This window comes from Mugil cephalus, chromosome 4 (genome assembly GCF_022458985.1).
Source record: "Mugil cephalus isolate CIBA_MC_2020 chromosome 4, CIBA_Mcephalus_1.1, whole genome shotgun sequence".
Classification (NCBI taxonomy): Eukaryota; Metazoa; Chordata; class Actinopteri; order Mugiliformes; family Mugilidae; genus Mugil; species Mugil cephalus.
Genome location: NC_061773.1, coordinates 14,877,470 through 14,993,061, shown reverse-complemented (window position 1 = coordinate 14,993,061; position 115,592 = coordinate 14,877,470). Strand labels below are relative to the sequence as shown.

Genomic DNA, 115,592 nt, shown 5'->3' with positions numbered 1-115,592 from the left:
AAGCTTGAAAGTCAGTCTATTTAAAGCCAGTAGGATGTGAATCATGTCCACCTACTTTCCGACTGCTCAACAAACAAGTATTTTACGTCCAAGAATTTACTTGTTTCAGATTTTGTTGGGTATGTTGTTTCCTGTTTTAGTTTAAAAAAGTTTCTCCCCTGGTGTTTCCTGTTTGACTTTATTTTCTCTGTCTTAGCATTTATCAGTACCAAGTACGTGAACTTAATGTTCCGGTAAAAATTTAAAGGAACTTCTGAATGAAGCTGAAAGGGAGTTAAAAATCCTTAAAATCTGGTTTGATGTGAATAAATTGTCTCTAAATAGTCAGAAAACTGGAAATCAACAAGAAATCAGTACTGAATTAAAAATCTGCAATATATATTTTGAAAGAGCTTTTGAGAAGAAGTTCCTCTGGGTTATGATTGATCATAAATTATCATGGAAACAATATCTAAGTCAGTAGCAATCCTGTTTAAATATAGAGTATGTATTGAATTATTAAGCATTGCATTTAATGCATTGTTCACTAATACTACCTTACATGTCGTAGCGCATAGAAATGTGGGGATCAACCTATAAAACAATTATAAATTCAATAATAATAAAACTGATTATTATGCTCACACTAATTTATTGTCTCTAAATTCTCATGTTATGAAACTGAATGATTTATTCTATTATAAAAGAATGTAAATAATGTTTAGAGCAAAATCACTCCCAGACCCCGTACAAGACTTTTTTTTTACCACGGGAGAGCAACTATGATCTGAGAGGTTATTGCAAATTTGTTGTGCAAAAAGAAAGAAAGAAACAAACAAACACAAAAAGCATTAAAAGGAGATGCATTTCTGTAACTGGAGTTAAATTTTGGTATGATGGAAGTATAAATTTAAAAAAATGTGCAACTCAAACGAGTGGTTTGTGAAGCTATTTTTCAGAGCTTTATTTATTTTTTGAAAGGTTCCATGTCTCCTGTTTTATTTTGTTAAGTTCTGTTGTTCCTGTCTGTGTTCTTTGTTTGTCTCTTGATTGGTTATTTGTGTCACCTGCGTTGATTGTCATCATGTGTTTCACCTGTGTCTTGTCATCCCGCAGTCCTCATGTGTATGTGTATATATAGCCCTGCCTTTCCCTTTGTTCCTGGTCGCGTCGTTTTTGTTAGTTTAGTTTACGTCTCCACGTCATGGTCCATGTTTCCTTGTCCTTGTTCCACGTCATGTTAAAGATTTCTTTTGGATTTTGGTTTTCCTGCCATGCGCAGGGCCTTTTGTTAGTTATTAAAAACCTTTTTGTTTGAGATCCTGCCTCATCAATAGTCCTGCATCTGGGTCCTCACCTTCCACAACCTCCAACTTCCCTACCCCCCCCCCCCCCGACATGACACTTAAATGGTTTAGAGTCTAGGTTAGGCATTTATAAGCATTCTTTGCTTCAGCCTGAGCCCGTTCAGTCACTGTACTTTACATGTTTATACTTATAGGTATTTATTGTAATGTGGCTGAATAAATGTACTAATGAAATGTTACCGATGCCCATCCCTATATAAATGTCAGGACCCAGGTTTCCCAGAAGAACATTAATAAGTAATAATAAAACTATGTTGTGTGCATTTGGGCCTTAAACTAACATTATTTAAGTATTCAGGCCTGTGTTGTTGTTTTTCATGTTTCTGGTTGTCTGTTTTCAGTTGAGTGACTTCTCTTCAGGACTCCTGTAGTATAACAGTTAAATAATGGAAAGGCTGCTGATGTTCCTTTTCATATGAAATCAGGTGAGAAAATGTGGAGTCGTTCTGGAGAGACACTTACACTAAACTCATTTTGACACTGAATTCACGAAACATGTTTCAAAAGACTTGTTGCATGCAACATTTCACACATTTATTTTGTATTGATGACACAACTGGGCGTTGCTTAATGTCGAATATTGCCTGGCATGTGGTTGACAGGTTGCACTGTATAAGGGCTTCGGAAATGTCATGGCATGTAAAAGCAAAACAAACAGCAGTAAAAGCTGATTATGACTTTAATGGAAAGTAATACATCTTAACACATTTTTAGGCATTCAGCAGTGTCAAAGGACTACAGTAAAACGGGTAAATTCATGACACACATAAATCCATATTTCTGCTGCTGTTTTTAATTTTTACCATTTTAAGTTGGCTTTGTGTCATAAAAGGCCATAAGATGCCTTATTCAACAGAACCGCATGAAAAATTACACAATATGGATTCAATTAACACAGAAATGGCATGGTGTGCATGCAGTGTATGTGCAACCCTGTAGGAAATAATGATTGACTGTTTGGGGTAAACTGAAAAGGTTTTTTTCCACCCGCCTTGTATCCAGAAGCCTGTACAATATAGTTACCCTGATATAATTATGATACACAATCCCAAATCCAAATGAGTTGCAGCAGGTTATATATATGCAATGTGAGATTTCTGTTCAAAGGAAGGAATGATTTAATGAATGGCAGGATGTTGTTGTTAGTGATTATAGTAAATGTAGGTGTTCATCAAAGAAAATAAGGTTTATTTGTACAGTGCCTACTTTATATCAAACTTTCTTAAATAATCTATATTTGCACGTGTGTTTGATTTGTAGGTGAAGTCCCTCCACAGTATTCATGTAACCATATACCCATACGGATCAAGTTTATCCAGACCAGTTAAGACAGCCACTCAAACATTAGTACAACAGTAGCAAAGGCAACAACAAACAAAACAACAACAAAAAAACAAAAAAAACAAAGCTGCTGCTGCAAAAAAGCATCATTTCTTACATACTATCAACCACAATAGTTTTAGATACACTTGAGCAGTTTGTTGGCGTTAGACACATCAATCTTGAACACAGTTCACAACATTGCTGACTTGGTCAGCAACTGTGTTACTGAACACATGTTGTCCTATCACTATACTTCAGCAAAGCAAATAAAATGAATTCAACAGTGCTTACATTGTGGAGGCCGTGGTTTGTAGTAATATTGAACTGACAGATGTTCCTAATATTTTGACAGGACCACAAACTACACCCTCCAAAATGATCATTCAGGTGAACCACCACCTGTCTGACCTTTCAACTGAACATTAGAGACGTCGATAGGGAAGGTTTTAATGCAGGAGTGTCAGATTAGGGTGCATGCACTTGGTTTCATTAGCAGTTCTAAATTTGATTTGGAGTAATGAAAGCATGAGGGGTTTGTGCGGAAGTTGGCAGAAACATGAAGCCTTTTCATTGCAGCTCTTGTGTCTGACTTCTGGAAGGACCCTTGTGTCTCCGGCTGCCCGTCTCCACAAAGACATGGTCCCGTCTGAGCGAAAACACACAAATGGTTTATAATCCACACAGCAAGAAGCAGTTCGTAAAGACGGTTTGGCACCCTTTGGCCGCTGACTTCAGTAGTTCAGCATCAAAGTCATGTTGAGAAGAGAAACATTGCGAGGCTACACATGAAAACAGGAGATCGCATGAACCTACACAAACAGAACTACGTAATACATGTACAGTATGTACCATATAATGTACCATATACACCATTCAGTGGGTGGGGATCATTAGGCAGGAAGTGAACACAGCAGCTCTGAGTTAGCTCACCTCCACCAATGACAAGATGTCAAAGTGTCTTTATGAGCTCCGGTCATTGTGGTAGATGTTGATTGTTTCAAAGCATTTAATAGACAATGAACTGAGAAGACAACATATAAGTTGTGCGCCGGCCTTTAAGGTCCAGCTGTGGGAAAACTTACGTTTAGACAAAAGCCGAAATGACCAGAATCACCAGCATCACTGAGCAGACGACTGCAGCGATGACGTCAGGCACCCAAAAGCCATCTGTAAGACACAATGATGAAATGAAACAGGGGCCAGCTGTGTTTAAACCGCCTATAATGCTGCGTTCAGGAAGCAATGGGTTTCAGTTGATTTTCAATGGACAGTGGTGATATGACGCAGGAAGCTGCCTAACAGTGTTGACGCTTGCAGCCTGAACCAAGTGTTACTATTAATCAGTGTTACTATTAATCAGTCTTTAATCTGTGGCTGCTCCTCGCACATTTTTATCATGCAAACACATCCACTTGTTGCTACAGCACCTTTCTCATTTTCACCCTCAGCCACGGCAGGATCTGACGTTGGATGATGAGCTGTGGGTGAGGTGGTGGAGGCCGTTGTCGTCCTTGGAGTCACTGGAAACAGTTACGCAGGGAAGATGTGCATGAAGGCAGAAATAAATGAACAAGTCGTCCGACAGTATTAGTGTAACTAGTGAAGGAGGCTACAGATCAACTTCAAAACTCAGTAAAATACTATATAGTTACATCAGTACTAACTGCAGCTTTTAATGTGACGTTATAACATTTTTTATTTTATGAAACACACAATAAACTCAAAGTTTATAAAAAAGTGAAGCTCCATGTGAGATTTAAATTCAGCAATCTCCAAGAGATGACATTTCTAAACAGCAATGACATTTTGAAGGCCCCGATTGTGTTTTACCTTTACACGACAAGAAAAAACTAAAACATGTTGTTAATAGTCACGAATATGATGATGATGTAATTACATGAATTGCTCACAGTGACTTCACACACATCTAATCAAAGGCACTACAGCCTTCATCCAAAATATAAATGAATATTAAATATTTATTTATTCATGACTGCATTAATGTCCCTGTGATTAACAGAAGTGTATTTCTCACCGTTAACCTCCAGTTGTATTTGTCTGAATGTAACTCTCATATTTCCGTTAGGTGACTGGACTCCACACCAGTAGACTCCAGCGTCCTGTGGGGACACCGGACTGATGGACATGTGGAAGCCTCTGTCTGTGACTGTCAGAGTGAATGTCTTGTTTGTCTTCGGAGCAGATTTAGTTGATAAAATATCTTCACAGTTGAAATCGTTCTCTTTGCAGAAAAGCTTGACCCAGGAATTGTATTTGTTACTTGGATAATTACATGTGATGCTGAGTTTATCTCCTGGGTTCACACTTCGTTTATCTGGTGCCTCAGCACAGCTCCGATAATCTTAAAATCAGACAGAAACATTTTAAAGCTTGTTGTTGTTTCACATCGAACTGAAATAGTAGTAGACTAAACTACTGAATCTTTCATTTCTGAACTATAGTTAATGTGCCAGTGTAAGACAAACAAATTATATAAAGCAAAATGTAAAGACAGATAAACAATAATAATAATGATGAAAAAAAAAGGTGCCATATTTACCAGGATACACTTCTACTTCTGTTACTTCGGGGGATGAGGTAGGTCGTTGGTAAAAGTTACACATGTAACGACCAAATTCGTTAAATTCAATATGTTTGATGACCACCCTGAGATTTTTCTGTTTCGTGTCATGGTAGAGAAAAAATCTGCCGCCTCTTTGCCACACATCAGTTTGATGGATAACTATGTTTGTTCCTTCGGAAGTAACCAACTCAGCGTCTTTGTATGTTTTATTTCCTTTAGGATATTTGCAGGTGAATCCAACCCATCCTCCTCCACATGCCCTCACTTCAGATGAATCGTCACATCCTGTGGATCAAAGAGAAAAGTTTTTTTTTTTTTTTTTTTTTTTTTTGCCAGATTATTATTTCTACGATTTATTAGATTTATAATTTTTTCAGATGCTTTCATCCTAATTTAGATTTAGCTTCCATTGTGTTTATTGTGACTTCATCTTTGAGTTGATGTTTGAAAACGTGTTCTAGTGGAAAAGTGCTCAGACGGGTATAGAGAAGCGGAGCTCTTTTTGAGAGACACTGTTTCACCGAAGACGTTTGGTGTAACTGATGTGCCGGTAATTTGCTTGTTCTGTCACATTGTTTGGAAAATTGTGCGGCTGTCACAGCTTTGTCGCCCATGTTGCTCTCAGTATTTCATCAAAACAGTTGTGATAATACCACAAATGGACAGTCGATACAATCTTAAAAATAAAAAAATATCCGAGGCTATCACATTTCTTTTGTTTGTTCTAAAACACAATACAACAACAACAAAAAAAACATCACTGCTCCTTCTTCCCCAGAATCCTTTAGAAATGAAACTATGTAACTACGGTAAAAACAGATCTGGAAACAAATTAAATGTTTGAGTACGCAAAAACACTAAAAACTGTAAAACTCAAACTAGACCAGAACCTGTAGACTCTACACGTATGATGTTATACATTACATTATTATACATCCTATAACATTCATTACTCTACATACATAAAATCTGTAAACAGCTGTTTTTAAATGTTTTACCTGCCATCAGTGGGAGAATGAGCAGCAGAAAACTCCTCATTGTGTTGGTTTTGGATCCTGAATTAGTCTCAACAGTTCAACTGCACTTGGTTTACTTTTGTTTGTCTCTTTTGCGTCAAGGTAAGAATATAAATTCTTTTCCTTTCCTTTCTTAAACAACGTTTAACTTCCTCATTATACTTAACTTCTTTGTAAGGGCAGTTATCAGGAAATATGTGGTTTAAGAGTCACAGAAATCTATTTATAAATATGACATAGTAGAATAGTTCTCCTACTTTTACTGCACAACAGTATGTAATGAAATTTAATGTTTGTCTGTATCAAACGACAAAATAGCCAAATTTTGCTGGTGAAGTGATTAAATAGTATCTTATACCCAATTCATGTTTCATTACATTTGATTAAGAAACTATTTTAAGAAACAGGAAGCAATATGTGTGACAGTTCCCCTGGTGTCACTGTGGACATACGGGTTTTAATGCATATCTCAATATAGATTTTCAGTCAATTATTTGTAATGATTGTCTTCCTGTATTTAATATAACCAGCCCGATTTACTGAATTTTAACCGTAACCAACACTGATAGGGAGGCATGTTGCATGACGCAGGAAGCTGCCTAACAGTGTTGACGCTTGCAGCCTGAACCAAGTGTTACTATTAATCAGTCTTTAATCTGTGGCTGCTCCTCGCACATTTTTATCATGCAAACACATCAACTTGTTGCTACAGCACCTTTCTCATTTTCACCCTGAGCCACGGCAGGAACTGACGTTGGATGATGAGCTGTGGGTGAGGTGGTGGAGGCCGTTGTCGTCCTTGGAGTCACTGGAAATAGTTACAAGGTGAAGATGTGCATGAAGGCAGGAATAAATGAACAAGTCGTCCGACAGTATTAGTGTAACTAGTGAAGGAGGCTACAGATCAACTTCAAAACTCAGTAAAATACTATATAGTTACATCAGTACTAACTGCAGCCTTTAATGTGACGTTATAACATTTTTTATTTTATGAAACACACCATGAACTCAAAGTTTATAAAAAGTGAAGCTCCATGTGAGATTTAAATTCAACAATCTCCAAGAGATGACATTTCTAAACAGCAAGTACATTTTGAAGGCCCCGATTGTGTTTTATCTTTACATGACAAGAAAAAACTAAAACATGTTGTTAATAGTCACGAATATGTTGATGATGTAATTACATGAATTGCTCACAGTGACTTCACACACATCTAATCAAAGGCAGCCTTCATTCAAAATATGAATGAATATTAAATATTTATTTATTCATGACTGCATTAATGTCAATGTAAAGTGTATTTCTCACCGTTAACCTCCAGTTGTATTTCTCTGAATGTAACACTCATATTTCCGTCAGGTGACTGGACTCCACACCAGTAGACTCCAGCGTCCTGTTCAATATGTTTGATGACCACACAGAGATTTTTCTGTTTCATGTCATGGTAGAGAAAAAATCTGCCGTCTCTTTCCCACACATCAGTTTGATGGATACGTGTGGTTGTTCCTTTGGGAGTAACCAACTCAGCCTCTTTGTATGTTTTATTTATTTTAGGATATTTGCAGGTGAATTCAACCCATCCTCCTCCAAGGTTTTTTTTTTTTTTTTTTTGCCAGATTATTATTTCTACGATTTATTAGATTTATAATTTTTTCAGATGCTTTCATCCTAATTTAGATTTAGCTTCCATCGTGTTTATTGTGACTTCATCTTTGAGTTGATGTTTGAAAACCTGTTCTAGTGGAAAAGTGCTCAGACGGGTATAGAGAACCTGAGCTCTTACAGGTTTTAATGCATATCTCAATATAGATTTTCAGTCAATTATTTGGAATGATTGTCTTCCTGTATTTAATATAACCAGCCCAATTTACTGATTTTTAACCTTCACCAACACTGATAGGATGGCATGTTGCATGTGAAAAAAAGGAACCATCTGTAATGGAATGAGTCATTAACACATGTAAGCCACCCTCATACCTACGTTGTTTTTTTGGGGGGAATTTGTTATAATAATAGCACAGAAATAGTCAAACCAGATGACAATTCAGTGTTATGTCGTGAAACTTGGCCTTGCATTCGTGTAGATGTTACTTAGACATGTACCACCCACCTAGACCAGACCAGACACCCCTGCCCCACAGTAATGACAGTCCTTGGTGGCAGCTGCAGGATGCAGCCTGACACAGACATACACACACACAAATGCTTTAGGCGTAACTCAGAAAACAACAATAACATCACAAGGTGTTGACCTGGCCTCCAAATTTACTACATCCCAAACCGACCAAGTATCTGTGGGTGTGGGACGCGCTGGAACAAGCCCAGGAGACAGAAGACTCAGAAGACCCGTGTTCATGCTCTGATGAGTCACAGCTGGTATATTTGGAAGGTGGACATAATGTTTTACCTGATCTGTGTAGCTGAATGTCACTAACAACACAACCGACGATGTCAATCCAACAATGCCTCCTAGTGGCTATGAGGGTTAACATCACGGTGAATACAAGTCTTCATGACCACCAGGCTGGTTATTAACTATTAATACCAAAGGCATCAATACCCATCTATGAGAAAGTCAACTAACAAGATTAAAATGCTTGTCCAACTTGTCCAACCTGACTCAGTGGACATGTTCTTTATGGGGAGAGGTTTGTCCTGTAACATCAAAATCACTGTTGAAGTCTTTGGTTGAAGCTAAGGACGACATTGTTGCCAGGAAGAAAGAGTAACAGGGCTGGGTAGGAAAATGTGATTCTCCAGTGCGTGATAGGGGTCGACTCTTACGTGGTGAAAGTCAAGTCAACACAGATGAGTTGCTGATGACGTCAGTGATAAAAACATAGAATCCTAGTTGATTCGTCGGCTATAAAAATATGATTACAACTATTTCACAAGAGCCCATTGAAGGAGCATCCTGACTTTCACATACACCATCAGACTGCGCTGCTTTGTGTTGAATCCTACAATTTACAGCCTCCCTCGCAAATAATAACACAGATCGTTCCTGACTACGCTCTCTGGATATCTTGGCTGCGTGGACGAGGAAAGACTCCCATCTTATGTGCTGACAGTTTTTGGCCGATGTCGTGGGTTCGGAGTCTGATAACATACATCGTCTGCTCCAAGTGAAACATGGAACAATGGCTGAGAGTGTGTTTATGGTTTATGAGTGTGTTTGCGATCAGTGTGACTCCCAGCCAATCTGGAAAGAAAACACAGATAAGATAGAGATTTTATAAGGTTCGGAGTCAACACCAAGAGCTCAGATAAACACACATGCAGAGCTTATTGGTGTTTATAAAAACTGTGGCTGTGATTTATTGAGGCTGTTTAGTTATTGACAAAGTACATTTACAAGGGCGAGTAAAAACTGAAATCACTTTTTGAGTAACTGTAAAGAATCTACCTGTGGTGGTCTGACAAGATCATCTTTTTGGTCCTATGAATTCCCTGCCATAACTTTATACTATCTCCTAACCAGTTATCAAGTTGCACATTAAAGATATCGATCTGAGTGACACACCTAGAGAAGGTCTCCAGTCATTTAATGGTTGTCCACTTCTCGCATTAAAAGAAAAATAACAGCTTTGTGACAGTACATCATTCACAACTGATTGGTTTTAAATAGTTTTATTGGCTTAAGAAGACTTTGTTTTAGTAAGGAACGCTTCATCCATCAGCTTTTCTGAGAACTTTAAAATCACCAGATTTGGAGATAACTCTGTTTTCAATGGACAGGGATGATTTTGAAATATGTGGGAACTAGAGCTCTCCCCAAGTCCGGCTTCTCAGAATGTACTCATTCAGGTCATGGTGTATCTAAAACAAAATCAATTGGACTTCCTTGAGGTTTCTTGAAGACGTTTCATCCAGCAAAATACTAATTCAAAACAAAGGATTTGCATATTGTTTTGACTTCATAATTCTTCTTCACATCATTAGGTGTATTCAATCTACTGATGAACCAACTCTCCTACCCACAAATTCATTTTTGGAGAAAGTTGGTCTTAAGTCTCTCCATTGGGAACTGATTCTGCTCTGTAACAGTGACATAGTCATTCACCTCATCTGACAGACAGAGTTGGATTAGTTTCCATATTTCCAAATATGGTTTGGTATAGTTGCTCCTCAAAAGCCAAAGCAAGTAGAGCTCCCCCTGGTGACTGGCTGCAGTATAACTCATACGCTCCACTTCATTTATGCTAGTGGACGGGACTTGGGCCTAACTAAAACACTAAAATACAAGTCAAATACATTTTTTTTTCAAGGACAAACTTTGGATAAGTTTAATTTTAGTAGAGGCTATAGAAAGACGAGTATTACGAGCGTTATTAGTTTAACTACATTTCTCAGTAGCGTGGTCGTAGCGTCGCTGTTTTCTAAATAGCTTTTCAGTAGTGAAGCTACTTTCGTGGCCAAGTAGTGGGGTAGCGTCCACAGAAGCTACATTTTCCCAGGCATTTCTAGACCCTAAACGCATCTCTCCCGTGTAACGTCACGTAGCCTACCTATCATCTTAGCCTACCTATCATCCTGCTGTTTCCCGCCCTAAAGTCGTATAAAAAGATGCCCGCGAGAGCTGTCTGATGCAGCCGAGATGGAAAGCGCGCGGCAGCCTGAGACAATGGAGGCAGAGGCGTCTTCACCATGGCCATACCTCAACAAGTTTATGTCACTTGTCGAGACCTCACAGAGCAGTTTCACATTCGGTTGTTTACTATGCAACCCCAAGAAGAAGCTCCTGTCAACGTCCAGGACGTCCAACACAAATGTAAGGACGCACATTCAGGTATTTCCCGAAGTTAACACAATCACCAGCTAAGCTATCATCACAACTGAGCCAGCAAACATCAACAGCTAACGTAGCACTAGCCAGCAACCTGTCCTTTGGAGGCAAATGAATAACGTTGTGTGCGTTCGTGTGTGTGCGCGCGCGCGCGCTCGTTTGTGCCGAAGTTAACACAATCGCCAGCTAAGCTAACGTTAGCATAACTCAACCAGCAAACATCAACAGCTAACAAAGCACTAGCTAGAAACTTGTAATTGCTTTGGCAACAAATAGTGCGCGTTCTGAGTGTATGTGTTTCCTTTCACACACCTTGACCTTAAAGGTAATTTAGTCCCAAATTATAAGAAATCATCCTAAATGAAGACAGTCACACACACAACCTGTTTTTTTGTGGTGACTGTAAGTATTGGTTTTGTTGAGAGAAGCGTTTAATAAACAATTGAACTGATCTGTTTGTCTCACAGTTTCACTAATCACTAGATGGCAATGACTTTGAATGAAGTGAATTTCCCTGGTGGGTAGCTTCAGTGTAGTGAAGCTTCATTTAATGTAGAATAACTTGTAGCTTAGCTCGCTGCATTTTCTAAGTAGCTTGCCCAACACTGCATGATGGTGACTACTGGGGGGCTCCACTCTCAGACCGTACTGTGCAGATTCTGGCTCAAACGTCGCAAGGCTGCACCGCCCGTATCCCCGGGAAAATAGCATTGGTTTAGCCAATACAAGTGCATGGTTTCCATGGAGAGAGGGCCACGCTTTAGTGTCACACAATTGCAGGAGAAGCTCTGTGTGAGACGCAAGAGAGTAGAGGACAGGTGCTCGGTGCATCGTCCCCCAGCAGCCTATAACTAAAGGATGCTGGAGTGACATGGGTCTGAGGGCCTGTGGAGTTTAAAAAAGAAGAAAAACAGAAGGATGAACATTTTAAAATCATTTTTTAAGTTATTAAAAAGTGGTGGGTGAGGGTAAGTTTTATAAGAAGCGTGTGTGGGTGGTGTCCACCTAAAAATCATGTGAATAAGATGTTAAAGATCCCCTTTACTCACCTATGATTGTCAGTTTTGGATACAAAGACAAAGGCAGCTGATATTTCTAAGACGGTAGCCTTGACCAGTTTACATCTGGTATGGATCAAACTAAAAACATAAGCAATATAACATATGCATTTGTTCAGTTTGTGCATTAGACAGTTGCTCTACGAAAAGCGCATGTGGCACCGTGACTGTATTGAATGAGGCACATGTTAGGCCTCTGATGTGTTTGTGGTGAAGTTAGATTGATGAAGGTCAATGTTACTCTAAGGGGAGCTGTAATGTGTTTACTGAGGGATTTAAACGCCTGCCGCTAACCGCCGGCTGCAGGTTGACCTCCTGCAAACTCCATTCTGTAGCTGTCAAAACACAAATTTACCCCAGCCACCGATTGGCCCACAACAAGCACAGACGCTCTGCAACTGATTGATAATGTGTGAAATAATCCTACAACTTGACACCCATTAAAGATATGTTTCATTTCTCCAGCCAAGAGGGAGACAGATAAATCTGACTGTGTTTTAACAGCCTTTCTGTATAATTTATTCCCTGCATGTGACCCTGTTATTCTTCATTACTCCTCTTCTAAGGCTATGAGTGACTTTTGTGATACAGTTAGCACGAAGCAGATAATACAGTGTAAACACAATCATCACTAATGGTGGGAAATCTTCCTCCGTTCATGCCAAGCTTTTGAAATCTCTGGACAAATTACGTCTTTCTGAAGATGTACTCTGCAGTAAATTCCCTTTCTCAAAGTAATGAGAAACTCCCTCACTGAAAGCATTCTTGTCTCCTTCAAGTAGATATGCTCACATGCTACTGTTTAAGAAAATTACTATCTCAACACAGAAAAACACTGACCTATTTATTTTATATTTATTATATATTCTCCAGGGCCCCCATACTTGAAAAAAAGGCCTTTAAAATAATATTTAACTCCTCTTTGTTGGATGACTGAATGATCATAAGAAATAAGTTCATTGATGTGCCCGATTAAGTCCTTTCCTACATTTCCCAGAATGCTTTATGGTGAGATTGCTTTATTCTTAATAGCTTAGTTTATGTGGACGGTAATTGTTCAAGCTGATCAGTGGTTCTGATCAAACATTCCAACTTAACTGTAAAATAAAAAAAGATTGGATCAGATAAATGTGTCTAGGTCGAAACATGTGTGGCTGTAGTGAGTGTACAACTTTATTTACTAAATGCTTCTGCTGGAAATAAAAAAGTCTATTTTTCAAACCTAATGACCGCTGGGATAAGCTCCAGACCCCCGCCACCTTCCAGAGGAGAAACAGAAAATACAGATACAGACAATTAACTAACGAACGGATGAATGAATATTTCTGTCCCTCCTGGAAACTTGTCACCTGATATTTACCCCACGAGGAGCAAACGCACTCTGAAAAAAATGGATTTATTCCAACCAGAGAGAAACCAGCAGCTCACCTGATGTAAATGGTTATTAGGAGATCAGACTATTGAAGGTTGGTAGTGTCATGGGTCATTCTCGATTTTGATTATTACTAGTGTCCATGTAAACACAGCAACTGATGTACTGTTTAGTTGTTTTTTTTTTAATCTACATGTGTAATTGCAAAAAGTCGACACTAAAGGCCCTTGCTCTTTGATACTGATGGACTGGCGGGAAGCAGCACCGGGAACTTTTGTTTGCCTTTATGTGTTTCTTTTGGTCGTTTTTTTTTTGCTGATTTGCAGTGGAGGAATGGTGAGAAAGTTTTAAATTGTAAATATTATTTTCATTCACAAGAACCTTTAGAACATTAGAACATCAGTCCAAAAGGACCTTTGGGTTTACCATGACCTTGATGACTGAGAACCTTCACAGATGTTAGAACATTAGACTGATTTAAAGCATTAGTGTTTTTTAAAGTTAGAACCTGATTGAGGCTCTTCTTCTCTGCTTCATCAGCTGATGAACAATTAGAGCAGATGGTTTCTCGACACAGACGAATGTACAGTATTTTATATATTAGCTTTTTTTTTCTAAAAGTCTAAAACATATTGAACATGTTTAGAGCCTGGTACAAAAAATGGTTTTGGTCTTAATAGATTGGTGAATTTTTATTTATTTATTTATTTATTTTTTTTAAGGTTTAAAATTCTGTGTAATTGAGGGCGTTGCCGCTTTGAGTGACCGGCGGCAGCTATAGCTAACAGGTAGCGGAGAGTTGGGTGGGTGTGTCTGAATGTCTTACATGACCCCCCCACGTCCATATTTGGAATATCTGCGTGTGGGCGGAGTAAAGCTCATCCAACATGTCGTCCGTGGGCTACGCCCACTTCGGGCTTAATTTTCGAGGTCCAGAATCCAATGGGTGACGTCACGATGGGTTTGTCCACTGTATATACAGTCAGTGGTTGGAGATTCCTCCTGTGCACCACTACAAGGTGGTTTACCGGCCAGCCGACGGAGGAGATCCCAGGGTAGATGGAGAATTCACTGGAGGGATTACACTGTATATCTCCACTGGCGTGAGAACTCCTGGGATTCCTCATGAGGACCTAGAGAGCATTGCTGGGAGGACAGACGTCTGGAACATCACGCTCAGGCTGTTGCCACCTTGACTTGACTTCAGATGATCGGGTTTTTCAGTTAAAGATAAATCTCATTTAACACCAAACCTGCCAGAGTGTTGGCTTTGGTTTAATAACATATCTCATTTTAAATATCTGAGACCTACTCAAGGAATCACTGAAGCTTAAAGATCAAAACATTCCTGATGTCACGATTGGTTAAGATGAACGGCTCCGCTCTGAGACATGAACTCTCTGTCGGCCTTTTAAAACGCTGCTCACTTCATCTGTGCTTTCAGTAAAATGATAAATAATGTCTTTCATCTTTTTTTTAGTAATTTTCTCAAAGTCAGGAAAGGTCAGTGAATTTGATTAAATGGACATAATGAAATAAACTAGGAGCACTTAGGACACTTAAGATAAACTCATAACAGACACTTTGGTCAAAAGTTTCCTTCATGTTCTTTTGCCTAAAAATAGTCTTTTGTCGTTGTCTTTAGAGGATGACTACGCTTCAGAGCTGCTCTGATGATTTTATACTAGGGTTGTCAGTAAAATCACATAATTGCGATTAATCGTAATTAATAATTTCCATTCTTAAGGTGTGTTAAAGCAAATTAATCACACTTTTTGTGTACATTCTACATTGAAACTATAAATTTCAAGTTCAATCAGCTCAGAGAGCTCCCTGCTCAGTAAATAGACGACAGATGACCTTCTCTCCAAAAGACCTTTCTTCTCCAGAACAAGTAATTTGTATTCCTCGTTTCTGCCATAAACTGTCTTAGAAAGATTGTGCTTCCTTTCTTCTTTTGCTTCTTTTGGGAGTTTTGACAGTTATAATACTTCCTTCCCACAGCCTTACTGCTGCTTTTACCACTTCCTGACCGCTGACCTCGTCCCAAACCATAGTTAGACAACGTTCCAATAATTCAAATAATTGATATGCAAATAATGAAGTATGCTATTGATGAATTTAACTGGCTTTGGTTACCAATTGTTGTATTTCCTGTTTTATTGTGATTTATTCCCTGCGTTTATTTTTACTTCCTGTCTTTGTGTTTTGTCTGTTGTCGTCATGTTTAATTAATCCCCATGAGTGTATATATGGGCTTTGGCTTTCTTTTAATTTGTTTCTCACCGATTTGTCCGTTCAGCATTCTTGGACGCATTGATTTTTTCCCTGTTCCTGCATCCTCCTCTGTTAGGGTCCTACCTCCATGTGACAAACCTTCACTCTGTTCCTGTTAAAGAATCTCAGGTTACATCCCGTCATGTGTTTTTGCAGGTGTTCAGTTTTGCAAAGTGTGAGGCGGGTCTTGACCTCATCCATCACGGCACCAGAGCTTCAGACGTTCATCCACAGCCTGGATGCTCACCGTCTTTAAACTGTGCACAGAGTGTAGTGGAGTAGCTGAGGCAGCAGAGGGGGAGAGCGTGAACAGATTCAGGCCTTAGTGTATCAGTGAACATCTGTCCTGCAGAAAATCTCTGATGATTCTGTGAGGTGCTGAATGACGCACCACTATTACAAGATGAATCTACGCACAACCTGTCATTTAAATGTGTTAACTGCCTCTTTGGATTTAGGTGAAACCAAAGGCGACTGGACTTTAAATTGGAACATCTTTGGGTGTTGCCCACCTTAAAATCACATGACTAGTGTCCGGTAACAACCACATGTGAGTCATTAATGTCCAAAGACTCCTGTGTCAAGGTGTGAACAGCGTTGAACCTTTTTTGCGGGGTCACGGGTGCTGCGAGGTGAGGAATGCAAGACCCAAATACAAGACGCACTGTCAGGAGAAGCAGGCTGAACAACTCAAAGTCAATTGACAAAAATAAACAAAAAAAGTTGCGGTGTGGGTGAGTAGGTCAAGTACAAATCCAATAAAAGAGAATGAGGATAATCGAAAAAGAAGCAGGAAGGAACAACAAGTGACTAACTCGAACAAACAATCTGACAAGAACAAAGGGAGGAAGAAACACAAGCGCTGGTGGGTTAACGAGACACGGGTGAAAACAGTGAGGTTGGGAAAACGACAAAGACGCAGCTACAGTAAAACAGGAAGAACATACATGAAAACCTAAACTGTATAAAAGTCCAAGCTTGAAAAGCAAGAGTTGAGAAGGGTGATGGGACAGACGTTAAGACTGATGGATGTTGTGGATGAGCTGCTTCTGAAAAAAGAGCGTCTGGTCGTTAACCGACTCTCGTCATGTGATCTTCAGGTGGACACCGCCCACAGATGTTCCTAATTAAACCTTAATTCCCCACTCGTCTTTAAGAACTTGAAGAAACGTCTTCAAGCTTTTCAGCATTGTTCGTGGATCGCCTGGATTACTGAGCGCATTCACAGCTTCAAGTTCACTGTGAATGACATAAAACATACAGCTTTCATCTGTTCAAATACACATTGTGTTTTCGGCGATGGGCTATCTGATACTTGCGTCCAGCAAGTGTCGAAAGTTATTTTGGGGTTTTGTTCAGGTTATCTGGCTCAAACATAGAGTCTGTTGCAGATTAGTCAACGCTTTTATTCGGTGTTCCATGTTTGCGCTCTGCCCTATAACAACCGAAGCCATCTGGACCTGTTGCTTTGTGCTACTTTCAGACTTTGGCCGCCCTCCATTCGGTCAGGCCATGCCAGCTGCCGTGTAGCAGAAAGGGACAAGAGAACCCTCTTAGTGTGAGGGTGCAGACAACATGTTGGGGCAGAATCTCCACCACCATCTGGCTTTGACCACCTTTGTCTGTTTGTCTGCATCAGTCACAGTCTTTTTAGTTTATGTGGTATTTTGTCAATGTGCTGCACACTGCTGTAAAAGCAGGCTGACATGCTGCTTGGTAAATTTAAATTTAAAGATAAACCACCATGGAAGTTGGATTGTCTGCTTTTTCTCTTCTACCGTGACTGATTTTGGACAGTAAATGTTTTCAGAGAGTAAATGCAGAAAGTGAACCACAAGTATTGTCTGAAACGCTGCAGCCTGAAAGGTTCAGTCATAAAAACGATGATCTGAAAACACTTGACTAAACTGTGCCCAACAGCAAGAGATGAGAACATGTAGAGAGGCCAGATGAACAAACAAAGACGTGAATCAAGTTTAGAAAGGGACCAAAAAAGACACATAGCTGAAATCGAATCCTGGAATAAAAAAAGACACATCCTGATCCGTCTGTCCGTTCCCACAGAGGGAAGGTGAAAGGGCGGGTTCATGACTCATGTGCCCCGCGTTACTCCTGATATCAGCCTGGATAGAAGAAAGAACAGACACCACGAGAGTCAGAGCTGGAGAGGATAGAAATATCTCACAGCATGTTGCTCTAATCTTCTCTCCCATCCTAACATGGCTGCAGCTAGGATTTTGTAATAGATCAAGACTGGAACTGTTTGCCACGCAGAGATTCTGGAAGGTTTACATGTGTTGGACAAGATGTGATTTCAGCAACTTAACAAGAGAAACAAGAGCATTCCCACAACGACTCAGTAATTTGAATTAACGAGGAAAGGAAGTTGCTCAAGAACAAAAGTTAGGGTTTAGGTTTAGGGGTTCTGAAGAAGGTCAGTGTTAGGGTTAGGATCAGGGTTAGGGTTAAGATCAGGGTTAGGGTTAGGTTTTTAGGGTTATGGGTCTAGGGGTTTAGGGTTTGTTGTTTAGGGGTTAGCATTAGGGTCAGGATTAAGGTCCTAAAGGCTGCATCAACCGTTTCGTTTGTCTCCAGTGTGTCACTCTGAAAGTTGCTTGTACCTGTCTCAGTTCTTTTCACATGTATCTCAAAATTAAGGTAGTTGCTTGAAGGTTTTATAAGCCCCATATTACCTCATGCAACCCCACTGACTAGAGTTGCTTGTATGGTGCATTCCACCAGCTATCCATATTATAAATACATATATATTGTTGGCTTAACATCAAAATTGTTTCATTTCATCTCTTATTACATGTAAAGGTAAACCACAGACATTGTAAAAAAGTTCCAAATGTGAGTAAGCTGCTCTGACATGATTTCCTGACGTCACAGTAATCTCAGATGGCACATATAAAAATCGCAGCGTTGTAATTCCACACAGTTTATTGACCGAGCATCTTGTAAACCCAGTTTATTTATTTACCCAACCCAACATGTACCCTCTGTTTGGGGCTTGGCAGGTGTAGATTTTGGACCCTGGACTGGAAATACTTTTATGCTTGCCTTGTTGGGAAAGATTTCCTGTGTTACAGGGAGTCCTTATTATCAAAGCTTTTCCTCTCATAAAAGTGAAACATGAATTACAATAAAACACGATATCTACTGTTTCTTGTCTGTTGTTCACACACGTTTTCTCATGTCTTTTCCAACAAGGCAAGCGTAGAAGTATAATCAAATAAATCAACTAATATCAAATAACCAAAAACAAAACAAAACAATAAACTCTTTATGACATTTACCTTTTGGAGTTTTTGGTATTTATTCAGTTGGTGTTTTGTTATATATTCTTCTTGTTTTACTTTGAAAGTTTCTTCTACTTCTTGTGTTGCTTTGAAAAATTCATTGTTTCTTTCTATGTTTCAAAATGAATCATTTGTTCATATTTATGTAGGTAAAGTGGACCCTTGTTTTCAGTATCTGCTGTAACTCTCTTGTGCAGCAATAATAGGAACTAAATGTTTCCGGTAACTGTTGATCAGTCATCTACATTAGCTTGGCTCATTCTTCAGAGCAAATCCACTTCAGCTCTGAGATGCTGGTGAGTTTCCTCACGTGAATTTCTTACTACGTGTCCAAAACATTCATTTTATTAGATTGTTTTGGGCTCGTTGTCTTGCTTTATGATATGACGTTGTCCTGACATTTTCTTATTGAATTCTCAGGTATAATTCAGTGGGCTATCAGTGGTTGCAAGCGGTCCTGGCCCAGATTGAGCCAAACAGGCTCAAACAAGTGCATGCCTATGTCTGATGGATTGGATGAGGTTCTGATACTGGAATTCATCTCCAAATATGACGCGTTTAAACATTTAAATCAAACCATTGTTTTGATTCGTGAGTATTAACATTAGTCAATGTGAGAGTTCCTGGGAATTAACTTGTAATCCAGAAATTATGCAACGTGAGGATCTTGAGCGGGAACAGCCACTCTATGCGCTCCAGCTCTGTGCACCAGACTCTGTCCACCCACGTTCCCATGAGAATGATCTCCGGTTGGGGCAGAAGCCATTCACTGTGTAACCTCTCTGCTTTCCCCCAAAGGACCAATTGCCTCACATTAAGTGAGCGACCCGGCAAAAATGAAGATGTATGCCGCGGCAGAAACAGACGGGTGAGGTCAGGCCGCGCTGAAAATAAGACTGCATCATGTCAAAGTGAAGAAGACGTTGGACGATGAGAGCAGATTCTTATCTCGGATGGTGCAGAAAACGCAGTCTATAACCGCCTCCCTTGACGTAATTTTATCTTCTTTGTCTCTTATGTGTGTCTGCTTGTCTGTGTCTGTCATCTTCTGCAGACCAGTTTATCACTGTTCAAAGAAACTCAGTTACTAACATACTCACATTGTCCCTCCACAAGGAGCGTTTCATAAGCCTGGGACAAGGCCATCTGTCTGGAACTAATCTCTGCATATTGTTTCCATGTAGAGTGAAGAGCAGGAGGACAGATGAGAGGCAGCGAGGAGGTACGTCCTGGGACAGTCTTGTGTTTGTTTGTTTGTTTGTTTGTTTGTGTTTTTAAAGTCCGTGGACCCTCTGATCTCCCATGACGCCCCAGAGCAAGTAAAATCTCCTCCAGCCCCCAGTTGCCAACTCGGTCTGAATGACCATACAAGGCTTCAGAACTGGAAGAAGATTACAGCAGCTTCTAGACTTCTTTTAGATTCTTATTTTATCAGTTTCTCTCCGTTTTCTCTTTCTGTCAACATTGCAGTTCCTTTTTCTACGCTCTCGCTCTCAAGTCTTTATCTCTTATCTTGCTGTGTCCTTTTTACTCTTTCCCCTCTCTTCTCTTCCCCTTTTTCTTTTTCTGGCTACTTCTCATTCCTGCTTTTGCTTCGTCTCAGCCCACAAATAGAGAGGGTGCTCTAATAGACCTCCCTCAGCTCTCCTGTCCCTCCACTCCTCCCTCTCCTTCTATCGTCTTTTCTCTCTCCTCCTCTTCCCTCCCTCCCTCCTCCTCCTCCTCCCTCGCTCATTCCTTATTTTTCTCAGCCAGCCCCAGATAAGAGGAGGACAGAAGTAATTCTCCTCGGCCACTTCTGAAACTGGAGCCACCAGAGAAGGGTGGGAGTTTAAAAAAAATATATAAAAAAATGTTCTTTTTACTTTTCTGTTTTATTTTATTTCTGGATATTTGAAGATTAGAGATTCTTTAATTCTCTCAGTTTGTTTGGACATCAATAATTCTCATCCTCACTTCTACTCTATTCATTTTTGTCCGCTTAACGTTCTCTCCATCCATATTTTTGTCTTGGTTGGATCTGGATTCGTAACTGGTACATTAGGGCGAGAATTTCGACTAAACCATGAACTGTCAGCTCAATGTCAAACCAACGGGTCCATCCTGAAAAGTCTTCATCAACAAGGAACACGCTTAACAGCCAAGGACGCAGAGAAGAGAAACGAGCTGAGGTGATCTGAGAGGAACGCCGAGCAACAGGTGCCGACTCCTACCAGATCTTTGGGAGCTGAAGAGACTCGATGCAGGAACCCGACCTCATGGATTAGCTGCGCAAGCGTCCTGCCCGCCGCAGACGTTTCCCTGAGATAAATTGGGGTCAAAGCGTGAACCAGCCTCTCTTGACCCTCACCTCGCTGAGAGAAAGCACTTTCACACAGTTGAAGAGGGTGTCATGAAAGGCTTAAATCTCCGCCGGGGGCTGCTGGTGCTCCTGCTGCTGTGGACCGTCTCAGTTGTCACTGATGCAGCCGGCGTTGCAAGTGCAGCGGAGCGAGGAGGAGCTGGAAAGAGCCAGAGAAGAGGAGGAAGTGGTGGCGGCGGCGGCGGCGGTGGTGGTGGCGGAGGAGGAGGTTCAGAGAAGAGGAGGAGGTTTCACCGCATCCAACATGGCCAGTGTAGCTACACCTTCATCCTGCCGGAGCTGGACTCGTGCCAGGGTGGAGGAGCACAGACGGACCAATATGGCGGCCATCGCGGCGGGGCAAGTGTCGTGCAGAGAGACTCGCCACCTGTGGATGCCGACTGGTCGGCCCAGAAACTGCAGCGCCTGGAAAACACGATGGAGAACAACACGCAGTGGTTACAGAAGGTAGGACACGAACTGGGATCTTCTCTCTCTATCTCTGTCAGATGTGATGCACTAAACATAATGCGGCTGGTGTGGATAAGACAAGAAGGTCAACGTGTCCTATTTATGTTCACAAGAACACTCAAATTCTGCAGTAAATGTGCTTATGGTTTTATTCCCACATATTTCACGTTATGAAATAAACCTCACCGCTGGGTGATTTCATAATGGTGCAAACCAAATAACACAAATTACATTTTGTGGGTTTGTCACCAAATGTTGTGGATGGATGCCATGTTGTTGAACACTTTAATCATTTGACACAAAGAAACTACTACAAAAATATGAACCGAGCTGTTGCACCAAACCCAGTTATTTTTGATTTTATATGATTTCTCTAAGGCGCAGATCAGCGTTTCAGGTTGTGACTCTGGAGATGTGGCAGCTGGTTTCAGTCAGGATAGAAACAATGAGTGTGTTCCCTCCTATTGTCCTGGCACACTGTAATGTCTTTCTGACTAATCTATAGTTTGAGGAGAGCTTTAACTCCCCTGTGCGTACTGGGAACCGCCAGTTTCCCAATATCTGACGTGCAGATGTTCTGCGGAGAATCCTTTCTGAACAAAAGCAATTCTCCTTCTTGCCCATGTTTCTCTCTGTCTTGTCCCTGGTGTTTTAGTGCGCACATGGGAAACTGAGCTTCAAACTTCTTGCAGCTGAAGGGATATTGTTTTTTTTGTTTGTTTGTTTTTTTTTGTGGCAGAGAGTTGTTCTGGAGTCTCTCCGTTGGGAACTCATTCTGCTCCTGCGGGGTTCAGTCAGATCATTTGGGCTTTATGTGGTGATGGACAGAAGAGTAACGGTGAGGTCATCTGAACACTGTGGTGTTAAACTGGTTTTCAACTAAATGACTGATTGGTTGAAGGACTATCTAATTGATGCATAGGTATTGTTTTTTTGTTTTTTTTTCTGTATCAATTGAAACACGCCCCATAATGAAATCCAGATGGAGCGTTGCCAGACTCTGATAAGAGCTCGAGGTAGCTTTCACTTGAATCCACGGTGGAGGTAATTAGATTAGAAACCCTGCAGCACTGTGTTAAAAGAGAGCGATTGCTTGTTAAAATGTGACTTCATGAGTGAGCCTTCAGTTCAGTGGACAGTCTCGTCATTCTCTTTTATTTCCTTATGGTTTTCTAAGTGAATTAACACTGATGCGTTGAGAGTTGTAGGAGTTGTAGTACTTGTGTGCACACATGAGGACATACAGAAGCCTCTGCAGACTGTGCACGCTGAGACCACACAGCGTCATCTCCTGAAACCTCAGCCTTCAGTCGGACTCCCGCCGACGTGCAGACCCAAATGATTTGCGTGCATCAGGTGATTTTGATCCATTAAATCAAATTAGCGAAAGAAATTATTTCTGAAAGGAATCTGTGTGCAGGGAGTCCCCATTCATCATCATTAGAATAATTTACGGAGGAACGAGAGCTTCTGCATGAAAAACTCTGTGGTTTCAGAATCATAATTTACCGAAGCAGCACATTTACAGTATTAACCTTCCTGGATATGTTGGCTAAACACTGTATATGATGGTTGACACACTACTTTCTTAACTAATTACATGGCAGATAAATGTTAATGACTTTTCGACACACATCTGTAGACTTGTAGTGGTTTGTGTGCTGAGTCTTTCTTCAGCCTCCCAACTGCTCTCATTAGTTTCCCATGGCCTCCTAAAAGAAAAACACATGGTGGCAACTCAACTCGAGATGCAACAACAGCTCTTGGAGTTCTGAAATATTGACACCGTTGCTTGTATATGCAGTTACTTTTAGGGACTGATCACATCTCTTTACGTACTAATAAAAGCTGACACCTGAATCAATCGTTGCTGGAGCTTCAGCCGGTGAGATCATCCTGATTGGACGATCGGCTTAGAGAGTAACACACAGCAGACTCTTACTTTTCATCTTCTTCTCACCTGAACATTCAAATCCACAAATATTTCCTCAACAACATGATGATCAGAAAAGCTTCTAACCTCCCATCTTATAGTTTCTTCCCGTTTCTCCATTTCTATGATGACTTCAGGTGACCTGCTGGTATGAAGGGTTATTTCATTTCCGCCGTTCAGAATGTACCAGCTGGTAGTTGGCTGTAGTCTTTGTGGGGCGTTCAGGTGCAACTTTTGGGTCCAGGCACAAGTCAAAGGTGGCCTGATGTTGCTTTGGCATTTCCAGGCATTAAGTGTAAATACAGTTTTGTAAATATATCATTTATTGTGTCATCGCTCTCACCCCATCGATGTAAATGTAATTCCTTATTGCAGCCATTTATTGAACCTGTTTCTTGTGTCTAAGAGACTGAAACCTGTAGATTCAAATTTTTTCATCACTGAGAAAGTACACTCATGATTGCATGCAGGTAATTTACACACGGTCTCCACTACTTACTAGTTCAGTTAGATGTTGTCGTATCAAACCTAAAAGGTACAAAGTTTATTTAGTTCTTATTTTATTCTGGTTTTTAAACGAATCCACTTTTTTTTTTAGTCTATTTGTACAGGTTTTTATATTTATAGCCTATCAAAGTCTGCACACATACAACCAAAGAAATAACATCTCCTCGTTGTTACAGTTTGATGGAGATCTGCTCCTGTTACATAGATACACGGGTTTAGACACATTCCAGAGTCAATGGAGCAAGTGAGAACTTCATTATTTCTGCTGCCCACCAGAGCTGATGTCTTTCTTCTAGTGGCTGGAGGAGGGATTGGATTTCTCTCTGTAATGATGTTAATCTGCACAGAGTGTGAATTCAAAGTGCTTCGCTGGATTAGACCGCAGGGACTTTTAACTTGTGTGTGTGTATATATGAGGTCAATATGTGTATATAAACGCCTGAAGGCTTGAAGTGTGTGTGTGTATGTGTGTGCGTGTGTGTGTGTGTGTGTGTGTGTTTACCACCCACACTGTTAAACCTCAGAGGAGATGTGGGTCAAGTCCAGAGCTGATATCTGCAGCGACCTTTCATCTTCAGGGTTCAGTCAGGACCCACCGTCACCGTCTGATCTGTCTCTCATTCAAAGCATCAGTCCGTCTTTGTCACTGTCCATCCATATCCATATTCTTGTCAGATACAACTACGTCTCTTCCTTCTTTCTTGGCCTTTCTGTCTCAGATTCTGTCCATCCCTTCGTCCTCCTCCTCCTTCCCCCTGATGAAACTAACCTCCCTTACTCGTAGATTTAACCCTCCAAAGAAGGAGAGATGTTTCTGTTGTGTCTTTTATGCTCCTGGTAATGAGCTGTTCTGAAATCCCTTTTCTCTATTTAACCAGTTAAAAATCGGATTTATCTAAATTAGGGGCAAATTGTCAATTTGCTTAAAATACATCTTCTACCTCAACCCTCGAGAGACTGTTTCAGCAAAAGTTAATTTTTATGCACACTATTTGCTTGTCTTTGCACAGTTCTGCACAGTTCTATATTACACGTGGTAATACATATGTTTGAGTTCAATGTTGTTCAAAGTGTGCGCACATTTCCCTCTGCTGATTCACCAGACAACTGTTCAGAAGGTTTAAATTAACTGTGGTGGTAAGAGGTGTTTGTCCTCTTAAAATATCACAGAAGAGGATTAGGGCCATGGAAAAAAGAAATTTCTTGGGTCTAATTTCACAGACTTGTAACTTTATTCTCTGAACCCTGAATAACATTTTTTTTTCAGCGGCCCTAATCCTCTTTTCTATATTGGTTGAATAAAAGATAGATTAATTGAAAAAAAATTCAATGGACTAATTATTAAAAAATAAAAAATCATCAACCCAGTGAAAAAAAATCTATAAATTAATCAACTAATTGAAAAAAATCTATAAATGATTCAACTAACTGATACAAAATAATCAATACATTCAATACAAAAGAATATGTACACAAAATAAAAATGACAATAAAAAAAAGAAAGAAAAAATACCAGTAACAGTAAAGTGGGTATTTGTTCGTCTCAGGTTTTACCACTCACTCTGGTGTCTGCTTGGTTTCACGGGGAAGTGTGGCCTCTGCAGCAGTTTAGTGGTTTTCGAGGGAGTGGGTCTGTAAACAGCAGTAAGTGAGGTGGTTGACAGGGGGCTTGTTTAGTTTTCTGCCAAATGACTGACTTCAAATGGACCCGTGCCTGAGAGACTAAGAGAAACAGGAAAGCTGGTGTGGCTAGATCACAGGCCGCATATCAACCGCTGCTGCTATACCACCAGGCTTTGATGTGGTCAGAGGTTACACCGACGATAACCCTCTGCAGAGACAAAGACAGACAGCAGCCACTTCAAAAAAAAATCTGAAGGATAAGACAGAGGAAAGTAGAGAAACTGAGGTTTGTCCTGGAGGGCAGAATAAAAGCCATGAAGTCAGCCTGTAGTCAGACGTCAGAATATTTTACCTTTTATGAGAAATAGCAATTCATATATTGTGAAAGAACTGCATATGGACCTCATTATGAGCCCAGCTACAAGCATGTTTACGATAGAAAAACGCTTCTAGTGAATGATTTCATTGTAATTTTACTGCTGTCCGTAAAATTTTCGCTTAAAGCTAAATATCAACAGACAGAGAGGGTAAGAAAATACCAGAATATCAATACATATTATAAAATATGTAATAAGAGGCATAAAATACACAAATACATGTCCTCAAATGTTTTACGCAATGATCCAGAACGTTGTCCATAGTTTTTATGTATGATTTTTTTTAATGCTTTAAAACAACACAGACAAACAAAGCTACACAATGTTTTTAAAGAAATAGTAATACAAATGTTAGCTGTGAAAAACTGAGCTTTTTGTTTGACTCAGTAACATTTTGAATTCAAGAAACATTTACTCTTTGGTTTCAATACTAGTAAAAAAAAAAAAAACTTGAATGAAAACTCCGGGTGAAATCCACTGTGTGGCTTGATGTTAGTGATAATTTGAGCTTCATGCGGGACACAGGAGAAATGAGACAAGATGAAAGGAGGAAACTAAAAGAGAACTTTAATGAAAACATTTTATCGTGATAAGAAAAGGCGCTGTGATGATGAGCCAATAATCCAGAAACTGAAAGAAAAAAAAAGTCTAATAATACAAAGAATTAGGGAACACCTTCTAGGAAAAGCAAGGAAAACAAAACAAATACGTAAAAATGTTCCAGACCCGATATGAGCAGAATAATGACAAATTATACCGGAGAGTCTTTTGTAGATAGAGTTTGACCTCCGTCTGAAGAAACACCTGGTCTGTGAGCTGCTGCTCTGTGCTCCATCATCCTTCACGGCCTCACATCAAACAGCTCTGAGCAGAGTCGTCTGACAGCACTAATAACGGCCTAATGACGGCCATTATCTGCCGGGCAGCCTCCTTCAGTCTAAACACAACTGCTCACAATTCACCTCTTATTCTGCTGCTTATTCTGGGTCTTAACTACACTGTTAAAAGCTCCTGACTGGAATTAGAAGTTAGTCAGAGGTTTTCTTTGATTCTTGATGAGCTTGACTAAAAAAACCACGAGCAGTGAAATAATCCAAATGATCCACCACCAAATGTAACAACCTTTCCACATTTTATCACATTTTATCTTTTTTTTCCCCAGAATTCTTTAACGTCCTGTTTTGATCTGTGATCTGATTTGTAGTCTGAGTGCTTGTGTTTCTTTACCTGTCGACTCTGTCTCCATCAGTGGACCAGGTGAACAGTGGTATGGTGCGTTCACACTGTGGACGACTAAGCTACAGCACAGAGTCGCCACTGGAGCATCACTTGAGCAGACGGTGACGCCGTCAGCTGTTTAAACGCATTCGGTTGAATGAAATGAAAATATTTGTCACGTACAAGTTATGGCGCACACACAACAAACAGCTGTTTTGATACAACTGTAGGTAGAGATCCATTAGAAACAGCAGCTGTTGTAATTGATGGATATAACAGGCAACGTTTAACTTCCTGAGACCCTGCGTCCTCATATGGGGACGTTAAGTTTTAGGTTTTATTGCCGCTTAATCTGCTCCATTTAAACCCATTGTCCTCATTAGTGGATACTTTAGTCTGCCATCTATTGGTAGCAAAGGTTAAAACTTAATTGTTTATGCTTATTAGAATTTCTGGTTTGATATGGCATGCAAATTTAACATAATAGCAATTTTCACTCATAAGTACTCATTTGAGGACATTGGGATTTCATTGTTTGCAATTCTGTCATTGCACAGCCATGCTCAGGTATTAAAATAAACCGTTTTATATTTTTTCACACTTTACAACATAAATAATGAAATAACCCCATTGTCCACATATGAAGACATTGTTGTTTTTTTTTGTTTGTTTTTTTTTTTTTTTTTTAAAAATACCACTTCCTGTTCAAAGATGATGCTTACTTTTATACGTCTTGGGTCCTACTGATACAAAATACTGTGGAGGAATTAAAAATGCATAGCAAAAAAACAAGCTTGGGTCACGGGAGGTCAAAGTAAATGCCTATGATTGGTTGACACATCATCACGTCAGATGAGCAACAACAAAAGTTGAAGCCAGTTCGAATCACAGTAAAACACATTTGTCCTGTTTGTTTTAGGAAACCAGAGTTCTTGAGCTCAAAGATTTTGTGGCGAGAATTGGTCAAAATATTTATCAATGAGCAGTAGAGATTTGTGTTCTTCTATTTCCTGGCAGATACAACCGATATCATTTTGACAAACATGGGCAAACCATAAAAACATTGCAGTACTGATGTTTTTGGTTTATTTTGCAAAGCGTTGTGACCACAGTGCATTTTGCGCTATCAAACTGAACTTTGTGCTTTTACACTGAAACAACAACAACATGTCTGCACCAAGGTATCAGCTGATATGGTGACCTGAACTTTTTACCAGTGTGCTGTGAAAGTAGCTGAAGTTCAAGATTTATGTTATTTAGAAATCGGAATGACTGAAGCAAAATGTGCGGGATCACGAGTTTTAGAAACAAAACCCTACAAATATTTCAGTAAACATTTGATCCTTATAGTAAACACCCAGTGGTGACTATTTGAAAAGTCGTATTTAAAATAAACTGCCAAATGAAGTTAGCCAGACACTGCAGCCTAACCAATACATTACTAAAGCAACAGAACTAGTAGCTTGTACTCTTGTCGTTAAGTCCTCGACAAAGTCTGAATTATCTGTTTCTGAGATCCTCTCAGAGTTTATTACTCTGCTGGGAATAAGTGGGAACTGATCAGTGAAAATTGGAGGCAGCGATGGGAACGTCGGGGAAAACGCTTTAATATGTTTTGTGGAGATCTGCTGGGAGCGTGTTGCGGTTTTCCAAACCAGATCACAAAGATGTTTGACCAAGCTGGATGGCTTGAGGAGGAGCTGGTGGTCGATGATATGATAATGTAATAGCCAGAGTCTCTGCCATATGCTTCTGATACACAGTTTAGTGTTTGTGACATGGAAACGAGCATAAAATGAGCGTGACATCTACAAAACCAAACCTCAGACCAAAGCACATCATTATATTATGAGCCTTTTTCTGTTCCTGAGTTATTTTTTAAATCATATTTCAGACACGAACATTAGAAATGACACTGAATTGCGCAACGTAATAAAAAAAAGATCCACAGGCTTTGAAAGTAGAAATTAGAAACATGAAAAGCTACTGAAGCAGGATATGAAATATCCACAAGGGATATGACTCTGGACAGAGAAGTTTGGGGTTTGTGATAGAAGAACACAGTAGGAATGTAGAAACATTGTGTGCGACGTGTCTTTCTGCAAACATGAGTAGACGTGCGTGTGGTTATTGAACTGAATCAATCAATCAGAGCTGGGGACGACTGTGTTTCTTTAAAAAAAATTGGTTAACAAATTTGAATCCTGGATGGATTTGCAAATATATGCAATACATCAAGATGGCTGAATGAAATATTAAATCAAAGAAAATAAACAAGACAATGAGCAGAGATCTGGTGGGCCAATCACATCGTGTGGGCGGGGCTTTATGTGTTGTTAGACGGATGAGTAACAGTGAGTCATGTGCATCATCTGAAAGAGGTGGAGAAAGAGAAAGGTGGATTTACTCAGTTTTATCGGTTGAAACATGCCACATAATGAAATCCAGATATTACCAGACTTACATAATGTAACCGGAAGAAATCAGTCGTCAGCATTAAAAGATATCATCAAGCTCCAAGTGCGGCACTGGAGTCTTCGGCTGCTACTGTTTGTGTCTCTCCTCATGTTATCAACAGCATCATTGCAAAATCACTGCAGCTGCTTTCGGACCACATGTGGCTCGTTTTCAGACGTGGTTACCGGAGGATTTTACTGCCCTGTGAAGAGGAAAAAGGATGAAAAAGAAGCACGTCAATTTACCTCCTGTGAATTCCTTTTAGTTGGAGCCAGGTCGGCCTCTGCATCACTGCAGCTGATTGCGAGACTGTTATCAACACGGTGAATCTGACTGGAGACACACTTCAAACAGGCTGGCAGAGGAGCACATGGAAGGACGGGAAGAAAGGAATAGAAACGGGAAGAGACTGTGGCTCCTTTAAAGGACTTGAGTCACGTCAGAAAATGATCATCCGCAGACTACATGCTGATTTAGCCTTAAATACTGGAACTTACAAAACCAAAATTACATCCAAATGCTGCATCCTTTAACTCTTAAGAGGGTTTTCTTTTGAGGGCTCTTATGTGGTTTTACAAAACTTAATATTCCATCGAGTGATCTGTTGATCATTTTCTGAGTGGTCAGTTGACTTGCCATTAACTAACAACCATAACCTCCACCACTTTTATTGAAACATGTTCTCATAAAAACAGATTTGTAGATGAAATCTATGAAAGGCGATTCACATTTTAACTTTTACCAAATGATTCTGTTGATCACAAAGTTCAGATTAATTCAGTGTAATCAGGAAAGGTGCAATTTGTTGTATTCTGCAGCGCACATAGTGTTGACTATGGTTAACTGTGTTACCGTTGTGCTACTGTGACCAAGCAATTTCCCTGGTGGATCATTAAAGTGTGCCCAAGTCTAAGTTCATATTAATCTAGTTTAGTTTTCTAGGCCTATATATGCAGAAGCAAACCGCGTGAACGCAGAGCTGCCATGCTAGCCATTAGCAGCGCCATTAGCATCCACTTCAGAGAGTCTTTGTTGCATCTGAAAAACAAAACAGATGAGGACAGAATGACAACTCCCAAGCTCTGACCACCCACCAACAATCAAACTCAACGCTGCCGTCTCGTTGCTCTCAATTCAAAGAAAAACAATGCACGTGTTCTCAAGACGCTTTAAAAAAAACCTGGCCTGAAACTGAGATGCTTTCTCTTAGCGGTTGTGCTGTCGTTGATAAGCTGCTTCATTGTTAGAGAGCTGCCGTACGGTTCGGTATAAATTTAAACACGGGGAGGAATTAGATTGTTAATGGTCCATGACAGTATGTAAGACTCTGTTTTAAAAGGGCTAATTACTGTTGGATCTCCTCGTTACAAGATGTTCATTGCCTGGAAGACAGACCAACGTCCTATAATATTTTTGTGGTGCCCATTTGGTCTTGAGTCTCGCTGTTAGGAAATGATTCTGCTCCAGCAAAGATCTACCAGGACAATCAAAATGTTGATCAAAGGAGTTGAATTTCTTTCCAACTAAATGGCTCTGACTCATTGAAGGATGATCCAGTTGAAGCAGAGGTATTTTATTCTCCGTATTTGGTGAAACGTCCCATAACGAATCCTGATGTTACCAGACGCCTTTTCTGATAAGACTTGAGTCTGGAAATAACACTATGACTATGATTTTTACAAAAAATTCAGAAATACACGTTCAGCTTTTCTAACCAAGTGACTAATGATTCATATAGAAACTGTCTTGAATAAGTCAGAGGGAGAAGCTCGTTCCTTATAAGAACGATATCCGCAAGAAGTGTTTAAGTATCACTGGGGCGTCTACGTTTAGTTACTCAGAATTCAAGAGGAGAATGAGGCGTGTTGTGATTCAGCTCTTTGTCACAATGAAACTGCTGATTGTGGTTCAAAAGGTAAAGAGGCAAAGCAGGACAAAAAGAACAGTTACAAATATAGGATGAAATGTTTGCGACAGAGAGACAGTGTGAACGGATGAGATGAAGAGGAAGACATAGGTCAGCGCTTCCAAACTGGTTGACCCTTTGACTATAAATCACTGCAGTGAAGCAAAGAAAGCAAGAGAGGAACAAAGAGGGTGGGAGAGATAGCGTTAATTTAGATAAATGGAGGGGAGGGAGGTGAAAGGAAACATAAGACAGAAACAAAGGGTAGAGGGAGTGAAAATAAAGAGAGAGAGTAGAGAAGTAGAGGTTGTGTATTTATGACTGCAATGACCCAAATATAAAACAATATTATTTTCTAAAGATAATTACATTCCTTTCCAGTTGTGCCTTTTAGCTCAGTTTATCCAGCAGGACGCTCTGAAGACTTTTGCCACTGAGGAAATAAATTCATGGCAACTGGAATCTTCTCTGATGTTAATGACAATTACTATGACTTTAATGTAGAAATGATTATTCTTAAATTTAAGTTTGGTGCAGAGACTGCCACACATTGTTAATGATATGTTATACAGCAGTAGCAGACAAATGGATAAATAGCAAGAGAGAAGGAAGTAGAGGACAGGTGCTCAGTGCATTGTGGGAAGCAGCCTAACAACGTAGACCTATAGCAGCATGACTAAGAGATGGTTCAGGGTCGAGCCAGTCCTGACTATAACACTTATCCAAAAGGAACTGAAACTGGGATCAGGCTCCAGGAGAGAGGCTCCTACAGCTGAAGCTCTTCCTCCCATTTAACTTAAAAAACACTCAATACCACAAGTCAGGGACACCGTCAGGGATTTTGGGCCCCATGACAAATAGATTCTCTTGGCATTAAAAAAAGTTAAAGGAAGGACAGATTTTTTGATAAAAAAGAAACTGTAACCAAATTAAAGGGTGGTTTAACATGGCATGATTAACAACAAAACACAAACTCATGGAAACCTGGGAATATTTTTGCTAAAAAAGTAATCACTGACCTATATCCCCTGGCTCTGTAGAATGTACACAATGCATATATGATATATATGCAATATATACCTATCTGTATATATTAAAATCTCATATACCAACAAATGACACTATTAAATTACACAAATTACCTGTAGTTGCGTGTAGGCTCCACCACTAGATTGTTTTTGGTGCAGCTGCTTCAAACTGTTTGTGAATAATTAATTTTATTTTTTGTAAAATAAGAGAAATTCCCAGAGTCCCTGCACTGATGCTAACTGCACTGATGCTAACTGCACTGATGCTAACTGGCATGTCACTTCTGCTATATTTCATTATTGTATTACAAATTATATTTTTATGATCATGATTTAACCACTGCCACAAGTAAGCCTGAACTTTGAGAGCAAAGCAATCTATTGCTGTGATATTTCTATTAGGTCTTCAAAATAAGATAAAGCTGGGTCTTTATGGGCCGTGATTTTAAATTCTGGACCTCTGGATCCAGGGAACCGATGATGAGAAGCTGCAACTGGAGTAATATCATCTTTCTTCCCGTCAATGCAGCATTAGTTGGATCGGTGCATCAGTTGGAAGCCCTTTGGAAATGTAGCAAAGAAAAGATCAGCCAAGAATTACATCCGTCACAGATGATAAGCTCAAATAGACAGACGGGACTAAATGTTTGTGACAGAATCTGTTTCTCTGTGGACAAGATTCACTAATGTTGGTTTTATGTGTTGCTGTATTTCATGTTTCACTGAACAAGAGCACGAAAGAAAAAGTAATGAGATCTCTATCAAAGTGTTTCCATCTGCTTCACTAAAACAGATGTTGGAAAAGAAGTGCTGTGTAGTATCCATGCCAATACAATATATCAATGATATATTGGCCAATGCTGAATGTTAAGGGAAGCAGAAGAGACAGATGTGGGAGTTTATCTCTCTCTATCAGTTTACTAGCGGTGCTTTACTGCAGGACATCACATGGACCGCAGACTCTTCATCTACTCTCTCCACCGGCTGCTAAATATCAGCTGAGACACAAACACACACATATACACACGTTCCTATCTTTGTGAGGAAATTCAGTTGACATAACGGACTTCCTATCCCTGAGCACTGACTAAACCTTAACCTTTGAACCCTCAAAACGATGCAGAGCCTCTAAATATTACTGAAGTGGTTATGTACGTGACGTCACAGTAAGCAAAATCTCCATGGTTACGGCCACTGAGTGTCTAAAAGGGAGAGATGAGCGTGGAGATTAGCAGCATTAGTTTGAATCATATAGTGGAAGGAGGAAATTGTAAAATTAATTTTAAAAAGAGCTGCTGTGCGATTAACTGTACCAACAGATTTGAAAAGCAGTCACACATATGTTTTTACAGATATCTCCGATTGCCAAAGAAAAGAGAAGTAAACGGATCGCTGCATTACGAAGAAACAACTGGGATCCAAGCGCTGAAACCTGGTGTTATGGTTCACATTTAGTGTCAGTGTCATATACATTCACCACTTTATTAGGTACACCTTGCTAGTAAAATGCTGGACCCCCTTTTGCCTTCAGAACTGCCTTAACTCAGGTAGGCTGTGGCATTTAAACAATGCTCAGTTTGTGCTAAGGGGTCCAAAGTGTGTCAAGAAAAGATCCCCCACACCATTACACCACCACCACCAGCCTGAACCGTTGATACGAGGCAGGATGGATCCATGCTTTCATGTTGTTTACACCAAATTCTTGCAGCTGAAGTCAAGACTCGTCAGACCAGGCAACGTTCTTAGCTGACAGGAGTGGCATTCAAAGTCACTTAAATCCCCTTTCTTCCCCATTCTGATGCTTGGTTTGAACTTCAGCAAGTTGTCTTGATCACATCTACATGCCTAAATGCACTGAACTGCATCCATGTGATTGGCTGTTAACAAGCAATTGAACAGGTGTGCCTAATAAAGTGGCCAGTGAGTGGAAATGTATGTTGTATTTTTTGATAAAGTCATACCTTAAGTTACTTCTTAAGTTACGTTCTGTAGGGCTGCCAGATAAGTTTGTCGATATTATTGTTTTGGTGTAGTTACGGCCGACAGAAACTATTTCAGTTCCAACTCCTGTTCATCTTTTTAACGTCCGGTCAGACGCTACAGTATTGTATGGCTAAGGTTACTTCTCTGTATAGCTCTTAGCGTTAGCGTCTTTTATTTAGCCACATTTACAACTGAAATGACCTAAAACTAATTTAAACTGAGGCTACTCCACTTTACAAATCCATACTAGTTCACATGGATCGTTGTCAAGTCCAATTGCCCTTAATTTGATCCGATAATCCACATGTTTCCCGGCCTCGCTGTATTTACCGATACATTTCACCATGTTTTTACCACTCAGGGGGGCAGTGACGTCAATGCATACCCTCTGTTCCATGGAAAAATTGCCCCACACAATAACACAAACACGTTTTGGTCTCAATTCCAGTTGAGTGACCGTACCATTAGTTGTCACCGCTTTCTGGAAACCCTATTGTTTTTTTACATTTCTTATTTAACTTGTCCCCGACTTAGCAGATCTTCACAAACGCGGCTTAGGTTTAGTTTCTCTTTGGAGGTCCTCAGTCATTCAGGTCATTCTACATCCAAAAAAGAGGCTCTAACAAGGGAAACTGGACGTGTTTGGTTTCTGGAAGGCGTTTCATTCCTGTAGCTTCTTCAGTTTTAAAAGACTTGTGGGTAGCCGGGGTTTAAACAGGAACATCTGTTCCTATTGGGACATCTTGAGGCAGTGAGTTTGGAAGTAAAGCACAACAATCCAACAGCACGACTTATAAATACACACGGATCTATAACAATTTCCTCTATGGCAAGGTCCAAAACCACAGAGGATCATATTATGTTGAAACAAGGCAACTACAAGAACAAGGCAACAAGACAACTAGGCACAACAACTTCTGGAATAAAAATATCTTTCAGTCTGTTTGACATGCATTCCTGGTTGAGCAGTAGCCACAGAGGACATTGGTGGGATCAATCATAAGAAGGTCTTCTCGAGGACTTGTTGCAACCTCCCTTTGTGGACAGACATATTGTACATTTTAGGATTGAGGTTATCAATTCATTTTATGATTAGTTTCCATGGAATTAATACATGTTCATGTCAGTGAAGATTAGAGGATTAGAATCAGTCATTTAGAAATGAAGATAAAACATCTTCAAGGTTTATTTATTTCTTGATAAATCAACACAATTGCGTGCGTGTGCGTGTGACGGTGTAGTAATACCGCAGTGAGTTCACAACACTTAAACCATAACGTAATTTCTAATAATTTCTCCACCTTGTGTTCTGCAGCTGCTTTTTGTCTGGCTGATTTTTAAAAAGCCTGTATTCAACGGCACTTAAGTCAACCCAGATACGGAGATATGTTACATAAACACACTTTTCTTCTAATCAACTCATCTGTTGCACAAGGAGCGACCATGATTACACCCATATATGAAAACACAGTTAAACACACCAGAATACGCTCTCCCTCTCTCCCTCTCACTAAACCATGTACGTACACACCAAGTACAGATGGACTGACATAAGTTACTGAGAACAGAAAAACAAACACACATGAAGAATGCTCAACGGATCAACACACACACACACACACACACACACACACATACACAGAGCGCCCGTCTCCAATCAGCTGTGGTGATTCCCTTTGGATGTCCATATTTACTGGGTTCATTTGTAACTTAGCTTTTCCCAGAGAAACACTGCTGTCAGCAGAACAGCTGGAACAGAAACAAACACACAGTCAGCAACTTTCCCATTACTGCACTCCGCTCTGTGCATGTGTGTGTCTGCATGGGTGTGTGTGTGTGCGTGCACATGAAATACTATTTGCATGTGTAAAGAAGCCTTAATATGGTCATTTGTTTGTGAAAGTTCTCAGTCATCCAGGTCGTGGTCCACAAAACAAGATGAAAGAGCTGGACTTCGAGACGTTTCAGTTCTGAATGACTGGTGGGGATGTTGAGGTTTAAATAGGTGCATCTGTTGGCGTTACTGATCGGTAATTCACACTCTTGTTTTCATCCTGTCCTTGAGGCTCCAATCTTAACGTGTGAACAGGGATAAAACTTCTTGGGGACAGATGTTCAGACTGTGATGTTAATTGATGTCAGATTATTTCTCAGTCCTCCTCCTCTATTCTGAGCAGTTCTCCAGTCTGACAACTCTTCCTTTACTCCTCTTTCAGCCCATATCTCTCTGTCTCTTAAATGTGGACAAAGGAGTGTCCTTGGTCCTTCAGGTGTAGGTGGACAGCTGAATCCTGGCCTGAAGAGCCGTCTCTTCTGTGTTGAGCTATGTGTTTAGAAAATACCACATTTCCCTCCCGTTTTCCTCCCAGTCTGGGTGTGATCCAAGGATTTTATGGTTGTTGCATAATTACAAAAGGAGCATTTCCTACATCTATCTATGCTAGTTGTTTGTTAGCCATGTATTCTTATTTAGATTCATAAATAAAATGAAAAATGGAGGGCACTTACAGAGGTTCTGTCTGTAGGACACACCAGTGTCTCTTGACTATCAGTCAGTCTCTATAGTGAAATGGGCATTGACTGTATTTATAACTAAACAGGTAAAATAATCACATATGATTAGTTGATACCAACTCAACTTTCATGTCGTGCACCTTGCCCGTCGTGCAGTAAGTGTTTGGTGTCCTCTTGTGGCTTCCTATTCTCCGGCTTTCATAGCATTAGCCTCGGTGGCTTCTAGATGGCAAGAGTTGCCTAGTGGCAACGTAGCTAGGGCTTTCAGCTTGAACGTCAAACATTGTGTGGACCACACTTTGCATGTTTCCACCACACATGTATTAAGCTCTAATACCAGTTCAATAAATAAATAAATAAATGTTCAGTTTAACCTTGTGATAGACCTGTCGAGGTTGTATCCCGTCTCTTTCCCAGTGACGGCTGGGATAGACTCCAGCTCCCACTTGACCCTCAAGAGCAGTGGTGTCAAACATACAGCTGGCAGAGGGTCTGACCCACGGGATGAATTTGGAAAGTCTGACAATGACATAGAATACACTGACTGCAATTTTTGCAAGTAGTAGTAGTAGTATTCCTAAATTGCCCACTAGGGGTCGCACTGTTTTAGTCAGAATTGCAAACTTAAGAGAACACAGGCGCAGAAGTAAACACGATACGGACAGAAATGTGCTGAAATTGCACTTTTCTCTTAAGAGAGTTCAGGTTTTCCATAAAATGTTTAGTAAAATCATTCAATGTAAAATTTTCATTGTGAACTTGTTCTTCTTTGCACTAAAACAAGGATCTTCAACTGAGGACTATGCAAACTCTTTGGTTGATTAGACATTTTCTCTCATTTTTATTTATTTATTTATTTTTTTAATTTCCCCCCACAAATCCTCTGTGGCAAATCCCCATACTCATCCTACAGAGAGGATGAGTGTTCAATAAGTAAAAGAAGAATTTATAAATCTTTGGTTAAAGTAGTTAAAAGTTCATGTTCGATTGGAATTTTCTCTTCCTACTTTATAACTTACAGTCTCACTGAGGTTCTTTTTTTTTATTGATTCTAGTCCAATCTCAGAGATAAACAGCATATAACGTAATAGAAACAGCGGCGGAGCTTCAGGTAGCGGAGCTGTGAATTAAATTGCTCTGTTTAATTTCAGATTGGATCTTGAAGCCCTGCTGGGATGGACTCAGTCTCTGTGGCTGCAGGGACAGGTGGCCAAGTCAAACAAAGATATTATGTTATTTAATCAGGATTAAGAGCAGTACTAAGGGTGAAAGTGGTTTTTATTTGATACCTCCGGCCAAATATGCGCTCAACTGAGTACAAATGAATAGTGTATACATAAAATGTTATCAAATACACACTTAGACAAACACACACAGGCTGCCAACTCTCAAGATGGACACTGATATTTCACCAGTGACGTCTTTTGGAAAGTGTTTGTGTTGTTGGAGTAACACAGTACGTGCCGTTTGTGTTTGGAAAGATTATTCAACCTGTCACCGACTCTTTAAGACAACGCCATTAATCCAGGCCACTCTGCGCTACGTGACAATGCCAGCCGCAGAAAGCTCTGCTGTCATCAAGCTTTCGTTACGTCCAATTATCTAAACAAAATAAAACTAATTTTTTGATTCCCCTGAGGTAACCTGGGGGATTCTAGGTTGATGGATGGGTTGGTTGGCGTCAGCAATGCCTGAATATTTAGTCCCAGTGGGAGCACAACTTTATTTAACCCTCAGGCACAAAAGTCTGGAGAGGAGGAAGCAAAATGCTCTGAGTCCATCACATAGTCCACATCAGACTCTCCTTCTGAGGATGTTTCACTTTCCTGCATCTCTCTGCGAGTTACAGGCCACGTGTTTTCATTCTTTTCCACAGAGAAGAACCATTTCCATCTTAATCCTTGGGAATGAAATGACCTGACAGTTTGTGACAAGACTCCATCCAGGTGCATAAACTCACTAACTGCTGGGTTTTCTTCACAGTCAAGTGCAGTAAGAGAAGGGGCCTTTGTTTTCATTTTCTTGAAAAAAGAGTGGCTTTGAATACACACAGACACACACAAACACACACACACCTCATGATAGCCCGCTAAGCTCAATAACACAAGCACAAAAATTAATGAAATAACAAATATTTTCTGCCCTATGGGAAATGGCGGATTTTAGTGTTGAACACTAAAAATGACAAATTTGGCCATTTTTCTCATAAATGAAACCCTAATGTTGCAGAATGAATAATTTTATTGTGCCATAGCTGAGAGATCAAAATTTTTTAGCTATAATGGAAGTCAATGGGACATTTTTGTCTGCTAAAGTTACAAAAAAAATGATGCTACACAAAAACTAATAATGCAAACAAGGCAATATTTTAGATAATCTTGGTCGTATCCAAGACTGATCTGAAATAAACGTCCCAGCCACACAACATTGGTTTTATGGTAACATTTTTCATGTTTTTTTTTTTTTTCGTGAAAACATCAGTGCCCCTCAGTTACTTCAAGTAATCAAACTCATTTCAAGGGTAAAAATTCCTCAAAATTATTGAATGTTTGTGCTGAAGTGGTTTAAGAGATTTATGCAGAAACAATCAGAAGAGAAATATTTATCTGTTAAGTTTTTATAGCAGTTTTTGGACATGAATGTTTTTATCCGCAAAGGTTACAAGAGAGGTAGCACATTAAAAGGAGGCCTGAGGGTTAAAATTTTTGGGCTCCTTTTCATTGATGTTTTATGTTTGTGAGTGGAGAGAACAGCCCACACATCAGTCAGTTGACAGGATGCTGCTCATCAAGCCGCTGCCAGATCTGAGCTGTAGTTACTTGGTATTTAGACTGTTTAGATTGTCTTTTTCAGCTTTTGTTTCAGCTTGTTTTTTGTGGGCGATATACAAAAACCTGGAATGGGAACTGTCACAGTACGGAGTCCAAAACCCTCTTCAAATCTTTGAAAATGAGCTCTGGTGCTATCGTTACACTGTAAGTTTGTGTTTTGGCATGTTGTTGGGCATACGCATCAGTTTGTGACAGAGGGTTTATTGAAGAAACAGGTGGAGCAAGAGAGCGAGACTGGATAAACAATACTTCGGTACACCAGAGGACAAGGTTTTAGTGACTGTGAAGACCAGAGCATATGAGGCATATTGTTTTCAAACACATTAGACCCTTTGACTCCACTGGTTTTAATGTCTCCAGTGGGAGATTTTTGGAGCCCAGACCTGAAACCTACAGAAAACCTGTGGTGGGGGGGCCAGAAGAAAACCATGTCCAGGAGACGCCCTCGCAAGACGATGGACCTGGAAAGGTTTCACAAAGAGTGGAAAAATATTCCCGAATCAAGGTGTGCCAAGCCGGAGGACTCTTCAGCAAACGGTGCTGTAATAAAACCACAGTATTAGTTCAGGGTTTGAACACTCATGCAATGAGTTATTTTTTTTCTCTATGAAATGTGTCTTTGGTTTTCAGTAGCATTGCATTTTTGTAGGAAGTGTATGATGTTTTAACAGTGGCGTATAGACTACTTAAACCTGCTGTATTTTGGCCTCCAGATTAATCATTTAAACAGAATCGGTTTAGCAGGACTTGCTGAAGGCTGCTTTACAAATACAAGAAGGGAAACAAGGTCTCAACGTCCGCTCCATCTCAACAGTAGATGCTGCTGCCCGGTCAACATGCTAATCCAACGAAAGGCTCTGGGTGAAGGTTACAACACGTTCTCAGTAATGATGAGCAGACGCACACACACGCACACACACTCAGAAACACCCATAAACACAACCATCCAAACACATTCGGGTGGAATTTGGAAAATCATTATTTTGTCATTAGTCTGGTTTTCTCAGGGGAGCAAGTGATAAACATTGGCTGCTTTAAAAATGTCTTCACCTCTCTGATCCAAAGAAAACCTTGACTGAGTTGACAACAGACACAGCGCAAACTGCACAACACGCTTAATCACACCAAATATGTATATGGGACATTTTTAAGACTAATTATTTACATAGAATGATTAGTTTGGCGACCGTGTAACGTAGCTACATGAATTAATGGCCGCTGCCACAGCGGATGAAACTGTTGTAGTAATGCACTGTTGGCTTTTAATGGTGTAATACTTCCAGGAACAGGCGTTATTTCCCAACAGCTGTCGCTAAGATGTGTGACTTTAATCAGAGTTTAATCAAAGACAAAACACAGTTTGACTGGGGCGTGTGTTTATTCCTCTACAAACACTATACAGACACTTTACATTCGGATTTACCGGCCTTGTCTTTGATGTGCCCCCACCCCGACGTATTCAGTCACCTCATTCATGTTGTTTTAGTGGGAAGGTTCACTGCTGCACGGTCCAAGTGCTTCGATGGCCACCACTCTAGTAAATCACATGTTTAACTTCCAAAGACTCGTGGGGATTTACTGCAAATCTTTCTGCCACCATCATTCGCTTCTGTCCCTCTGCGCTTCTACTGGCCTTGCAGTGGCAGTGTAAGTGTTTGACTTTTGCTCAATTATCGTAACCAGCACCAGACCTGAGAAAACTGAAGTAGCCATGGTGGCAGCCCAGACCCTATGTAACTATGGCGACGCAGAGCTCAATTAGCGTGAAACAATTAGCGTGTTTCCGCTTTAGTATTTCCGGCTGCTTCCCCATCTTTTAAAATTTTCACTTGATTGTTTTGGATCAACAAAGATGGAACACATCGAGGAAAGGTTAACAGGAGGTAGGAGATGCAAACATTTGTATGACTGGTCTTTGGTAAGAAATTTTTTTTCCCAAGTTGCAAAAAAGACGCAGCGCAGAGCCAGTGCTAGTTTGCACCGATGGAGGCTACGTTCGTAGACGACACCATTAATGTCCTGCAGAGGCATAAACCGTTCTTAAGACACCATTTATCAAGTGCAGAGGCTCAGCATGTCTCGCATGTAGCCTTTGTATTTTAATTTTTAATGAAATAAACCCTTATTTTTGTGACGCTGTCATGTGTTGTGGCTCTTGAGCTGGATCGTGGCACTTGACACCGAGCATGTTCACACGCACTCCATTTATGTGCGAGATCTGTATCTTGTCGTTGCTCATATAAACATCTCGAGCTATATTTATGTTTCCACATGAAACCTATAACGCGGGCTTCCGCGTAACTCCCTGAGCCGTGGCGTCGACATACACCACTGACAACTGGGATCGGTCTAAAATTAATTTCCTCGTCTCTCAGCAGCAACATAAAACTCTGCCCCCTACACAACACGTGTTCAGATATCTGCTCTCTGTTCTGGCTCGCGGTGATTTGCAGTGAGTAGCTGTTCAACACGTATCATTAACTTCATTTCTGACTCAGTTTCAACAACCGCTGTTTGAAGCACACGAATAAACCCGACAAAGTTGACAGTCCGCCGACTAGCTTCATTACACACCAGGCACGAGTTTAAATGCCATGACTGTTGTTGAAGGCTGGAAACGGACTCTGTGTGGGCGTGTAGCTGGATTACTGTGGTGTAATCAAGCTGGTAGAAGTGGCAAGCCTCGGTTTGCCTCAGTTGAAGATGCCACAGAAAATATCTGGTCAGATCTAGTCTGAGGCCGAATCATGACGGGAAAGTGAAATACTGAATTGGTCCGTTTTTTTTGTTGTTGCTGTTTTTTCAAGCGGTTTAGAAAGAGTTTGATTTGAAAAGCATCTCTTGACCACAGATGAAAGACGGTGCCGTATCACGCACGCAGGCTCCACATCGTCAGCTAATGCATGCTTGTTTGTACAGTTTAACACACCAAGACCTTTATAGCATCACAAATAAGCAATGTGGCACCCAGCGACTGAGCAGGACGCAGGACTCACACTGAGGGAAGCATTTCTGTTGGAGAAACGTACACACAGCTGAGTCACACTTACATGCAACAACTCACAACATGTGTGACTTGTGAAGGTTCTCAGTCATCCAGGTTATGATATATATCCAAAAATGTGTTGTTGTTTTTTTTTATTATTAGAAGATGTTTCATCCAAGTCTTCAGTTGTAAATGACTGACTGGTGGGGAGTTTAGATTGTGATTAGGGTGTGGGTCTCTAGGGTTTGTTAAAGACCAAATACTGAAATGTAGTTGGAGGAAAATGTTTTGATCCTGTTTTCAACAGCCACTCATGTTTCTGTGGTGGAAAATAATGTAAACTAATTATCCATTTGTAATAATAAAAGTTAACTTTTATTTAAAATGTATCTTAAATTTTCATTAAAAATTCTATTTCCTGCTTTACATTGAACATAACATAGATACAGTAGCTCCAACCCAATATACATTAAATACAGAAGATCTGATGATCAATAGTAAAAATTGTCATCGCTAAATAAAATAATTGTGTTAAAAAACAAATGCATCATAAGGACTCTTGTTCTACTTTCACATCCTGTTTCTCTCTGAGGTGACATTACTTCTTTATTTCCAGTACTTCAGTTCTCCCTCACTCTGCCGTTGACCACTCACTGTTTGTTTATGCGAGTCCTAGAGAGGAATCTCTCATTCTGGCCCGCCGCTGCTCTTTCCCTCCGAGTCGCCGGGTCAAAGCACTCAGTCCCAGTTTGGGGGAAGCCAGCACCATCTGAATTGCAAAGAAAACAGAAAATCCACTTCGGGCTCGGTCCTAAAATTTATGATAACACATAATTAATCGGCTGGAATCTGCTGGCGCAATCAACTGTAGCTTTAACCCCGCACCTCCATGTAATTACAAGTAAAGGACATGAGTATGAAGCGTGTTTTGGGGGGGGGAAATTAGTTGCTCCACATGAACAAACAACGCGGAGGAAGTGTTTACAGCACGTCTGGTAGACAATCTTTAAGACTGGATTTTTGTGCGTACTGCAGGATGCTTGGTTTATTGATTTGCTCACGGCGCATTCTGCAGCAAAGTGTTTGTCTTGAGGGGAAACAAACAGCACGGAGAGGTTTGGTGTCTGGGTTTCACTTTGGGAGGGTCTCGGGGATGGTTGTGTCTGGACAGTAAGTGTCAGTATCAAGTGGATGCTTAACCTACAGCAAGAGACTTCAAGAACTTCATTCAGCATTTAGTGCACAGACAACAGACAACAGACTGGGTTTTAAAAACGTTTAAAAGAAATTATCTAAGGAAGTTATTCAGCACAAGAAATACCTCAGTAAATAAAACAGTATAACACTGGTAAATAAAGCAGTATAAAACAGTATAAATACATTAAGAAATATGAATATTTTGATTAAATATGTATCTAGATGTCATTCAAGTGTGGAGTGGCTATGATGTCAGAGGTCTAGTAGTTGTATTTATTTTGTATTTGAGTCCAATTGTGGCCAGAAAAAAAATTGTTGTTTGGTTGATGATGCTGTCTGCTCGGTTAAAAACAATACTTCGGATCAGTCGTCTACAGCGGCTTGGAGGAATCTTAGCTCATTCCACAGAGCAAAAGCACTTCACTTCTGAAATGTTGGGGGGGTTTCCTCATATGAACTGTTTGCTTTCGGTCCTTCCTCAACATCTTTATTGGATTAAGGTCAGGACTTTGCCTTGATTGTTCCATCACGTCATTTGTTCTTCTTTAACCATTGTTTTGTTGAATGACTTGTATTCTTCTTGCGGCATGGCCCCGTTTCTCTCAAGATTCAGCTCACAAACAGATGTCCTAAAAGATTTTCTATTAGAATTTGCTGGTATATTTATCATTACTTAGTCATCATTACTACTATCATTACTTTGACTTTGTAGGAAGTTTTGTTAAACCCATTGCAAATGATGAGTTCAGACTCTGTGTTGTTTCAGCGTAATTCAGGCTGACAGGTGTATTTGTCTCGCACATCCCGAACATCCTTCCTGCAGAATATCGTACTGATTTGTTGTCTGATGGTATCAGCATCCTCGGAGCAGGTGGGGGTTCAGGAATGTGATAATTTCCTTGACTGCTGGACTAAAGCAAATGGAGCTGCCTCTCCACAGACCACGAGACCACCAGCATCTGAGGAGTAAACAAGATGCTTCAAAACAAACAGGACAGCAGAGCACTGAAAACCATGAAAAATAACAAAGGATCAGTTACTGTCACACTGCACTGTTGAGGTCTTGAGATGATGAGTGGTGACTCTTGTATGTTGCCCCAGTGAGTTTCTTGTCTTCAGTTCAAACAGACCGGTGGAGAGTTGGGGTTCTAACAGGAACCAGGTCTGAGCAGCTTGGTCCGCCAGACTCACAGGCGTTTTCGTCTAATTGATACTAAGCTCTGCTCTACCAACTGACAGTTGAACACGCATCAGCATGATATTAATTACCTGAAATGACTGAATCCATTCTTGAAAAAAAACAATTGACGTGCTCTTTTGTGTTTTAATTTGGCTCAAGTCCCATTAATGGTGGAGGAGTGGGAACTTATGACCTGTACTGCAGCCAGTCACCAGGGGGAGCTCTACTCGCTTAGGCTTCACTTTTGAGGAGCATAGCAGATGTCCATCTTCATACTGTCTATAATTTAACTATACGTTTGTACCATTAGCTACTCACCTGCAGTTGGAGGAATCTGTTTCATCCTGTTTGAGACTCAAGGTGCGACACATGTATAAAATGTTTAAAACAGTGTCCTTTGCCCTTCAGTCCACAGTACTCCTGGAGGCATTAATGGACATTAGAGTATTGGAAAAGGAAAACACTTGCTGTGTTTCCATTACCCAATCCATTTCCATTAGAATTGTGCAAAACCTAACCTATCGCAATAAAAAAAAAAAAAACTGGTAATGAAAACGCCTACATTTTGAAAAACCTCTCAAATATCACTAAAACGCTTTTACGCTGTCATGAGGTGGTTCTTCAGACGTGTCAATATAAAAACGTACAATGACTTTAAGCTCATCCGCATAAGATCTTTTAATGGAGTCATGTACACAGTGCAATTTGAAATTAATATCACTTTTATTTTAAAAAAAAAAACTGTAATGGAAACGCAGCTAGCATCTCCAATCACAGGCTGGTTGTTAACCCTTTAAAGCCTGAACGTATCGCTGGTGACGTGATAAAGCAGATGGTTTTTGAATTACCTCATTTTGATGCTCTATTGGCAAGAAGTTGAGTTTTCGGCTGGAAGACCTTCATGACATCTCAAGGGTATAACTAACGTCAATTTTACCAATAAAATCCTTCAAACAACTCTCTCTTCCTGGGGCTCCCTGGTTTTGCGTCGCTCCCCAACCCCAACAGCAACGGTGCAACATCATCACCGTAATGGCAGCTTTTTTTCCCAGAAAACGCAACTTCCCAGTGTTTAGCCACACTTTGAATTTTGCCCATCGGTGAGTTACGGTAATTCAAATGCAACTTACAGCTTTTTTTTATATACACACCCACAATTCTAAAGGGCTGATGGGACAACAACAGGTGAAGGGACGAGCACACAGATAAAACACAAGCTTAGACAGGCGGAAGATAAAGACAAAGACAGGAAGTAAAACTAACAGACACAGGACATGGGGTCATTTTGAAACTAAAACAGGAAAACACATTTAATAAGAAAAACCTAGAAAACAGGTTTCAATAAATTATAGATAATATAAAATGGCTCTGATTGGTCCAAGGTCCATCTATGTTATTTCTTTTCTCTATAGTGGTTGAAACACGCCCCATAATTCAATCCAGATGATAAGAATAGCAGCTGCCTTCTTCACCAATAAATGATGAAAACAAATGATGATGTGATTGTTACAACAAAGGATAATGTCCTTGAATGTTCCCTGGAAGACTCCTCTGCTTCACATGATCTGTCCATCAGAGAAGCTTTGAATATGAATAAAACTTGAATAGTTTTATGTTGAGTGGATCAACATATGTCCAGGGGTGAGTGTAAGCGTTTAAAAACTTTAAAGCTCCCAGACTGTGAATAAATCTGCTCCTTCTCCTCAAAGAGTTTGATGAGTGAGCTTACGGCCACCAGTTTCTCTCTGATAACAGCTTATATTAAACAAATATTGAACATGTAGTCACATACTGTAGCTCCGCGCTTTGGGCCTCACAAGATCATAAGAACAGCTGTCAACAAGATTTAAAGAATTTTGTTTAAAATGCCATAAAAAGACACATAAAAAAATTTGTAACGATTCCGAGACTCAGAAGTTTCATGATCTCAGCTGATGGTTTTTATTTTTTCTTCTGCTCTGTGAAGGAAGTCTGTGGCAGCAGGAGTTCAGCGTATGATAAAACCATCAGTCAACACTGTGTGGTCTGAGCAAACATCATTCCTCTCCTCTTCCTTTTCCCACATAGTTTTCTAACACATTAGGCTCTCGCTCTGGATTATTAATAGTATTGTAAATCTTTATAGTCGAGCAGCTGAAAACAACAATAACCAAACAGAGGCATGTGTTTTCTGTTAATAACGAGTGCGGTTTCAACAGGATGTATGTGAATGCGTCTTCAGTTGTGGAGTCAGTCGTGTTAAAATGTTGAGCTGCTGAGGTATTTTGGTCATGAAGCTGAGCTACATTTGTTTTCGCGAGTGTCCCTAATGAAGTGGCAAGTGCGTTTAGTTTTGCTTAACATCATAAAGAGACAATATTTATGTCTGCATTGTTCTGTTGCAGCATAAACTGTTTACTCTGCGGTTTTTATTTCTTTCTTTATTTGTGTAAATCTGTGGAAGTGATGCGTTCAGATTTCTCCGTGAGGAAACAGAGAAAAAGACCGCGTTGCAAAATAACTCCATCGACTGAGCAAACAAGGGCGGCCGCATTGTTTGACTGACATTTAATCTCCAAGAAGCGCTGCGCAGCAACACCACAGCAAGAGCGTTTTCATGTTATAATCTAAACTAGATCTCACCAACAACAAACTCTCGTTTCTTAAAATCTGTGCTGACCCCGTTGCCCAGCTGCTGTGTCTCCGTGGGGCCGCGTGGGGCCCTGAACCGGACTCGAGACCCACCACATTGGGTGACACATAGTCGTAGAGGAGGACGGAGAGAGAGACTTTAAGTGAGATTCATCTTGTGCTCAAAAGGCCACTGTATTTGTTAGAGCGGCAGGCAGAGGCTTTTATCAGCTGGATGGGGATGAAAAACTCCTCCTCCTCCTCCTCCTCTTCACTTTGTCGCTTTGTTTTCTGATCCCGTTTTAAAGAGGCGTTTGTCTCCATACAGCTGTGAGTTGCCATTGCGGGAGATTTCAGTTGCCATGGAAGCGTACGAAGGGAGGACAGACTGATGGAGGGGTGGGAGAGACGAAGAAGAACAAAGAATAGTTGGTGTGAAGGATTCGAGAGATTTCAGATGAAGAGCAGATGAAAGTGAGGAAGTGTGAGCGCGGGATGGAGTGATTGAGAGGAAGCAAGAGGGGGAGGAAAAGAGCGAGAGTTTCCCAGTGACTTGTGGCCGAGTGCCAATCTGACCACAACCACCCTGAGCTTCTTGGAAAATCTCATCTTGCTCTTTCTCAGTCGCGCATACTTCCCTCACACAAACTCATGTTTCTATCTTTGTGAGGACCTCCGCTGACATAAAGCATTCCCTAACCTTAGCAGCCTCAATCAAGGCTTTATAATATGCGTAATGCTGCTGATGCTAATTTTAAAGGTAAAGGCAGAAGGCGAAAGGTACATTTAATGTCCTGGTTCTTCCTCTTTACACCTCTGGTCATTGCTTACTAAGCCAACATGGTTTTAAATTTTAGGGCCATCACAGGCCAGTGTGTCCCACTAGTTGGACATCTGTGAGCTTAGAGAACCACAGCACAAGAAGAGAAACAGGAAGTAATGTAAGTAAACTAAAATAATAAAGTTCAAAGGACAAACCGAAGGCTCTTCTCATTCTTGTACATTCATGTACAATGGTTTATAGCTCTTCCTAGCCTCCCAGCCACCAATAGAGGGTATGCATTGACGTCACGCCTCCTGAGTGGCAAAAACATGGTGAAACGTCATAGTGAATACACCGAGACCAGGAAAAATTTGTATGGGTCAGATTGACCCATACGAATTAGTGGGGATTTGGAAAACTTTAGTAGCCTCAGTTTCAGTTAGTTTAAGATACTTTTAGTTCATTTCAGTCATGATAAATGTAGCTAAATAAAAGATGCTAACGCTAAGAGCTGCTTTACTAAGAAGTAACTGAGAAGTCATACAATACTGAAGCGTCCGACTGGACGTTAAAAGGATGACGAGGGGCAATCGCAAATATTTCATTTATTGCTTTATCGTTATTTATTGTTGGAACTGAAATAGTTTCTGTCGGCTGTAACTAGGCCAAAACAACATCATCTACAAACTGCCATACAATCTGACAGCCCTCAGAACGTAACTTAAATAGTAACTTAAGATATGACATTAAAAAATACAGCACCAGTTAATATTACCTGACACACAACACCAGGTTTCTGTGCCTGGATTCCAGTTGTTTCTTCGTAATGCAGCGATTTGTTTACTTCTCTTTTCTTTGGGAGTTGGAGATATCTCTAAAAATATGTATCTTTTTTTAAATTCATTTTACAATTTAGGTGCTTTTAAATCCTATGATTCAAACTAATGCTGCTAATCTCAATGTTCAACTGTCACTTTTTGCCACTCAGTGGCCGTAACCATGGAGACTTGGCTTTGCTGTGACGTCATGTGAATCCCCTCCATAGAAACACTAGAGATACGGTAGTTTAATTGTAAGCTTTAGAGAAACATTGACATTGAAACATGTTCATAACAGTTAAGTAATATAAAACATATTCTCACTTCTGTAATGATATTCCCTGTTGCTTGGTTTTGGTGTTTCTTTCACGGGAACATCTGTAAACGACATAAAAGTGTGTCATTTTAGTCAGTCAGATGCACTGACTACAGTCTTACCGCTGGTCAGAACCCCTGCCCAAGATGGCGGCCGCGTTGACGCGTCTGACCAGCCAGAATGCAGCATCTAGTGTTTATATATCTATGATCTCTATATCAAGAGTCATTTCCTGTCATGTGCATAACATATGTACCAGCAGGGCACTAATGATCTTTTCAAGTTGATTTGTTGTGTCCTGCCATCTGGGTTTCATTTTGGAGTGTGTTTCAACAGAGAAGAAAACATCTCTGCATCATCTGGATAGTCCGTCAGCCAATCAGAAGCACTTAGTTGAAAATTAATTCAACTCCATGGTGCTCAGATGGAGTCTTCTGTCCAGCACCACACGGAGCCAGGGCCAAACGACTGGACCGGCCCAGCAGGTCTTTGTTGGAGCAGAATCAGTTTGGCGGGAGGAGTCAGGATGGCAGAGAAGAATGAAATAAATCATGCTTTGGATACACTTGTTAGTGGGTCAGTGGTTGGCTTGGGTCTTGACAAGGACTAAGACTTGAATCAACTATAAGTCAAACCTTTGTCTAGAAACTGTGTATAATGTATAATTCCAAGGCTTATGTCAGGACCCTCTAACAGTCACAAGAGAAATGTCCTCAGAAAGACACACACAAGTAAACACACTCACTCATGCTGGCGTGAGGCCAAGCACCACATCCATCGAGGCTCCGACTTTCCCTTTTCATTCCCCCTGAAGTGAGTCAGTTCAGAGCTTTCTCTCTCCTCTCCCCTCCCTCGGTTCTTTGGGGACAGCAGGTAGTCAAAACCGAAAACCCTGATTGTAATCGGACATGTGAAAATCATTTTCCGTGGGATGTACGGCTTTTTCTTCTTTCCTAGTTTGACAGTGAAGAGAAACAGAAAGGATGGAGGAGGAGAGCGCGAGGGAGAGGATGTGTACGACAAAAGTTTGGGCCAGATTCAAGCTTAGGACGCTGCAATTAGACAGAGGATCTTACACAATCTTTATCGGGCCGGGATGAATTTGTAATTTAACCTTTTATGAAGCGGTCCTGTCATTAATGAGCTCATCTTGTGGTTCTCTGTCGTACTACGTTAAGACCCATCTCTCTATAATGCTAACACACTTCATTTTGACCATCAGGAAACATACGTTCCACTTTTAAATATCTCAGTTATATATTTGGCTTATAGATACAACAGATATAACTATACTTCAACATCATTGCCGTCATTCCTTGTTTAATTTCATCTGTCTGTGGGAGGCTCGGTGGGAGAAAACACCCCGATAGCAATGATATCATGCACAGAGATGCCACTGAACTCATTCTGAAACCCCTTGACTAACTGAACCAAGAATTCATAGAAAACCACAAAGCACATAGGTTTTAGTACAAATAGAACCAGGCCGACTCTCAATTTGGCCACAGGGAAAATAAAAGTTACCCAAAGTGTGTCAAATTTGGTTTCTACCCCTAGAAAGCGACTCTGACTACAAAATACTACTAATTCTAACCACTAGAGGCAATGTTCACACAATTCAACCTTTGGCCATTTTATTTAGCCTGGACATTGTCAAATTCTGCCACTGTGCACATTATAAAAATACTGATAGAAAAAAAGAAATGATGCAGTTGAACTTTAAGCCATGCAGTTGTACCGCTGGAGTATCTATCTTTTCGTTTTATCTCGTCCTCCAAGAACTAAAACATCTCCTTTTTTTCACCGAAACCAATAACAACCGCGCTGTCTATCATCCAGAGAACGACTCCATCATCGAGTGGCATCCATCCAGCACACATCTTTTCACACACAACCGGCCACGACAGCACCGGGTGTTAATATAAAACACCAGCTTTATTTATTGTCGTAGTAAACGTATTGGGACACGCAGGTAATGTTACGGACTTGTCTTTCAGCAGCGACTTCGCTGCTCTGGACAGTGAGTGCGGCAGAAACTACCGCTGCTTCATTTATTTATTCATCCTACACCTTCCCTGCAGCCGCAGTTCAGGACTTAACCACATTTGCAATCCAATCAAACTGTTTCTCTGTTTTCATTCTTCGTCTTGTTTTGAAACCCACTTTTGACATGAGAGCGTTAACCTCCCGTCGGCTTTTTTCATACGTTTTCCTTGAAGCAGACGTCACACAGCAGGAGAGGTCGTGGCCTTCATCCGTGATAGTGACCTCTTCTCGATCAGCCATTCCTCTCCCCGCTGTGTGTTTGTCCTCAGATTCTCATGACTTTCATGAAGCGCGAGCCTCTGCAGACTCTGCAGCCTCTGCTCACCGCTCCATGAGGCTGTACTCTTCTCTCACACTTCAAAAACTTGAATTTGCACACTTGCACAACTTCATACGCACACACGCACGCACGTACGCACACACACACACACAAACAGCACACTGTTGACTTAGTCCATCTGGTTCTGATTGTGGTGAGATGATTGAGATATTTGTCGTGGCTCGTTTGCGGGGGCGTAGTGGTGACCCGGCCGGATAACCGAGACACACACAGGCATACATACGCCGTAGATGGATTTACTCACATGTACTCACTCATTTACGTATACGCACACAACAGCTTCGACTGTTCATTGTAGGAGATCCGACATACAGGAGGCGGTAAGGAGGTCATTACACTGTAATGTTCAGGTCAGTGACACAGGAGAGAACTTTGTTAGACACATAAAGCTGTGATGAACTGTGTCTGAAACGCATTCAGGAAGCTTTTCTTTTGTTTTTCTTTTTTTTCTTATCTTTTCCCTTCATGGGTTTATTTACTTTACAGCCAGTGAGTTATCCTGGCTGTGACTTTATCTCCAGTTACGGGAATTTTAAGTGAGTCACAGTCATGATCTGAACTTCTCTAGAAGACAAAGTTACAAACGTATAAGGTCATTAACGTGCTGCCAACCGACTTGATGGCTGGCGCTCCATCCCGGCTATCAGTCAGGGTATTTTGGTGGTAGGAATGAAATTTTGTGGATGGTGCTTCCTCGCGGTTTGGGGAACTCGTGTGTTTGCGTCCTGTGTCAACTGAATTCATAGACACATGCTGTATGCAGCCATCACAGAATGATCACAGAATGATGGAAACAAGACCAGTTTGAAATGACAATAGTTGTATTAAACAGCATCTACTGTTAACACAAGAAACTAAAGATTGCCTCATATTTTTCCGACCTTAAGTGTTTCCAAATGACACAAACTATTTCCAGTGTATGGACAGAGCTTGCTCTTCCTCTGTTTTAAGCAGTCATTATTACACAGGATGAGCTGTTATAATCATTTGTGCCAAAAACTGAGGCAAAACACATTTAGGAGCTCAGTCCAACTGACAAAACTGAACAGCAGGCTAGCAGTCAGCTACCAGCTAGCAACCAACAAGAAGTCACCAGCTAACTAGCCTAGCCAACAGTGGTAGGTAAGAGATGATGGGATATGTGACTACATGTCAACCAACACTTCTCCCCTCTGCAAAACACAATTATAAACCCAGTCCAACTGAAAAAAACAAACAAAAAAACTAAAACCCAACCAGCAGGCTACCAGTCAGCTACCACTAGCAACGACCAAGGAGACACCAGCTAACTAGCCTAGCCGTAGGCAGTATGCGCACATCATTGGGGTTTTCAAGTGGGCACCTCCCTTCACCGATGTTTTGTCAAGTTAGGCCCACGACACCTCAAGAAGACTCAACACTGAGTTAACACAGTTCCCACTGGGTTCCCCTGATGCTCCGTATGGTGAATATGGTGACTGGAACCAAAGCGGTGGCCGGTGTTTCCTTCAGGTCTGTGTTTGCACCATATGTCAGATCAAATACTTGGTCGGTTCTAAAACATGTTCATAAACTAAAATAGGTCATTACATGTGAGGGCCAAGCCTTTGCATAAAAAGTTAAACCATTGTTTTCCTCACAGAGATAAAAGTCTGAACAGTCGTCATTAGTCGACCACAGTTCACGACCAAAAATTCCCCTAAAAGCAGCAACTTCATGACTTTTTAAATTGTCATCGACATGGAGGGAAGGATTCGGTGACACAATGTTTCTTGTTTCCCAATTAGAGTAATTTAATATTTTTGTCTTCAGCTCTGCAGACATTATTAATCTGTTTATCAGTGTAAGTTATGATAAGGTAAATTGGTGCAGTAACTAAGCCCAGTGTAATGCTTACGCCCAGCTTTTTTAAAAAAATCAAAATTGGGCTATTTCTTTAATAAAAACAGATGAGTCAGCTTTTCTGATTACAGGAAGACATGTGGGTAACACACAACATTCAGAATTAATTTGTGCAGCTTGATGCATTTTATTAGGAACTGAGCGGTTTGTGTTTGCCCTCTGCCCCGTGCCTCATGTCCTCATGTTGGCATCCTTTGGGAAAGAAAATTTAAACAAGAGGCCGTACTTGGATCCTCTCCGCTGCTTTCCCACTCCTGCCTCCTTTTCCCTCTTTTAGCCTTCCCATAAAAACAATTAAAAGCTACTTAAGAAGTAAAAGTTGAATCTGCATCTGTTTGTCATTTCACTCTTCCTACGAACGCTGGTACGTGAGTCATGTGCTCAAACAGCTTCAGACCTCGTTCTTACATTTAAGTGTTAAGACGTTACCTCTGAGGGATCTTTGAAGGCTTGACAGCTTTTGCAGGCGGCCAACATAAACACGTAGGGGTCTGTTAAAAAGCGGCTGAAGAGAATGTCGTCCCCTGGAGATTTTTCCATTGCTCTCCTTGCGTGGTACCAAAACAAACAGCTGTGAGCTCCATAAGGATTTAAAAGACCCCCAAGTGACCCTGACGTCCCACTGACTGGCTGGCTGACTGAAAAAGACTGAGGCCGGCTAATATTTTATCCATGTTTCGTTGTGTCATAAATACAGTGTCTTGGATTAGTAAATTGTCTGTGCGGCCAGGGGAGCATGTGATCCAGCGGCGGCCAAGACGTCACAAAGTAGACCACTTATCTGGGGCCTGGAGGGCATTTTGAGGGAATTATCTCCAGATTCTTGGGTCATGTGATCGGCTGCTATCGATCAGAGCGCAGCCTCATCATAAATGGATGAAGTCCTGTTTTGAGAATCCGCTAATTCCTTTCTGTACAGTGCCTAAAAATTCCACTGTGTTTATCCAGATAGTGATTCAATGCACGTCTGAATGAACTGTAAGCTTCTAGTTTTTTTTGATACAACTGAATTCATTTTTCTGCCTTATACATGAAGTACAGTCAAAATATTCACAACGGGTTCTCAAAACCCTTCAAAATGTCAGGTGACCTACAGTCAGTGGAGCACCTGAAGGTCACCTGTTTGGACACATGTCGTCATTCACATCCACTGTTTTCTCTCTCTTGGATGTTTGAGTTTCAAATGCTCAGAGTTTAACACTTAACTTAAATTCAGAATGGGACACAGTTGTGTCCCACAGTCTCTTTGTACAGTGTGTACTGTACAAAGAGACTACTACTCCTATAAAGATCACTTGCACTTGCTGCATCCTCTGAACTCGTCTCACCCTGTAAACACGACGTTTTCCCAAAGAGGAACATGTGTAGAGTTTCTCCTCTCTTGGAAACACCTGTCCAGGAGATGAGCTGAGGAGGGAGCACATGGGGCGTGAGGAATGAAAAACAGCAGGTCAGTTTCACGATGTTAGCAACGTCCCAGTTAAGTCTCACAGGTGAAAAAACATGGCAGCACTTCCATCTGATCAGTATCTGGCATGAAGAGAGGAACGTATCGTGGTTATAGGAGACATGTGAGACACATAAATTCACTGGAAGGAACATTAATGTGAAGTCTGAGGGTTTTTAGTTATCACATGGAAGCTTTCACAACTCACGAAAGAACAAAAAGAAAAGAAAAGATACTCAGACACTGACTTCAGTGACTTCACAGTCTTGTGACTGATATTTTATTGTGTGTAACATCATGAGATTGTTGCATGCAACAGAGAACACTGACATTTTGTTGTCCCACATTACATCTGCAGTGAGTTTTATTATGTTTTTTTTTTTTTTTTTTTTTTTTTTACAGTTTTCACTCAACGAACAGTTCACAATTTAAATATATTCAGTTTAATCAAGAAACCTGAAAAAAATTAAAATTTACGAGATAAAAAACAGATGATTTTGGCTTTTTAAATATTTTTAAAATGTTTCAAAATGCAAAGTAAAAAGTGGGAACGATGAAGAACAATTCATTTCAGATTAAATTATTATTTAGACTTAGACTTTAATGATCCACCAGGGAAATTAATTGGTCAAAGTAACTTAATAGTTAAAAAATAAGTTGTTATACAGCTGGATAAGATAAGACATATAAAATCATTATATATATTTTTTTGCTTTTAAATAACTTGATATGATTTGGTTGGCAGAATAAATTTAATTAATGATAATCTTGAGTGTAACAGTGGCGCGTGAAAGATTATTATATTATTATTATGGAACCATTATCTGGTCCTCCTCCAAAGAATCACAAGGTCAGTCAGAGCCTTTGGCTCTAATTAAAAATGAATTGGGACTCAGTCGTAGTTTTACTGGCTCTGAATTCAGTCACTGTTCAGTTCAGTTAAATCTACACAACAAACCAGAAGTGAAGTCAAATCGACCTACAATGTTTCTTTACGTTACATTTTAAATCAGCAGCTAAAATCCTCTTTTCAAGGAGAGGAGTTGGTTAGTTTGAGGTCACGTCCTCACATTAACCAAAAAAAAAATTCAAGAAAGCCAAACATTTATGCTCCTTCCTTTTAATATTAGTAAGAGTTCCTTAAATAATTTTGCCAATTTTCTCCTCCTCTGAACGTTTCCGTATCTGCCCTGTGTCTCTGTCTGTCTGCCTACGGTTAGGGATTCCTGTCTGAAGCTCAAACGTCCTCACAGTGCATTTATTTAAGTTGTCCAAACCGTAGATGGACATCAAGTAAATAGTCGGACCCTCAAGTTGAGTTCATACGCGAGGCAAAGAGAGGAAGAATAAAAGCTGGTGAGGGTCAAAGTGAGAGACTGAAAGTCTGGCACCACGCAGGCAGATGTTTCCCTGTAGTGTATCGAGTGAAATGGAGCCTCGGGCTGTTTTCTTGTTCTGTTTCTTCATGACACTGACTTTCAGCCAAAACATCTGTGCTCTCTGATACTTACAGAGACGCTGCGGTTACAGAACAAACTACGCACGTATGCATTTTCATCCTCAGTTCAACAAAGGAACAAGATGTCAGTTAAGACCAGCAGGGAATGATGGCTAAAGAGGCTAAAGAGGCTAAAGGGGCCAAAGGTTCCTTCTACCTGCTCAGAGCGCGGTGTTAATAGAAATCTACCGGGTTTACCTGGAAATTCATTTTAAAGAAGCTCTTAAAAATTCTGACAGGTGGTTGCAGCCCAGAAAAGAGCTTTTTCACAAAGTTCAGCTCAGCGCCAGTTTCCACTGGCCCCACATTGCCCTCCGTCCAAACATCTGTCCCAGTTTTCAGGGCAAACGTATGGTGTATGGTGGCCTTGAGAGCTCAACGCACTCGGCTAAAGAAAACACACGCAAATAACAAAAGCACGAGCAAAGGAAGGAAAACATCTCCATCAATGTGACGAAACGTGTCCTTCGAATATTAACAACAACAGAACGCACAGAAGCGGAAATGATTCGGGGGGACATCCAAGGACTGATGAAGAGGTTTAGAATAAATCTGCAAATGTTATTAATGCTGTCAGTCTGTGAATGAACTGTGCATGCTGTAGATTATTTGAAGTGAGAAGTAAATAAAAAGATGATGAAAGTGATGAAAGTCTTCAAGTCTTACTGCCGTTTTAGCTTTTTTTGGGCAAAAAAAAACATTAATAAGTAGCAAACATCAATAACTCCCAGACTCCCCCGGAAACTATCCCGTTGTCATTTTTTATTGTGTATTTGGTGTTGCTGTGAGCTTAGCTTGTGTTTTGTCTATTTGCATGTGCTCTTCTTCGCTGAGCTCTCCAGGCCACCGTACGTAGACGCTGTACCAGCTGTTAGTTAAGCCTCAGTGTTGTTATGTGCTGCTGATGGTAGTGAACTACAAGTGGAGTTTTTACAGGAGTTCCAGGGTTACACTCAGGTGACGTATCTTTAATCAGCACCCGATTCTTTCAGAAGGGTTTGTTTTGGTCGCGCTGAGGTGAGAAGTCGAGAGATGCTAAGATTTCCACAGTGTGTGATGTTAACGGTCAAGCTTGTGAGAAGATTGCGGTCATGGGGAAAGGAGCTGCTCAGAGCGTGCAGCCGACCACTCAGCTGACCTCTGCACCTGGTTCTCTCTGACATCAGTTTGTTGAGTTCAGTCCTCCACGTCCTCAGCTCAGATCCCGACACATTGACGCTCACAGACACTCTGCGACAACAGAGCCAACTTGTGTGCATTTTTTTTTTTTTTTTGTCTTCAGTTAGTTCATCTCCCTAAGCAGAGACATCATCCTGCCTCCACTGAATCCACGCTTACACCTCATATTATGTTTATTATCTGGATAATGTTGGGTCATGGGCTTTGCTTGGTTTTCTTAGTCTTTCACGGTTCCAGCTCGTCTTTAAGTGTTTCCTAACCTTTAAAACAAAAGGGCGTCTGCAACCCCCAGGGGGTCTGTAGAGGTGCTGCAGGTTGACTACACATTTTTATATAAACTACAGGCCAAAAGTTTGGAAGCAACAGCAAATTTGTACATAAAGGATCATAGTTTCATTGGTATACTTATCATCAAAATAAACATGATTATTATATAAAGAGTAACTTCTCAGAAGACATTTTTAACATAATTATCAGGTATTTGAGTTTTTCTTGCTCAGACTTTGCTTTGTTCAAGCAAAGTCCTCTGTCCTCTGGCTTTAATAACAGCAGCATGGCATAAACGAGGGATATTTGTACGCAGACTTTCAAAAGCCAAAGAGTTAAAATGACTGATTTTTTGTTTTTTACTTTTGCACTGAAGTTGTGACTCTTGCAAATCTTCCCTTAGCCTAAAACGAAGCCCTTCTTGTCTTTTGCCAACATGCATTCAGTAATGGTCTGATAACATTAACATACACCTAAAGGTGAACTGAGGAAAATGGTTTAAAGGGATGAATGGAGGCAGAGGACGTTACCTGTATGTTTATGTCAGGTGTGCTTATCTTAATATGTTAATGCAAAATGCTAATAATGATGTATATTTATAAGGCCGAGTCTAATATAGAACACATGTAGTAGGTAGGGGGTCCCTACTTAATCTCTCCATCAGTTTCGGGGTCCTTGGCCTGAAAAATGTTGAAGACGCCTGCTTTAAGAAAAAATGCTTCAAAAGAACCCGTTTATTGATTTTCTAGGTGGTGCATTAATCCTCTGATTAACTTTCCACTAAATAAAAACTTAAACCAATAAAGGTTTTCTCACAACATATTTGAACCTGCTGATTAAAACTTTTACCCAATAAAGCCGGACGGTGAGTCGATGTGTTTGTGTTGCCGTCCGCTCAGCCGACCTCTCACTCCCTGACGTCACGGCTCTTCCTTCGCTGGCACTAAACATAAACCGTCGGGTTCAGACCTTCACGTCCTCAGCTCAGATCCCGACACACTCCAGCGGCTCACGGTGCACTTGTTACCCCAGATCGCTATCGCCGCTACTTGCCTCTGCGTCAGTCTCGTTATCGGGCCTTTTCGGTGACTGCCCCCCCCCTCGCCTCCGCCCCGTCCCCCTGTGAAGTCCCCCAGAGGGCCAGATCACAGCGCAGCCAACATGTGGTTTGAATTAGCATCCCAGAAACAAGCCGTCCATACGTGGGCCCGTGTGCGTATCCCCGTCCTTCAGTGTTGAGCCTCGGCTTGTGTAGGTCATAATCATGAGTGTGTGTTTGCCTGCCAGTCTGTGTGTGTGTGTGTGTCTGTGTGTGTGTCTGATCCCAGAGAATTTATGTGCTGTGTGTGTGGTTCTACAGAACAGGAAGTAAGGGTCAAATCAAAGGTCAGCGCGCTTTGTCCCCGGGGACTCAACAAAGAAGAACTTTAATTTTCTTGTTTGTTTCACTTTCTCATTTTAAACCTCAAATTTATTCACTCTCGCAAAGAGACGGGGTATTTCTGTTCAGCAGCTACTTTCTGGTTCTGTTTCCCCTCTCTGGCCCGGCCGGCCGGTCGGTGCCGCGGCCAGGTGGAGGTTTTGGCTTTCATCAGAGTTTATCTGCATCAGCATCTCAGGAAGCGGAGCAGCAGGCAGAAACCGAGCGGCTCGTTCCAGCTATTTTCCCCCTCGTTTGATTATTTCATTAACTTCTCCCTCTTTGTTCCAGGTTTGCTCAGGCGGCTCTGATACTCATCTCCCCGCTAGTAAAATCATTTTCTGATTGAACAGAGCGATTCTTGTTTAATCTGAATCTGAATTGAAGCAGACTAAATATAATAGCGCTTAAATGGCTTTAAGTGGTCAGTGAAAATGAGTAATAGTGCCGTCAGCGTGCGTGAAGAGCGATGAATGTGATAGGTACCGTCAGAGTGGATAAGATCGGCAGCCGAAAGGAATAAAACCGAGAAATCATAAGGCTGCTGGAGCTGAAGGTTTAGTCAGCGCAAGAAATGAGTCGGGCTGTCAGAGTTTAGCAGTCAAAACAAATGAGATAAAGACAAACAAGGAGAGTTTCGGTCTTATATGTTGTAAATTCGGATTTTATTGATAGTTGGAGCCAAGTTTGGCTGGAAATCCAGAAATAATAGTTGTTTTTGGTGCATGTCCATATTTATTTAATGGATTTATTGACATTATGAGGTCAATAGTTGGATAAATTCAGCATTTTAACATTAACCTCTTTAGACTTGCACCAATAATGATAATTATTATAATAACAGTCATAATAATGTTCAGAAATCTTCAGCTTCAGAAAACTTTATTTGGCAATTTAGGGCCAATAAGACCAGTGCAGCATGATGTGCAAAACAAGGCACTTTTAAAGAAACGAAAAATAGGACGGTACGCAATATGTACAAACAATGGTATAAATATTTGAAGCTTTGTGTGTGAATTAGTGCTAAAAAGGTTAAAAAAACAACACAAGATGTTCACCTTAAGACGTGGTAGACAGACATGCACATATAAGAATTGAAAGTAACGAACAGGAACATGGACACATACAAAAAACCTACTCAAGCAACAGATTGATCGGATTTAAAAAGAGGCAGATAAAACAAAGATAATAAAAGCTATTAAAACGATTGAACTCAACATAGGCTCTCTGAAAACAAAATGAAACAGTCTCTCACAGGATTGTCAACCCTGTCGTCACCAAGGACAGTTTTGGCGTTATGTGTATTTTGCACTGTCATTTGATATTATGAGATCAGTGGTTGAATTCTTATTAAGTTTTGCTGCACATCTGCTGCACATCTGACTCTGTTTCTTTCAGCTCATTTGTTACATATTAAATACTGATATTGAACATTTTGACGCTGACATCTTAAAACTTTATTACTAAATTTTATTACTATAATAGAGATCTTTCTATATTTCTAATGGACTTAATAACATTATAAAATGTGCAGTGAAAACAAAATTAAAGACAATAAAACGCACAAAACTCCATTAAATTTCAGTAGAAACAGGAATAGAGATAGACGATAAAAGTGCTGCATGTTTTAAGTAGACATTTAAAAGAGATCACACTCATTCTACAGCCATAGGGTTCAAACGGTGAACACTTTAGTTTTCACCTGGACTCCTGGTGCAGACAGCAGACCTCTGGGTATGTGTGCGAATGGATCAGTGACAAAGCTGGGGCCATAAAAAGCTTTGAATGAAAATTTTTACATACTGGAAGCCACCAGAGACTAAAACCCCCACAACAAAATGAAAGCTGCATTGTTTTCCTGACTTGTGTTTGATGCAGACTTGCCAGCTAAATGAAAAGTGTTTGTAGATGAAAACTGAATCAGTGATCAAACTAAAAAGGACAGAGAGTCTGAACCAACAGGCTAATCTTCATCAAGGGCAAATGTTATAGGAAAAAAATAAAATAAAAATTATGACCGCAAATAAGTTTTCCACGGCTGAAAGGTGATCCACACCAGAGTTGAGTGTGGTTTGGGCGTAGTTGCCTGAACTTTGCCTCACTGGTTACTGGCTGTCCCACTGGGACCAATCTGTTTGTTGGTCCAGCGGTATATTTATCAACTCCCTTTGCTTCTCAGTGGCACTGATATCCTGAGGACGTGGTCCTGAGGCACGAATAGATGGCTGGATGGATGGATGGATTATTTATTTGTCAAAGGTTGAGGGTTGCATCGTGGCACTATGTGCTGGCATCGACTGACGTTCCCAGAGATGGAGAGACCTGCTTCTTTATATACCAGACCCTCTGACATGTTTCATTATACATGTCTGATTTGGTGAACTCGCTGGACTGAGTGGGTGGTTCTAGTTCTCAGCATACAGCAACCCCACACAGAGCTACTGGACTCAACGATCTCACTTTATTCATTTCACTTCTACTGTCCACAAAACTAAAAAACTAAATGAAGACCAACTAAATAAAGTTCTTCTTTTGAATTATATTTGTCTTATGGTGGTAAGTGGTAAGCAGCCTAGCGACTGAACAGTTTAATAACAAGAAAAGACACAAGAAGTGGAAACTAATCATAGATGGCAGAATCCCTGGGCAGCTTGTAGGTTTCACTGAAGTCTGGAGAGGGCAGGACTGGATACAGATGTTGGAAAAAGTTGATGTAGAGCAAACTGGAGACAAAGAACAAAACAAGCGTCTAAAAGGTCAAGCAGCAGGCAGGAACTAGAAAAATCCAACAAATCTGAAAGGCACTCTCAAGTAATCAGCACTTGAACTCAAGTTAACGACGTTCAGAGATAGGAGACGATAGGAGAGAAAACAACTGGAGACGGAGTGAACTCACTTGATGGCTCCAAAACAACTTTAGTTCCTACCAGAAAAACCTAACCTAACTTCCTAACTTTTATATCCTTAATATCTTATGCAATAATTTAGACTTACACTAAATTTATCCGTATAGTATCATATCATGTTGTATTGCATCGTATCGTATCATGCTGTATTGTATTGTATGGTATCGTATCATGTCGTATCGTATCGTATCATGTTGTATTGTATGGTATCGTATTGCATCGTATCGTATCATGTCGTACCGTATCGTATCGTATCATATCGCATCGTATCGTATCGTATCGTGTCATATCATGTTGTATTGTATCGTATCGTATCGCATCGTATCGTATCGTATCATATCATGTTGTATTGTATCGTATCGTATCGTATCGTATCGTATCGTATCGTGTCATGTCATGTCATGTCGTATCGTATCGTATCGTATCGTATCGTATCATATCATGTTGTATTGTATGATGTCGTGTCTTATCTCATGCTGATAGAGGACTTGGAGAGTCAGCTGTACCCAGATGGAGTGCTGATGTCACTGACAGTAATTTCTTATCAAATACAAGAGCTGCCTCAGTTGGAGGGAAGTAGGGATACGTCGTCAGTAATTTATATTGTCTATCTTTCTACGCTGTAGCTTGACATGCACCTCCCCAGAAATATAACTAGGCAATGCAGTGATGTAGACCATGATGACTGTGATTGGTCCCAAACGCATTTACTAGTGTTTTGTTTTTCTGTCTTGCATTGTTGACTTGTTAACATCTTCATGTTTTCTCAGATGTGTTATTGTATATATTTCGTCAGTCCCATGTGATGTTTTGTTGATTTTTTTACGGTGTCTTATGTGATGTTTTGTTGTGTATAGACCCCAGGAAGAGCACAAAACAAATAAACAAATAAACTTGTTCACATCTCTCTGGCCAGACAAGCACAGAAAGTTCACCCTTGTATTGTTTCACAGTGGTTTCAGTGAAAGTAACAGTTGATCCACATTTATTAACTTTAACTCCAGCGTGAGCCGCTCATTTCCACTCATTCCGTGAAGTGAAACTCATTATACAGAGCAATGCCTCAACACCCATACACATGTATAATTGCTACCATTTGTTGTATATTATTTCATACAATCTTGCTTCCATCTGTGTGTACTGCATTTCAGTCCTCTCTCCCACGTCTAGTGGGTAAAATAGGCTAAACACACCTTTAAACACACCTGACTGCATTTTTAGAGTATGTGTTTACATTATAACGTTACCGTATAACGTTCTTTTGATGATGATTCTTGGCCAAAGGTGCATTTAGTTTGGTTTCTTTTGGCCAAATCTTCCTCTCACATTCACAGTGACTTTCGAAAGTCTGACTTTGTGTTTCGTATCTTGTCTCTGCAGTTGGAGAACTTCATTCAGAAGAACCTGAGGCGTGGCGCCGCTAACGTCCCGTCACACATTGTCCACAACCAAACGGCCACGATGCTGGAGATCGGAACGAACCTCCTCACACACACTGCCGAACAGACGCGCAAACTCAACGTGGTCGAAGCCAAGGTAATGAGTTAGCGCTCTGCTAAACGCATCACTTAAAAGCAGATGCCCTCGGTTTGTTATTTCGAGTTTTGTCTTCCACCAGGTGCTCAACCACACGTCTCGGATAGAGATCCAGCTCCTTGAGAATTCTCTATCCACCAACAAGCTGGAGAAGGAGCTGTTACTGCAAACCACTGAGATCAGCCAGCTGAGAGACAAGAACAGGTAGACGATTCATTATCAGTATTTCTTAAACTGGGAAATTGATCATATCTGTTCCTTATTATTCAACTTCCTAAAAAGATGCTAAGAAGTCTTGAGAAAACAGCAGATTGATCTCTTTCAGTTTCTGCCTAAAGCAAGAGTGTAAATAAGTTTAGTTTAAATACTTGGAACTGTAGTTGCCCCACCTGATTCATTGAGGACAGGATAACTTACAGATGGTAACCATTTAGTAGTTACCACGCAGATGAAGATTATAGAAAGTGAGCTTTGTCTCCAAACTAGAGAATTCTCCTGTTCTTCGTCCAAGTTTCCCTTTTATTTTCCGATGACTCGACTGCAGCTCAGCCTGTCAAGCAGCAACATTTTGCTGTTACTTGTTTTCCACTTAGATAAATTAACATTGAAAACATGACCATATATATATATATATATATATATATTCCTGTGACCTAAATAAGGCTCTTCGGCTCTGAAGGAAAAAAAAAAAAAAAAAAACAGACATGAAGCTTATCGGTGAGAACATGTGAAATACAAGCAAGTCATCGCAGACGTCTGAGACACGTCCACGGCTGTTGCTGCGAGACACCAATATTTGGAATCACAATATTTTGACTATTTTTCATCGAGTGGTAAAGTCGAACGGTGACCTGTGTGGTGAAACACGCAGAGTGATTATCAACCGTGTTCTCGGTTTACATTAACAGATAGAGGACAAACAGTGGGGGCTCAGAGCGCGTGTGTGCGTGTGTGATTTTCTGTTGGTGTGTTAATGCTTCTGTCTGACACTGGATTAAGTCAAAGTCAATTCTGCTATTTGTTTTTCATACAGGACACAGGGAGCATTGAAAGTGTGTGTTCCTGGAAGTCACAGGAAGGAAGACAAAATAAAACAATACATAAAAAAATAAATACAAGAAGATCCAAATAATGCACAATGGGGTACAAAATATGAAAGAAGGCGTATGAAATGTGCTGCCTTATGATTGTAAACAGACCGTATGAGGCCTTTGTTGGATCAAGAGCTACAACTGAAACAAAGGCTCATATACTTCCATCAATAAAAGTCACTGTACACGTTTTGTCTAAACATGGCCATACACATGCCACAACTAACATCTGTAGGCGTCACCATCATGTAATTTAACAATTTAACCATTTAATTCAGTTCAATTTAAACAAAAAACAAAACTGTAGATCATATTCAAAGTGCAAAATTTACATTCTAAAATTTAATATTAGTTATTATTATTTACTATATTTAAGTCCTTTGTTTGTAGTTAGGACACATGCTCCCAGCTTCATAAATTTACTCTTCATCTTTCCGACAACAGTGACTTAAAAAATTATGGTTTAGATGATGCCTTCAATAAAACTCGGAAATTTAATATTCCAACATCATAGGGTTCACGTTACAGGTTAACTTGGAGGAGAAAAATAAGTTTGGTATATTGTCACTGTTGGTTGTTGCAATAGTTAGCAGCTATTTTGTATTTTGCATGCACTAATTTCTGAGGTTGACAAGCTCATTTTCCCATAAGTTGTCTTGAATGCAGCATCTGCTGCAGCTGGATCTCAACCAAGTTTCTCAACCAAGACCCACCTCCACCCTGCTTCTGATTGGCTAGTCATGTTAGTTTAGAGAAGGAAAGCTGTGTTACTCTCATTCCTTTCGTTGGAGAACTCAATTGACTGCTGGTATGGCCATTTTAACATATAAAAGCCAGACTGGATATATGTTGCAGATATCTGTAATTCAGTTTTGCCTACTCAAAAAGAGCATTTCAGATATCCACAACTACGTTCCAGTTTTTGAGTAGGTGGACGAAATGGCGTTGCAGAAAGCCCCGCCTACCACTTCAAGCGGGAGCGCGTTGTTGATAAACATTGCACTTGTGGTGAGCGAGATGGCGCAGCAGCCAGAGCTACTCGAATATTCAACGCTGCAGCCCGTGCAAGGCAGGAGCTGGCAGGGAGGAGTGCGGAGAATGCATTACTGGCCTCCTCATTTTCTTGTGGTTTTCTCAATTACAGCCCACGCCATCCTACTTCTTTCTGAACTGACTTTTTCTTGGAGGGGAAGTGACATATTTCTGGATATGTAAAATAGAGAAACGTCATGCATGACGTTTGAGATATCTTTAACGTTCATTCTGCCTAGTCAAAACGGAATTACAGATATCTGTATATGTCGTTTTGACTAGTCACAGTTACGTTACAGATATCTTGAATGAAAAGTCCAACTATTCAAAATGTAATTACGACTGGTCAGAAAGAAGTTGATGATATCTACAATGTTGATTCCAGATAGTCACACTTTGCTTTTTAAGTGTTAAATTGGCCATACTGCTGGAGCCTTTTTCACCTCTATCAAACCACACAGATATCCGGCACGGTGCTAGAATACTTTAAGACCTGCATATTGTACATGTATTAAGATATATACAATAGGTAATTACTGGTTAAAAACAGGTGAAACAGGTAAAAACTGATGGCGAGCTCAGATCAGACAAGTTTTAGTGCACCTCCTGTGACCTCTGGCTGGCGCGGACCCCAGGTTGGGAACCACTCTCCTAGATGCTTGACCAAACTGAAGTTAACAGCGGTTTTAGTGGTTAGGGGTCTTGCTTGATGAAGGGCACTTCAGACAGAGAGGAGTGACCGTACCGTCCCAAGTCCACATCGCCAACCTCCATTCCACAGCTCCCAGTCTGGTCTAAGTATAAAGCTGCAAACACACGTGCAAACGCACACACTGCACAAACCACAGCTCCACGACAGTCAGTGGCTCCTCATCAGTCTGCATCGCATTTAGAAACGTTTCCTCGTTCACCTGCAGGTCAGCATGTTGAAGCGATCAGGACCGGGAGCTCGTATCGTGCTCCGGCTCTTAATGTGACCAAAGTCTCACCTGCAGGATGTCAAATGGCATCACTCACCGGAGTAAAAGAGCTGCTTGATACCCAGCGACGGAGGGTCATGTCAGCTACACTTCAGCAGGAACTGAGCTGCTGGTTCTACAGTTTGGTTACAAAATATCATTTTAGCAGATGTTGTATTCATTGGGTGTTAACATATTGATAGTATTAAAGCGTTAATCGTTTGTAAGTACCAAGTAGTCATTAATGTTATATTTTCAGAAGTAAGTTCATTTTTTCTGGAGAGAAGATTCAAGATGTTTGAAATGCAAGTCTCCTTTACTAAAAACAATAAGTCCATAAAAAGAAAGAAATATAAAACTTAGAGAAAGAAAGAAACATTGGTGAATTGGTAAAGGGCTTTATGCCTTGTGCTACATGTGTTTTTCTTCAGTGTGAACACTTATCTGGATCTGATGTGTCTCCTGTTGGATGGACTGTCTTCAGATGTTAACTAGTGAATTTCATGATCATCTAAATTTTACTTTTGCAGAATTATGAGGTATTTTATGTTTTATGACCAAACCCCTGCGGCGTTGCATCTGTAGATGTACAACATGCTAACCTGTGATGGTTGACTTGACTGAGGCTTGGATGGAGACTTTCGTACGCCCTCATAGGGTCACCACTGTGACCTGTCAGTCTGGATTAAGTATCAGAATCTCAGTTTTCAAAGGAGGCCCGTCGCATTGGGACCAGGTTTACAGTAAAGGTCATTAGTGTCTTCAAGCAGCAGGAAATAACAACTTTTAGATGCATGTAAACATCAGCGTGAGACACACTTTGAAAACCGAAAGACGAGCCTAAATCACAGCTAATGTGCTACTTTATTTAAACGATACCTCCGCCGACAGATTGTGTGTTTTGACGGCTTTTGAACACCAAACTAAACACCACGGAAGGTTTTTCCACCGGCCTCCTGCGCCCCGTCATTATGTTCTCCCAGAAATGTGTTAACTGGACATTCAGTCACGTTCTCATCTGGAGCTGCTGCCACTCCTTCATCAGATTTCATTCATTTGGCTCGGACGGTGTTGATCTAACTGTGGGCCGGAGGTTATTTTCAGCGGCTGCACTGCTGGTTCAGCTGCAGAGATAGAAAGAACAGGGGTACGATCTTGGCAGGAGGCGTGACATCCAGTTATTAATATATATTTCACAGTTTTCTAGTAAGACGGACTAATTCAGGAGCTCCTTTCAGACAGATTTGCTCTACAAATAATTTGGATTTGTGTTCTCCATGTTAAACAGTTGAATTATAAAATTAACATTTCGTTTCCCTACATCGTCCCTCTGCTTCTTCTCTAAGATTTAGGCACATTGTTCAGAAAACCTTTATTTTTGTCTGTACGTTTGTATGTGGGTGTAACAGGAAGTTCATTCTACAAGGTTAACAAAAGTCAGGGAGGAGGCCAGGATGGAATGACGGGTCAACAAAACATCAGACTTTAACACGAGAGAACACAACCGACAGTAGACTTTATTGGTTACATTATTATTATTATTCTTTCTTTTTTTTCAAAATGGCCACAAATCTTCTTGAAGTTGTTCCACTAACCTCGGTTAAGTATTTATTTTAAATTCCGCTTGTTACATCCAGCTTTGTGGTGCCTGGTCATGGTTAACTGTATCTTTTTATGGGCGGATTCTGTTTTATTTAGAATCAGGATCAGCTTTATTGTCCAAGAATGTGTGCACATACATGAAAGGAATTTGACTCTGGTCACTTTGCTTAATGGTACAAGACAAAGCACTTAAATAAGCGTAAAAATAAAAGCGTAAAACATAGAAAAACTGTACAACACAAATTAGACTATCGTAATAAAAATAATTTAGAGGAAAAAATAAGGGGCAGAAGCAGATATGTACGTGTATATATGTATTTTATTTCAGATCTCTTCACTTCCTCTTTGTACTTGCTGCTCCTGACTGTTAGCTCCATCTTGATGTATTTCACCTGTGAATCAGTTTTCCACTCCGTGAGGAAAAGTTGATAAAATTGCACAAAATCCACCTCATTTGATCACTGGGCTGCTCTGGTCGGTATTATTACATTGCCAGGACGTAACAAAGCAGACCACGTACCTGGTGCTGGAGGCTGTTTTGGAAAATGATCAGGAGGTGGTTGCATTATCTCATTGACTTTTCTGCTCAGTTAAAAATCTTGCGAATCCGCCATGAGCTGAGAGTTCAGGCTCTGTCTCCTGTTTGTGTTTCAGCCGTTTGGAGAGTAAAGTTCAGAGGCTGGAGTCTCAGCAGAGAGGAGAGCTGGAGGACATGAGGGTGGAGAAGAACAGACTGCAGGTGAGTTGAAATCACTTCTCAATGTTTTACAGCATCATCGGTTTGGACTGGAAGGGCTGGCTATTCAACAGTTTATAGTTATATTAATTAATTAGATTATATGTACTACTGCATTACATTAAGTTGTACACCCCAGGCATCATTTGCGCATCCTCGTCAGCCCAGTCGATTTCCAATTCATTTATAATATTTTATTGTAGTCATTACGGTCAGGAGTGGAGGGGTTATCTCACCCAGGGCGCCATTCAAGCTGCAGCCCCCACTTGTACACTGAGCACTGGGGAGTATATTAGTAAAAAGTTAAATCAATGGCCCCACTAGGATGGATGACTATTCACTTGATACCGAGGTACATTTTGTTCTTTATCTGTTGAAACGCCCCATGATAACTAAATGTTACCAAACTCTGATTGAGATAAGAAATGAGCCTCACTCCATCAGACCCAGATGAGAAACATCATTATCAAGCGTCCCAGATGAAGGCAGTTAATAAGAACGTTGAGACATCATTCATTTTCTTGAATAAACAAGCACAAAGGCCTAATATTTCACTTTCATTAGTTTGACTGGGGTCTACATTCAGGAATCCACTGATGTTTTGAATCATTTTAATGGAGAAATGTAGAAAACTGTGAAGTGCAAGTGAGAAGTGCCACCGTAATCAAGGAGCAATAATCAGTGTCCATTCCCAAATCTTCCCAGATGTAGTAAAGAAATTACCTCATGAATTTGAAACTATTCACAACTATTTTAAATACAAAATAATACAAACTACAAACATGATGTGCACTGCATTTAGTCTCATACAAACGACTTATGTCTTATGTCTTCTCATTGACCAACAGTGGGGTTTTGATGAAATTTAAGCGATTTTAAAAGCGCGAGAAAGACGAAGTGATGAAGATAACGGAGATGAAACTCAGCATAAAAGACCAGCTGACTGAGATCTGTGAATGTGTTAGTTCAAAGTGATTAAACGGGAGCAACTGCTCTGTCTCAGTCTGTCATCAGGACTCAGATGGCGGCCATCGACTCGTTAGAGAGGCAGCTGAGAGTCGCCAGCACCAACAACACAGCTCTGCAGAGGCAGCAGGCTCAGCTTATGGAGTCTGTCCACACTCTCATTAACATGGTGGCCACCACAGGTACAGGCATAAACTTTTCATACTGCACGATGACAAATGTGAAAACAAGAGCTGTGCTGCACCTTGTTCTGTGTGTTCACAGGATCACCTCCCAGGAACCAGGTGTGGAGGGACTGTGCAGATATTTACAAGGCCGGTCACTCTGTCAGCGGTCTGTATCTTATCTACATCGGCAACAAGACGGAGCCTGTGCAGGTAAATTAATCTGACCAGCAGCCGTGATGTTCAAATATGTTCGCTTTGAATTGTTTTAGACAGAAGTTCTGTTAACTGGTTCGTCCACAAGAGCCAGTAGAACTTATTGGCTCTTGTATATATGGTCACACATACAAGGAATTTCTGTTCTGTTTTGTGCAAGAAAAAAAATGAGGAAGTATATCAAAAGAAAACAATATTAAAGTGGACAAACAATATGGTCTGGTTTATTGATTTGTGCGTCCTCATATGTGGACATTACGTTTTAGGTTTGTGGCAGCTTATTCTGCTTCATTTAGACCTGTTGTCCTCAGAAGTGGATGCTTTAGTCTGCCATCGTTTTGTGAAAAAGGGTAATCATTGTCAGTGACAAAGATGGATGGGTACATAACTCGTCCATCCAATTTACAGTTGTAACTTGTTTATTTATGCTTATTAACTTTTCTAGTTTGATATGACAAAGTTAACAAATTCTATCAATAGCAACGAGGTACAGCATCAAGTACTCGTTTCATTGCTTGCAATTCTGCTTTTGCTTAGCTACATGTTACATGTTCTTACACATTGGTGACTTTATCATAATACATAGTGAAATAATCCCCATGTCCACATATGAGGACCTTTTCTTTTTTCCAAAAACTACTTCCTGTTCAAAGATGATGCTTAGTATTTTACTCTTCTTAGGTCCTACAGATCCCAAATAACTTGGAGAAATTAATAATGTGTAGCAAACAAAAACTTGGGTCTCAGGAGGTTAATCAACAACCTGATCATTTTTTCACCACTGGTACGTTTGACTGGATAAAGAATAAATACTCAAGCAACGAGGAAAGAAAAGTTAAGTTTAGATAATTAGCATCGACTGTTACTAGACAAAGCTCATTGAAAATAAATTGATATTCTGGTGATCTTTGTTGTGGTGGTGTGGAGGCTAACAGTCGTCTCAAGTCTCCTCCATTTATTCTCAGTCTGACTGTGGATTTATTGGTTCCAAACTCTTTAGAGATGGATTTGTAATCTTTTCCAGACTGATGATCAACAACAAGTCTTTTTCTCCTCAGAAAGCTCTTTTGTCCGTGCCATCATACACTTCGACAAACATGTGTTGTGAAGATCATTTAAAACCAAATGCATGCCACTGACTTGAAACACTTCTGAACAGAAGATCTCTAATTTGTCCTTTAAATTATCTCGTAATCCCAGAGTTTCACTTACTTTTGCACCGCACTCATTAGTTCGAAGGAGTTCTCTCTATCTGCTTTCAGGACTTGTGTGTATCTCCACTGATGTTTTAAGTATTTATTTATTTATTTTTTTTTAGAAATTCTTTAAGAAATTTCTGAGGAGTACAAACACTTTTAAGTAGCAGAGTAAGTGTAGTTAGTTACTAAAGCTTGGTGCAGCATCTGTGAATATCTGATCTAACTAGTATCTTCATCAGTATCTTCTCTGCTGCTTTACCACCTAAATTGTTCTTGTCTTATCTGAAGGTGTATTGTGACATGGAGACGAGTGGCGGAGGGTGGACCGTCTTCCAGAGGCGATTTAACGGCAGCTTGGACTTCCAGAAGAGCTGGAGGGAGTATAAAATGGTTCGTTTGTCTTCGTAGAATCACAGCTTAAGTTCAACACAACGAATTTTAGGTCCAGTCTGTTCACAGCTCACCTTCTGCCCTCCTGCAGGGCTTCGGAGACGTGGCGGGAGAGCACTGGTTGGGTAATGAAGTCTTGTACCTGCTGACCTCTCAGGGCCAGTACTCCCTGAGGGTGGAGATGAGTGACTGGGAGGGAAACTCGGCCCACTCCCAGTACGACCGGTTTACGCTGACCGGTGAGAGACAGCAGTACAGGTAACACCGGCAGCAAACGTGTAAACTGATGTGTGATGTGGTGAATGCAAACTGGATCCTCTGCACGTCTTTCTGCAGCAGACTTAGACTTGGACTTAGATTTTAATGATCCACGAGGGAAATAACTTGGTCACAGTAGCTTAGTTGCATATAAAAGTAACACTAGTAAAAAGAAAACCACAAGTAAAAAGGAAGATAAAATAATCACAGGTTCCTCAGCAGAAAACTTCACTCCAAAAAGGCGCCAGCTCAATGAATTATCCTGGTGTCTATGTATCATGTATAATTCTTGGTTCTTGGTATTGCAACTTAAGGGCTGAAGACAGTTCAATGAAATAGAAATTTCAATGTGTCAACCTAACTTGAATATGAGATTCACAGTGGTAACTGGATCTCTCAAAGATGAGTTAACTCATTTATTTAAAGAAGCTTTTGAACTAAAGTTCATAAGTTAAAGCAACCTGAAGTTTATTTCAGCGTCCCAAAGGAAAAGAGGACACTGATTTACTGTAAATGTTGGTTCACTCTGTTTAGGCCAAACAGCACCATTTAAATATGAGACAGTTTTACACTGTTTTCAGTGGACGTCATCAGTGTCCTCCAGGAGTGGTTGCTTCTATGAATGCTTTATCTAACATTTGACGTCATAATAGTGAATTCAAAATTTTAAAATAATTACAGGAAAAACAAGCAGAAACCAAACAGGGTTACAGAAGAGACTCAAAGACACCTAACCTGCTGTTCAGTAGAGAATGTGTTCAAATGTTATTTCATTTCTAAGATGAGAGTGATTTTGTGTGACTCAGTATTTAACTATGGCTCTATTTAGACATTGAACACCTTATTTACTCTTTGTGTCCAGAAGAAGAAGAAGAAGAAATATTAGGTACACTAGTTAAAATAAATTCTATTATAAGAGTCCTGCAGTAAATCCTACTCTAATGTTCATTTGATTTTGAAACAACATCCGAAAGGTGGTGATTGAACTGGGTGATCATTTTAGAGGATGAAGTTTGTGGAACTGTTGAGACAGCTGCTGCATCACTAAATGAGTGAAAGATGACGTCTTCTGCCTTTATTTCCCCCTTTACTAAAATATGTTCGATTCATGTTAATGTGTTTTTAATGAAATTTAAATTTGTGGAGGTTGATTGCGTGGGAAAATTGAAAAAATATATATATATATATATATACAAAATGTACAATCAACCAAATTTTTGCAACCCCCCTGCAGTACCTCTGCAGACCACCTAGGGGAATACCAGAACCTTCACAAAGCAAACATTTAGAGCATTTTTTTCTATTTCTTAGATGATGCATTAGCACTGCCATGCATTCTGCCTATAAGAAGAAGGTCCAGTCTTAAATGACTCCTTTCCTCACTCAGGTTGTATCTGAGAGGCTACAGCGGGACGGTGGGACGGCAGAGCAGCCTGCCCACCCACGGGACCGGCTTCAGCACCCGAGACCAGGACAACGACAACTGTGACCACTGCAAGTGTGCCCTGATGCTCACTGGAGGTGAACCTTCTCCCTCTGTCCTTTACGTCGAGCTGGGTGAAGGGATGCAAGTGGATTAAATAAATTTAAAAAAAAAAAGCTCATTCTGTGTGAAATGTTAGGAAAGACAAGCCGATTCTGATAAAATAACTGAATTCACAGAACTGGAAGGAACATTTCAAAATCTGATTTCAGGGGGAGGAACCCCACAGGCGATATGGGTTTGTTAAGGTTTATTAAATTCTCATTAGACAGTATCTCTCCGCCATAAATCACAGCAAATAGCAGTGAACACTTGATGAGTCCAGAAATACATATTTTTGCTGCGGACCGTCAAAATAAGCGATATTTTCCCAAAAGCTCGGCCCCTTTCAAACATCTGTCTCTGTCAGCCGTCAGTGCACTGCCCTTCACCTCGTGTCAGCGCCAAGACAAACAGCTCCTTAGCCTCCCCTCGACGAGCCGGGAATCGCCGATTAAGTTAATCGCTGCGGCAAAACCTCGAGCTCTCTGGGGGAGAGACTCGGCCGGTCGCCATGACTCGGTGAGTCATTTTAAGTCTCAGCGTTTCACGATGAAAGAGTGAAAAAAGAGCAACGGAGATAAAAGTGAGCACGGAGGGAATTAAGGCAAAGGAGTCGTTGTACAGGTTTCCTTCTAGTTTTACTGTGAAAACTCATTTGGAAATAATGACAATCAAAAGTTCATGGGGTCCAGGATCATTTTCAGACACGTGTCACAGTTTTAAACTTAACTTACTATCATGGTGTGCTGCCATTTAACTCTTTTTTTTTTTTTTTTATCATGGCGCACATTTCAGTTAATAAAGAGAAATATACCTCTGCATCAGTCGATTAGTCCTCCAACCAATCAGATCCATTTATTTGGAAGCTAATTCAACTCCGTGACGCTCTGACGACGTGTGTGTCTACATCACTGTTTCCCTTCTGTCCATCACGGCATAAAGCCTCTCACATGTGATTTGACTAGTCCATCAGGTTCGCACTGGAGCATAATCAGCTCCCAACGGGGAGACCCCAGACCAACTTTCCACCTCTATAAAAATTAATTGGGGGGGAATCTGTAAAAATCAACACATTTTCACATTTGGAGATCTGTCTCTGAAATAAAAGTGTGAACATCAAACTCTAAAGACACTAAAAAAGAGCTTTTATTCTAATAAAATCTGGTCACAAGTAAAAGTATTCACGGCAGAAATTCGTACTTTTTCAGAGCGATGTATGTTTTATTGTTTATTTTTAATTATTAATTCAGAAAACCTGGAGGCCAAAGAAATAAAAGGAGTAATAGAACAGTAGAAACAAAGAAAGGTAAAGAAAGAACTGCAGGAACATTGAGGGACAAGTGATTCCTGTGTTGATTTTCCACCTTTCCTTCCTTTCCCCTCGTCATCCCTTCCTCTGGACACTTCTCTGCTTCAGTCCTCTTTCTTCTTTTCTTTTCACAAACCTCCAACAGTTCTTCTCCTCCTCCGCTCATCTCCTGTTAATGGTCCGTTTTCCTTCCTCTCTCCCATATTCTTGCGCCCTCCTCGTTCTTCTCCTCTCCTTCACTGAACACATATTCCCCTCCGTCATCCCCTCTCTCTGTCTCTCTTTCTCTCCCTCCGTCAGGTTGGTGGTTTGACGCCTGCGGCTTCTCCAACCTGAACGGCATCTACTACAACGTCGGCCACAACATCAGGAAGCTCAACGGCATCAAGTGGCACCACTTCCGAGGCCCCAGCTACTCCCTGCGCTCCACCTCCATGATGGTACGACCCTACGACTTCTAACTCCTGACAGGAGCCCCCACCTCCTCCTCCTCCTCCTCCTCCTCCTCCTCCTCCTCCACCTCCACCTCCACCTCCTTTTCTTTGGTGGTTCGACCATTCGCCGGAGCCATGATGGTACAGTCCTAGACCACGCATTGGATCTAACGTGTTACTCTCCTGACCCTAGCAAACTCTGGAACTCATAAGAGGTAACATGAATTTCTTATTATTTTGTCTGGGATTTAGTTTTCACAACCCAACAAGGACGAATCACTCTAGAAAATAACTGGTTCTCACCTGAAGACGTTCATAGAATCCAGCATCGGAGAATAAAAATCAGCTTCACGGTTTCTTCTTCTTCTTCTTCTTCTTCTTCTTCGGAGCATCTCTTACATGAGAAAATGCCTTTTTGTAACGCGACTTGATTCCGTTACAAGTCATGTAAAACCGCACTGAATTAGACTGGTCGATAACTACTTCTACACCAGCAGCTCAGATAATAATAAAGATTTACAATAGTATTAATAATCTTCATTTACAGAAGATACACATTGATTGGCAGATTAAAACAGAGAAGTTACCCTTAGAGTTCACTAGACCAAACCAATGAGCTCTCATATTATTTTAGTCTTTCCTAAGATGAAAGCACAGGCAGTGGTGTTGGTGACTCAGTTACTTTGTTTTTGACTCTTTATTTTAGATATTGAACGCTTGATTTACTTTTGCTGTGTCCACAAGAAGAATCCCTCAACTGTTTAGATAAAATAAAACTACAAACAAACAGGGGCACAATTCATTTTAATATAACAGTCCTGCATTAAATCCTCCTTCATGACTGATCTAATGTTCAGCTGATGTTGAAACAGCATCAGAAAGGCAGTAATTCAGCTGGATTATCATTTTGGAGGATGTAGTTTGTGTTGCTGTTGAACTCAGTTGAATTAAACACTGAAGCGTTTCTGTTATTTAGCTTCGCCCACTGACTATAATGTCAAAATATTAGGAACGTGTGTTAGTTCAGTAAGAATAGAAACCACAGCCTCCACAATGAAAACAGAGTTGGATCAACAGCTCTCTGTTATTTAAGAATAAGAATAGTCTTTATTGTCATTGCAGGGCACACACAGTGCAACGGGGTTTTGTTTTCAGCTCTGTAAGATGTTCGCCATAAAGAGTAAAAACAGTAAAAAGTAAAAAATAAAATCTAAGTCTGAATTATATTTTTATATAAATAGAATATAAATGCCCCTGGTGGTGTAGATCTAGTTATAATCTATTTGATCGTCAGTTATGTCCCTTCCCGTTTTCAGCCAGATTAACGATCTCTAATTAAAGAGCGGCTGAAAGATCATGAATTAACTGAACAAATAATTAGCTGCTGCCTTTAACAGCGCTGATTCTTGGCAGAAGGAACATCACGCTGTCTTGTTCTTTTAAAATGAAGAAGGACGGTCTCTGTCGATTGTTTCTGTCGATTTAAGGTTTCAACGATGAAGAGAGCTGAAGAGAACGAGAACTGAAACACAGAGTGAACTTAATATAAACACGTCTCTATTTGTTGAAGAATGAATGGATGACAGCTTGACTTTTGATGGAGCTTGTGGACTCTTATGTTTTTACAAGTGGACAACATTTTTGACAAATAATTGGTCTGGGGTCTCTCCGTTGGGGACTGTTTATACTCCAGCAGAGTCCTGCCGGGCCAATCAAATAGTTTTGGTGGGACTGTATGTGGCGATTAACACAAGAGTAACAGACACTTCATGTGGACTTGATGTGAGCGCTGTGGAGTTAAATTGGTTTCCAACTAAATGGCTCTGACTGGTTGGAGGAATATCTGATTGCATGCAGAGGTTTTTTGTTTTTTTTTTCTCTCTGGGGAATCCAGATGTTATCAAACTCATATTCTCAATGTGACTGCGCCAGGAGATAAACTGGAATAACATCAGGAGCAACACAACATGACGTCCAGCAGGGGGAGCTGATTCTCCCCTGAGCGTCTCTTCCTGTGGTCTGAGTTTGTTGCAGAGCTCCCAGAGGGTCCACAGACTAAACTGGACCGCTGGACGTCAGCGATCGGAGAAAACGCAAAGATTTGTGTCTCACAAACAGAAACCGATGGGTAGCTACTAAGAGACACGCAACTGGAGAGAGACTGAACATTAACATTATTATTCAAGAAATAATGACTAACAGACTGAATATTTTGATGGATGAGTAATAATGTTTTTGTGTATGGCAACAAGTCAAGAAGAAAGAAACAAGTGAAATGGACAGAGAGGAAAATAACACATACAAAATAAACCTTTTCCCTGTTGTTTTATGTTGAAAATTTGGACTATGTGTAGAGAATTTCTATGATTCGGTCCAGATCCTGACACAAAGAAATCTGGCTCCAATTCTCCTTCTAATCTAAACCACATGGACTCGTGTGATTGCGGAGTCCAAGTCATTCCTCCTCAAAGAGTTACCGGACACGATTCTGTTATATTCAGTGCACTGATTTGTGTAGTTTCCATCTGAATTTTTCTGTCTTCACACTCATCCATGTGAAATGTTGTAAAGTAACACAGACCTGCACCGATCGCAAATGGGTGAGTGGGTTTTATTTTATGGCAAAAGTGTTGTAAAGTGTGATAGGCTTGATAAGGCCAGGACAAATAAAGATGACCTTTCTAGACTAGAGGAGAAAGTTTATAGACGTCTTATTTGTTTGGATGCAGTACCGCAAGTGGCCACAAGGGCAACGTTGCTACTATAGCGTCATATCTGCCCGTGTCCATCACTTTTCTCCTTTCATTCAAGGATGAGTAAACCAGGCAGCTTGATGAGGACACTGTCTCTCATTTATTATAATCAAATATTGTACAGACTTCATGAGGCTCTTGGCACGTTTGAATAAAATGTTTTTTAAAAAAATATATATATATACAAAAACAAAGCTGGAGCAAAAGCAACTGTTACTTGGAAAAGTCTTCATGAAACACAACAGTACAGCATCCACATATCCAGGTGAGTATCTGGACACTAATCGTGATTATCAGGTGAATAACACCCACAGACGTCCTTATTTAAACTTAAACTTCTCACCTGTTAGATAACTGTTTTGTTTGATAATTGTATTTACATAGAAGAAGTAATGTAGCAGAAAACTAGAGGTGAAAGTGAATTCTTCCCGATCTTGTTATCAGGCATCATTTAAGTCTGATGTCCTTATAATGTTTAAGGATCGTTAAGTGTTTCCAGATATTTAAAAATGAGCCTTTGGGTTTGTAAGACTTTAAAGGAGATTGTCAACATTTTAAAGTCTTCTGGCTAAGGCATAGATGAAAGGGTTTATCTGAACAGCAAACACATTATCTTAGCTCAGCATAAAGACTGGGGATTAGGAGAAGTAGGGAGCTCGTCCTTTTCCAGAGTTTCCAAACTCCCGAACTATTCTTTTAAGAAACATTTAGATGTTCTTCACAACTATGACTTTCCTCAGAAAATGTGATGATTCAAAGTTTGCATCTTCATCCAGATTCATTCTCCTTTAAAACTGTAGTAGATGAAGTTGATTAAACGAAAACTGAACATTTCTGAATGAAGTTATCATGTTTTATTTGTCCGCATTAACACTTTGCTCTTATTAAATTGCACTTTATGGAAGAGGAGATGAAGACAGATGGAGTGTGTTGTTTAATTGTCGTCAGTGTTGCTGGGTATTTTTCTGTGTCCAGGCTGCTTCAAGATCATAACAACAATTTTCACTTGTTCAGGGTTAACCTTGTTCTATTTTTTTTTTTTTTAAATAGATATACACATATGTGTAATGAAACTAAACGGTCTTCAGTATTTTGTATAATAAAATCTGTTATAAAATCTGCTGTGTCTGATTTACTTTTGCATTTCAGCTGTTTTAGAGCTTATAGGAGGCAGCAGGTCAGTGTCATGACACATGGAAGTCAAGTCAATTTTATCGTCAATTCTGATGTGCAACACAATACAGGACTGAAATTACCATCCTCAGAGGCCTACGATGCAGCAGCTGAACAAAAAATGTAAACAAGAAATGTGCAACGTTGAGAACATATACAAATAGAAAATATTAAAATAAAATAATATATATATCCTGTGTATATATATATATCATGTAAGCCGAAGGTTCAGTATTTTTCTAATGTTTCTGATTGTTCCCGACAATATTATTCATCTGATTGTGTTTCTCTCTCTCTGACATCTATGTCCAAACATCTGAAACAGATTCCAGGATATTAGATTATACAACACATTCACAACTATTCAGTCTAAAACCAAAGGTCTCAACATCCAGAGAGAGAAGACAGATAAAAATGGTGGAAGGTTAAAAATGAGAAGCACAAAGGAAATTAAAAGAATTATAATATAAACTATATAGAAGTGTGTAACAGTAGTTGTGGAACTTCAGACAAAAATTTCTTAATCTGTGACATGTTCTTTTTGTTTTACAAGTGAATTCATTTAACCTGGTCTGTATTTGCATCTGTGGCATAAGTTGCATAAGAATAAAGGTCGAATCTGAAATTTTATCAAAAGTGTCCATCACGTAGTCTATTGCTTAAGCCAAGAGGAGATCAATAATACATAAAACTAAGTATCAGCAAGACTCTGGATAGTGAATCTGTCTCAACTTTGTTTACTATATAAAGCTCATCCACTGCTAATAATAATAATAATATTAATAGAAATGTTTAAATGTTTCACCCATACAAGAAGTGCCATAATTTTGTTTTCAAGCTTTGGGTTAAGCTTAATCAAATGTAGCCACATTCTTTCTCACAGTAAGACCAGGAAATAAAAAACACAACACAAACACAAAACAATACAAAAAAAGATTCCATGTTAAAATAACAAAAAAAATAAACAGCAATTAAGTAAACTACTAGAAAGCACGTGCAAACATATGGAAAGTATGATTCTATAAAAAAAGAGTAGACCTGTGTAATAAAGTAGAGTATTGTAATCAAGAGAAATACATATTACAAGTACCTGAGAGTCTCCATCCGCTCCATCCAGCTGTATAACAGATCACATTTTTGTAACAATTAAGCTACTATGACCAAGCAATTTCCCTTTTGGATCATTTAAGTCCAAGTCCAAAAAGCTTCCATGTTCCTGTGCCTCCCTCTTCTGGTCAGAGGATGTTACCACATGTAAAAAACACACTGAGGTCAACATTAATGGTTAAATAGAATAAATGAGAAACACGTCAGAAACCAACAACAAACAAACATATGTAGCACATCAAACAAAGCAATTCACATAAATGTGCCAGGTATTAGTTATTGCCATTGCCTGCTTTCCTTCTCTTTGACCTCGACCGTCCTGATTGGACTTCGCTTTTAAATATTGTCCCTCTACGGGTCCAGTAGAATCACTTCCGGTACAGAGAGAGGGAGCTGAACTGTGTTAGCGATTTCTGTGAAGGTCGTGAGTCCAACTTGTGAGTATTTCGCAAAATGGAAACTATCTAAATTTAGGATATAATGCTCTGCCCTCTCAGATGAACAGCAACACTTGGAATTTGCTGGTTTCCCTTAATTTTTCCGCTTCCCCCCTCTTTTCTTGCTAGCTGCCTAGCTGTTAGCGAACCTTAGCTCTTCGTGCTGCACACGTTAGCCGAATGCTAACAGGAAACTCACTAACCTCAAGGCACAAATATTAATATTACTTGTACATACTGTATTGGCTTTTATTTCTCACATGTTGTTATTGCTGTAGGTGATCACAGTATGAATCTTGACGTCGGTGTTGTGGTGTCTTGTGCTACCTAACGTCATTTTGACCCTGCGCCTTGACCGCGTCTATTATATGTATTTTTTACATTTAATAATCACCATTATTCTACCGAATGTCATTCTTCATGCTCATATATGCGTTTATTTTATCTATAGGTATAAAACAGGACACATGTTTAGAGCTGTAACGTTACACTGACAGGAGGTCACACGATCTGAGTGCTGACCTGACCTGGCAGCCGTGAATGATGGCAGCTTTCACACACACGATTATTACAAAGGTGGCTCGTTATTGATCAATTCGTGTGAGTCTCTAAACGTGCAGAGGAAGTGTTTAAAGGAAAAGTCAGAATCCGTGGTGACCTTTAGATCTTCTAAACAAACTCTGTGATCGTTAGATTCTGATCACACTGAAGTCTGCGTCGCTTTTTTTTTTACAAACTATATTTGACATAAAGTTAATCCGCCAGTAATACATTATATGAGTGTTTTTTCTTTTAAGTACTCCTGGTGCACCATGACCACATGACTACAACAAAAAGAGTTCATAGAAGTGTGCCCCTCTTTGTATGTTGTGTTTGACAAAACGAAATCAGTCATAATAAACCGCTGGAAGGCAGTGCAGTCATGCTAGCCCATAGCATCTTTAATAGCAACTGGAATATGTTATTATTTATTTATTTTTTTTTAAATTTTATTTGTTATTATTTTTAGCTGTGGGACTGTGTCAAAATCTTCTGATGTTTTGAGTAATTTTTGTGCAGAAATGTAGAAAATTATGAAGAGTCCTAAAACCTTTAAGCGTTAAAGTGTTGTGGTTTTTGTCAGTAAACATTGCAACATGTCGACATATTCCACCTTTACCAGTTGAATACTAAAATATGGCCATTATACTTTACATTTAATTTGATGCAAATGTTGTTGTATTAATATATATATATATATATATATATATATATATTTTTTTTTTTTTTTTTTTTGCTTGTCAGAGTATTTTGATATTCTTGTATTGCTGTTTTATTTTTAGTTAAAAATCTCACTTGTTATTTCTTAGTTACTGTAGACCGCTGTCAACTTCAGCTTCTCCCCTTAGTTCAGACACTACCCTCACATTGGTACAGAGAATAAGGACCTGGCTTTTCAACTTCCTATCTTGCCAGTTTTTGTTATAGTGAGCAGTTATTTTCTATTCATTTCATAAACTTTAACTGGCCCAGTTTTCATCATAAACGACGGCAGTTTGGCATCTACATTAGTTTATCTGCTATTGTCAGAAGCAGGTTTCTCTTGGTCGTATGCTAACACCTTTTGTCTTTTCTGTGCAGGATATCAACCATGTCTCTGCCAAAGCCATTGATGAGGGGGATGCTGGCAAAGCGTCTGAGGTTTCATCTGCCCCTTGCTTTCGGTCTGGCTATCACATCCGCATTGGCCTTCAAGGTGAGAGGAGGACACGAACTGTTGCTGAAACAAGGGCAATTGGACTTGTAGAGTTTCTTGAAGATGCTTTGCCACTCGTCCAAGTTACTTCTCACAAGAAGCAAATCGAGGCAAGAGGCAAACTGTCTTCAGTCCACTTGCCCTTGTTTCTGCTTTTTTGAATATACATGACCTGGATGACTGCGAACCCTCACAGACATGTTAGTGTATGAGTGACATCTAGTTGACACAATGGAGGAAGTACTTCAGCCTACGTTTAGACCTGGTATTAACATCCATCATCAGATCACAGGTCTCCAGGGAAACGTTTCACCTCCTTCCTTTGATCGTGTGAACACACAGGGATCACAGGTTTGATCTGTGGACGAGGAGTTTACCTCATTCATTCAGGAAAAAAACACTACCACTATTATTAATGATCAGCTGGGTAGACCAAATCAACATAAGTGATGGCAAGAAGAGTAGTAAAGAGAGCCTTTTAAAATATTGTTAACTAAATAATTTACATATCTAAACAAGAATGCACAGATTCAATTATTTGTTTACTTTATTTTGAGTGTACTAAGGGATTTTTTTATTTAACACGTCAGAATGTGGTAAATTATTGATATTATAATGTTGATGTATAACGAGCTTATAAGTTATTTACAATCCAAGGTTTGAATGGTTCCTCGGTCTAGAAATCTGTGTCGACTTAAGTCTGTGCAGGCTGTGACACTAAATAAGTTAATAAATTAATAAGTTAATGTACTTACTTCCCCTTTTATTTTAGTAGGTATTTTGTGTCAGGTCAGACGCTTAACATTAGCATTTCTCTTCAGGCTAACTGAACAAACTGATGTGTCCTTTGTTGCTACAGTACGCGGTGACCGAGCCGAGGAAACAGGCCTACGCTGACTTCTACAAGCAGTACGATTCTGTCAAAGACTTCAATGCCATGAGGGAAGCCGGCATCTTTGAGAGCGTGCGGCCCTCTGGGGAGTAAAACCACCGTGAGTCTCTGATTAATGAACCACAAGGTCATCTGTGAGGCCAAGTGCATGATAAATATTGTTCCAGACTTTAATATCATATGCAGTACAACCTCAAATATTAAGCGAAAACCAGTCTGTGCCTCATATCTTCTGTTTCCATCCTGCAGCTCTGGTTCCCTGTCATTCATTCCTGATCTGAAGATGGTTCCCTCTCATCCCCTCTGATGTTATTTACCGATCAGACGTGAACATCTCTCTGATGCTTTGTTGCTATACATGAAATAAACTATTATATGAATGTGAGAGCCAGTCTGTCTTTTATTTAGTGTCTGTGAAAATGAAGATTCAAGTCTTAAAATAGTTGACCAGAGCCACCGAGTTTGTTTTGAGAAGCAGAAATTCAGTAATGTTTGTATGTGCTAGAAATCTACACTTATTTTTGTTATCAATACATTTTACAATAATTTCCTTAATTATCTGCGGTGTGTAAAAATTCAGAATATACTTAACTGCTTTTTCAACATTTAAAGTTAACCAAACGGATCTACTACTTTGGATCTGAGTCTTGAGTGGTTTGTGGTGTCCATTTGATATCTTCTAGTTTATTTAGTAACTGTCTCAACAACAGGAGAGCCAAGTCAGCGACTGACTTAAAGGTTATATCAGCCCTGTCTGTAATGAGAGGAGACAACTGTGAGGACAGTGTCAGACTTCAGAGATTAAAAGTAAAAAAAAGACACACTGGCAGTTTCTTCATGTTCATCATTGTTCAGGTGTTTCCAAACATATGTCCAAAGTTATGGCAGAATGGTTTAAGGACAACGAAGCTGCAAACCTGACTCAGCTTCTTCTTCTTTTTTTTTCCTTTTTTATTATTATATCCGTGGCGCCCCTTGACGGCAGAGACTTGTACCGCAGCCTTTGTTCGCGCCGCATTCTTAGAGATGGGATTTATGGCTCTTTGAAGGGAGCCGGGTCTTGAGGAGTCGTTCCTTTCAAAGAGCTGTTCAAAAGACTGGCTCGTAGTTTCATTTTTCATTTTTAGAAGTCAACCAGGGGTAACTCGTTTTTATCAAGGAAACAATAACAAGAACCAAACATTCCACAAGGTGGTTCCAATGCAGATTCATGGGATACACAGTGGTGACATGTAAAGAAAGTTCAGGCATTTTGCATATGAAGACGGCTCGCAACTGCGAATCGATTCTTATCGTTCACTTAAATGAGCCGTTCAAAAGACTGACTCGTTCGCGAACGCCACTATTGCCCACTCTTCACTACTTCCTGGTTCCTTTAACTGTGTGTCAGAGCGCCCGCTGACAAACAAGCCGAAAGTTTTGCGGACACGGGAGAAGGATGAACCCAGTGGTGACGGTCCGGCAGCCGAGGGAATGCTGCACCCCTTGTAAACTCCGAGCTACAAAATGATTAACAGACGTTGTGATTTTTCGCGGCTACCAGACAGCGGCGGCAGGAGCGTTAACAGCCAGAGCGGCTAGCCAGTTAGCAACCAAGTCGGCTAGCCAGTTAGCTACCAAAGCGGCTCGCCTGTTAGCAACTAAAGCGGATAGTCAGTTAACAAGGAGAGCGCCTAGCCATTTAGCAACTAGAGCGGCTAGACAGTTAGCGACCAGAGCGGCAAGCAAGCTAGCTGCCGCTAGCAAGTTAGCTGCCGCTAGCAAGTTAGCTGCTAGCAGACGGAGCTGCTGTTAGCATCGAGTGTCCAGCTAGAAACGTTGGCTGCAGCCCGGACTGGAAGAGACCGGAGTCTGTGGAGGGGGACAGCATGGAGAACAAGGACAAAGTTCAGATGAGGAATAACCCTCGCAGGTAAAGCTATGCTAAGAATGAAATGTCGTCTCATTGATCCCATTGATGTAACCGTTCGTGAAGTTTGGTGATTGGCTGAGAATGTCAAATATCCGGCTTTTAACTTCTTATTATCTGATAAAAACACTAGGCAATGTAAGATAAATATCTCCAAATTAAACAGACTTACTGGAAATTAATATAAATGTTACGAAAGTATGCTAATAACAATTCAAAAACATGTTTGTTGTGGATTTGTTAGGTTTCTTGAGGATATTCCTTATGGGGAGTTTAAATTTTTTAGTAAGAATTTGTGGATGGTGCTAACCCGAAACTCATGACCAGGGGTTATTATAGGTGTTTGTGTTACTCTGAGTGATACGCTACTAACACATTAATGACTAGTACTAAAGAGATGTGCATCACCCACACATGCTCCTACACACACTTAGCTCTGAGGACTCAGATGAAACTCTTCAAGGAACTTAACAAGTCCAGTTTCCCTCCTTCCAGCTTTGTTTTTTAGATTAAACCATGAACTAGATGACTGGGAAGACACATCTCCATAATGTCTGTGTTTGACCTATCCTCTTCTGTAAATTAATGACTTTTTATTATGTGTCACTGTTATAACTGCCTCAAATATAAATAATGGTTTTTGCTGGTTCCCAGTTAATAGATTATAATACATTTCCCATAAATCAATGGGTAACGTTACACAACCAGTCTGAAACAGACTCACTGATAATTAACTTAATAGTTTAGAAAACTTAAAGTTGCCACAATGATCTGGTCTCTGTTTCTTATTGGTGTTTTAGACTGCAGTACATTGAAAAATTAAAATGATGTCTGTTTCCACTAAGCAACAATATGAAAACCTGAAAAATATTTACTTATCTTCCAGAAAAGTCAAAGAAACAACCGTTTTTAGAGACTGTAACCAGCACGATCTTGATGAATTGATTATCAAGACATTTGCCCATTTATTTCATTCAATTTCAATTTATCTCTTATTAAATTGGTCTTTTTTCACAATTGGATGCCTGGTTATCTGCCTTAACTGCGTCTTTAGATCTTGTCTTGTAATCTCAGCAGCTTTAATTCAATCAGTTCAAAGCAGCTACAGAAAGGCTGGTGTGTAAAACCGGATTAGACCACACCTCTAGCTCCGCGGCAGATAAATTAGGCCAATGGAACAAATTATGTTGGTCAAAATACAAGATACGCCTCAATCTAGATGTTAGTGAAATGAAATGTAGCGTGTGAAATGTAATCAGTCCGGTCAGTTTGTGCGCAAATAGCCAGACAGAAAACTAAATAGATTTACATGAATCTACCGTCAGATCAGTCATAAAGAGGGAAGTTTTTTAGCATAGATACCTGATGTTTTGGCCAATTGGTGTCGTTATTTTTTTGGTTTCATTTATCTAAAACTGTTTAAGTTCTTTTGGACATGACAGTCACGTTAGTTTATGTAACTTAACATGAAGCTTAACTTGTTCACGCTTGAATTAAAAGAGATCAAATTAAAACCTCCACTGTTTCGTCAAGTCATTGAGGAAATGGTGGACGGGTGAGTGGACATGATAACAACTCGTTGTGTTACTGGTGTCCTCTTGATAAGTGGACAGAAAAGGAACTCCTCAGTTCCTACTGTCAAACAGTGAGCGCACAAACGGCTTCCTACAATAAACAATAAAAAAACAACAGGTGATATTTTATTAATGATCCTCTCAACATGCACACAAATAAAAACAGATTCATGATGTTTTCTTATTTTGAACGTCACCTGATTGTTTTGTGTTATTTCACACGGTAGTTAGCATTTTGTAGTGGACATTTGATTTGTTTCACTTTCATAAACACTAGAGCCACGTATTTAATTAATCTGACTTAATTTGGGGTTTTTATTGGTAGTACGTGATCTGTAACACGTCAGAAAACTGTGAAAATGAATCAACACAGAGTTAAATGGTTTGTTTGATCAATTTTAAATTCTGAATACAATTTATTTAATTCATAGTCTTGATAAATGTTTTAAAAATATTTCATGCTAAGCAATTATCCATGAATGATTAAACCATGTATAAAGAATAGAGAGAGGATCTGTGACCTAACTATCAGTGATCAGGTTACATTCTGGGTAATGTTGGTGCCAGGTTTTTAGAAGGAAAAACAATACTCGGAACAAAAGACGACACCGCAGTAGGGCTGCAACAACTTGTCAACGTCACCCACGGGTGTGAGTGGCAATGCTCACTGAGAAAACCTGAGCCCAAACCTCTAAAGTTAATAAAACTTAATGAAACAGAGACTCTGACAGTTAAGACACCTTTGACTGGGTGTCAAAACAAAAGAGGGTTTGAATTGTCCACTTAGTGGAAAAAACATGGTGAAATGTATCAATAAATACAACGAGTCCAGGATAATGTGGATTATCGGATCCAATTAAGGACACATGGACTCGATAATGATCCATACCAACTACCAAATAACAAATGGGCCACGAACGTTGACATGTGGCCAGAAATCAGTTATCCTGGTATTTATATGGACCTGATTTCAACACTGGTACTTTATACAGCACAGCTCCAACAGCTGTGTAGCCTCAGTTACAGTTAGTTTAAGTTAGTTTTAGGTCATGTAATAAATGTAACTAAATAAAAGATGCTAACGCTAAGAACCTTACTGAGAAGTAACGTTTGCAATACAATACTGTAGCACCCGACCGGACGTTAAAAAGACGACGAGGAGTGATCGCAAATATTTCGTTTATTGTTTTATTGTTATTTATTGTTGTAAATGAAATAGTTATTGTCGACTGTAACTATGCCAAAATGACAACACCGACAAACTTATCTGACAGCCCTCCAGAACGTAACCAGAAAAGTAATTTAAGGTATGTCTTCATCAAACACCTGACACTAAATGTGAACCACAACACCAGGTTGTGCGCTATACTAAAGCAGCGATTTGTTTACGTGTCTGTTCTTTTTTTTGGAGATATCGTTCTTAGAGATATCGCTGACTGTTTTTCAAATATGTTGGTACAGTCCATCGCTCCACAGTTCTTCAGCTTTTTTTTAAACCCTGTGATTCAAACTAATGCAGCTAGTCTTCGTACTCATCTCTCACTTTTTGCCACTCAGTGGTCGTGACATGGAGACTTTGCTGTGACGTCACATACATACCCTCTATAGGAACATGTGTCAGTTCAATAGTACTCCACACCACAGCCTCCACAACTATTGAACATCTCTCTGTTATTGGAAATGGATGCTGAATACAATAGAAGATTTAGCGCATTATTTTCACTAGTGTACAGAATAAACCGGAAAGTGAGTGTATAGACAGAGGTCGGCGTAACAATGTGAACTCCTGAACAGAAATTTGACTGTGAATGTTAGCTTTATTTTTTTTTTGTGCTCACCACATGTAGTAGATGTCATTTACTTGTCACTAAACATCACAGCGGAGTCTGACAGGAATCTCATTGGTTTTACACGGTGGTGGTCTGAGCGACTGCACGCGCAATTAACACTTAATTTGATATTTCCTCCCTCCTTCCTGCAGCCCGTCTAAGTCTGTCTCGCCTTTTATGGGTTTCATCTAGGACACATTTGAGACTATTTTTGTTTTTCAAAACTATTTTTGGCTCCTCACTTCAAACATCCATCAATTGTTTTCTAGTACTGTTGACTTTCCAGGAGCAAGTAACATCTAAAAAAAGATGAATTAGACTTAAAATATATAAGAAATAAGAATATTGACTGTTTATTCTTTCATTTACTGCCTTTAAATGTTGGCTCTGAGAGTTCAGAGTACTTTTACTGTTCAGTTTGTTTATATTTGTCATTTGAAAGCACAAGTTAGTCTGTTAGTTGTTGAAGTTTGATTTTGGAAAATAATAATAATTACTGCCGCTCATGCAAAGGAGATGATTTTTTTGTAGACTTGTAACTGGATTGAGGACATTATTATTATTACTGTAATCCTGTTGCTTCTCGGTCATTCCTCTCCACCGAAACCTTTTCTTCACCGGCGTCTTTCTGTCGTCGCAGACCGCTGAAGAAGCTGAGCGAGGACAGTCTCACCAAGCAGCCAGAGGAAGTCTTTGATGTCCTGGAGAAGCTGGGCGAAGGGTGAGTCATTTACTCGCACATCATTAAACGCAGTCAGTCCCGATAAGAAGCCCCGCCCGAGTTTCCAGATGTCTGCGTTTGTGCATTTAAACAGGACCTTTGCATTAATCATCTCTTTTTCCGTCTTATTCTGTTAGTCACGACATGTTATTTCTCCTCCCTCCCCATTCAGCGCTAAGCTCCTCCCACCTCTGGGGCCTGTCAACGTAAACACTTGTTCTTCATATCCTGTTTCTCAACTCTTCCTGTTCTGAGCGGCCGATTGACTCTGTGGCCGATGCCAGACATTTCAACTACAAATAAAACAACATAATGACCTTCCAGTAAATCCGGCTTCATGTTCCACTATCAGCCCCCGTGTTTATGCCACTCTGTGTTTTTTTCCACTTATCTGTGAAGTTATTTATTGGCACCTGGGACTTTTTTCTGTGTTGGTTCATTTATGAAGTTGAGAAGAACAAGTGTGAAAATATCCAGCTTAGGTGTGAGATAAAACAATAAAGCGACAAACTGAGGTGCTACCTCTGCATGGTTAGAGGGCCTAGCTTAACAAAATACAGTGTCAGAACACAGGGCTCCACATATTTATTTTTTATTTATTTATTTATTTTTTAATATCATGAACATTGTGGCCCATTACTGGACATTTTTAGGAGCGCTACCAAATAATTACACCTTAAATAGACCTGCAATACAATTATTCACATTTCCCAATTTTAACTGTACTATATGCTAACAGTGTATAATCTCAGTATGAAAATCATTTTTATGCTTCATGCTGCTTAAACACTGTATTACGTTTAAACCGGATTGCGTAGGTCGCTTTGCGTTTCAGAGTCTATAGTTTTACGCAACTTTATCTCCTGAATTAACCAGAAAATTATCATCCTGCAGCTCAACGTGGAAAAAACACAGTCCTTTCTGATATTTATTTATTTTCAAACAAAAGAAAAAGGCTCACTCTGTCTGGTTTTCCCTGCGTTTTCAGACTCTCACAGAAAGTTCAGCAGAACATCTGCACACAAGTATCTGGTCCTTCAGCAGCGTCCTTCAGATTTTTGCGTAATTGCTCCTAGATTGATTTGAGACCGTTGATTTATTTGTCAGAAACTCAGTAATATTTTTTCTTCTCTCCTTGCGTTTGCAGGTCTTATGGCTGTGTGTTTAAGGCCATTTGTAAAGAAACGGGGGAGATTGTTGCCATCAAACAAGTTCCTATGGAGTCCGATCTTCAAGACATGATCAAGGAAATCTCTATCATGCAGCAGTGTAACAGGTACTTCTGTCCGTCCCATGTGAGATTAACTAGAATTAGCCTTCAGAGAGCATCACTGGTGTGACATGAAACCTTCTCAGGCTCCTCTCCAGGAGATTGTTTACCTTCACTGAATTATAGATCAGTTATTATTGAAGTGTTCGCTTAAAGCGCTTAGAATTATCTGGTAGCTGTTTGAGAATCACACACAGGCTCTGATCACGTTTTTCCCCGACACTCCTCTCTCCACCCCCTTCGAACAGAAAGCTGTTGACACATAAACCACTCACTCTGTTAGTCAGTGGTAAACACACGGAGCTACCACACACTCATATGTGACTGTGTGAAAATATAAAATAAAAGACCAGTAGTTCCGCAAGGTATGAGTCAAAAGCCGTCCTCACAGATGTTTGGACCAAGGCCAGCTCAGCTTAAACCACAATAAAACCACATTCTGTTTATTAAAATGCTTTGAGTGTTGATGGGTATTATGTCTTTAACGTTACTTGTCTGTCAGTTTGTGATGATCATTTTCAACCTGTTAACATAGTCCACTTCATTTATATTGGTGGTTTTAACCATTATATCATCGGTTGCCAGTTCATTAGGTACACTAGTGAATTCATTCCAGTGACCTGCACTGAATCCTCCTCCATGACTGATTTAATGTTTGAGTTGATGCTGAAATAGTTTCAGCAGGTGGCAATTCAACTGGATGTTCATTTTGGAGGATGGAGATTGTGATGCAGTTAAATTGGATTTAATTACACACTGAAGTGTTTCTGTTAGTTAGCCTAGCCCACTGACTAGTATAGTACTACCAACCACAGCCTTCACAATGAAAACACAGTTGAATCAACAGCTCTGTTACAGCAGAACCTTCATAAAGTGGAGATTAAGAGGAGGATTGTTAGAGTAAAATGGTTTATCTTTGGGAACCTGATCAGCTGTGTGTGTGTGTGTTTTTTTTAACAGCTTTTGTTGTGTTTTTAAATCGCGATGAAAGCTTTTGATTATGACTACATCGCTGACAACGAGTCTTTATAAATCAGTGGTTATTTCTGTGTTCAGTCCCCATGTAGTTCGTTACTACGGCAGCTACATCAAAAACTGTGACATGTGGATCGTCATGGAATATTGCGGTGCCGGATCAGTGTCTGATATCATCCGAATACGGAACAAGACGGTAACGTGATACTCAAACACACACACTCTCTCACTGTCCATGAGATTTTCATTATGTGTGTTAACGCTGTGTATCGAGTAGCAAAGACAATAATGAGCAGTGATGAGGTTCAGTCTCGTCTGAACGAAATAATGAGACGTAATCTGAGTATTTTACGAACCTGGAACCAAGAAACATAGAACTGGCTATTTTAAAGTGTTACAATTTCTTTCCTGAACTTTCTGTGTTTTGTGTAAACCTTGTAGCTGAAAGAGGAGGAGATTGCCACCATCCTGTACTCGACTCTGAAGGGTCTAGAGTACCTCCACTTCATGAGGAAGATCCACCGAGACATCAAAGCAGGCAACATACTGCTGAACTCAGAGGGTCAGGCCAAGCTGGCCGACTTTGGAGTCGCTGGACAACTCACTGTGAGGAAAAAAGATACTTGTATTTCTCTATTTTTATTAACGTCTTGTGTCTAGAGGGTATCGTTAATGATTTCCTGAATCGATGTGATTCAGACTCCCAAGGTGTTTAACTCGATTCAGAATCCATTCATTCATTTATAGAAGTTTCAGGTTTGAAACAGTTTTCATTGGTTCCAGATACTTGTAGAGTTTCCTCAGTTTTCCTCTATCTTCCCTTTCCTCTGCACGGGCTTGAACTATTAAGACGGTGGTGATGGTAACACCAGTTCTCTACATCCATTATGTTTATGGAACCATTTTCTTTAATATGCTTTTCACTTTATGTGGAAATCACTCGAGTCCAAGACGTATTTGCCTCAACGCCTCCACAGTCGCAACCAACCACCCAGTGTCAACAGTAAATTCATTTGAATCTTGCTCAGGCCCCTATGTCACACATTCAGCAACACATTTTGCACACATCCCTTAATAAAACAGAGTTAATGCACAAATCACAGTAGCTCCAGCAGCAGAACCGAAAGACAGTGTTTCAGATTTCTTCTCGTGATCACCCTTCATTATTTCCTGTGTGCTTCCTCTCTACCTCAGGACACCATGGCGAAGAGAAACACGGTCATCGGCACACCGTTCTGGATGGCTCCGGAGGTCATACAGGAGATCGGTTACAACTGTGTGGCTGACATATGGTCTCTGGGCATTACAGCCATAGAGATGGCAGAGGGGAAGCCGCCCTATGCCGACATACACCCGATGAGGGTGAGGAAGAACGCTGCTGTGTTTCTGTGTTTAAAATAGGACAGGAAGGAAGTGTGTTTTATTGCTGCTTTGACCTGAATATAAGACAAGGTCCTTATTTTGCCTTTTGTTTTTGTTCTCAATCTGTCCTGCGTCCTCGTCCAGGCCATCTTCATGATTCCCACCAATCCTCCACCAACGTTTCGGAACCCAGATCTGTGGTCTCCGGCGTTTAAAGACTTCGTCAGCCAGTGTTTGGTGAAAAACCCGGAACAAAGGGCGTCAGCCACACAGCTGTTACAGGTACCGCTGTAAAACCCAGTTACTCAACATGTTTCACTGAGTGTAAACGTTTCCTTACTGAAAAGCTGTTACAAATGATCAGGTATTTGTGCTTATCAGGAAAAAAGGAAAACATGTCATGTCTCTGCCTCTCTCTCCCCTTCAGCATTCATTTATCAAGTCAGCCAAGCCCACCTCCATCCTTAAAGCCCTGATCACAGACGCCATGGAGATCAAACTGAAGAAGGAGGAGGCCGAACTGAGGGAACAAGATGACAATGATGATGATAATTCGGTACAGACTTCAATAATTATAAACAGAAAGCTCATAAATGAAGAGTGGCATGTTGAAGAGTTGCAGTTGACTCTTATAAACAGTGATCTACAACCGAACTAAAGCTTGGTTTATACTCCTACGCCACGTTCTGCGCTAGTGCAAGGCCGTTAAAACACTAGATTGAGACCAGTCAGCTGTGTGAGCTTCAGCCGTGTTAACCGAGCGGCTCATGTTTCAGTCGGAGTTAATAAGTGTAGAACAACTAGCATGGAAGTCTGCCCACACCTCCTCCGCCCGTAAGACTTTAGTAGGGGGAAAGTTGGCCCGAAGTCTCTCTATTAGGGCCGAATTATGTCATCTGAGCAGTGCGCTGTTGAATTGTTGAATTTGTTTACAGCTAAGTGGCTCTGATTGGTATTTTTTTCTCTGTTTCAACTGAAACACATCTCCTAATGAAGTCCAGATGGCGTGTTACCAGACTTAGATTCTGATGAGAATTGACTAAATAGAATTAATGACTCCAGTCAGTCATGACTCCAAGACCTTTAAGTTTTTCCAGTGCCTGGACCTGGATTTTTTTATACGTCTTTGTGCATTATTTTTACATTTTCCTTCAGTGATTGTTCCCTTTCCAGTGCACCATGGACAGTAGTAGTGCTCCAGCTCCATATTTCTTTTCTTTTCTAAATGTAAGCTGGCTACTCCTGCCTGTTGTACAACAGTAACCTTAATGATATCACTATAATGGAAGAAAGAGAAGACATCTGATGGTGTGTAGGAGGCAGAAGGAAGGAGAATTTTCTGTGCTCACTGAATGAAATGCATTTTGGACCAATCGCAGTTGAAAGTTGTTGCATTACTGCAACGTGTAACGACATTGGGGAAGTCAATGTCAGACTAGGGCAGGTCAACGGAGTGACCTGTGACCACATTCTTGATTATACTTTAACAAAACACAAACTTGGTTGGAACTAAATAAAGACTGATGATTTATTGCTTTGCATATTAACCCTTCAGGCTTAAACCTTGGCATTGTAATAAATTTATACTTGCAGTTGGAGCAGAGTTAAGTTGTTTGACTCTTTGTGTGTTGCAGGATGAGGATGAGGTGGACCAGGGGACGATGGTGCGGGCAGGAACAGAGGACCTGGGAACCATCCGGGCTGCTGGCTCATTAGCGAGCTCGCTTGGCGGTACATCACGAACTATGATCGAACACGACGACATGGGAACCATGCAGTCACAACTGGGCACCATGGTCATCAACACCGAAGACGACGATGAGGAAGAAGCTGGTACTATGAAAAGTAAGCCCCCCCCCTCCACACACACACACACACACACACCAGTGATCAGTTAGGTCTCTGTTTCTTAATCAGATAAATTCAGCTTCTGTACTTGAGGGTTTTAGGCAACAAAAACCAAAGTGATGATGCTTTTGCAAATGATGCCGTGAAAAACATTGCTACAAAGTGCAGCTGTAGATATTCTTTTATCCACTAGGGGGTGCAGGTTAACCATCACCTGGCTCAAGTGTGGACTAAAAAAAAATCACTGTGTTGTTGTTTGTGTTGCACAGGACTTTATTTTCTTACACAGGAAATGAATGTACTCATCCAGCAATAACGGAGGTTAATGGCTTTCAAAGTTTGTTCTGACATCTTAATAGCAGTATAATGGTTTTCTGAGCCCATTCATCCTCAGCACTAGAGCAACTGCTGGGTCCCTGCTCGGTTGTTTAGGTGAGAAGTGTCTCCTTTGATGGGGGGCCTGAGCTTTACTGCGTTCTTATACATAATTCTCAGAGACAGATGTGTGTTTATATCGCTGTGATTACTGAAAGTATAATAACAAACTTACCCTTAGACATCCGACAAAGAGCTGAACCCCACTGGTTAACTGTCGGAGTCAGCAGCTGTAATACTTGTTTCTATGGTTTGATTTAGTGGAGCAGGTTAACAGTTGTTGCAATGAATACATTAACTTCTGCTGGATTGTCATTTATTGAGCGAATACGTTAATGCAGCAGGAGTCTGTTGGACAGTTTGCGATGTGGGAGTTAGAAGCGTTGGCTGTACCGAGTGCTTTTGGAAGGGTGTAAACGTTGGAATCAGTTCATCAATGCTGGCAGTCTGTGGGTGTGTTTTTATGTGTTTGTTTGTGTAAGCAAAGAATTAACATCAGTCAGACACTTAAGTCCAGGGAGTTTGGATGAGTGAGTTGATCTGACATTTGCTCCACGTGACTCTTGTAATTCACAAACTGGGAGTGTCTGACCAACACCAGGATACTTTCTGATGTAGACACAGTGAACTTTGTCAGGGACAAACCTGACTGCAGAGCAAATGGACGGAGCACACAACATCCATCAGCATTCATTATTGCACAGGATGTGATGTTACAATCCCTTGTGAGAAGATCTGAGGCAAAACGCATTTAGAATCGTAGTCCAATTGGAAAAACTAACCAACAGCAGTAGATAAGAAGTCATGGGATATGCAACTATGTGTCAACCAACACTTCTACCTTGTGCCAAGATTTGGGGCAAGACACATTTGGAAGTCGAGTGCAAATGAAAAGGCAGCTACCAGCTAGCAACCATTATATTAATTACCTCAAATGACAGAAAAACATCTTTGCCCCATACTGCAGCCAGTCACCAGGGGGAGCTCCACATGCTTTGACTGTAATTAAAAAGTGTATAATATAAATAATAAATCTCCGGGACTGATGACGATATTAATGTAAAATAGTTTAGAAACTGAAAACTCTCCAAACAAATTAATATTGAAATTGAATTTATCTATTCATTAAGTCAGCAGCGATACCCAGACCTACGATTTAACCAGAACTTGAGCCATGGATGCTCCTCAACTTCCCGACGCTGGTTAGCGACCGACCGTCTGCGTGGTGCGTCTCTGCCTTTAAAGGACACATAAATGCTGATCATTGCTTTGACTCGTTGTCACTCTGCAGTTTAAAAAAACAACTCTGAAGTCATCTGGAACCGTCTCAAGCAGCTTAAACACGACCACAGTAAATATGAACGCATGCACAGTCACAGTGATGAATCTCGATCACGCGTTCATAAATACACACTCACGGTGTCTCCTGTCTGACGTCCCACTATCGTGTTAGTATGGATCCTCACTGGCAGCAGTTTAAACTGCATTAACACAGGAACATTTGAGTTCTTAATTTCATTAGAACCCCAGTATCCTTCAGTACTTCAGGCGCGACTGTGTTTCTCTGTCGTGTCTTGTACCTTTTGTGTGTTTTTGCTCTAAGTTGTGTGTCCCAAACTAATGACCGTGGTCTGAAGCTGAAGGAGCCCTGAGGATCGGGATATTAGATCACATATTGATCCTCCGTAATGGCAGAGAAAAATAAAAATCCTTTTAATTTACACTGATTAACCACCAACCGTCTCTCACAAGAATCCACGGTGGAAACCTCCGATCTCACTTGTTCTCCAACTCTGACACATCAGGAAAATCACAAAGATACAAATGTACCCAGACAGATGTATATATTTAAAACCAAAAACTGGTTGAATTCTAGTTTTATTTCCACGCTTTGCATTGAGGTTTATTTTTCCAACTGACAAATAATACATTTCTGATCTTTCTTAAGGTTTCACCATGTTTTAGGTATAAATTGAAACATTTATTGGTTCCACTTTCTCTAACATGAATAGTTTAGTGAAATTGGATAGTAAGCCATAAAATGAACAATTTAGAAAAAAAAAAGATTATTTCTAGGGCTCCCAATCTAAATTGATCTTGATTTTGAAAGACCATGAAATCCTGGGATGGATTTTTAAAGTGCAGACCATTTCCCGTGTCCTGTGCTTAGAATTTATTTTCACTTGACACAACTTGCAAGACCACACAGCGAGATTACTTCAAGTGTGAGAGAGATCCAGAACATCACATAAGCTCCAACTCTTAGAGCATTGTCAGGACTGAAAGATGATCCACCAGTGAAAGTAAATGTTCTCTCTGACTGTTTGCATGTTCAGTTTATGTTGTTTGGTAGGTGGTAGTTCATCTGTAGAGTTTCTGTTGTTTAACTTAGCCCAGTGGCTGAAACAGGGTTGTCAAAATAACAGGAACATGTGCCGGTATAACATTTATTTTAAACGAATGTTTTCGCTAGTGCACCTGATAAACTGGCAAATGAGTGCACATACAGAATATAAGCCTCTGCCTTTGTTAGAAAGCTGATAGTAGATACATTATAGAAAGTAACTAAATGCAATGAAGGGTAACATAGCAAATGTAACTTCTGCTTGGACACCTGTGAAACATGCAAGTAACATTGTGTTATCTAGCGGTTAGCATTAGCATTGACTTGTAACAAGAATCCCCCAAATAAGGATTAAACTAAACGTGATTTCAATCACAATTTAGTTTAACTCATATCGTCATCCAGGCTGAATCTGATGATGCAATACATATTAATCTGACCTGATATGAAGTGTGCACATTGTTGTTGATTGTCTCAACTCTAATCCTCTCTTTTAATAACCAAACCAAACCAAAGTTGTCTACGACTGTCAGTATTTGGTAAAAAACTTCAACTTAGTGTTTTTGATTTTTCAGTTTTGCCACCATACAGCAAGACGACATTTCCGTGGTTGAAAGTGACAGTGTTCACCTCAAGATTCCCTCTGTTTTGCCTCCAGCTAACGCTGTGACGTCACAGTGACGTAGGCCATGAAGGGGTCTATAGTAGACTGGTGATTTTCTTTCTGAGTCGTACTGTAACTGTTCTTTTAATTAGAGAAGATTTGTGATGGTAACTTCAGACATTAATCAGAGCAAAGCTGATGAGGAGGTGTTTGTTCTTATGTTATTACTCCCTCCAGGAATTAGATGAAGGCAGTGATACACACAGAATAGGTAGATGCAGATGCAGTTATTGCATCGGTTCTTCTTCTTCTCTCTGTATCTCACACATGTTACATGAACATGGTTCACATTTTCCATTTGTCGTTTGAGATGCATCCGGCCTGAACGTTACGTTTACAAATGTTAAATATTTAAATACAGTTTCTCATCTATGACAACAGTGTACTTTAATACTCATGTTGCTTTAGGTAATGTGTTCGTTCTTATTTAGTGCAAACAACAGAGAACTTTGTGGTGTCTCCAAATAAAAACTGGTTTGGATGCTTATTTAAAAAGCTCATCTCTCACAGCTTTTTACTTGAAGTTTGTTTCTCCATTTTGCAGGAGATGAAAGTCCTCTAGACTCCAGTCACTGTTGGTCACTTTAAGTTCAAACTCAATTACTTGGTTGATGTTTTAGAGACGGTAGCATTTTGTGGGTAGAACAAAGATCTAACATTGCCAGAAAATACTGCTTTTAATCACTGAGGCATTTACCAAAATAACATTTGAGTTGAGCAAACCCACCGTAACGTTCCCCATACATGTCCCAAGTTTTGAAGCTCAGTGTGATGCTTCTGTCTGTCTCCATCTTGACAGTTCTTCATCACTTAAAGCCTTGATATACAGATGAGTTATATACTGTAAACATGGTCATTTCCACTTTTGACCAGTCTGAGGGAAATTATTTGCTGTCGGCGCCTGTCTCTAGTGGACATTAGAGGAAGTGCAACTTTTATTGGCACATTCATGTGAATCCACCCCCCAAATTGAACATAAGCATATTAAAACTTGCAAACTTCTGCCGACTTCTACTTTTTAACTCAAAGTAAACATCGCCACCGTTTCATTTTGGTCAGAGAGCAGAGCAGATTCGTGCTCAAAAATAATGGGCTTGTCAGTGGCTGAGGAAATGGTAATGGCAGAAAGTTTTTTTTTTTGCTGCTCCTATTTTTTATTTCTGTCCCTGTGGCTTGGACCTCATCAGCAGAGAGTCATGCAGCCTGTCTAAACCGTCTAGTGCCACAATTTAATGTTACAATTATCTACCCAGTTGCAGCTGTAAGTTGTCTGTCGCCTGTTGCTTCCGGTATTAAAGATCCGAACACAGTCGTCTTTTCCCTGATCTCCGTCTGCAGCCTAAGTATTTTATTGGAGGTGTGGCAGCTGTGGCAGAATTGGCCAAATTGTCGCATGAATTTTTGCTGCATTGCATCGGTTTTCCATTTGCCTTGACTGTTTATTGATCAAACACGTAGAATTTCTCACTCATTGCTGATTGTTGCACACACAACTGATACATTTTCCCCGAAAAATGTCTTTATTTTGTATAGATGTGTCTGGTATTTGTATATATTTTATAGTATTGGTATATTGTTTGGCAGCATTGTGGACAGCAATGGAAGAATTGTGCAGGGACCAGACCTGCACCAGGGCAGACTATTGGCGCCCAGTAGTCTACTGTAGACTATTGGGCGACCAAAGGAAGACATGCATAGTGCGTGTCCTCCCTTGGCCTCCTAATAGCCCCCGTTTTTGTTTGTTTTGTCTCTAGTTTGCTTCGTATTTTTCTTGCCCATTAAGGACGTATCTCTCAGTTACACCGAGATGGGATTTGGACCACGATGAGGCTCAGAGTGTGCTTGAGTATCAGCTCTAAAGTCTGATTTATTTAAAGTGCGCATAATGGATGTTATAAAACTTTTATACGGGTCTCCATAAAAGTTTGACTACTATGTGTTTCCCCCTCTTCTGAGCTCTCAGGCTGAAGTTTAAAGTGGAGAATCATGTTTAAAAACCTCCCATGGTTTGTTAGCACATTCAAATACTTACACTCTAACACTTAGGTCGTGTGGTTTTTGGAAGAAAGTTGTTTGAGCAGAAGCCCCCGAACACTTCTTAAACTGGTTTACATAAAAGACAGAACAGCTGAAGGATGGGAGGGTAAAGCCTCCGAGATGTGGCAACTAGATGATGGAGAAAAAAAACTTTTGAGACGTGAAGTGGGCAAAGTTGAACCAATCTCGGCTCAACACAGAGTTTTCAGGAAACCTTGATCATGCCACTGAATTCACCGCGCTGACAGTCGGCTTAGAGCGCTGGGTGAACCCAGATGGAGCGATGACTCTATGCTCCGTCCATACTAGAGCTGGACTAGAGTACAGACTTCTGATTTGATTCAATTCGAATCTTTCTTGTGTCTGTTTTTTTGTTAAGTTCTTCTGTCGTCATACTTTTTATATCCAGTCAGTTCTGAGGTCTGACAGTGGAAAAAAAACATATATTTTTTTGGCCTGAAACATCCTCTTGTTCTTGTAGAGCGCCCTTGGGTATCTAGAAAGGCACTGTATAAATCTATTTTATTGCTATTGTCGTTAATATTATTATCACTGTTGTAGCAATGGGCAATAAGTGAATCATTTTATATTTAGACATTACCTACGAGATGGTAAAATTATTAGACGGAGAATAGTCTTGGTTACACAAACAGCATCAATAGAAATACACAAACACTGCTCGCGAACGTACTTGCCTCCGCATGGTGTCGGCATAGCAACCCAAAAAAAAAAAAAAAAATCACAGCTTCCAGGAATGTGAAGCACAGTTGAAATGAGTCTTTGACCAGTCAGATAATTGCTCAAGTTACCAAACAGCACTAGATGCCGAAGTGGATTCAGAGATACATTAGATCATGGATGTTTAGGAGCCTGACCTCCCGTCATCTGATAATGTCGAGGGAAAAAAACACCCTCCTCCATATTGGGAAATCTCAGGCTTCCTTTGTTTAAACAACGACTTTTCCAACATCTGCTCTTTGGCAGCCTGCTTCACCGTGGAGGCCCCTGGCAGCACAAATGAAGAATAAACAGCCATTAATTCTTTTCAGTGGTGTCACTAGACTCTAAATTGATCTTACGCTTGAATGGAAACAAATGTCAGAGCCACAAGTGAGATCACCAATGAGATGTTAGGCATTATTATCGTTACCAAGCTGGGAGCACATGAGGAATGGAAATATTCGTCAGATGTCTTTCTGACATAAACGGCTGATTGCTTTCATGTTTAGTGGTGCGGTTCAGCGATGGCTCTCTAGGAGGCAGACACACTGTGAAACAAACTCACAGTAAGAAACTTTCGACATGATGATAATTACTTTTGTTCACTGTTGCCCCAAAACTATGGGACTAAAATCATGGCATTATTCAATACCGCAAAAAGAACATTTTAAAAGGTTAAAAATCAGTGAAGTCTGAAAAAAATTAATAAAAAATAAGCAATCAAATCTCTTTTGTTTTTCATCTTTACAACTTCATCCCTCTTTTTTACTAAGTTTCTTCCAACATTTCATATTTGTCACTGTTGTTGTGTCAACTTGTGGAAATGATGACCCAGTCAAACCTTTTTTGCCCCAACCTAAAACCGATCGTCTAATATTGAGTACTGGCTGATCTGAGTCCAGCTCTGATCTTAAATAAACAAAAAGAGGCTTTTTGCTGTCTTATCGCCGTCTCCTGGAAACCTTTCTCTTCTTTTAAACATTTAGTGTTTGTTTTATGTGACGGCTCAGCCTTTGCCAGTGCTCATGGATTCTGTTTAGGGAATCAGCTTGTTAGTACTGAATCACGATCTCATAACTACAAAACATACGAAACCCTAAAAACAGTGAAAACTGCTGCTCTTGGCATAATCTTACTTCACTTTACAACACCCACTGTTCTGGGATTTGACAGTTACAAGGTTTCGGGTTGGGAGATTTGAACAGGTTTAAAACACTGGATCATACGCTATGGAGAAAAAATAAGTGAGCTCAGATCCTGTAGACAAATCATTTGCTCTTAATCTAGTGGTTACTCTATGCTACTCCATTGCCAAACTCCTATTACATCTATTTACATGCAGTTTCAAATTATGGTATGCTTATTTATCACATACAAGCCATTCTCCCAGCCCCCAAGGGTTTATTGTGCTGTAATGTAGGCCCAAGAAGTGCAGCCATTTGAATCAACTTATGCATGATTTATGCGTCTTTATAGCTGCCATCCAGATAAAGCACAAATTACTGCATGTTTCTATCCACTATAGTTAATGGTGAATGCAGATGCTATTAAAAAAATACTGTATGTGTTCATCTCTTTGTGTTCCAAAATATATTGAAGCTTTCATGGCATCTCACCACCTTCAAGAGGCACATTATTGTAGTTAACATACATCATTTTTACACGCATTTACATTCTATGAACTCCAGCCAAAGATCCTATTACACAGTCTGAGAAAACACTGAGGTTCAATGAAGGGTCAGCAGCATTTACATTTGAGATATAACCATTTGCGATATAACCCGTCCACCCAGGTCACAACTATACTGAGCTCTAATAGTTTCAGAACTGAGTTTTGTCAAGTGTCCATGTTGTCACCAAGAGCAAGATACTGAAACCTTGAACAACAAATATCCGTAAAATAAAAACCTAATTACCCGTAGCACTTGTGCTCAGTTGCGTAGTTGTTTCTCCAACGTGCATTATTATGTTTCATGTACTTCCCCCTGTGTGTTGTTTTTGTTTTGTACACCGAAGCCTCTGTTGTTTTATCATTTTCCACCCCAAGTGGGTTTTAAAAAGCCCCAAATCTCCTGACCTGGGAAAGTGACTCTCTGGTGTTGATCAGTTGTGCTACATTATTGCAGATATATTATAATAATCTTGTTCCGTGCTTATTGCTGCTTTAATAATGCAGCTGATCGTTTGTTGAAACACCGAATGCCTTCCATGTTTGGACACTTAGTGCTTTTTATTGCATCTTTCATAAATATTAAATTGTAGCGAAGCCTCAATCCTCCTGTAGGTGAGGTTTGTGTATTAGCAGTTATGTTTAGCGGTCGACCGCTGTATCGGTTCCTATAAATCTCTCTTTCGGCGTCTTTGTGCTTTAACTACACACATGGTTGGTTTATGACCCTCATATTCTGTGGTTGTGTGAGCGTTGGACTGATTGGTTGTGTTTTACAGGGAGAGATGAGACGATGCAGCCCGCCAAGCCGTCTTTCCTGGAGTACTTTGAGCAGAAGGAGAAGGAGGCCAATAGTCACAACGAGAAAAAACGAGAAAACAACGCAGACAACCGCAAACTGCCCGGCGACGGAGATCTTGAAGTGGTGAGTTAGAAGCTGCTACACTGATCTGTTTGCCGGTGTCCTGGTTTTAATAAACACTGTAATGACGTGTTCACATGGTAACAATGTGCCTCAGAGTTGGGATTAAAAAAAGAAAAGGTTCCAACTTTAGTTAAATTTTTACATCCCATCAGAATTGTTCACGTTCAGCGTTCCTCTAAACAATACTTATGACATGACATCACACTCAACTAGGAAACGTGGAGACGAAGAATCAACCAAACTTCGGCTGGGTGTCGCCACCAGTTCCCTGAACTGATTTGACTCCAATTCACAAGATCCAGATTTGTTTCCATATCATCTCATTTAGAGATATTTCTGTTTCAAAAGTATTTTACTTAAAACCAGTGTCATCTTTGGTTCCAGAGATTTGTGGTATTGCCCCGATATTTCGCTCCGATTTCACCTCTCTTGTTGCACAGTCTCACGAGATTTGTTATGTGAAACCAGCGTTGCAAACCGCAGAAATCTTTCTGATGAGAACATACAGGAAATGACATGTATCTGAAAAATTGGTATTTAATCGATGTTGGATCTTTCAAACCAAGATCGACTTGGAATTGGGAAACAAGATTTTGTTGTTTTTGTTTTTTTGTTTTTTATACCCAACCCTGGACCTAAAGCTTGGCAGCAAGATGAACATCATGCTGTTTGCCATGAGTTCATGACTGATTTCATGCAAAAGATTGATAAGGAAATCAGTAAAGAATTGGATAAACAGAATGACATTGACATTGATCAAATCTAATCGATTCCAGTCCAAGTTCAAGACACTCTACAAGTCCACTTGTCTTTTTAAACCCCTTTTGCGTTACCGTGACCTGGATGAGAACCTTCACTTCCAGTCCCTAAATATGCCTTTGACATTTTCACTCTTGACACCTGTTATATTTTTATTACTCACAACCTGGATCAGTTTTAGCAGGTTTCATGCTTTATCCAAAACAACGAGATAACAGGAGAAAGATAAGGAGAAACTCCCTCCTAACTCTTCTTTCTGACTTAACTTCTTCAACCCGATCAATCATTCTGATCAGAGATTTACATGAAGGCTAAATAAAATATTCTGGTCCGATATGTGTTCACATTAAAACATCCATCACTATAGAGTGTAATTGATTGATGAAGTGGTTCTGCTGCTGTGGAGCAATAAATCCTCCATCTCTGTCTTCAAGCCTGAATTGATAGAGTAGAAGACCAAGAGGTCTCATTGTTGTCCACGTGGATTCCAGCTTCATTCATCGTCTTGCTCAAACCCCTGATTGTTTTTCTACCTCCATGTTGGAAACTTGTCACCTGATCAAGTATTGAAATGGTCATTTGGAGATCAGACTTTCCCTTCGAGATGATTCACATTAAGAAACACAAACATGACAGTTTTCATCTAGCAACCACCATGCTTCAGTGCTTTGTTTTATCTTGCTTACATGCTTGACTTGTGAAGAGGTAAACATCTTTCTAAGAAAGCATGAGGTAATTCTAATTTAACATTTCACATTCTTCAGCCTTGCCTTTCACATTTAGGGGTAGTTAGCTGATGGAAATCATCTCAGAGACATCTAAGCAGGACAAATGGCTGCTGCAAGAATTAAATATTAAATATGTGACCTTTAAGTAATCTTAGCCGATCACCCAGCTGCCTGCTCAACTTCAAATATTCAGAAGATGCCTCGTCGTTCTGCTTCAAAGCACAAAAGAAAAGAGAAACTATAAATAAATATGCGAGTAGGTGCAGACTTCATGATAGTTTGATCAGTGTGCTTTTTTTTTTTTTTTTACTTCAGTTGGAGAAACATCAAAAGGTTACTTCACGACATAAATCCATCTCTCGGTATTTATTTCTCCATTAGACTTGAAAATGGCATCTTTATGTTGCAGCAGCGAGTTGACAGCCGCGTGTTAACTGTGTTTAATTTTAGACACGTCTACTCTATTTCTGTCCTTTGTTTTCAGATTCAGGATTAGTTTGTTGATTACACTGTTATATTGCTAATAAGAACACGTGTCGGTACAAAAGGATTCAGTTTAACACTATTGTAAACCACAGCCTCAAAAATGGAAACACAGTTGAATTAGCAGCTCTCTGTTATTTGAAACTAATGACGACAGAAGCTCCAACTCTGAAAACAAGCCTTAGAGCTTATCGGAGCTTATTTCTATTATGGCGATACCGCAAATCTCACCAAAAACAATATTAGCTTTTTGGAAATCTCTTTCATAACCATGAAAAATGATTCTGAAACTAAAGTTTCTCTAAATTAATTGGTATTGAATCAAACTGAGTGAAGTGAGTGTAGATGCTAGATTTAGTTTGAAAACACATATTTTTGTATCGCTAGATCACGTATCATTCTATGGTCATACATTGTTTAAATCTTATTTAGCTGCCTCGATGTAATATGTTTAATTTTTATTCAGGGCTTTAACTCCTGCCAGTTCCATGTTATGACCATGAACCTAGACCATGTGGTGGGGAAGCACTGACCTCCATTTTTCATGAGATGCATATGTAGAAGAACCGATCTCCTCTTGTCTCCATTTCATCTTCCTCTGTCTATTTTTATTTTTTGCTTGTAATGGTTTCCTTTCATTTGATCTCTTAGCCTCCTCAATGCTTTTTATCCAGAGCTGTTTCTTACAAACTGTCTTAGAAAGCTAACTCTCAGTTTACGGGTCCAGACCAGTTAATGAATCAGTCTTGTTCCTCAACATATTTCGTTGTATGTGTTTGGTTCCTGACACTTGTTCAGACATAACTCCCACTTGACATCAGCACCGGTCGTTTACTGGGGACTCTGCTGCTTTAAATTGGACACAAATTGACATAATTTCTTGATGTGATCTGATGTCTTTACATAAATCACGCGTGAGGCACCAGGGGAATATTTTTAGACTGTTTGAATGTTGAACTAAAACTCAAAAACTCTACATTCATTTGTTTATAAAGTTGGTACATATCTTATAAATTCCCCTGTTATATTAAATCACTCATCAATGATGCTGTAAAAATGATATTGACTAGATGGATTTTCCACGCAGTCATTCATTAATGATCTGTTTTACCTTGAACCCGATGTCGTCCAGCTGTAGGACCCTCCTTCCCCTGCTCCTGGTTATATCAGGTCATCTGGTGGACTTGGACGCCCGTGTTATTTTAGCTCCATTGATTGTGGGTAATAAATAGCCTGAGAGCGTTGTGCTGCTGGTAAAAGCTGAGAGGGAGAATCCCAGTGGGAGAAGCTAAAGCAGGCAGCAGGTCCCTATCTGAGGCTACAACCAAGAGGTAGATTGAATAAATGTCAATAGATGGAGCCCTTGAAAGCTACTGAAATAGATTCACTTATCAGACACCTTGCTCCTTGCTGTCGTGTGTGAGATATTTTGAGGTTGTGGTCAAGATTTTTGGAAGTGTTTTCAATGTCCTTCATACATGTTGGTGTTTGAACTTCTGCATATGTTCAGCTGCACATAACAACAGTAGAAACGAACTCCAGATCCTGTTTTTTAAGTCAAGGTTTGACAAGGATAGTTGGACTTCTGTTCAGAGGTTTAGACTTTACATTATAATGCAGTGAATTTTAAATATTTTTAATTTGTAAGTCATGTAAAAGACGACAGAAGAATTTAAACAAGTGACTTCAGATTGAAGAGACAACAGAGATAGTTTTAGATTTAGATGCACTTTTCCAATGTTGTTTTTCTTCCTTAAGCTACTTTTGCAGAAGTTTATTCTTCAACATTCAAATTTGGATGGAGAGTTACCAGAGTCAAGAACTAAGCTGAGCTAGAGACTCACAATCTAACAACTTAAAAGATCCTCAGTCTGAAGTAGTCAACGCTGGTCAAGCTTGAAGCGTTTTGAACCGTTTTATGTCCAACGCTCTCAGGAGAAACCTCTTCCAGGTGTCATGCGATTATTTGGTAATGTGAGGTATTGACAGATCTGATCTTAAACCTCCTTGAACTCCTCACAGACTCATCTTCCAGATTTATACCAAACATGTTTGATACTATTGAGAAAAAGAAGTTTACAAGGACACAGAGGACACATTAACATAGCCCTCCACGCTAACATTAGCCAACACGAGACTGCAGACCGATATTAAAACTATCTACAATTATCTACGTGACATCATGCAGTGAGTCCATAAAGGTCCTCAGTGATGCAGGTCATGGTATATATCCAAAAAAACGTTGAAACTAGTCAACTGGACTTGTTGGGTTTCTTGAAGACGTATTGCCACTGGTCCAGGTGTTGGGGATTTATTCGGAGCAGCTGAGAGTGGAGTCCAGCTAAAACCCACATTACTAGAGACTGTAACAACCAAAAATAAAAATGTTCCAATCTTGGTTGTGTCCTTGTTTCAGGTGAGCACGTGGACGGTGGATGAGCTCCGGGTGAAACTGGCCTCTCTGGACCCTCAGATGGAGCAGGAGATCGAGGAGATCCACCAGCGCTACCAGGCCAAGAGGCAGCCCATCCTGGACGCCATCGAGGCCAAAAAACGACGGCAGCAGAAGTTCTGAGAAGGGTCTGCTGAGCGGCCACGACTGAAGGTTTCATCTCGTGCTTTCTGCAGCGGCTCTGAGACGATGTGCTGAGCTTTCTAATGATCGTTCACGAGATGATGCAGCTGAAGTGACATTTTGGAGGCTGGCTGCTGAGTTTATTCTCCTGTCTGGACAGAGAGCTCAGTCTGACAGGAAGTCCTAGAGATTCTTTGTATTCGTCCGTCTCCTCGAGACGATCTGGAGTGTCTTCATCGCTTTTCTGGTTTTAGCAGTTTATGGAACCGCATTTAAAGTGGTTTCATTTTGATATCATCAGCAGCTTTCTGCTTATTGCTCGCTAGCACACAGGTGTCTCGTCTACACTGAAAAGTCACGTCTCTTAAACTTGGGTTTTTTTACACAGTCATGAGGTACAGTTTCATTTTAACTGCTGGCTGATTACATTAGGTACTCATCTACTGACTCTTTTTTTTTTTTTTTTTTTCTGTCGCTGTCGGTAAACAGCGATGCTGCTCAACATCTCCGCGTTTCTTCTCCAGACTGTGAAATTCTCAAAAAGAAAAATGCCCAAGAGACTGAGCTCCTCTCAGCTCGAAGGTTCCTGAACACACTGGATATTGATGCAGAGCGAGAAGCAGAGGAGACGACAGGATTCATGTTTATCTGAGCTCACGCATTTTCACCCTGCTGGTCGCTTCTGAAAGCCTTTGTTTTCTCTCATGTTTTAGTGCAGCAGTTGTGTTTGATGTTACATAGGAAACAGTGTTTGTGTCTCAGTTCTTCTCATGTTTTCTGCCTCGACGTGGAGTCAAATTACACAAAAACGTCAGTGAAGAGGCAGAAAAAAAGGGCAGTTAATCAGAGTACGGTGTAGTTTCTGTTTTTACCCCATAGAGCTCCTCGTTTACTCACGTTACACCTAATGTCTGAATTATCATGAAACGTCTTTAAACTTCTCCACAAACTTTGTTGTGAAGGGCTGCTGGTGGAGATTGAAACAAAAGTGCTGTTGTCATTTTTACGTGTCAGGGCTAATTACAGGAGTATATTTACAAGATGCAAGATTATTGATGAAAATAATGATAATAATATCATGTCTATAAAAACCTGTGATAAATGGAAGCAAAGGTAAAAACACAAAATTATATTTTCTTTTTAGTAAATGGTATCTAACACAATATAAAGACAATTCTTTGTAATAACTTCTCCTGTGAGGACACATTATATTATCAGGGCTGAGTGTCGCCAATGAATTCTTTATTCGATTCAATATAATTTATTTTAAAAGATATTTCAGTTTTGAATATTGACATTTGTGGTTTATATTCTTCATTTTTTTTTTTAACACAGCCCTATTTCAAATAATGTATTTTACTATAACGTCATTCAGTTTGTTTATACAGCAGCCTCTGCTTATGTCTGCCCACAGGATGAGTTTGGTTTAGTTCATACCGGGACTGTCAACCAATTAAAATAGTTAAAGTGTGATTAATTCCCAGTTAATACAATTGGTACAAATCCTTCCCAGGAAATTCTCCATAATAACATTTGGAGGATGCGTGTGTCATTCTCGTTACGATTAAACCCAGAGAGTTTAAACCTCTACTGAACAGAAAAGAAAGAAGACGTCTAAGTAGATGGTTTACAGAGCGGAAACGTTTCTGAGAAACGTGGACGGGGACAGTGAACTTCAGACCAGTCACTGCAGTGTCATTTCTGGGACGATGTAGATGTGACACAGACCATGAATCTGACTTCAGACTAGTTGATCTTCGTAGTGTTTTAGTGACTCATGTGGACGTCGAAGAAGTCGAACTATCAGCAAACTGAAAACAGTAGCAGCACCTTAATGTTTGTTAAATGTCTTCTGACGGCTCGTAGGTAAACATGACGTCTGCTGGAAATAAAACAGAATCTCATTGTTTGATTGGGAATTTTGATGCTTAAATATGTTCAGTGGGAATTTAATGATTTTTGCCTTATCATCTTTATTTTTCTTTTGTTTGTTTGTTTTCCACCTCTGTCCTTTTTTATGCTTTTTAAGCTTTTTTTTTTTTGCATCTATTTTTCCTTTCTAATCAAGCTCAAGGTTTTGACAAATGTCTGGAACAGATCCAACAAAGCTTTTATTTTGTGGATGCATTAGTTTGATCTGCCCAGCCCAAAAAGTGCCAAGACCGGAGCTGGCGCCGACCCAGACCCGGTCCACTTCTGACATTCCTCATCTGTCCATCATCCCGCACAACACAGAGTAATGGATTTATATTTTTATACGCAGGGCTTTGGAGGAGACGCAGTCAGAAAACGCTTCTCAGGTCATTGAACTCCTCAGGGGTGTAAAATGAGACATTGCTGTAGATATTTCACGTCTGTATATACGAGGGCGCTGGGCCGCGTGTGCATGTTGCGATTCGTCTGGTGAGCTGAAGGTTCGATCCAGAACCAGCGAGACGTTGGTGGAGAGAAAAACCTTCAGCTGCATCTGAAAATGAAACACTGCAGAACTTGTTCCTCTGTTAGGTTACGACTCATGAGCACAATTTGTTGCCCGTCCTTGTGTTACAAGCGAAGCTAAAGGGATTCTTTCTGCCTTAATGTTGGAAGCACTGTTTGTTTTTGTTAAGCTGTTTTTGTTCACTTTACTTCTGTTTGATGGGAGGAAAAGGGCAAGTATTAAAAAAAAAAAAAAAAAATCCTGATGCTGCCGTAAGTCAAAATCACTGGAGAAAAGAGAAATGAAACCACTGTTTGCCTTTTATTTGAACTTTAAAACCACTGCCTAATGCATCGGTCGATGTTATAGTGAACTTACTGTAACGTTTGGTTTGTGCTGGAGATTCTCATTCCTCTGAATAGGACGTATCTGGGTACCTGTGTGTATTTCCTCTGTGATTTAATTTATTTTCGGTGGAAAAGACTGAACGCAATCAATGTTTCTGCTGCGCAGCCAGTTTATTTAACGAGTGAGTCGGTTACTGTGTCAGACCTGCTGAAACGTACGCGGCGCTTGGACCTCCAGCCTCGCATTTATTCATCCTCATAGTCAGGGAGCCTCGGCTTCCTGTTCTTCTTTTTGGTTTTGTTGTTGTTTTTATGAAAAGTGTTCATTTTGAATATCATCTCAGCCTTCAAAATAGCAGCGTGTAGAGCTTCTGGAAGCTGTGACACCTTCAATGGAGAGTCACAGCAGACAGGTTTTCTTTGGCTGTTAATCATGTAGTTAAGTGAAAAGCATCTGGAGGGAAACTCTCCCTCGTTTATTTCTCTCCACTCGTCTGTCTGAGACCACCGCTGCTTGGTTTGTGCGTTTTTATTTTTGTTTGCTTCTCTGACAAAGGAGATAATAAAAACTGAGGAAACACAAGCAGCTTGTCTTTGTGGTTTTTGCTGCTGATCGTTTAATGTTTTAGAGTTTCCACTGTCGTTCCTCTTGTCTGTAGCTGTCTGTATAAAACCATGGAGGAAGCGTTCAGATCTTCTGCTTAACCTCTTATCATTCCAGCCTTTTTGCAAAAAATAAGGAATACCCAAAGAAAATTGAATTCTGTTCATTAACATTTTGGAGATCATTCATGGTCTTGGTCTCGTTTCAAAGCCAAGATCATAAAAGTCTGAATCACTCTAAGTGGTATAATTCTTTTAATCAAAGTTGGCACACAGTTAAAAAAATAAGAAGCTGTCGGGTCCGCCTGAATATTCTTTTTTTTTTTTAAATTTATTTACTTTTGTTATGAAATCTGAAGAAAATGACATTGAATCCAGCATTTACCCAAACGCACAGAGCTCTGATTGGTTCAAAAAGCTCCTGCTGTCCCATATATACGACCCAGCTGAATGTTAAAGCGTTAAACAAAAGCCTTATTCAATAAGGGATGAACGTTTACTGTGAAAATGTACGTTGATGCAGAAATATTACGACTTACTTTCTTCTGTGCACTGTGGCAACAGGTGGTTGTGGTTTTTATCTGTAGCACAGAGCACGCTTTGACATGCAACGTTAGAATTTCATTGTATAGTCTATACTGATGTTTTTTTTTACTGCTCAATAAATATCTTCAGTTGTTTTGTGGAGAACATTTCTCCATAAAAATGATTCACAACATCAGCGTGGCCCTGGAAGCAGACAAAGAAAAGCCAATCAAACAAATGAAACAGGAATATTTGACTTGTGCATTTATTTATTGAAGAATATTAATAATTTACTCATATCTGGAAGTTGTAAAAGTGAGTGAATTTCAGTAAATTGTCTCCTCGCAGTTCAGTCACGCATCTCCATCTCAGTGTTGACCCTGACTCTGTCGGTGTCAAGAAGCTTGATGGGATAGCAACAGTAACTAAGGAGGGGCGGGGTGAGCAACAGTAACTAAGGAGGGGCGGGGCTTTTGTTTTAAGATGTAAGGACCAACTGAAGGACTGTACTTGATCTGTTTTATTTACAAAGAGTGAAACCAGGTATTTTAAGGGGCTCTAATCACTGGTGTTGTTTTTACTTAACCCTCCTATTGTCCTTTGGGTCAATTTGACCCCAGTCAATGTTCATCATTAAAAAAATAACAGTAGAGTGAAGGTCAACTCACTGGTAGCAAGGGGTTATTTATGTAGTCAACAAATAAACAAAGTGCCTGACACAAAAACTTGGTCAACATGTTTAAGTTTACATCATTTTCTTGAGGGTAAAATGTGTTAGTAATATTTGAGGATAATAGGAGGGATTAGAAACACTTGTACATGGCCTTTGGCAGCTTTGGTTGGTTGTACTCTGTCTTGTACATTCCTGTCCTTGTACTGCTGCTACAATCTCACTCGTTGGACAGATTGTTATTTGCTATGTGAGACTTTGCACTCCTCTGTCTGATTTCCCAGCACCGACCCTATTTGTCTCCTGCTCAACCAACAAGAGTTTTGTCATTATCCTCCTGGTTCTTGTTTGCCTGATTCAACCGTCGAACTCCACACTGATTGTGTGCGTCTTTGTGCTACAACTCAGTTCATACATCACCTGTGCGTCACCCTGTGCAGCAATAACGGCAACCAAACGTTTCCGGTAACTGCTGATCAGTCGTCTGCAGGAACTTCAGCTCATTCCCGCTGATCCTGTGACATGTCAGCAGAGATGTCAGCCCGTTCACTGTGAAGGAATCCCCTGAAATGATGAGAAGATGAGGTTGGTGAAGCGCCAGATTTGGGCCTCATTAGTTCTAGAGAATATTGATTTGCGCTGCAGGAGAAATGCACCTACATCGTTTCAAAACTAATCCAGTAGTTCATTTTAAAGACGCCTCGGGGGTCGAAAAGACTATCAGATCCTAGATATTTGATGCGATAAGTGAAAGTTTTGACCGGCTGCTAGGGAAAGTGAATGTCTGTGAATATTCTTGTCAGCCCATTTACTGTCATAGTTGACTGACTAATTGAAACTAATTCCTCATTAAAATAACAATAACACAGTGAAACAAGAGAAAAGTTTTCCTTTCATTAAAACCACCTTCGGTTTTATGTTCTCCAACAGATAACTGAGCTTTCAGCCCGACTCATCCTTGAAGAGCTTAAAACTGTGTTAACGTTGTCTCTCTGCTTTAATGCTTTCAGAGAGGAAAGAAACCTGCCGGAAGACTCGTCCTCTCTGCAGGAACATCCATTAAGTGAAACACAAGCTGAGCTGCAGAGCAGTCCTAACGTCAGTGCTCCGGCTGAGACTCGCAAACTTTTCTTCCTGCTCGTCTTTTGAGAACAAAAGGTTTGAGGGAGGACGTCTGGATTTAAAAGGTCGATTCATCTGTAGAGAAACAGGCAGATACTTTAGTTTTCATCTGATTTACCAAGGCAACATTTTGTTTGTTTTTTTAGATCAGGTTGCTTTTTGTGGTTTATAATGACTAAAACATTCAGTCACGACTCAGTAGGAACTCGTTGTGGCATCAGTTTCACTGAGCACTTGCAATGAATACAATGTTTTGTTTTTTGTTTTTTTTTGCCAAATTTCAAAATGCACAAGTTATTTATATTGTATGGATATGAGTTACGGTGGCCAAAGTCCAGACAATGCATGCAAACAGACAAAACACAAGCACAAGAAAGAAAATATCCTCATTAGTTCAAGTGTGTGTTGCAAATTCAGAAACGTACTACAAAAAGAACAATCATGATTCCAGGAGACACCAAGAGGTGGTGAAAAGGAAATTCTCATGGTATTGTGTTTTGGTAACTTTTGTTATGCA

At 40.2% G+C, this 115,592-nt stretch overlaps 3 protein-coding genes and 1 long non-coding RNA gene across 5 annotated transcripts; 3 read left to right on the top strand and 1 right to left on the bottom strand.

Moving 5' to 3' along the window:
- Positions 1–2,408: 2,408 nt before the first annotated feature.
- On the bottom strand, positions 2,409–5,007 carry LOC125007026. The gene is made up of 4 exons (XR_007112643.1): positions 4,705–5,007; positions 4,097–4,189; positions 3,752–3,836; positions 2,409–3,315 (listed from the first exon to the last, which is right to left on the bottom strand). It is a non-coding gene; the product is annotated as an uncharacterized LOC125007026 (long non-coding RNA).
- Positions 5,008–19,824: 14,817 nt separating this feature from the next.
- angpt4 (angiopoietin 4) lies at positions 19,825–80,321 on the top strand. Of its 2 annotated transcripts, XM_047584273.1 has the most exons (12): positions 19,825–20,057; positions 20,250–20,287; positions 21,110–21,874; positions 64,489–64,644; positions 64,727–64,848; positions 69,983–70,067; positions 71,068–71,212; positions 71,295–71,407; positions 72,898–72,999; positions 73,091–73,257; positions 74,645–74,778; positions 76,392–80,321. In XM_047584273.1, exons 3-12 carry the CDS (start codon positions 21,458–21,460, stop codon positions 76,550–76,552), a joined length of 1,602 nt encoding a protein of 533 aa, XP_047440229.1. In that variant the 5' UTR covers positions 19,825–20,057; positions 20,250–20,287; positions 21,110–21,457; the 3' UTR covers positions 76,553–80,321. The 2 variants fall into 2 exon arrangements, with proteins under 2 accessions (XP_047440229.1, XP_047440228.1); XM_047584272.1 differs by lacking the exons at positions 19,825–20,057; positions 20,250–20,287 and having other exon boundaries at positions 20,871–21,874.
- Positions 80,322–81,838: 1,517 nt separating this feature from the next.
- On the top strand, positions 81,839–85,007 carry LOC125006866 (cytochrome c oxidase subunit 6C-1). The gene is made up of 4 exons (XM_047583330.1): positions 81,839–81,995; positions 83,616–83,730; positions 84,590–84,722; positions 84,872–85,007. The coding sequence occupies exons 2-3, from the start codon at positions 83,626–83,628 to the stop codon at positions 84,713–84,715; spliced, it is 231 nt and encodes a 76-aa protein (XP_047439286.1). The 5' UTR covers positions 81,839–81,995; positions 83,616–83,625; the 3' UTR covers positions 84,716–84,722; positions 84,872–85,007.
- Positions 85,008–85,977: 970 nt separating this feature from the next.
- Positions 85,978–112,738, top strand: LOC125007110 (serine/threonine-protein kinase 4-like). Its single transcript, XM_047583711.1, has 11 exons — positions 85,978–86,534; positions 90,575–90,655; positions 91,803–91,931; positions 92,982–93,096; positions 93,342–93,506; positions 94,095–94,262; positions 94,407–94,544; positions 94,690–94,818; positions 95,897–96,107; positions 104,699–104,844; positions 109,231–112,738. The coding sequence occupies exons 1-11, from the start codon at positions 86,491–86,493 to the stop codon at positions 109,387–109,389; spliced, it is 1,485 nt and encodes a 494-aa protein (XP_047439667.1). The 5' UTR covers positions 85,978–86,490; the 3' UTR covers positions 109,390–112,738.
- Positions 112,739–115,592: the final 2,854 nt, after the last annotated feature.

What these genes read in the sequence shown, in the direction of transcription:
- angpt4 (XM_047584273.1), top strand. Translation starts at nt 21,458, where the DNA reads ATGAAAGGCTTAAATCTCCGCCGGGGGCTGCTGGTGCTCCTGCTGCTG. An exon ending in TGGAGAAGAACAGACTGCAG is followed by an intron (nt 70,068 to 71,067) that starts GTGAGTTGAAAT and finishes GCTCTGTCTCAG; the next exon opens with TCTGTCATCAGGACTCAGAT. An exon ending in GGTGAGAGACAGCAGTACAG is followed by an intron (nt 73,258 to 74,644) that starts GTAACACCGGCA and finishes TTCCTCACTCAG; the next exon opens with GTTGTATCTGAGAGGCTACA.
- LOC125006866 (XM_047583330.1), top strand. Translation starts at nt 83,626, where the DNA reads ATGTCTCTGCCAAAGCCATTGATGAGGGGGATGCTGGCAAAGCGTCTG. An exon ending in CATCCGCATTGGCCTTCAAG is followed by an intron (nt 83,731 to 84,589) that starts GTGAGAGGAGGA and finishes TTGTTGCTACAG; the next exon opens with TACGCGGTGACCGAGCCGAG.
- LOC125007110 (XM_047583711.1), top strand. Translation starts at nt 86,491, where the DNA reads ATGGAGAACAAGGACAAAGTTCAGATGAGGAATAACCCTCGCAG. An exon ending in AGAAGCTGGTACTATGAAAA is followed by an intron (nt 96,108 to 104,698) that starts GTAAGCCCCCCC and finishes TGTGTTTTACAG; the next exon opens with GGAGAGATGAGACGATGCAG. An exon ending in GCGACGGAGATCTTGAAGTG is followed by an intron (nt 104,845 to 109,230) that starts GTGAGTTAGAAG and finishes TCCTTGTTTCAG; the next exon opens with GTGAGCACGTGGACGGTGGA.